Source organism: Camellia sinensis, chromosome 7 (genome assembly GCF_055761805.1).
Source record: "Camellia sinensis isolate YWXY chromosome 7, ASM5576180v1, whole genome shotgun sequence".
Taxonomy (NCBI): domain Eukaryota; kingdom Viridiplantae; phylum Streptophyta; class Magnoliopsida; order Ericales; family Theaceae; genus Camellia; species Camellia sinensis.
In genome coordinates this window covers 8939446-9083624 of record NC_138967.1, presented here as the reverse complement: position 1 = coordinate 9083624, position 144179 = coordinate 8939446, and the positions used below count along the sequence as shown (strand labels likewise).

Sequence of the window (144179 nt, the reverse complement as noted above, 5' to 3'; positions counted from 1 at the left end):
CATCTCCTATTTGTGTGGTATCGCCTTTGGGTGGTGAGTTGATTCTGAAACAGGGTGTTAGAGGATGTGATATAGAGGTCGCCGACTATAGGCTTCCTTTTCCGTTTGTTGTCATGCCCATGAAGGGTTTTGATGTTATTTTGGGTATGGACTGGCTATCGTCATACCGGGCTGTTATTGATTGCTACCGCCAGAGGGTTACATTGTGTACCTTGAGCGGGGAGTGGTTTCATTTCTTGGGAGACCGGGTTGGTAGTATTTTGCCACCGGGGTATGATTCACGAGGGCGAAGTGAGCTTAGTAGTCTACTTGCTAGCTTTGAGAGTGGTGAGAGTGGTGAGACCCAGCTTGTATTGCCGAGGGTGGTTTGTGAGTATTCGGATGTCTTTCCCGAAGATCTTGTTAGTTTGCCACCTCACCGAGAGATAGAGTTCTCCATTGATTTAGTGCCTGGTACGGCGCCGATTTCTATGGCACCTTACCGTTTTGCTCCAGCAGAGTTGGTTGAGTTGAAAGTTCAGCTCCAGGAATTGCTCGATAAGGGCTTTGTTCGCCCTAGTGTTTCACCGTGGGGAGCACCGGCACTCTTTGTTAAAAAGAAAGATGGTGCCTTGAGATTGTGTATAGACTACCGGAAGTTGAATCGGGCTACGGTTAAAAATAAGTACCCTATGCCCCGTATAGATGATTTGTTTGATCAGTTGAAGGGTTCCCGTTGTTTCTCTAAGATAGACTTGAGATCGGGTTACCATCAGTTGAGGGTCAGGGAGGAAGATATTCCTAAGACGGCATTCCATACGCGGTATGGCCATTACGAGTTTTTGGTGATGCCATTCGGACTTACCAATGCACCGGCAGTCTTTATGGACTTGATGAACCGGATTTTCCGGGAGTTCTTAGACCGATTTGTGGTTATTTTCGTGGACGATATCCTTATCTATTCGTCTTCTGAGGAGGAGCACGAAGCACACTTGAGAGTGGTGCTTGAGTTACTTAGAGCCCATAGGCTGTATGCCAAGTTTGGGAAGTGTGAGTTCTGGCTGGGGGAAGTCAAATTCTTAGGCCACGTGGTATCCGGGGAAGGGGTGTCTGTTGATACATCCAAGGTTGAGGCAGTGCAAGATTGGGCACAGCCTAAGAGTGTGTTTGAGATCCGCAGTTTTCTGGGATTAGCTGGGTATTACCGTCGGTTTGTGAAAGATTTCTCCAGGTTAGCGTCACCGTTGACTAGACTGACTCGGAAGGGAGTCAAGTTTGTGTGGAGTGAGACTTGTGAAAAGTCGTTCCAAGAGTTGAAAATTAGATTGACCACCGCTCTGGTGTTGATTATTCCGGAGAGAGGGTTGGGTTATGCGGTTTATTGTGATGCCTCACGAGAGGGTTTGGGTTGTGTGTTGATGCAAGAGGGGAAAGTGGTAGCTTATGGCTCACATCAGTTGAAAATACACGAGAAGAATTACCCCACACACGACCTAGAGTTAGCAGCTGTGATCTTTGCCTTGAAAATCTGGAGGCACTACCTTTATGGTGAGAGGTTCGAGGTATTCTCGGATCACAAGAGTTTGAAGTATCTGTTTACACAGAGAGACTTGAATCTGAGGCAGAGGAGATGGATGGAGTTCATCGAGGATTATGATTTTGAGTTGCATTATCATCCGGGAAAGGCCAATGTTGTGGCCGATGCCCTTAGTAGGAAAACCATTAGTGATGTAGCTTGTATAGCCATCCGGGAATGGGTAATGTTGGGAGCACTTGGCGAGTTTGATTTGCTACTGGGCGAATCTGTTGAGGCTGCGGCCTTGTTTTCTGTTGTTGCGCAGCCTACACTGGTTACTAGAGTGTTAGAGGCACAGAGAGGTGACCTTGAGGTAGAATCCCTCCGAGAAAAGATCTCCAGTGGGAAAGTTGAGAAGGGTTTGACGGTGTATCCCGACCTGAGTGTGAGATACCGAGACCGTTTGTTTGTACCGGAGGCTTGCCGTGAGGAAGTACTCCGAGAGTTTCACCATTCGCGCCTTGCGGTGCATCCGGGAGGTACTAAGATGTATCAGGATTTGGGTCGCCAGTTTTGGTGGCGGGGTATGAAAAGAGATGTGGCTGTTTTCGTATCGAAGTGCCTTACTTGCCAGCAAGTGAAGGCCGAGCATCAGAGGCCAGCGGGTTTGTTGCAACCCTTGCCTATTGCCGAGTGGAAGTGGGAGCATGTCACTATGGACTTCGTTGTAGGTCTTCCGAAGACTCAGCGGGGTAGTGATGCTATTTGGGTGGTTGTAGACCGGTTGACTAAGTCGGCGCACTTTATTCCTATGCGCGTGAGAGATTCGGTAGATCATCTTGCCGATTTGTATATTCGGGACGTAGTGAGATTGCACGGGGTCCCAGTGACGATCGTCTCAGATAGAGATCCTCGTTTTACTGCTAGGTTGTGGCAGAGTTTGCAGAGTGCACTGGGCACTAAGTTGACCTTTAGTACGGCTTATCATCCTCAGACTGACGGGCAGTCCGAGCGTACTATTCAGATCCTCGAGGATATGCTTCGGGGTTGTGTCCTGGATTTCAGTGGGACGTGGGAGAGGCACTTGCCATTGGTAGAGTTTGCCTACAACAACAGTTTTCAGTCTAGCATCGGTATGGCACCGTTTGAGGCCTTGTATGGCCGACCGTGTAGGTCTCCAGTGTGTTGGGCCGAGGTGGGTGATGCACCTTTGTTGGGTCCGGAGTTGGTTAGGGAGACGACGGAGAAAGTTGAGCTTATCCGTAGGAGGCTTGTTACAGCCCAGAGTCGACAAAAGAGTTATGCCGACCGTATGAGGAGGCCTTTGGCGTTTGAGGTAGGTGATCATGTCTTTCTGAAAATATCACCTAGGCGAGGCCTGATGAGGTTTGGGAAGGGTGGGAAGTTATCCCCTCGGTTTATTGGTCCTTTTGAGATCCTTGAGAAAATAGGCGAGGTTGCTTATCGGTTAGCCTTACCGCCGCAGTTATCCGGAGTGCATGATGTGTTTCATGTGAGTATGCTTCGGAAGTATGAGCCAGATCCATCACATGTGTTGGATTGGACTGATTTAGAGGTAGATGAGGATGCCTCGTATGAGGAGAGACCGGTTCGGGTCTTGGATAGGCGGGATCAGGTCCTGCGTGGCAAGACCATTCCTTTGGTGAAAGTCTTGTGGAAACATCACGGAGTGGAGGAAGCCACTTGGGAACGTGAGTTGGAAGTCCGAGAGAAATATCCGGACTTGTTTGTTGTTATGTAATCTTATATTTAAATTTTACATTTTGTTGAACTTAAGAGCTTGGATATATGTCTTAAGTTGTGAAACATTAAAAATGTTTTGGTTATTGGAAGTATGTTTTGGAAATTGCCTCATATGGAAGTTGAAAGTGACATTATATGTGTTAAATATATTGTTGAAATTGGAAGGATAGTGCATAATGTTGATGCATGTTGAAAATACATATGTTGTTTACATATTGTGATATGTCTCTTGTTAAAGGGATGGGATGACCGGTAATGGGTCGAATTGTTGAATGTTAAAATGTAACATTGTTTAAAATGGAGGAAAACTTGTTTTTGAAAACTTGTGTTTAATTTCGGGGACGAAATTCTTTAAGGGGGGGAGGTTATAGCGATCTCGGGTTTACCCTTGTTGTACAGTGATCCGGACATGTGTCCGTGGATGTTGGTAGCTGTTTATTATTTTGTTTACATCCTTTCTTACTTTGTATTTGAGTTATAGGATGTGTTGAGCGGGTTTGTTACAGGTTGGTTGAGTTTAGAAACCAAAACTAGTTGCCCAGATTTTTGGCCTGTACGCTCGAGCGGAGGTGTTGGCGCTCGAGCGTAGATTACATCCATCCAGTGTGCAGTGTTGTGAGCTCGAGCGTAGGGTTGGGAGCTCGAGCGGAGACCTGGCTTAAAGTCCCGAATTTGTGACTCTTTAAATCACTTTTTCACTTTCTCTTCTCTCTCTTACTTTTCCAAAATCACCATTGTTGAGCCTCTCACTCTAGACTCTACCTTCTCTCTAGGTTTTGATCTAGTAGGAGTGATTTACTCACCTTTGGCCTTTACAAAAAAGTTGTTGATCGTCGAGGGCTTCATTTTAATCTGAAAATCTCGGGTTTTGGAGCACGTTGGGTTTTGTCGTCTTCTCCTTTGGGACTCCGAATTTGAGGTAGGGATAACCTACTCCTCTCTATGGGTTTTGTCATTAAATTTTGGTATTTTGAGATGTTGGGCTTGGTTTGGTAATTTTGTGAAAGTTTGGGGCTTTTGTGTAATTTTACAAAAGTTGGGGTTTTATTCATAATAAACCTAGATGCATGTTTGGCATAGAAAAATGGAAAGATTGTTGAATCATTGATGAAAATGAGACCTAAGGGTTGAAATGGTAATTATGGAAAATGGCCTAATTACATTGTTTAATTAATTGGGATAATTAATTGGTGAGAAATGAGGAAATGAAATGTTGATTGAATATCCATTTGTGCATTTATTTTCTGTTTTAGAAATAACTGCTTTGGGCTATCGGTGGAGGATAGTCGAGATTGTTGTAGACAATGCATGATGATTAGGTAAACGGAAACTAATCAATGGAATGTGTCATGGAACTTGACGGTTGATAGAATACATTAATTGTGTGTATTGTGTGATTGTATATAGAACCAATGTGTTTATATACGTTATGTGTAGAGGAGGAGATAGGGGATGTACTCCGCGGTTTAGGGGAAGATAGGGGATGTACCTCTAAACCGGATAGGTATTGGGAGGAGATAGGGGATGAACTCCGTAGACAGAGCTCATATGCTTGTCTAGAGAAGTGAAGATAGAGCTCATATGCTTATCTTTGTGAAGTGTGGATACAGCTTATATGCTTATCTGTGGATATTGTTGATATACATATCTGTTGTAGAGTGTGGATACAGCTTGTATGCTTATCTGTGGATATTGTTGATATACATATCTGTTGAGAATGTGGATATAGCTTTTATGCTTATCTGAATGTGAGATATAGTTTTTATACATATCTGTGGAAATGATGATAGAGCTAGCATGCTTATCTGTTGAAAAAGGGAAAATGAAAAGTAATTGGGACTTGTAAGTCGTTGACATAAATATGTAATTTATGTGATTGTATCAGTGTTGACCAACTATCAATTGCTAATGGGGGACGACCTCGTTTAACCCTCAGCCTTATTTGCCTTGGGACTAGGACCGCAGCCGACCGGTGGGGACCTCGCGCCAGCAGAATTAGAGGCGAGGAGGAGGGCGTAGGAGGCGGAGGATAAGACGATTTTTGCCAAGGCTGATAAGTACAAAGAGTCACAGTTAGGCCGTCCGCCGAAACCAGTCGCTAGGGAAAGAATCCGACTGCGCCCCAAGCCGTTGAGGGAAAAAGACTTGGGCGGTTTTGAGCCACGACCGCCCCCAGTGGATCTATTGAAGGAAAGAGGCAACAAGAAGGTGAAGGCTGTGTTGCAGAGGAGGAAAAAGAAGAGGGTGGACAAGGGTGAGGAGGGGCTAGCGTTGAAAAAGATGAATGAGGGGATGGCAGAGGAGACCCCCGAAGTAGAGTTGGAGGGGACAGCAAAGGGGTGGAGAGTGCCTTGGGCCCCGAAACACAAGTAGAAGGTGGGGCGACTGGCCCTGAGTAGGGGGCAAAGCAGCAGCCCAAGAGGGGTCCTGAACCCCAAAGAGGAGGAGAGAGGGCCAGGTTGAAGACCGCCATTTACCACGCTCCAGCAGTGTCCGGGCAACTGGAGGGAGAAGGAGACGAAGCCAAGACTGCTGCCGATCGATTTTTAGGGGTAGCAGATGACGCGACCGTGCGTTCGATGGCAAGTTTCACAGAGGCCGAACTGCTAAAGGGGCTGTGCTCGACCCAGATGGAGGCGACGGCCTTAGTAGGAGCCTTACTGAACAAAGCAGCGCGCGCAAAAGGCGAAATTAAGCCACTGCAGGCAAAGTTGGAGGAGGTGAAGACCCAGCTTGAAAGTTTAAGGAGGGAGACCGCAGGCTGGAGGAAAGCCGCGCGGAGTGCGTGTGTTAGGGGGCTGGAGTACGCCCAGAATGCCAAGCAGATGGAGGTGTTGGCGATGGTGCAGGGCTATTCAGCAGAACGTGCTAACGCTAAGCTGCTCGCGACCAAGTTAGAGCTGGAGGCGGAACACCGCTGTAGACGCGCCCGCGTGGGGCCCATTCGCTACAGCTCGGACTCGATTTTGTTGTCACGGTTCTTAATCTTGAACCAAAGAGTCCAAATCTGGCAAATCGCTTTGAGAAACAGATTTTTGAAAAGTAGTGCCAAACATGGACTGCTTTGCCAGATACAGAGTTGCCACCTAAATATTTTAAAATGGGAGAATTTAGGAAACCCTGACTCGGTGCCGAAGGCCACATGTCCGTCATCACCGGAGTTGTCTCGGCTCGGGAGCTAGGGTACGATTGGGGAAGGTCAGCTATGAGCACCCCCTCTCGCCCGGTCCGAAGACCGGCCTCTACTAACCATGATATCCGATTTTGAAAACGTTATGTGTTCTTATTCCATTTATTAGCCTAGAATTACTATGTTATGCGCGCAACAAACAAGTATAGACTAGATTGCCTAATTTTGGAAACAAGCATTGCATATCCGTTTGTTTTGAAAAGCGCTTTGGAATTTGCTACTCTCAAGTAGGCTAAAACACGGGTTTCAACGAGTTTTTTCCAACTCAAACAATCCAACCTTCACCCACAGGCATTCAAACAATTTATCACATAAGCATTTAGCCGCATGGTGAGCATGCTATCATGTTAACATTCACACGCATGCGAGATGCTAAAACATTAAAATACTTACATAGTACTCCGTGCCAAAACAAAGAACTCGTTAGCAAACATGCATGATCCAAGTCCATGTTAAGTGCCTAATGCATCGCATACAAAAATGTTGCTAGAATAGGCTCGGCTAACCTAAACATGGCATGTGAAATGCGATCAATTGATGCACGTATTCAATTTGGAATTGAAGTACAAATGCAGTTAGCATGATGTACCGAGCCCGGTGCATGCAGGACAAATGAATGAATGCACGCATGCATAGCATAAGGTATGCTAATTTGAACATGTCCTATTACTAACCGTCAAAGCGGGTAAGTAAAAGGGAAGAAAGAAGTGGGGATTGGAAGACATACACACCACCCACACACGCTTATGACAGATTTGCCCTCACTCGGAGGGACCGAATAAATATTACAAATTAATTAACTACGCAAGCTAATTAAATATTACAAATTGCCTAATCAACTAAGCACATTAATTAATCTAGGAAAAACAGTAAACCGTCTCGGGAGGAGAGCTCGATGCAATGCATGCTCGGTCCTGCTCGGAAACGCACCGCCATGCATAGGCTGCCTCTGTTTTCCTTCCTTTACTCCTCTGGAGGCTGCCAAAATCTCATAACTGGTTCCTTGGACACTGAGGAGTGCCACCGGCTGAATGGAACTGTCACCGGCAGTGTGTTATGGCCATCGGCACAAAATGAAGCTGTCGGCAGATAAGGGATTGCCGGTCGGCACTTGACACTGCCGGTCGGCAAAGTGTTCCTGCAGAATCTGCAATTGACAGCAACAGAGGGCAAGGCAAAGCATGGTAGCACAATTCAAAGCATATATGCACCATTCATGTCCCTTATCATGTTTGTGACTCAAAGGGGCATGTGTCTCGATTCTCGGGCCACCAATCACGTATTTCCATGCATGATGGCCCAAGGAGTCAAGTGTGCAACTTTTATGTCAAATGAAATGCAAACCAAACACACAAATCAAGGCCCAATTCCTATCATCAAGTCAAGGAACAAGGCATGCATGCAAGATGCAAGGCAACCTAGGCATACAAGCTAAGGATGCAACATGGCATGGCAAGGCATTTATGCAAGCATACAAGCATACATGTGGCAATACAAACCGATGAAAAGATGGACTTATACATGATTTAGGCAGCTCTAATTAGGCCTAAAACAAGGGCCAAAGTGCTATAATATGAGGGACCAAATAAATACACACATGCACATAATTGAGAGCCAACACTTAAGCACAAATGGGGCAACTCTCAAACACATTTGAAAGAAGGTAATCATGGACATATAGCATGCAACATAAGCATTAAAAATCATGTTAAAACATGGTGCCAAACCAAGCAATAAATCAAGCCAAACATGCAACAAATGGCCTAAGTGCTCAAAGCAAACCAATGGAGTATTGAACTACACTTAGCAAGACCAAACATGACATGAACTAAATGATTAAAAACAGAGTTTTAGCACCTAAAATAAAGCCCAAAAGACCACTTAGATGGCATCTAAATGGCTCAAATTCAAAGGCATGCATAAGTGCCAAAACATGGAGCATACTACACAAGCTTCCAAAGCATTAAAGACGCGTCCAAGGTAAACATATAGGCATGCAAATGGGACTGAAATGACATGGTGGATGATTCCAAATCACCAAATCAATGCAAGAATGGCATGCCACACACTCACACACTTAAGGCCAACAAGCCAAAATGCAAAGGGGCTATATGATGCATGCCAAATCCGACCCAAACAACCATGGACAGACCTAAAACATGGCAAAATATGCACAAAATCTTCACAAGACTAAGCCTAAAACATGCTCCAACAAGGGCTAACAACCTAAGGCACATTGAGGCAATAACATGGCATTACATGGTAGGTATGCTAAGCATGTATGGTGTACCAAAACCAACAAAAAACAGAGGCATAATATGACATATTAAGCACAAAAAACAACTAAGGCATGGTCAACATGAAGCCTAGCTAGGTGCTCTCTCAATAGGCCAAAAATGGTCCATTTCAAGGACAACAAGGAGAGGGGGTGGCCCTCTCCTTTTAGAGACTTCAAGGCACCATCTTCACCACTGAAATCCCTCAAGATTTCAGTGGTGAAGAGGCCCAAACACCAAAGTCTCGAAACTTGCACAAAATAGCACAAAATGGGGCCTTTCAAGGCCTAAGAGGGGTCAAACACCCTCAAACCACAAAACACCCTTAATAAACAATCAAGAGAGTCTAAAAACATAACTTTTTTGTATTATACACTAAGCTCAAAAACGATTTTAAGATAGGTAGAAATAAGGTGCAAAAATGGGGAATAAATGGGTGAGATTCTTTCCCTTGAAGACCTCTTTAACAATGATGCTCCAATGGCCTTCCTTGGCTTGAATCCAACACCAAAACACCAAAATCAGTCCCTTAGAACCTCAGGAGCCAAAGGAAGGTGAAACACTAGGTGTTTGTGTGCAATAGTAAGACACAAAACACCTAGAACACAAAGAGAGAAAAAGAGAGATAGGATATGTATGGATCCTAACCCTAAAAACCAGAGCTTCTCTCTGTGTTTTTTGTCTCTAAAATGTCTAAAGTCTCCAACCCTTGCAACAAGAGAGAGCCCCTCTCTTTATAGAACTTCTTGTCTTGTAAAGCTTACAAGACAAGCTTCATAAGAGGGAGATCCCTCCATAACGCGTATGGAGGGGAGCAAAAAGAAAGACAGCTGTCTTAAAATATCTGCAAAAGCAGATGCACAGTAGTCGGCCGGCCAAAAATGTCATTTTGGCAAAAAAGAGTGCCGACTGGCACTAAATAGTGTTGACCGGCAACAAATAGTGCCGGCCGGCAATATACATTGCCGGTGGCAGCAAAAACCAACCAGTGGCCTCTAGCCACTGCCGGTGATGTGTGGGGATGCCTCACAAGGCATTCCTTGCCCCTCCAAGGCAAAACACAAGTGTTTGGTGCAAAACCAAACACTAAACAGTCGAGTTCGGAGATCCTGAGGCGAGGCGCGCGAGCCGAGACCTCCAGGAACTCCAAACGAACACAAACATGGATAATCACCGAGTGTTCAAACGGTGACGTCCAAGTCTTGAGGACGGTAAAAAATGGGGTGTCTACAACCGCAAGGTGGTGTCGCTTGAGTTCCAATTGGGTGGCGAGCAGAAGAAGCTAGAAGAGGCCCAGAAAGCCTGCACCGTCACCAACGAAAGGTGGGACGAAGCCATGGTCTGCAATGAAGATCTACGTGCTCAGTCGATCAAAGAAAAGGAAGAAGCAGATCAGAAGATCGCTGAGTTGGAGAGGGCGCTGGCGAATGAGCGAGCAGAGAAGGCAGGGTTGGAGAAAGCCTTGGAAGAGGAGAGGGCCAAGTTAGCATCTGAGAGGGCAGCGTACCCCGACCTATGTGTTGCAGCGGTAGAGCAGTTCAAGGGGTCCACTGACTTCCAGATAGCTATTGACGCCGCGATCGCCAGCAGCTTGGCGAGAGAGGGGGATAGGGGGGCTGGCCCGTCGGGAGTGACCGCTAGAAGTAGGAGTGAAAAGGAAGTGATCCAGAGCTTCCAGCGGTCAAACTTCTACAAGCATGAGATGACTGAGTTCTAGGACAGCAGCTGGAAGACTTTTAAGCGTAAAGCAGGAAAATTGTTCCCAAACTTGGACTTCAACAATGTGAGAATAGATGAAGACGATGTGGCCCAGACCCCCCTAAACGAAGGGGTTGACGAAGAAGACCTTGCCTCGAGCGAGGATGAATGATTGATGTAAATAAAATTTGTAAATAAAATTTTTGTTGTTGTTTTTTGTTTTTGTTTTTGTTTTTGTTTTTTTTGGGCGTGTAGTTTCTATAGTGAATTTATGTATAAGCTTGTAAATAAAATTATGAATTGTGTTTTTTTATACTTTTGTCTTTATTTCTTGTAGATCTGAAAAGAATGAGAATGGTCATTCAAATAAAGCTTGTGTATAAATCGTAGTAAAAGTTGAGAAGTAGGGAGCCAGTCTAACTTGTGAAAAAACCACGACGCAAAGAATGTTAACAATAAAAACGTTGAAATGTAAAGGTCTTAAAGTGCGAAGTTTTAAATCATGTTGTAAGAGTGTTGAGAAATGAAAGATTGGGTTGGGCGACGAGGCCTTGGATTGTAACGGAATTAAAAATGAAAGTTAAAAATGTAAATAATGTCAAGAGACGTAAAAGCATGGACCTGAAATTTGACTAAGTATGGCAACTGTGCCACAATCATGAAGTTGTAAGGATGGCCTTGGCCGAGCTCTTTATTCGTGCTCAATTTGGCTTGAGCTATAATTAACTCAGTCTGGCTGAGGCTTTAAGCAACTCAGTCTGGCTGAGCCCTTCATGCTCAGTCTGGTTGAGGCTTTAAGTAGCTCAGTCTGGCTGAGCCCTTCATGCTCAGTCTGGCTGAGGCTTTAAGTAACTCAGTCTGGCTGAGGCTGCAAGCAGGGTGTTATTGAAATACCACGCAGATAACTGAGATATAAGGTCGTTGTCATTTAAAGAGTAGCCCATGGATCACAAATTTACACCATGTGAGAAAAGGACAAAAACATCCAAGTGTGTAGATTGTCAAAAAGAATAACGCATCAAGTGCTCAAAAAGAATAACGCATCATGTGTAGATTGTCAAAAAATAGGGCTTTATTGAAAATAACGCATCAAGTGCTCAGCGTTCCACGGATGGGGGAGATCTCGACCTTCCATGTCCTGAAATCGGTAAGTGCCCGGACGAGGTCTGGCCTTAACAACGTAAGGTCCCTCCCATTTGGCTGCCAGCTTGCCCTCAGCCGGATTTTTGGTGGCAAGAGTTGCTTCACGCAAAACAAGGTCCCCACGGCGAACTCCCTTGGTCGGACTTTGCGGCTGTAGTGTGTTCTCATTTTTTGTTGATATGAGGCCCGCCTAACAGCAGTGGTCTCTTAGAGCTCTTTAATTAGGTCTAAGTCTGCCTGACGCAGTTCTTCAGTTAGTTCTGGATTCGGGTGTAGAACCCTCGGGGTAGGCAGACCGATTTCCATTGGGATGACCGCCTCAACGCTGTATGTTAAGCCAAAGGGGGTCTCCCCAGTGGGGGTTCGGGCGATAGTGCGGTAGGCCAAGAGTACGTTTGGTAATTCCTCAGCTCAAAGTCCCTTAGTAGCTTCCAGCTTAGTTTTAATGATCTTCAGAAGAGAACGGTTGGTAACCTCAACTCGGCCATTGGCTTGGGGATGACCTGGGGAAGAGAAACATGGCTGGATTTGAAGTTCTACACATAATTTCCTGAACTTGGCATTGTCGAATTGTTTGTCGTTGTTAGAGAAGATGGCTTGAGGGATGCCAAATCGGCACACGATCGACTGCTAAATAAATCTGGTTGTGTTCCGCTTGGTAATTATGGCAAGGGGTTCCGCCTCCACCCATTTAGTGAAGTAATCAATGGCGACGATTACGTATTTGGTTTGGCCTCGGCCCGTGTGCAATTGGCTAACTAAGTCGATCCCCCGTTTGGCGAATGAGTAAGGACTACAAAGTGTGATTAGTTCTGCAGGAGGAGCATGAGGGATGTTGGCAAAGCATTGGAACTTATCACATTTAAGAATGAATTCAGTGGCATCTTGATTGAGAGTATGCCAGAAGTAATCGGTGCAAAGTATTTTGTAGGCTAGTGACCTGGCACCTGAATGATTACCACATACACCCTCGTGGACTTCCTTCATTACATAGGTCGCTTGAGCAAGATTAAGGCATCTCAGGTATGGGCGTGAAAAACCACGTTTGTACAAGAGGCCGCTAATAAGAATGTAGTTGGACGGCCGGGCCTTGACTTTGGCAGCCTAGTGTTAGTTGGAAGGCAATTCCCCATTTGACAAAAATAGCAGGATATCTGCCGCCCATAGAATAGGTTCATTTTGGAGGAAGTGGACTTGCTGCTGTTGTGGGGAAATGGCAGAATGGGCCAGGTATTCAAGGTGGACGCCATGGCTAAGGTCTGACTGGTTGACAGAAGCTAATTGAGCCATTTCATCTGCCTTGGAGTTTTCCATCCGAGGGATGTGCTTGATGCGGAAAGTGTTGAAGAGACGAGCAATGGGGAGTGCAATATCCCTGTAAGCCCGTATTGTGTCTTCCTTGGCATCGAATGCCCCCGTAATTTGTCCGACAATGAGTTGAGAATCGCTGAACACCTGGATATAGCTGACACCAATGTCTCTGGCTAGGCGGAGACTTGCTATAAATGCCTCATATTCCGCCTCATTATTATTTGCGTCGAACAAGAAACGGAGAGCACACTTGAAATAACCACCCTTAAGGGTGGTGAGGATGAGACCAGCCCCACTGCCTTCTTTGCAGGATGATTCGTCGACGTTGAGGGTCCAAGAGTGGGGGTCTTCTGGCTCAGTGGGGGGTTGTGGGGGCGGGGGAGCTGTGGTTGGGGTGAGATTAGTGAATTCCAAGATAAAATCGGCAACACCTGCCCTTTGATCGCCATTGGAGGTCGGTAGGAAATGTCAAATTGGTTGAGCTCGACTGACTATTACATAAGTCTGCCGGATAGCTCTGGTTGTTGCATTATCTTCTTCAAAGGTTGGTCAGTGAGGACCATTATGGAGTGGGCTTGGAAGTAAGGACGGAGTCGTCTTGAGGTGGTGACCAAGGCCAAAGACATTTTTTCTAGCAATGGGTAGTTCTGTTCTGCGCCCCTGAGAGCCCGGCTAATGTAATAAACTGGGCGCTGTACTGTACCATCCTCCCTGATGAGGGCCGCACTGACTGCGGTGCTCGATTCAGCTAATAAAGAAAAAGGGGCTCACCTGTAAGCGTCTGGGAGAGTAAGGGGGGTTGGCCATGCACTGCTTTAATTGTTAGAAAGCCTCTTCGGATTTGGTCGTCCACTCAAAAGCCTGCCGAAGAACTTTGAAGAAGAGGAGGCACTTGTTCGTTGCGCGGGAAATGAAGCGATTGAGGGCAGCGACTCGGCCAGTAAGCCTCTGAATCTCTTTAACCATTCTGGGTGACTGCATTTCTATCAAGGCCTTGATCTTTTCGGGGTTAGCCTCGATGCCCCGCTGACTGACCATGAAACCCAGGAACTTCCCAGATCCTACGCCGAAGGCGCATTTCTCCGGATTGAGCTTCATTTGATACTTTCGTAGGGTGCCGAAGGTCTCTCGCTAGTCGGCCAGATGATCAGAGGAGAGTTTGCTCTTGACTAGCATGTCATCGATGTACACTTCCATGTTCCAGCTTATCTGATGATGAAAGACGACGTTGACTAACCATTGGTAGGTTGCTCCGGCATTTTTCAACCCAAATGGCATGACATGATAATGGTAGGTTCCCTGGTCGGTGATGAAGGAGGTGTGTTCCTGGTCAGACGGGTGCATCAGAATTTGGTTATATCTAGAGAAGGCGTCCATGAAACTGAACATTTGATGACCAATCGTGGCGTCAACAAGCAGATCTATGCGATGAAGGGGATAACTATCTTTGGAGCAAGCTTGATTGAGGTCGAAGTAATCGATGCAGAGTCGCCATTTACTGTTGTTTTTACAGACCAAGACCACATTCGACAGCCACCTGGGGTAGTCCACGTTTTTGACAAACTGTGCCTCCAGTAGCTTATTTACCTCAGAGGCAATAAGAGCGTTGTGCTCCGGGTGAAAGACGCACTGTTTCTGGCGGAAGGGTCGGAAGTGGGGTTCGATACTCAAACGATGAGTGATGAAGGAAGAATCGATACCCGGGATGTCAGAATGGGTCCAAGCAAACACATCATTGTGTTCAGTCAGAAGGGTTGTAAGATCGGCTTTGGCTTGAAGGGATAGTTGGCTGCCGATCTTGGCTGTTTTTGTCGGGTTGATGAGATCGATAAGGACCTCATCGATACTCAAACGATGAGTGATGAAGGAAGAATCGATACCCGGGATGTTAGAATGAGTCCAAGCAAACACATCATTGTGTTCAGTTAGGAGGGTTGTAAGATCGACTTTGGCTTGAGGGGATAGTTGGCTGCCGATCTTGGCTGTTTTTGTCGAGTTGATGGGATCGAAGAGGACCTCGACAAGCTCTTCCACTGGTTCCCCTCTGATCAGCTCGTCCTCGTCTCTGACGTCGAGTCCTTCAATAATCATAGCCTCCTTTAGCTTGACCTCTTTAAGTGAAGCGACGTAACATTCTCTAGCCATGGTCTGCTCTTCCCTCACCGTGCCGACCCCAAGGTCGGTGGGGAATTTGACGGCAAGATGGAAAGTGGATGTGACAGCTTGGAAAACATTTAGGGCGGTGCGGCCGAGGATAATGTTGTAAGCAGAGGGACAGTCGACGACGAAGAAAGTGAGCAGCTTTGTGGTCTGTCGCGGGTATTCTCCGATTATGATGGGAAGATCGATGAAGCCTATGGAGGTCACCCGATCTCTAGTAAAACCGACCAATGGGGTTTGGATAGGGGACAGACTTTCTTCCCCAACCTTGAGCTGGCGAAAGGCATTTAGGAAGATGATGTCTGAAGAACTGCCGTTGTCGACTAGAACCCATCTACCTTTGTAATTGGAGAGGAGGGCAGAGATGACGAGGGGGTCGTCATGGGGGTAATGGATGCCTGTGCAGTCGGCCTCTGTGAAGGTGATGGGCTCCATCCACTACTTGGGCTGTTTGGGAGGGCGGTCCAATGTGACAACTTCTTTGTCTGAGCCCTGCCTTATTTTTCTGAGTTCTGCCTGCTGAGCCGAGCGGGATGGTCCTCCATAAGAAAGCCTGCCAGCAATAACACTAATCTCTCCAACAGGGGGGCCAGGGTTTCCTTGTGGCTGGGGTTGCTGCGGGGGTCTATCATGGGCTTGGTTAGGTTGTACGAGCTGTCGAGGAGGGGTGCGCGGATGGTTGTTTCTGGTGGGTTCAGTCTTTTGCCTTTGCTGAAGGCGGGCTGTCGTGAACTGATTGAGACGTCCCTAGCATATTAAGCCCTCGATCTGGTTTTTGAGGTTAACACACTGCTCGGTATTATGGCCGTGGTCCTGATGAAAACGACAATACTTGGACTGATCTTGTCGGTTGGAAGGAGACCGTGATAGTTGGGGCCATTTTAGAGGATAATCTCGTTAAATCTGGTTCAAGACTTGTTCCATGGGGGAGTTGAGGGGTGTGTATCGTTCAAACCGGCCGGGTGGTCAGGTTTGCGCCGATCGGTCGGCTCAGGCTGGTCGGTCGGTTTACTGAGGTATTTGGTGAGTGTACTGGGTGTTTCTGGTTTTTGAGTCCTTTCTCTTCTCTCTGGGGGGCGGCTAGGGAATTTTCTGCGTTCATGTATTTTTGGGCTTTGGAAAGTAGGGTTGCCATGGAGGTCGGGGGGTTTATGGAGAAGGAAAAAAGGAAATCAGATGACCGTACACCGACTATGAAAGCTGTAAGGATGACCTTGTCATCGTTCTCTGCTACCTGCAGGGCTTCGGTGTTGAAACGAGTGATGAAGCTGCGCAACGACTCCCCTTCGGTCTGACGGATGTTGAGGAGTTGGGTTGCTGGACGCCGCTGGCGCTGGGCACCAATAAAATGGCTGAGAAATGAGTCACTTAGGTGCTGAAAAGTAGAGACAGAGTCTGTTGGCAGTTGACTAAACTAGAGTCGAGCCGACCCCTTAAGAGTAACGGGGAAAGCCCGATACATGATCTCGTCAGGGAATGCATGGAGGATCATGAGGGTCCTGTAAGTTTCCAAATGGTCGACCGGGTCCGTTGTGCCGTCGAAAGAGTCGAGCGAGGGCATTTTGAACTTAGGAGGTAAGAGTTTGTCCCTGATGGAGGCAACAAATGGTGAGTTGGCTATGGTAGATAGTTTAATCTGTATGTTCTGCATGACTCCTTGGAGTTGGAGCTTCATGGCTCGGAGTTCTGTATCCTAGAGAGGAATGTTGTCACCACCGGAATGCAGCGGAGGCTGGACACTGCTGGCCTCTCCCTCGGGAGTGGGTGTCTGGACCGATAGATGTGGGACCCGGGGTGGTGGGTTCATATCTAGGGGAGGGGGTCGCAAGCCTTCCAAGTTTGGTGGGTAGGGCTGTTGGATAGGATGGCTTGGGGCTCGTTCTTGGTTATGTGGGATATTTGGAGGTGAAGGAGGAGGGATGAGAAGGTCTCTTTGAAGCAAAGCCTTGATGAGGGCTTGGTTTTGCTCTGCTAAGCGGTTGATGCTGTTGGTAAGTTTTGTGAAGTACTGCGGTGGGTTGTTTGGATTGGGAAGGTTCGCATGGTGGTCAGTAACATTGTGATGAGAAGCCATGGATCTAATTGTGACCATCCACCTTGGTGGGTGGCAGGAAGAGGTTATTAGGAAAGGGTTATTAGGAAGGGATCTCTGGTGACAATGAGCACAACTGGCGCGCGGAGCAAAAGGCTTCCCACAGACGGCGCCAACTGAAAATACAGCGTGTTCCAGAGGGAACGGGTCGGACTGATCCACGCTTCCTAAACCGGTGCCCGAGGTACCAAGCCCACAGAGAGACCTACACAAGAGTTCAACGGAGAACGGGGAGTCCCCAGTAAACCCTCCGACAAGCAAGTTAGAAAGAGAGATAGAATGTAGAGATAGATTAGTGATAGAAAACTTAACCTTTTCCTTGTCTTCGATGCTTGCTTATATCCTCTGCTAATTATTTCGTTGTCCCTTCCGACCTGTCACCTTGGCCGAAAGTCTATGCTCTAGCTTACCTTGTTCATGGTGAAGCCGTTCTATCTCGACGGGGAGGGGTTATCGAAATAAATGCTGTAAGGAACTCCATTAATGGCTGATGTGCAGTGCAATAACTTTGCAAGATCTTTGTCTGCTTATGTGGCTTGTCCTTCTCTTGCCACGTGTTTAGATGTCATTGGTTCTTAATGGCACGTTGAGTTCCAGCAACATTGGGTTTTAGTATTTGAATTATGTATTGGGCCCTAAGTGGTGGATTATAGCCTTTATGGGCTTACCTATGTCAGTTTTTTTTCCTAATATGTTCTTGAATTAGGTTAAAGAAAACTAATCTTATTTTTATTTGGTTGAGTTTGAATTTTTGCTTCCATATATTTTTATCAGGAAGAGTGTTACTTTTCTATTAAGTTGATAATTTATTTTCATATACGATTGAGTTGTGTACTTATTAATTTATTTAAATAATTGTTCATTGTACAATTTTTGTCCCTTTTTTTTTTGTATTGCAAAACACGGCTGGTATGCTTTATTTATTTGTCATTTTTTTCTATTGTGGAGCATTGATTGTTGTGCTTAATTTGTTATTTGTCTTTTTTTTTTATTATAGAATATCGGTTGATGTTCTTAATTTGTTGTTTTGCATTCTTTTTGTATTACAGAATATTGGCTGGTGTGCTTAATTTGTTATTTGTCATTTTCTTTTTATTGCAGAGCATTGGTTGGTATGCTTAATTTGTTGTTTATTTTTTTTCTATTGCAGAGCACTGGCTGACGTATTTCGTTTGATTTTTATTATATGTTTATGTATTGTGGGACTTACATTTTGTTTTTTTGTTTAAAATTTTATACTTTTACTGTGCTTGAATTTCACGTAGCATTTATGTGTTTACTCCATTCAAATGCTGCCCTTTTCTTCAAAAGCTGGAAGAAGGGCTTCATCCGATCTGAAGATTTGCTAATGAACCGATTTAGTGCAGCCGCCATTCCGGCCAGTTTCTGCAGCTCCTTAGCCTTTGTTGGTACTTCAAGATTTTGTATTGCTTTTATTTGGTCTGGATTCGTCTCAATTCCTCTGTGAGTGACCATATATCTTAAGAACTTCCCTATTCCTACCCCGAAAGCGCATTTCGAGGCATTGAAGCGAAGTTGATGGTTTTTTAAGATGCCGAAAACTTCTCTCAAGTCTGTAAGATGGTCTGTAGCGAACTTGCTCTTAACTACCATATCATCTATATAAGCTTCCATGGTTTTTCCCAGATAGTCCTTGAACATCCGAGTGATCATCTGCTGGTAGGTCGCCCCGGCGTTCTTGAAGCCGAACGGCATCACTCTGTAGCAGTAAGTTCCTCTCGGAGTGATAAATGCTGTCTTTTCTTGATCCGGACCGAACAGTGGTATCTGATGATAACCGCTATAAGCGTCTAGAAAGCTCATGCGCTCATGCCCTGCTGTTGAGTCTACTAGTTGATCAATGCAAGGCAGAGGAAAACTATCTTTAGGGCAGACTTTGTTCAAGCAAGTGAAGTCAATGCAAACTCTCCATTTTCCGTTCTTCTTCTTGACTACAACTGTGTTGGACAGCTATTGCGGGTACTAAACTTCCATGATTGCTCCTAAAGCTAGGCGTTTTTCGACTTTGGCAATTACTGCTTCGATGTGCTCGACTGAGGATCTCCGACTTTTTTGCACAATGGGCCGAGCTGAAGGGTTGATGTTGAGCTTGCGGTAAGCAAATTCTGGGTCCAACCCTGGAGTATCATATGCTGACCATACGAATACCTCCATATTTTCCCTCAGTAGTTCCAGCAGCTGAAGTTTCTCATCAGCGCCTAGTGAGGTACCAATAAGGAAGTACTTTTCTGGGTCATCCTCTTTTACCAAGACTTTCTCCAAGTCCTCTATCGTCTTTTCCTCTGGGGTTCTCCCTACATCTTCCAAGACTGGCTGTTCGGCCACTTCTACCGTCTATACTCGATTGCAAAGCTGTTTTGCCTTTAATGCTGCCATGAAGCAATGTTTGAACGCAACTTGATCCCCTGAGATCTGCTCTACTCTGTGTTCCGTTAGGAAATGGATGAGCTGGTGGTAGGTTGAAGGGACTGCCTCTATTTGATGAATCCATGGACGGCTAAGTATGGCGTTGTAAGGGGATGGTATATTAATAACCAAGAACTCTATCTGGAGGGTTTTTTTTCCCGTCATGACTGGCAACACTATTCTGCCAAGCAGCCATTCTGACTGTGAATTGAAACCGACCAACCAGGCTGCCGTTAGGGTGAGGTGCTGCTCGGAGAGACCAAGCTTTCTGAACAAATCATAATACAATATGTCTGATGCATTGCCTTGATCTACTAGGACTCGTTTTACGTCAAATCATTTCCCAATTCCCACAGTTATAATCAGTGTATCAGTATATGGGTGCTGTATGCCTTCTAAATCTTTGCTAGTAAATGAAACAGTGCACAAGGGGGATTTAGGTACTGTACGTACCTTTTTCGATGCAGGCTCCACTGACATGACCCTCTGAATTTGCACAGCCTTAGCGATCTCTTCTTTCAGTGCCTCATCAGATTCCTGAGTCGCTGTCCTGTGGATCACATTTATTGTCAATCGAGGTGGGTGCTCGACATTCGGTTCTGGTGGCGGGTTCCCCAATTCGGCCACTTCCTTATCCTGATCAATGTAATCCCTTAGGTGCCCGGCTACCATTAGGTCTTCCAAGTGTTGTTTCAGTGCCTTGCAGTTCTGAGTCATGTGCCCCATGTCTTGGTGGTAGGTGCATCTGAGCTTCTGATTGCGCCGAGCTGGATCTCCCAACATTTTCGGCGGCCAAACAAAGAAGGGCTCTCTCTTGATCTTTCCCAGGATTTGATAGATTGGCTCTTTGAATACAGTCACAACGGTTTCGTGGGATTTGGACTTATTCATTTCATTCACTGCAATCCCTCGGTGTTCTCCTCGATCTGTTCTCTTCTTGTGTCGAGTTGTTTGTTCTGCTGACGCTTCCTCGATGGGGATCTGATCATCCTCGAGGTGAGCGTACTGCTCAATCCTGGCACGCAAACCTTTCAAAGCTGTGGCCGGGCGCTTGGTAAGTGATTGTCTCAGCTTACTTTCTGGGCTCAGACCATGTTTGAAGGATATAACGGCCATCTGTTCGCTGCACACATTTTCCTCCAGGTCATTGTACTCTTTCCAGTACCTCCTAGTATAATTGCGCAACGTTTCCTCCTGCTCCTTTCGGAGACCGAATAGTATATCCGACTCCTTCGGGATCTTAGTGTTGGAGACAAACCTGGCTAGGAACTTTTCGGAGAGCTGCTTCCAGCCATGGATCGATCCAGCGGGGAGACGATCAAACCATCGAAGTCCGGTTTCTCCCAAGCTAGATGGGAAGACTTTACACATCAGTGCCTCATCTCGGTTCCACAGGGACATCATCTGTCTATAATGGCTAATATGTGTCAGCGGGTCCGACTTCTCGTCGTATGAAGTGAACTTTGGTGGGGTGAATTTCTTTGGAGGTCTCATGGTCTCAATCTCCGGGGAGAATGGCGAAGAGACGAGCCTGTCCAGCGCTCGGTGTTCTCTCTGGTGAACAGTACGGTCTAGGTGATCCCGATGTTGTTCGTTTTGCCTATTGCCAATCAACCAAGTACATAGGTCTTGAGGAGGGTATTTAGTCTGTTGGCTAACTGTCTTCTGCTTCTTGGCCCTTCTCCGGCGTGACCCATAGGTGTGACTGCTTGCTGCCTCACTCTGTACCAGGATAGGCTGGCTTTGTTGCCCAAACTCATTCCTGGGGAACTTATTCACTGGTGGCTTTCTGGATGAGCTCCTCCGTTGCAAACAAGAGGGCTTCGCTTCCGTCTTCTTTTCTGTTCGATTGCCCAACACCCTTTTAAGTTGGGCTTTCAACTCCTGTATCTCCATCCCCATGGAGTCTATGATTTGATCTCTATAATCCTTTTCCAGAAGAAAGTGATGAGAAGAATCTCCAGCGAAGGGTAATCGATGCTCGACGGATTCAGGGGTTCGATTATTGTTTCCAGTTTGTTCCTCCGAGACTGTTGGGAGTGCCAAACCTTTGTCCTTCGTTTTCTCCGTTTGTGGAGTATGCGTTGAAGGCGGAATGTCCTCAATCCCCATCGCCGAAACTAAGTGCAGAGCTCAGAGATGAAGTGATCCACGTTCACCGCACCAATTGTGCGTACCGGATTCCGCACTAGATGATGGCGGATCGGGACTTCGCACTCGGTTGGACTATCCAAGGCCTGAGGTTCCTGCCACAGGAAACACCGTTAAAGCTGCCCGGCCGGGGTTGGCTAGATAACCCCTCCGGTGTGGGAATTAGCAATCGGAGAAAAAATGTATCGAGAGTTGAGTTTGTATCTAAGTGTGATTTTGCTTGGAATTGTTCAGTTACCTTCAATGTGAAGTTCATGTTGTATATATAGTGTTCCTTGCTTGCTTCTCAAGGTCGGTTCATGGAGTTTGGATGCTGCCAGGCGTCTTTTTTGCATTGCTCAAGGTGGGGGACCACCTGGTAGTTGTCATTGAATGCATATACTCATTGTAATCATGCTAATAATAAACCACATTTCTTTGATTCAACAACTTCCGTGATTCTAGGTGTAGGGGACCAGCTGAGGTGGCAACTTGCACATGCACACATTCACAACTTCCACGTTTCCTTGCGAGGTTTCCTCAGCTCGGTACCGCTGTGCCTCAGCTAGGCATCATTATGCCTTGTCTCGGCCTTTTACAGGATCATTCATGGAGATGGCCTGATCCTATTTGGATATCTTTGTATGAGCTCAACCTATTTTCTGTTCGGCCCATAGGTTCAGTCTCGCAGTTCGGCCCAGCCCAACACTACGGCTGGACTAGCCTTTCCACTGCGGGTTTGGCCCAAGTGCTTGAGAACTTGGGTAGACTGTTGATTATGAAGTTGGGCTCAATTGGTTTGCCCATATACTCATCCAGCCCTCTTGGATTCGGACTTCAGCGAATTGGGCCGGCTCAAGGCTTGGACCCAAGCCATTTCACATTTAGCCCCTTCATTGGGCTATGAAAATTAGAAGAAAAGTGGACTAGTTAAGGATGAATTTGAATACAATTGTCCTGTTCTTTTGCATCTTTTGGTTTAACTCCTAGAACTGGGCAATCGATACAAAATTTTCATTTGCGAGGAAGTTTGAGTCCTTTACGTTGTGTTTGGTTGGGAAATTTGGAAAGGCATTTGGAAACGGAAAGGGAAAAAATAGGTGAAATGTGAATAAAATATACCTTTATTTCACCTAGTTTCACGTACTGTTTCCCTTTTCCTTTCCAAATCTGTTCCTAAATCCCTCAACCAAACACAGCATTAAGGAAGAGTTGGAACTTGCAAAGTAATTGGGCTATGGAAATTGGGAGAAAAGTGGACTAGTTAAGGATGAATTGGAATACAATTATATTGTTGTTTTGTATCTTTCTGTTTAACTCTTGGAACTGTGTTTGCACTGTGAAAAATGGAATTTGAAGCTCCACGTTGCAATGCATTGAACTATCATTATATTTTCATTTGTTTAATTTTGTAAAGATCCTTTTTGTTTCTCTTTTTAATTTTTAGTGTTTTGAGTTTTTATTTTCTTGTTTCTATGAAGAGAAAGATTTTAATTTTGGTGATATTGGTTGTCTAACATACAATTACTACTACAATAGTTGAATTATTCATTTCCCTACTGATGTTGAGTTTCATTGTAGCAACATAACTCAGTAAATATGTTTTTTCAGCAATTGGAGCGGATTCTTTGTGTTTCATTTACGCTATGTTTGGATTGAGTGATTTGGAGAGAAAATAAAAGAAATGAAGAGATATGCATTTCTCTTACTTGTTTGGATAACCTAAGTGGAAAGAAATGAAAAGAAATTGAGAGAAATGGAGAGAAACTCATTTCTCTTATAAGCCTCATTTTCAATCTTCCAAAAAGTGGAGAGATTGGGAGAGAAAAGAAATCACTATTTTTATAATACCAATTTTATCCCTATAAAAATAAAAGAAATAGAATGATTGAAAATATAAAAATGTTATTTTGGTAATATAATATAAAATAATTTCTTTTCTTTTCTCTTAATGAAATATGAGAGAAATCATAATCATTTCTTTTTTTTTATTTCTTCCTTATCCAAACATGTTAGAAATTGGGCGGCCATGTGGCATGACCCTTTGAACCTTATCCATGTAAGTTTGAATTTGAATTCAAAACTTACTTGGATAACCACTCAAGATATCCATATCTACCATATCAACTGATATGGATAGATGAGATATTATCCTATATATCTGATATGATATGGGATATGGGTGATTAAGAGAAAAACAACGGATCTCGTATGTTTTTCCCAGATACTGACTCTCTCCCAAAATACAACGATCAAGAGCCATTTTGCACTGTGACTTGTGTGGGTGATATTCATTCTGTAATATCACTCCATTGCTGGGTTGATTGATCAGATTCAGGAAGCACGTGATTCACCCACGAGATGCTTCAATTCAGACTCTGTAGAAAAAGGTATGACCATAATTTTTTATCCACTGTGTTTACCTTAGATTTACATTGGTATCAGAGCGTAAATGGGTATTTTTGTATTTTCTCTAATCATGTGTATATTTTATATATATATATGTACACATTATATACATGAATGTTTATAAAGGAGGAAAATTTCAACTTCCATTAGATTGAGAGTGTGGTACACCTCATTTTTATGTTCATTAAATGTGATTTTTGATGCCATAAATGTCTTTGTTGTGAAAAATAGAGTTTGGGAGTACCGAAATTGGACCAGAAAACACCCCGGAATGCGGCGGGTGTGCCTCACGCTCCAGATAACGCCGTCAGTGGCGGACACGCGCTGTCACGCGCCTCCGCGCGCTCTCATGCGCTGCCACGCGCGCGCCGGGCGCTGAGACACGCGCTGAGCCGCTCTCCGAGCCGAGCCGCGCCGCGTCGCGCCGTTTTTCGCGCCAATTTGACTGGTTTGACGGCTGTGGTTAAGGGTCTGTTTGTTTTCTTTAAAATTCAAAATTACGTTAAATGGTTATAATTAATTCGTTATAGCTTTGTTTTAAGTGTGGTTGGTACCGTTGGACTCAGAATTAAATTTTTTATCTTCTGTAAAATTTTGAAAATTTTATAAAAATAAAAAATATTTTTCCTGAAATAATAATTCATTATTTCTGGTTTAAAATGCATCTGGTGTTGCATGATTAAGTTTCTGGGGCTGAATTTTTTATTGTAGACTACTGTTGTAGTTTACTATTTACTGGTATAATTATAGAATTTTACCAGATTTTAGAATATTTATTTCTAATTTTATGTGTGTTTATTAATTATTTAAAATTCCAAAAAATACCAGAAAATTCTAGAAAATTTCAGAAGTGATATAGTTTCTGTTATGGCATAATTTGAATATTAAATACAGTATATTGTTATTTTTTGCCTAGAGTTTCTAATATGTTGTAATTAGAATAGCATGATTAATTGTTATTTGTTTAAATTTCATAATTAATTGTGACATAGCATGAGTTGGTTGTGAATCTACATTATGATGCTATTGTATGGAATTAGAATTTTTTTATCATGCTTTTAGACATGCTATAGTCAGTGGGAGGTTAATTTTGGATAATTGTCACCTGTGGCGCAAGAGATGATTACGAGCATAGCGAATTTTCGATCTTGCGACTTGTGTAATATTGTCACTATTTAATTTAGATTTTTGTGGCAAAATTATATTATGCTAATCAAATTAATCCCAATGCGAATTTCTCTCTAAATTGAGTTAGCTTATGGAAGTTAATTGGTTGACCTAGACTTAGTAAAGATGTTCAAATGTGAACAATGTAATCCCATTCTTTAGATGAGCAAAAGTCTTGGAGACTTTAGGTCAAACCTTAATTGAGCCAAAGTAAGGAAACATGACTCAAAGTCGCCGTGATTTTGTTGCCTTGTTTGGCATAATAAAAACTAATGTGTGCGCTATGGTTAACGGCACACTACGTAGTTTTGGTTAGCGAGTTTTGGAGTTATGAAATTAGTAAGCCCTCAATAGATCTGTATATGATCTTGACTATTGAGCTGCGCGGATTGACTTTGTAATTTGACTTGTAAATAATGTTACATCATTGGATGAAGTAACATTCAAGAGTCACGTCATCCAAGAAATGCGAGCTTAAATAAATTAGTCATTAAATGTAAGACAAGTAGCCAGTATGAGCAGTGTTTTGCTCTCTACCTAATTATTGGGAGTTGATGGAGCAAAATTTCATGCACTATAATAATATGCGTTGAAATATCACGTGAAGTTAAAAGATTAGCGCTTAGAAGCTGCATAATCTATTAACACTAAGTGAAAAGATTAGTACCAAGTGGCTACAAAATCTATTAGCATTGCCAACTTGTCTTAGTCTGGACACTTACTGTTTCCACACTTGAGTGTGAGACATGAGGAGGTGTTTCTTTGTATAATTCCTTAGCTAGGCTAATGTTTTGAATAACGTTAACCACTAAGCGCAAACGTTGCAGCATAGTAATGAAAAGGTAAAGGCCGACAAGGTTGTTATGACTCTAAGAATTTGACGCATCGCTTGTGAGAGCATTGTGTTGAATTAGACTCTTTAGCCTAATTCGCGCTTAAGTTAGTTCAGGAGCTGTCATAAATTGATAGCTTATTCTCTCATTCTTGTGGATAGTAGAATTAATTGCAAGTAACTGTGAACCGAGAAACAGAGATAGCAAGAGGAGTATCGTCATCTTTTAATTAGATGCAGTAAAGTGTATGGAGAATAAAATTAACTTGAAAGTGCAGGGGATTAGCACTTGCTAGTTAAATTTGCGACTTAGGCGCACTTGGTATCTCCATGACATCCTTTTATGATCTAATGAACATGAATTAGTCATGAGTCATTACCTAGTTGGGCCTAAACCTTTAAACTTGTCTTCGAGAACTCACACATTAGGATGATTGGAATTAGTTTATGACATTGGATATAAACTGGTGGCTTGTTGTACTTAATCACATTAATGAGAAGATGACATGAATGGTTTGAGTAGGCCATTTCAGGCCTACTCGCTTGTGACATCCTACTCTCATATGAATGTGTAACTTTGTTCACAATGGTTGCGCACAAGTAAGTAGAAAAGCCGTAGAAGGTCATTTGTATTGGCATATTTAGTCCACTATAATATTTGTGACTAGATATGTATAAGGGTATGATAGCTAAACTTTAATCTCGACACATTTATAGATTACGATACGCATCTGAGTCAAGGCTATTTGATCTCCCATAAGTCAAAAGTTTTGAGATGATTTTTGACATTGCACATATGAGGTTGAGATCAATTAGATAATAGCTTTCGTGCTTTTAGTTTTGACCAAGGTGGCGAGTATCTATTTGAGTTATTTTAGAAAACTCTATGAAGAGAGATGGATGCTTAGAAAATTGATTATTCCTAGTACTCAACAACACAATGGTGTAGTAGAGATAAGGAATTAAATATTGTTAATGTTAGGTGGATAATGGCGCAAAATGTTTCCCAAATTGGGAATTGCACTAGTTTGTTGCCTATATCCCTAACTAAGTGCCCTCCATATCAGATTTTACACTCTATTTGAGTAATGGGTTAGCGGAGAGCCATCTATGGGCGATCTGTAACCGTTAAGCAGCTTATCTTTATTTTACTTCTCATAAGATTGCGAAGTTAAGACATAGGGTTCTATAGCGCATTATTGTATGCTGTCTTGTAAACACAAAGGGTCGTGTGGCGCATTATTGTATGCGGTCATGTAAACCCTCCGGGTCATGTGCATATAGGTAAGCAGCTTTGTGGTAGTGTAACTAAGTCACATAAAGTTTTCTTGGTAAATGTAATGTGAATAGAGTTTTGGAACTCTATAAGATAGAGAATTCTAAGCATAGCGCTTTATGTAGCCTAGTTGAGAATGGAAAGAAATTTCCAATATCCTAGGGACAGTGGGAGCGATGTGCCTACTAATGGATTAATCCGTTAGAGAAGAATACTCTACATTTTTAGTTGCGTGGTAGCAATTGTGAAAATTTTTCACGTCATCACTGGGTGATTGAGAGGGAAACATTCACGATTGCTTCGCAAGATGATAAAGAGCCTAGAATAATGCTAAAGGCTCTAGTCCCCTATTTTTAGAAAGTGGATTAATGTTGCGCAGTTTAAGACAAAGTCTTTGAGGATTGACCATTTCTATAATTTGGTTGACTTTCCATTAAGACGCGAAACTGTTCTAAAGTTATGCGTAATTTGGATAGTCATTGTTGAGGCATAAAGCTCGCTAGATACCAAAAAGTCGCACCATTGAGGAAAGTGTAGACCATGAGAAGACTTCCTCCTAGAGAGTGAGGTTATTTTGACTTAGGCTATGATTGACATAAGTTCGGAACATTGATTTGTGGACATTGTGACCCAACTTTCTTGTTAGAGAATTGGATAAGTAGATCCGTAGGGATTAACTTCTGCTTTTATGGTGAAAAGTTAGGAGCGCAAAAAGGTTGCCAGTTCCAATAAATCTTTTACAGCCTAAAGCAGTTATCCAAATAGTGGTTCTTAGATTTCGTCAAGCCATGATAGGCCAACGATGATCGATGAAGACCACTAAGGCATGATCAATGGTCCAAAAGAAGTTTTTCCTTACTTAGTCATTATGAGCCAGGAATTTATAGGGTTGTCGCCACCTAGGGTGGGCAGTTATCTGTTTTAGATATGATGGACATGGGTGATGTAATTTATATGCTCGGATGTACGATCCTTAGGGATTGTTTTAGGAGAATTCCTGTTTTGTCTTCGATGACTTACATAAGGAATATCCTAGAATGATTCTAGATGCAAAATTGCAAACCCATTGACTTACCTATCGGTAAAAGCCAGAGCCTTAGCTATTGAGTGAATCCTCAGATTGTCTTTGGGAGAAACAGATGACCTATATTCCTTGATATTTTCTTTGTTGTGGGAGCCTAAAGTACGCTATGTGGGCATATTCAGCATGATAAGTGTTATTTTTGGTAAATGGTCAACTGAGTTGTTTAGACATTGACCTTGCTCATTAGACTGTGGATAAAATGCTTTACTAGTAGTATATTAATTTGCTCATTATAAGATTCAATGCGCTAGTTGGACGCATTAAGAATGAACGCAAATTGGTCACCAAAATATCTTTAGAGAGGTTATTGCGCAAGAGGTAGTGATCTTAAATCACTTCATGTGAGGCGCACATGGTGGATTTCATTGTATATACTTATCGCAAGAGGTGCTAATAAGGCTTATGTTTGGAATTTAGAATTGTGATCTTGAATCACTTTATGTGAGGCGCACATGGTGGATTCCGTTGTATATACTTATCGCAAGAGGTGCTGATAAGGCTTATGTTTGGAATCTAGAATTGTACAAGCTGTGGTCAAATTTTTTTAAAATCGATCACTTATTTTGAGATGATGGGATGTTGATACCATTATGGTTTGTGTCATAATGATTAGCAGATGATGATGTCAGCAAGCAAGATTGGCTCACTCACACGAGCAATCGTTCTTAGCGCTTGGGAGCGAGTAAGGATAAGACTAGTGGTTTATTTTTATTTGGAGCCAAGAGAGGCTTAAATAATCCACTATGCATGTCGCCTTGGTTACAACCAAGATGAGGTTATGTTAAGGACCAAACATGGATGTTAGTACCCATTTTTCATGTTGTGCTTGTTATGATTAGCCAGATGCGAGATCTTATTTGGCGCCTGGAATGCGAGCAAATAGAGAATTCGGGTTAGGCGCTAAAAAGCGACTAGACTAATATCTGCACGGTGTATCAAGTATGATGTCACTCTTTATGGAAGAGTTACTCCACCGTAGCATGCATTCATACTATATGTGCTTGGCGACTGAGTAATGAGGTGAGAGAATGGATCCCTGTTTCCTCACCGTGTGAGTCTTACGTGTCATTATTGATATGACTTTCATTTATGTACCCTTTTGTTACTTTTGACTATGTCATAAGTTAAGGGGTTGATATTCTGTTACTTTGGTATGTTGCCTGTGGTCATGTATGATTCGGCCTTAAGGGACATCACTGGGAAAGCGGTCAATTCTAAACTAAATGGCATGAGGGCAAAGGGAAGATCATCTAGTATTACACCACTGTTGTATATTCACTGCTGGCAACTCACATCGCTCTGTATGAGAGGCGGATTGAGTGTGAATATATTGTAAGAATTGAGAGGGTCAAACATGCTCTTTTTGAGGGATTAGAGATGTTTTTTTTTGGACCGGTGTAATTAGATGGGTTTGGGGTATATGAGACACTATTTCTGTTCTTTTTGGGTTGATGTCTCTATGCTGGCTCATTTTGAGTTTCTAGTATAGAGCTCCCACATGTAGGTGTTCTCAGCAGTCGCACGGTGCAGTGGTTAGTATGAGATTGTTTATTTTTTGGGGAGATTGAGATAGAGATGTGGCAATGTCATGCCAACTTATGTCCGAGTGGGAGATGTTAGAAATTGGGCGACCATGTGGCATGACCCTTTGAACCTTTTGAACCTTATCCATGTAAGTTTGAATTTAAATTCAAAACTTACTTGGATAACCACTCAGGATATCCATATCTATCATATCAACTGATATGGATAGATGAGAGATTATCTTATATATCTAATATGATATGGGATATGGGTGATTAAGAGGAAAACAATGGATGTCGTATGTTTTTCCCAGATACTGACTTTCTCCCAAAATACAACGATCAAGAGCCATTTTGCACTATGACTTGTGTGAGTGATATTTATTCTGTAATATCACTCCATTGCTGGGTTGATTGATCAGATTCAGGAAGCACGTGATTTACCCACGAGATCTTTCAATTCAGACTGTAGAAAAAGGTATGACCATAATTTTTCATCCGCTGCGTTTACCTTAGATTTACAAAACAAAAATGAGAGAAATCACAATCATTTCTTTTCTCTTATTACTTAACTAATCATTTCTTTTCTTTTCTCTCCTAGGTTCCCAAACACAGTCTTAGAGTATACTCAATGATGTAGTGTTTATTGTTCTATTTGCTGTGGCGGCCATCTTCTAAGTCCATATATGTTGTTAATTTCTTTGATATCGTGTTCAATTCATGTTTTTTGATTTTGGTTTTATAAACTCTAGGCACAGGGCAATTGATTGAAATTTCATTCGTAAGCAAGTTTGAGTAATCTTTTTCACCACATAAATTGGAATTTGAAGCTCCACATTGCGGTTCATTGAATTCTTCATCATTTTTTGTAATGGTTGTTGTGGCTTGATACAGTCTATTATCAATGTTCATTTGGGTTAGTTGATGAAGATTTTGTTTTTTCACTTTTTAATTTTCCTTCTGGTAGGTATGAAGTCGGAGGAGAGGAGAAGAAAATGTCAAATCTTTCAACTAAGGAAGTGATTATTCTCTACTCTTGCCCACTCACAGTGTCTAATGCATCATTCTCTGCTTAAGACCGTGTTTGGATTATATATTTAGATAGAAATATGAATAGAAAAAAAAAGAAAAAAATTAGAAAAATGTGAATAAAATATAAACAATATTTTTTCTCCACATTCCTGACATTTCCCTTTTGTTTTCCAAACCTCAATATAAATTGATAATCTAAATATAACCTATATTCTCCCGAAGCTCTCTAGGCCTTGGATTTAGGAACACGTACCTGTTAAAGAACGAGCCAACGACTCATAGGTTGTGGCTTGGTTTAGGAAGGTGGAGTCGTAGCGAGTCTTCATAGACCAATTATGTGCGGGCAATTGTCTATAAACAAAATCTATCCCTCTGGGAAATGTTCATATTGCTGAGGAACGGGGAGAATTTCAATCAAAACGAGCACTGGTTAGTTTTTTATTTGTATTTTATTTATTTTTAGAGTGTTTGATATAATTTTTACTTATACTTTAAATAAATTAAAAAAACAATTATTTGGAAGTTGCAGGTATTGATATATAATGATTTCTCTTTTTGTTTAGTTTGTATTTATTTGTTTAGTTTGTATTTTATTTGTTTTGGTTTTGATTTGATGAGATTATATAATGATTTATCTTTTTGTTAAATGTTTTGATAGTCAATGGGGGTATGAATTTTGACAACCTCTTTGTAGTGTATTAAATTCATTTTTTTAATTATTTTTTGATTTTAAAACTGTAAAAATAAATTCAGGCATATTGCTTCAAAACACTATTTTGAATATATTTCTTTTTCTTTCTTTCTTTCTTTCTTTTTTTTTTTTATAAAAAAAACACCCCATCATTAGAAAAACATGACTTCAATTTGTTTTAAAAAATACAAAAAATAAAATACAATATATATTTCGTGTAGTTTTTATTTGCATATAGTTCACACTAACACTCGACAATGTTCATAGTTGTGGGATTGGAGGTGTGGGATACAATAGGGAGAGACTAGAGGTGGGTGATTAGGGTATCGAATGAGGAGATTGCAGAGTAAGTATGGGAATGGTGGAGTTACAGGAGATGGTAAGAAATATAATGCATGGTAAGAGTATCATTGTCTGCAGAGAGGAGGGTAGAAAGTGAACCAGAGGTGCCAGCAAAAGGGTGGAAGAAGGGAAAATAGTGATTTGTAGCGAGTAACACATGGCTGGCTCAAGACAGATTAAGATCTAAAATAACAAATTAAAATGAGACCTTTTATAATTTTTATATGCTATTATAAAAAAGATTATTTAAAAGTTATTTTTCTAAGATTTTGATATACATAATCACTAATTAAATTTTCATAGTATCAAGTTTTGTTAATATATATTTTTTGAGTTAATAGTATAGTTTATCCACTTGATCTCTTTTATGCCATTTTGTTAACAATCCATGTATTTGGAAATGACTAAACTTTTTTTTTTTAAAGATAGTTTAATACTTCATTAATTCTAAAAATTCTTGAAAAACTATAGTGTTTTATTATCAAATTTCTCATCAATTTATAAAAAATATCACATCAAAGAATAAGAAATGTTTATAAAATTTGTTAGTTTATATATCATTACTCATATTAGAGATTTATTTCAGATGAGTAAAAAAAAAACAGTAAAAAAATTTATTTATATAATATTACTTATTTGAAATAACAAGTTTAGGCATTCTTCATTAATAGGTGGAGCATTTTTAAAATAAAAAAATGATAAAATTATATAAACCTTAACTATAATATTTGAATATTTGAAAATTTGAGTAACATTTGTGGCCTAAAGCATGGCTTTGGTGGCCAAAAGCAACACATAATTAAAAAAAGGAAGAGAGCGAAAATAAAGATAAATGATGCTATAAAAGTTAAGAGTAATATTAGAGATTTATACATTTGATTTACAATGATGTATCCAAACACATCAAATATTGATATTTATTTTGACATATCATTATGGTTAGAATTATGAAAGTTTTTTTTTTGAGCATCTCAAATATTTTTCAAAAGTTAACTTCAAGACTTTAATTTATTCATTTTTCCTATTCCACATGTGTTGAATTTTTTAAAGTTTTTTTTTTTGTGGTTTATTTTGGCTATGTTTGGTTTAGTTTTAGAATTATGATTTGAGTGTAGAGTTGTGATTTAAGTGTGGAATTGTGAGTTGAGAAAATTTGTTTAGTTATGAGTTTTAAAAAGAGTTTTGAAAAGAATTTTTGAATTTTTAATTTTGAAATGAGTTTTGAATTTTAAGTTGTATTTTAATTTTTTTAGATTTATTTTTTTAAATATTTAAAAATGTTTAATTTTATTTATTTTAATTTTAGATATATAATTTTTATTTAAATATATATTTTTTAATATTTTAAATTCAAAATACAGCTCCACACTCAAATTGTAAACAAATACATAACTCAAAATTAAATTCAAAAATTATTTTCAAAACTAATAACCAAACACTTAACTCAAAACTCCACGTTACTTTCAAAACTCCATACTTAAATCGTAACTAAATACATAATTAAAAAATTAAAATATTTAAAAATATATTTACAAAATAAAATTATATATTTAAATAAGAATAATTTTTTAAAATTTTTTAATATTAAAAAACATATTTAAAATATTTTAAAAAAATATAGCACACAAAATGTGTGAAATACAGTGCACATTAAAATAAAAAATATTTACCCTAAAAAAATAAAATTAAGAATTTTAAAAAATATTTTAAAAAATAAATCTATTTTTTTTTCAAAATACAGCTCAGAACTGTTTTCAAAACTCATAGCCAAACAATTTTTCTTTTTTCAAAACTAAATTCAAAATTCAAAGTACAACTTTACACTCAAATCATGATTTTAAAAAATAAAATAATTTTTTTTTGATTTTTTTAAAAAACAAATAGAGTTTTGAAAATAATTTGATTTTGAGTTTTGAATTGTGCATTGAGTTATGAGTTTTAAAAATAATTTTTGAATTGGGTTGGTTATATTTTTAAATTGTACGTAGATTAGGAATTTTAAAAAAATGTTCAAATTTTTTACTAGAACCACAATTCAAACTGGTTGTTTTTCAAAACAGAAAAAACAAGTTTTAAAAAAAGAAATCATGAAAAACGCTTTGGATGCTTCGGCTTTGTTTTAAGTTTCGCGGTTATGCCCAAATTTCCTCACACACTCTCTCTCTCTCCCTCTAATTTTCCGTAGTCATCTTCGTCTTGGCGATCATCAATTTTACTCGTACGCTTCAATTCTTCGCTCGATTTTGATTGGTTACTGTCACATCCAATGGTTTGAACTCGAAACAGTCTTGGATCGGTAACAACTCATTTTGCTGATCTCGCTTTTCTGATCATTCCGTTTCAGCTGTTTTAGGGTTTTGACAATGAATTTGAACTCTTCTGATCACAATGTCTTTTTAAATTTCACATCCTCATTTCTACTTCATTTCAATTTTCATTCTGATTTCCGAGTTTTCAATCAGCAATTAATTGCTTTACTTGTATGTTTTGTATTGATTGCATGTACGTGGTAATTTGTTTTGATATGTTTGTTTGGACCTCAATGAAGTGTTTTGCGGGGATCAGCTGAAATCTTGAACTTTAATTTTGAAAATTTTAATGAATTTCACTTTTAAAAAATAAAATAAAATTATCGATTTTTTTTATTATTTCAGTTTACAATTGTGTATTTGAAATATTTGATGAGTCCAAATCACGATGCTTTTGCACGGTTAAGTTTCTGGATTCAGAGCGGTGGGTAGAGAATTTTGTTTTGTTTTTTTTCTCCCAGCTTTGAGAGTTTGTGCCCTTTCTTTAAATAATGGGTTTGGAGCTTTAGCCACTAAAAAAATGGTATACTTGTGCTTTATTAATGACAATCTTTTGGGGGAACAATGCAATTGATGGATCAAATAGTAAACTTTATTGGGTATGTATGATTGTGGTGTTTTATTTTGAATACGAGTACAATATTTTCTGTTTTGTTTGGCCTGGCTGTAGCACAATGTCTTTCGATTGTTGGAAACGATATGCAAATAATATAATTTTCAACAACAATGACTAAAACGATTTGTTGAAATTTTAGAACAAAAAAAATATAGATTACAACATATAAAATTGAAGTGTATGAGTATACGAAGTGGGAAAATTGATATAATAAAGTATATATAATAAACCAAAGTTGCCAAGAAAATTGATATAATAAAGTTGCCAAGAAAATTGATATAATAAAGTATATATGTGAAGCTCTCATAGTGTTTGGATAGATTAAGGCCAAGTTTGGGTAGTTTAAAAAAAGCCAAAAAGTCAAAAAGTTACTCTAAAAGTTAAAAAGTCATCACTATTCATCAAAAGTCAACAATTACGGCTGCACAATTCCCAATTCTAATTTTCTCCTACAAACTAATTTTTACAATTTTTTATTACGCTTTTTTCCATAAAAAGTCAAAAAGTTAACCCAAACATTCATATTTTCAACCTCAACTTTTTAGTCTAAAAAGATAAAAAGTGCACTTATTTAGTCTTCCCAAACTTGGCCTAAGTTTGGAAGACTCTTAGCTATAGAATATGAATCCCAATCACTAGACACTAGTATGTATAGAGAATTTTGTAACAGCCAGAATTGAAAACCAATTAAACATACATATAAATTTTAATAAAGTTAAAAGAGTGTTTAGTTGAGGTGCAAGCAAGTAGGCCTGTTCACCCAATTATAAAAAAAAAAAAAAAGTTAAAAAAGTATTGTTTAATTTCTTTCATTTGTTGTCCATCACAAATTATTGGGTTCTAGATTTTTGTTTGGCTTACTTTGCACTCTGTAAATTTATTTGTTACACATGTTTTGCCTCTTGGTGTGTCTCAGGTGATTAAGGGATTGATACAATCATGGCTCCTACAAGAAAATCTAGAAGTGTGAATAAGCATTTTTCTTATGTTAATGAGGTTTCTCCTAGTAAAGATGGGGAGGATTCTAAGAAAAGCATGCAACGGGTGAGTTTTGTCTTTGTTCACAAGATATTGATAATCTAAGTAGTCACAATGAATGAACTCGTGGTGTTTCTAATGCCAAGTTGTAATTTACATTAGTGGTGTCTCAAACTTTTTTCCGCATTCTTGGCTGTGATATGACATCCAAGTTGTAAGGATCGTAATCTTGGCAATGATATAATATATAATCTCAGTACATAGTGAAGTTTCATGTATAAATTGTCTATGGATGTAAGTCAGATAATCACCTTCTAGATAGGTGCATTGCTTCTAGTGCTTAGAGTGCATTGAGCTATTGCTGCTTCCTCTTTCATTGTAACACTTTGGGCAGATATTCTGGGTAGCTCCTTTCACTCTCTAGTCTATACCATTGGCAGATGAGAGAATGTCAATTAGGAATGTAAGAACACGACAATTAATTGCAGTCTTGTGGATAATGGATATCAGGGTTTCTCTTGTTGCTATAGCTACAGGATATGGATCAACAGGATCTGACTTGTTCTGGAAATGAATCAAACTGTTTCTTACGTTTGTGTTTTAATATTCAAGATTCCCCATAATATTCATCTATGGCGTGCTTTATTAAGTCACTTGTGTAGTGATGATCGGTTAAATTGGTAAACAATGAGGCTGGTATAACTGTCCAAAAAGACACAATTTGATTCAAAGGATATTTCATATTGTTCTTGAATTACCAATAATCTTCAAAGGATTCTGATATCTTTTGTCGAATTTGGAATTTTTTATTAGCTCTCCTTACATAGGTGTGGCAGTTCCTACCTAACTCCGAAAAATATTTTGGTCTGTTCAGTGTGCCGTGTTTGTGATGCGCTATTCTAGGAATGATAGTTTACTTGTCAGTGCATGTGTGGTTTATCCATTTTTCAGTTGCATTGATGTTCTGCTATGTTTTTGTCAATATTTGGAATAAAATAATAGGGTTGTATTTTTTTGGCATTGCATTACATTAATTAACCAAACCTGCGACAATACTTGGCCTTTGCAACTATTCTTAAAATGATGACATTATCCTATTCTTTGCAGAAGAGAAAGCTGTCTGACATGTTAGGGTCACAATGGAGCAAGGACGAGCTGGAGTGTTTTTATGAAGCGTATCGCAAACATGGGAAGGATTGGAAAAAGGTTGGTTTAAATGTATATTGAAGGTCCAGCATATTTAAGTGGTTATAAGAGATCAAATGCTGTTACTTTTGTATGACGTTCTTTCCATCAACAATGTGACTATTTCCTTACAAGTGCTGTTATTTAAGTTCTTTGTGATTCTTTGGGAAGAATTCTGCGACTTCATTTGTACACTGGCATCAATTCTGCTACTGTTGCTGAATGATCAGTTATCATTTTGAGGTCTTCTGATTTTTGTTTCCCGTGGATTTTAAGGTGGCCGCTGTTCTGAGGAACAGATCCGTGTCAATGGTGGAGGCCCTTTACACCATGAATAGGGTAAGTACATCTTTTCTAGTCCATGTCCTATCTCATGGCCCAAATCCACAAATGATGCATGCATCTTTTCTGTGTTTGGTGATGCTTTAGTTTTGCAGTATATATGATGTTAATCTTGGAACTTTTTGTTGAATATTACCATGATAAATGTTTTGAATAATTTCTCCCACATGCAGCAGTAATTTCAACTGTATGGCCACTGAGGGGTTTGTTTTGTTCTGGCAATATTAAGCTAGTGCGCTTCACATTACAGCCATAACTTGTGAAAGAACTGAAAACCAATTTATGATATGCCCTAGTCGGTAACTTAAAGTTATAACCTAGTGGATACATGCAGAATTATCTCAGAGTTGGCATACTTTGAACTTCCATTTTCAATAAATCCAAATTAGCTCCGCTTCAGATTTGGGTACATTTGAGGTTGGTTGACTGAGTTTATTAACAACATATGCTACTGGTTTGTCAATAAGCAAGTTCAGAGGTTGAAATTGTGAGTTTTTTTTGAATGATTTTTGTATATTCAATTGTGTTTTTGATACAAGAATACATCAGTATATATAACAATCCAAACCCTAGAACTAAAAAAGGAAACAAAATTATATGCTCAATCCCTAATATATACATAATATATATACTACCATATATACATAAACCTAATATTCTCATACCTCCGCTTAAACTCAAGGTGTTGTAGTAGAAAACATTGAGAGTTTGTCAAGAAGAAATTGAAACTGAGCAGTGGTGTGAGTTTCGGTAAAGAAGTCAGCGAGTTGCAGAGTCGAAGAGACGAAAGGAAGCGAGGTAGGGTCAGACTGCAGATGTTGACGGACAAAGTGACAATCAATTTCAGTGTGCTTTGTCCGCTCATGGAAGACAGTGTTATGGGCAATCGGAATAGCACTGCGGTTGGCACAATAGAGGAAGGTCGGAGAAGACTGAGGGACACCCAAATCAAATAAGAGACAACGATGCCAAACAATCTCAGCAGTAGCATGAGCCATAGCATGATACTTAGCTTTGGTAGTGGAGTGAGCAACAATAGTTTGTTTCTTGTTTTTTCAACAGATCAAGGAATCTCCAAGAAACATACAGAAACCAGATGTGGACTTGCGATTGATGACATTGTAAGTTTCTGAAGAATTTTTGTATATTCAAATTGTGTATCAATTACATCAAGACTAGTTTAGATAACCCTAACGACTAACCAAAAAGGAAATACAAGAATAGGACCAAAAAAGAAAATACAGTAATTACAAACATGCCTAATATATACAATGCCTAATATATACGAATATATTCTCACACTCCCACTCAAACTTAAGGTGTTTTAGCTGAAAACACGGAGAGTTGTCAAGAAGAAACCGAAAACAAGCAGTGGTGTGAGTCTTGGTGAAGAAGTCAGCAAGTTGTAAAAGGAAGCGAGATAGAGCCAGACTGTAGGTGCTGACGGATGAAGTGATAATCAATCTTAATGTGCTTCGTTCATTCGTGGAAAACAGTGTCGTTGGCAATCTGAATAGCACTTTGGTTGTCATAGTATAGAGAGGTTAGAGAGGACTGAGGAACGGCTAAGTTAGAGAGGAGACAACGAAGCTAGACAACTTCAGCAGTAGTATGAGCCATAGCATGGTACTCAGCTTTGGCAGTAGAATGGGCAACAACGGTTTGTTTCTTACTTTTTCAAGAAATTAAGGAATCACCAAGAGACAGACAGAAACCAAAAGTAGACTTAGGATCAGTTACATCACCAGCCCAATCAGCATCGACATAAGCCACCAAAGCCAAAGAAGTAAAAGACAACAAGCAGCCTTGGAAGATAGTACCTGCGAAGATAGCGAAGAATCCGAACCAAAGTAGCCCAATGCGGAGAGCGGGGAGTAGAAACGAACTGGCTAACCACATGAACAACATAGGCAAGATTAGGGCGAGTAACTGTTAGATAGACTAAGCAGTCCACAAGCTCGCGATACAAAGTAGGACCATCCAGGGGGACATCATCAGTAGTGCTAAGCTTCACATTAAGCTCAATGGGAGTATCAGAAATCTTAGTGTTAGTAAGACGGGCACGGTGAATAACCTCATTGGCATATTTGGCCCGAGACAGAAAGTAGTCTTTGGGAGAAGAAGCAACTTCAATACCAAGAATATACCGCAAGGGTCCTAGATCCTTCATTTCGAAGGTGCGGAAGAGATGTTGCTTGATCTCAGAGATAGCAGAAGAGTCAGAGCTAGTGATAATCATATCATCCACATAGAGTAGAAGAGCAACAAAACCAGTCAAGGTATGTCTTAGAAACAAAGCAGAGTTGGAAGCAGAAGGATGAAAACCAAGCTCGGTAATAGCAGTCTGAACGCGATCATACCAAGCACGAGGAGACTGCTTTAGACCATACAGAGTATGCCGAAGGCGACAAACCTGTCCAGAGGAATGGTGAAGGCTAGGGGGAGGACGCATGTAAACCTCCTCAGTGAGATGACCATTAAGAAAAGCATTCTTAACATTCATTTGATAAAGAGACCAAGAATGAATAGTAACGACAGAGATCGAAGTACGGGCAGTAGTCATCTTGGCAACAGGAGCGAATGTCTCCTTATAATCAATACCATACTTCTGGGAGAAACCTTTGGCAACTAGACGAGTTTTGTGGCGCTCAAGAGAACCATCAGAATGAGTCTTGACTTTGTAGACCCATTTGCAACCAATCAGATTCTTACTAGCAGGCAAATGAACCAACTTCCAAATACGAGTTTTCTGTAAAGCAGACAACTCTTCCTCCATAGCTTGAATCCAATGAGGATCTTGGCAGGCCTCGTTGTAAGACTGAGGTTCTGAAAAAGAGGGAATAGCAGACAAAAAAATACGATAGGAAGCAGAAAAACATGTATTAGACCAACCCAACTTGTTTGGAGGACGACGCTCACGAGGAGGATAGCGGTGTGCAGCAGGATCAGAGTTGTCAGAAGCAGAAGGAGCAGCAATAGGAGTATAGACAACTGGTGGTGGGGCAGCCTTGCGATGAGAATAGACCAACAACGGAGGGGAAGAAGCAGCCGAAGGAGGAGAAGGAGCCATAAGTGACGTAGATGGAGAAGTAGGAATGACCTCAGGAAAAACAGTGGCGATATACTCATCTGATGGGACCTCAAAAGGAAATGGGTTAATGTGAACCAAATCCTCTTTGGAAACGGGAGCAATGAGAGGGGGAAGCTGAAAGTAAGACAGACGTTCGAGAAAGGCAACATGATGGGAGACATAGAGGCGACGAGAGACATGGTCGTAATAGCGGTAGCCTTTCTGAGTAAGACTGTAGCCCAAAAAGACACACAAGACAGATCGGACACTGAGTTTGGTCCGATCCTTATGGGGAAGGAGGACAAAACAAGCGGACCCAAACACACGAAGAAGGGAGCAGTTAGGAATTAAGGAGAACAAAGCCTCATAAGGAGACCGACCAGAAAGAAGGGGAGTAGGCATGCGGTTGAGAAGAAAAGCAACAATAAGAACTGCCTCCCCCCAGAATAGAGTCGGAACTGAGGCAGAGAGAAGAAGAGACCTAACTGTCTTAAGGAGATGACGGTGTTTACGCTCGGCTCGACCATTTTAGGCAGGTGTATTTGTACAGAAAGTTTGATGAATGGTACCCAAATTGGCTAAATACTCACAAAACTTATTTTTAAAATATTCCCCACCCAAGTCAGATCGTAACACTTTAATGGTAGACCCAAACAGAGTAGTAATCATAAACTGAAGGGTACAGTATATCTGATAAAAATCGGACTTATGAGTCATAACATAAACCCAAGTGTAACGGGTGCAATCATCAACAAATGACACATAGTATGCAAAACCTCCCTTAGTGAGAACAGGAGAAGGTCCCCAGATATCAGTATGAACTAAAGAAAACGGTGTAGCAGATATAGAAGTACTGTTACGGAAAGATAAAGCTGTCATTTTGGCAAGTTTACACCCTCGACACTCGGTAAGTTGACTAGGAGAAACTTTACCCAATATACCTGACTGAGCTAAAGTTCGTAAGTGGTTAGCAGACAAATGCCCTAATCTGGAATGTCACAAATAGAAAGGACTGGACAGAGAATCTAACTGAAAAGAAGAATAGGCAATCGGAGAGGTAGTCATAGGCAGATGCAAGCTCTCCACTACATAGAGGTCTCCAACTCTACGGCCAGTCCCAATCTGCTGTTTGGACATCTGATCCTGCACAGAACATATAGAAGAAGAAAAGATAACATCAAAACCAGAGGCATCAAGTTGACTAATAGATAATAAACTAACAGATAATTGAGGAACATATAAGATAGATGAAATAGAGATTGCAGACATAGCAGACGGTAGGACAGACCCCACAAATATAACTGATGTAAGCAGACCTATTAGTAGTATTAACAGTAATAGGATAGGGAGGGGAGTACAATTCTGAAGTAAAAAGAGATGAAGAGTCATATGATGAGAGACACTAGAGTCAAAAATCCAGACAGACGAAGAGATACCTGAAGAAGACCCAAGCAAACTTGAATGAAGAGAGGAAACAATGGAGGCAGACGGGGAGGGCTGGGAGGTAGACAGTGTATGCAGAAGCTGACTAATTTGAGCACTCAAGTAAGCCAAGTTAGGATCAGGAGCTGGAGCAGATGCTGTAAAACTAGCGGAAGCCTGAAAATTACTCGGAGACAGACATCCCTTCTTGGGGCAGTGATACTTCCAACGGCTTTTTTGATGGCAATAGGCACATTCATTTGAAGCTAGTGACCTATTTTCGAACCTAGCAATCTTATCATTTGACATTGTAAGGAATTAAAGAAATAAAAGAGCTAATGGACCAAATTATAATATATAGAAAATCTTGGGGGTTGTAGTGTAATAAGCCTGAACCTAGGGTGTTAGTATAATACCCAAGCCGAGTCTGAGAACAGTAGTACTGTATCACAGAATAAATCGAGGACTAGAGACAGTTTAAAGGAGGCGAACCAGAGTCTGAGATGAACAAACAAATTGAGAACCAGAGAGAATCTGAAAGAGAACCAAAATCTGAAGTCAACGTCGAAGACGTATGAGTGCGAACATAATCATGAACCAGAGGCAAAGAGGGAGGGTTGCGATGTTGATGTTCACGAGCTAGAAACCAGATGGGTCGACCACGAAGGAGAGCCAGAGAGAGAAGACGAGCTGTGAGGAGGCGACGACTAGATGGGTCGAACCGCTGGATTGGTGCGACTACTAAATAGCACGAACAGAGAGGAAATCCAGATGGATTGACTGAGACGAGGCACATTCACGAGCAGATGGGCCACGAACCAGAATGAGCAGATGAGTCGACGACTAGATAGGTCGACTGAGATGAGGTGCAATCACATACCAAAGTTGAACTAGAATGAGCCTGGGAGAAGCAAGCACAAACACGAACAAGAGAGCAACGGAGACGGCTCTAGGGTTTCAGATTAGAGAACGACTCTGATACCATGTAAGTTTCTGAAGAATTTCTGTATATTCAAATTGTGTATCAATTACATCAAGACTAGTTTATATAACCCTAATGACTAACCAAAAAGGAAATACAAGAATAGGACCAAAAAAGGAAATACAGTCATCACAAACATGCCTAATATATACAATGCCTAATATATACGAATATATTCTCATAGACATCACCAACCTAATTAGAATCAACGTAGGCCACCAAGGCCAAAGAAGAAGTAGAGGATAGTAGTAAACCCTAAAAGATAGTACCTCGGAGGTAGCGAAGAATCCGAACCAATGTAGCCCAATGGGTGGAGCGAGGAGCAGAAACAAACTGGCTAACCACATGAACAACATAGGCAAGATTAGGACGAGTAATAGTCAGATAGACCAAGCAACCCACAAGCTCTCCATATAAAGTAAGATCATTCAGAGGAACACCATCAGTAATGTTAAGGTTCACATTAAGCTCAATGGGGGTATTAGAAACCTTAAGTGTTAGCAAGACCGGCACGGTGAATAACCTCATTTGCATATTTAGCCTAAGATAGAAAGTAGCCTCAAGGGGCCCAGATCTTTCATTTCGAAAGTGCGGAAGAGATGTTGCTTGATCTCAGAGACAGTAGAAGAGTTGGAGCCAGTGATGATCATATCATCCATATATAGTAATAGGGCAACAAAACCAACAAATGTGTGAAGGAGAAATAGAGCAGAATCCTGAGCACAAGGATGACACCCAAGCTGAGTGATAGCGGCCTGAAAGTGATCATATCAAGCAAGAGGGGATTGTTTCAAACCATACAGAGCACGCCGAATACGACAAACCTGTCTAAAGGAATGAGGAAGGTTGAGGGGAGGATGCATATAAACCTTCTCAGTGAGATGGCCATTAAGAAAAGCATTCTTAACATCCATCTGATAGAGAGGCCAATGACGAACAGCAGCAATAGAAATCAAAATACAAACAATAGTCATCTTGGTAACAAGGGCAAAGGTCTCATCATAATGAATACCATATTCCTATGAAAACCCTTGGTAACCAGGCGAGCCTTGTAGCGTTCAAGAGAACCATTAGAATGAGTTTGATTTTGTAGACCCATTTGCAACCAACCTGATTCTTACCAGCAGGCAAATGAATTAACTCCCAAGTATTAGTTTTCTATAAATCAGACAACTCATCCTCCATAGCTTGAATTCAATGAGGATCCTGACAGGCCTCCTTGTAAGACTGAGATTTTGAAAAAGAGTGAATAGCAGACAAAAAAACGTACAGTATGAAGGAGACAAACATGTTTTAGCAAAATCGAGTTTGACTACCTGTTTACGGATGCGAAGGGGATACTTACGGTTAGCAAGATTAGAGTCGTTAGAAACAGAAGGTTCAGCAGCAGGGGTAGAGACAACTGGTGGAGGGAGAGCTTTGTGACTAGAATAAACTAACACCGGAGGAGGAGGAGGAGGAGGAGGAGGAGGAGGAGTAGGGGCAGGAGCAGGTGGAGAAGGAGAAGGAGAGGAGGGAACAGACTCACGGGGGTCAGTGGAGCGGGACACATTAGGAGAAGAGGGAATAAGCTCATGGGAACAACAAAGATATACTCATCAGGAGGGACCTCAGGAGGAAATGGATCAATATGAACTAAATCCTATTTGGAAACTGGGGTTGCGAGAGGAGGAAACTAAAAAGTAAGGTAGACGTTCGAGAAAGGCAACATGGCGGGAGACATACATGCGATAGGAAACAAGGTCATAACAGTGATGACTTTTCTGAGTGAGACTGTAACCCAAAAAGGCATATAGAATAGAGTGGGCACTAAGTGCTTGTTAGGCATGTACTAAAAAGGTGTATTTTTTTGCATACATACACTTATTTGGATCACAGCAATCAAAATCTATCAATATCTTCTCTCTACCTTTCAACCCACTTTCTCCACTTTTCTATATATATTTTTTTTTATAAAAAGTCAAAAGTGCATTTATTTAGAACATCCCGAACCATCCCTAAGTTTGGTCCTATCTTTGTGGGGTAAAAGGACAAAACAAGCAGTCCCAAACACACGAAAGAGAGGGTAATTAAGAAGTTGAGAAAACAGAGCCTCATAAGGAGACTGGCTAGAAAGAAGGGGGGTAGGCATATGGTTGAGAAGAAAAGCAACATTAAGGCCTGCTTCATCCCAAAACGGAGCTGGAACGGAGGCAAAAAGGAGAGACCTAGTTATCTCAAGGAGATGACGGTGTTTACGCTCAGCTCGACCATTTTGGACAAGTGAATTAGTACAGGAAATTTGGTGAATGGTACCCAAATTGGCCAAATATTCACAGAACTCAGTTTTAAAATATTCCCCGCTCAAGTCAGACTGTAATAATTTAATAGTAGATCCAGACTGTAATAATTTAATAGTAAATCCAAACTGTGTAGTGACCATAGACTGAAAAGTACGATATATTTAGTAGAAGTCAGACTTATGAGTCATAAGATAAACCCAAGTGTAATGGGTGCAGTCATCAACAAATGAAACATAGTATGCAGAACTCCCTTTAGTAAGAATAGGAGAAGGACCTTAGACATTAATATGAACTAAAGAGAACAGTGTATTAGATATAGAGTTATTTGTACGAAAAGGTAAGGCTGTCATTTTGGCAAGTTTACATCCCAACACTCGGTAAGTTGATTATGAGAAATTTTACTCAATATACCTGATTAAGCTAAAGACCGTAAGCGGTCAGCAGACAAATGCTCTAATCTAGAATGCCACAAGTGGAAAGGACTTGATAAAGGATCTAACTAAAAAGAGGAAAAAGTTGTCGGAGAGGTAGTCATAGGCAGATGTACGCTCTTCACCACATAGAGGTCTTCAACTCTACGACTAGTCCCAATCTGCTGTTTGGACATCCGATCCTATATAGAACAGATAGAAAAAGAAAAGATAACATCAACCGAAGGCATTAAGCTGATTGATAGATAATAAACTGACAGATAACTAAGGAACATACAGGATAGATGGAATAGAAACAGCATACATAGCAGACGATAAGACAGATCTAACAGATATAACAAGCATATCAGACCCATTAGCAGTATTAACAATAATAGGAAAGGGAAGGGGAGTACAATTTAGAAGTAAGGAGAGATGGGAAGTCATATGATGAGAGACACTAAAGTCAAAAATCTAGACAAACAAAGAGATACCTGAAGAAAACCCAAGCAAACCTGAATGAAGAGAGGAAACAATGGAGGTAGATGGGGATGGTTGGGAGGTAGACAATATGTTGAAGCTGACTAATCTGAGCACAAGGAAGCCAAATCAGGATTAGGAACCGGAGCACATGCATGATAAGTGGTTGGAGTCTGAAAAGTACTCTGAAAAGGAGCGCGGAACTGAGTTTGGGACTGTTGAAAAGACGAGGCAGGCAAACGTCCCTTCTTGGGACAGTGATACTTCCAATGGTCTCGCTGATGGCAAAAAGCACACTTATCTGATACCAGTGGCCCCGCCTTGGGGTTTGCAGGAGATTGTAGTTGATGGGTATCCGACATCATAATGAACCAAAAATAGAGAACCAATTGTGTAAAGTATAATAAATAGAAAGCTGATGGGTAAAACTGTAATGACCCAAAGCTAGCACTATATGGGTCAAAATATAATAACAGAGATTTGAGGTTCACAAAATGTAATAAATCAAAAACTAGATTTTCTAAAACTCAGTAACTCAGAGAGTTTCTAGAAGTTAAGAACCAATAGCCAGAAGTCACAACTAGAGAGGGAGAGATACCTATCGCCAATCATAAGCAGAGAAAGAGAAGAAATGAGACCACTTCGAAGCAACCAGCGAACCAGCAAAACGAAACACAGAGAGAGATGAACCAAAGTGAACAAAGAGACGAATTGACCCACAATCAAATGAGAACTAGGGAACTGTTCTTCGCAAGGAGAGAGGGCAGACCAAACCTTCATGCGAGGCAGAGATAGACGATTAGAGTCCTCTTCGACTCAGATGGGTTGTGACAACGGGTCTCGACCTGAACCTAGATGGGTCGCCACGAACAGACGAGTGGAGCAAGGGTCAACATTGACGAACAAACGAATCACGATGGATAGGTTGATAGAATCTTGACGAACCAGAGATGGATTATGGGATGGGTCAACTTCGACGACCCAGAGAACAACCTCAATTGAAGCACCAAACACCCAAATTGTAATTCCGAACTAGAGGATTTCGTGATTGTTGTTTTAGGGTTTCAAAGACGGCTCTGATACCATGTAAGTTTTTCTGAATGATTTCTGTATATTCAATTGTGTTTTTGATACAATAATACATCAGTATATATAGCCATCCAAACCCTAGAACTAAAAAAGGAAACAAAATTATATACTCAATCCCTAATATATATAGAATATATATACTACCATATATACATGAACCTAATATTCTCACAGTGTAGACACAAATTTTAAAACATGAAGTGTTTCAACACATTTCAAAATTTATGTTACAAATGTCCACTGTTTAGTTTTTGGACTAAACAGTGTTGATTATTTGAATAGCAGGTTCTTATTTCCGATCTGTATTTCAGATCGTTAATTACACATTTTATACAAATGAAACCTCCGATTAATAAAGAACAAAATAAACAACAAAAGACAATTTAAAAAAAAGAAATATTTTATTAAGATTGTTATGGGTTTTGAACCCTCGAATACAAAATACAGTTTGGGTTTGGAACCCTTTACCTATTCATCGCCATTAGCGTAGGCTCTTGAGTTCTCTAAGCTTCTCTTCTTCTTTCTTGTAACGATTTGTTTAGCTCTCAATTTCTTTCTCTCTCTCTCTTCTTTTCCACTTATGATTTTTCTCATCCCCCTGTCTTGTGTGATGGTCCTCATATTTATGGAGGGCCATCAGGTGATAGGAACGCTTCATCTTCATTTTGAAATTCAAATTGAATGATATTTCAAATTGAATGATAACGCCATTTAAATTTTGAATAATAGCGCTATCTGATTAATCGTATATCTGATTAACCGAATTGATCTTTGGGGTTTCATCCTGTGTGGTGGCTTTGCTGTAGGCTCTACAGGTGTCATCTTTCGTAGGCTCCACGTGTCATTTGAGCATCTTGAATAACGTCATTAAGATACGACGTTGTTTTATTTATACACTTCAACGGAGCAAGTTAATCATTTTGGGAAGTGATTGCCTACAACAATCTTATCGTAGGCTCTATGTGTGTGATTGACTGTATTTGAAATTTAAACATAAATTTGGTTTAAAATTCATGTGCCAACAAATGCCCCTCGTGACTTGCACAAGTGAATTTTCTTAACTGTGCGAGTCACGACAATTTGGCACTTTTATGTAGATGATCTTTAGGTCTTGGATGGAATTATTTCTTTGCTTTCGTCCCTAGCCTTTTTTTTTTTTTTTTTTGGTTGACGGCTTTTTCATGAGCCCTTTTACTTTTGTTGCTTGAGTCCTTTTTGTGGACTTGATCTTTTCTTTTTTTTTTTCTTTTCTTTTTTTAAATAAAGGGTTAATTGCCCTTTATAGTCCATGGGCCATTTACTTCTGTTGCATGGGTCTTTTTTGTGGACTTGATTTATTTATTTATTTTATTTTTTTTAAATTATTTTTTTTTTTTAAGGGTCATGAGTAAGGTCCAAGATTTAATTGGACGTTTCCTTTTGTGGACCTCCAACTTGCCACCATTTCTTCTTCTTTCTTTTTTTTTTTTTTTTTTTTTTTTAGGGCTATAATGGACCTTTCCTTTTCTAGGCCACCATTTTAATTGGGCCTTTTCTTTTGTGGGCCTCCAACTTGCCACTATTTTTTTTTTTGCAGTAAATTGTTTTCTAGGCCATCATGGATTTTTCTAGACCATCATGGACTTTTCTTTTTCTAGGCCACCATTTTTTTAAATTGGGCCTTTTCTTTTGTGGGCCTCCAACTTGCCACCATTTTTTTTACAGCAGATTTTTTTTCTAGGCCATCATGGATTTTTCTAGACCATCATGGACTTTTCTTTTTCTAGGCCACCATTTTTTAATGGGCCCTTTTCTTTTGTGGGCCTCAAATTTGCCACTTATTATTTTTAGGATTTTTTTTGCAGTAGATATATATATATATATCTATATATATTTTAGGGGTTTGTCCTAAATGGAATAGGATGGATTGGTATTGGTAGTACTTCTAATCCAACACAAACTCTTACTTAGTATTTCAAATCCTACATAAACTCTTGCTTCTTTGAAGTATTTTAGGAGACCACTACCTCTTTTCTTAAGCAAGACTTTTCCTTTATATTACACCTATTCATATATTTTTTTCCCTGCAGATTTTTTTTCAGATTTTTTTTTTTTTTTTTTTTTTTTTTTTTTTTTTTTGCCCTAACTTTTGCCTAGGCCGCCCTTTCGGATTTTCAACCTAGCAGTTTTTTTTTTTTTTTTTTTTTTTTTTTCTTTGCCCTAACTTTTGCCTAGGCCGCCCTTTCGGGTTTTCACCCTAGCAGGCTTTCTTAAGGGTAATATCTCTTCAAGAACCTTGCATTGGTTGGGGGAATGATTCTGTCACCATCCATCGTTATCAACAAATAGGCCCCATTAGAATAAACCTTCTCAATCACATAAGGTCCTTCCCATTTGGGCTCAAGCTTTCCTTTGGTTCTTCGTGAGACTACTATGGGTGTTCTAACCATTAGTACCAAGTCTCCCTTTTTAAAGGAACGAAGCCTCACTCTTTTATTGAATGCATTTGCCATCCTTTGTTGGTAGATTTCCAAGTTCTGTTGAGCATACAACCTTCTTTCATCCAGGGTCTCCAGCTCAGCCAACCTCACTCTTGCACTTTCATCTTCTGTTAAGGACTCTTGTATTGCCACTCGTAATGATGGTATTTGAACCTCAAGTGGTAACACTGCTTCTCCTCCAAAAACCAACGAATAAGGGGTTGCTTGAGTAGGAGTTCTGTGCGAAGTTCGATAAGCCCACAAAGCTTCTTGTAACTTTTCGTGCCAAACTTTTTTGTTCTTATCCACCATCTTCTTAAGAATTTTGCACAATGTCTTGTTGAAAGCTTCTGCCAAACCATTGGCAGGTGCATGATATCTTGATGAATGGTTGTTTTTGATTTTGTACTTGGCAAATAACTTGTTCAAAGCATCACTCCTGAATGGCTGTCCATTATCCATGATGATACTTTCTGGAATCCCAAACCTGTAAATGATATGGGTTCGGATGAACTCGGAGACAACTGTGCTTTTTATATCCTTTAAAGCCACAGCCTCTGCCCATTTTGAAAAATAGTCAGTTGCAGCTAGGATGTATCGATATCCTGCTGAAGATGGAGGTACAAAAGGACCAATAATGTCCATACCCCATGCTGCAAATGGCCAAGAACAAGTTGTTAAATGTAAAGGCTCTGGGGGTTGGTGGAGAAAGTTCCCATGAAATTGGCAGACTTGGCATCTTCGAGCATAATTTATGCAATCTGCAATCATAGTCGGCCAATAGTATCCCAACCGTTTTAGCTGCATATGTAATTTAGGACCACTTTGGTGTGCCCCACATACACCTGCATGTATTTCTGCCATTACCTCTTGAATACACTCCTTGGCTATACACCGCATGAACATTCCATCTAAAGACCTTTTGTATAACGTTCCATCTTTCCACAGGACGAATTTGGTAGCCCTGCGTCTCACTTCAATTCTTTTTACTTTATCTTCAGGTAGCCTACCATGTTGGAGGTAAGTTATGAATGGTTCCCGCCAATCCTCCTCGTTTTCTCCTTTCGTGGTGACAACCAAGATTGGAACCAAGTCAGAAACCTCTTTTAAAGGTTGTAACACCCTTCTTTCACCTACTGTGATAGTAATTGTTTTGCTATCTGGTAGGGTGAGTGATGCAGCCAAACTTGCAAGTGAATAAGCTCGAGCATTTGTTCTTCTCTTCACATGGAAAATATGTGTTTTTTCTAAATTGCGAAAGCAATTGATCAGCCCTTTCATGATACGGGATGAGACTTGTTTTCTTAACAATGTATTCTCCACGGAGTTGCTTTACCACCAGTTCCGAATCTCCATAAATTGAGAGTTCTTCAATAGGAATTTGTAATGCCAATTCTAATCCAGCAATTACAGCTTCATATTCTGCCTCATTATTGGAGCATCCTTCACTTAAGGCGAAAGAATGGGTGATTATAGCATTGTCTGGAGTCACAAACACAATTCCAATTCCAGCTTTATTGTTTTTAGGATTTTCTTGCTTTTTGCCATCTGGACTCCTTGAAGCTCCATCAAAATACATCTCCCATCCTTTCTGAATTTCTACTTGCATAACTCTTCATCTGGTAAATCAGTTACTAGAGGTGAGTCATCAGGTATAGGATGTGCTGCCAAAAAATCTGCTAGAGCCTGCCCCTTTACAGCTCTTTGGGGAACATATTCAATTGCGAATTGTTGGAGAATTACAGCCCACTTTGCAATTTTCCCTGAAAGTATGGGCCGTGAAAGTATATATTTCAAGGGGTCTGCTCTTGATATCAACTTGACTTCGTGTTCCAAGACATAGTGCTTTAGTTTTTGCAAGGCGAACACCAAGGCAAGACATGTCTTTTCGATAGGGGAGTAATTGACTTCTGCCCCAACCAAAGTACGACTCAAGTAATACAAGGCATTTTCTTTCCCATGCTCATTATGTTGTGCCAACAGTGCCCCTAACGAACCATCCAAGGCTGTTATATACAACAAAAGTGGTTTCCCTTTTATTGGGCTCATGAGTACTGGAGGCTTCAAAAGATACTCCTTAATACTATTAAAAGCATTTTGGCACTGCTGATCCCATTCAAATGGAACACCTTTTTTCATCAATCTTGAGAATGGCAAACATCGACCAGCCAAGTTAGAAATAAATCTTCTGATATAGGCCAATCTCCCTTGTAGCCCCTTCAATTCCCTTAAATTTCGTGGAGGAGGCATTTCGGCAATGGCTTTAATCTTGGTAGGGTCAATTTCAATCCCTTTGTTTCGAACCACAAACCCAAGAAATTTTCCTGATGAAACTCCGAATGCACATTTTAGTGGGTTCATCTTGAGTTTGTACCTCCTCAAACGTTCGAAGATTTTTCTCAAATCTTCCACATGGTTTTCCTTTTCCTTTGTCTTGACGACAAGATCATCAACATAGCATTCGATGGTGTCATGGAGCATATCACCAAAAATTACAGTCATCGCCCTTTGATACGTGGCCCCAGCATTTTTCAGGCCAAAAGGCATTACCTTATAGCAAAAGACTCCTCTTGGAGTCCTGAACGCAGTCATTTCTTCATCTTCAGGTGCCATTCGGATTTGATTGTATCCCGAGTATCCATCCATAAAAGACAAAGTTTCATACCCAGTAGTTGCATCTACAAGAAGTTCAGTGATGGGCAAAGGAAAGTCATCTTTAGGACAAGCCTCATTGAGATCACGGAAATCAATGCAAACCCTGATTTGACCATTCTTTTTCTTGACTGGCACTATGTTTGCTAGCCAAGTTGGGTATTTGACTTCTCTGATGAATCCTGCATTGATAAGCTTGTCGACTTCGGCTTCAATTTGGGTTGTAAGCTCTGGTCGAGTTCGCCTCTGAGGCTGCTTAACTGGCCGTTTCTCAGGGTGAATTGCAAGCTTATGGACTGCAATCTCTGGATTAAGACCGGGCATCTCATTGTAGTTCCATGCAAATATGTCACGATACTCCCTTAAGAAGGAAATATATTGCCAAGCTTCTTCTTCCTTTAAATTTGCACTAATGAAGGTTGGTTTGTTTTCTCCTTCATCACCCAGATTTACCTCACGAAGGTCATCCACGGTGGCTTGGCCTCCTGCTTCAAATTCTATTGGTGCAGGTTGAGCTTCATCTTGGTCAACATCTTCCGACACATCTTGAGTGATAGTCATGTTTACTGGAAATTTTTCCTCATCACCCCGATATCCTAACCCTTCTGTCCTAGTGGTGATAATACCGCCTTGCTGTATAGCTTGCCTCTGCGAAGGCGTTAATGCAAAGTCAAAGGGTGTCATTGTTTCTGGTATTTTTTCAGGATCTAAACCAACTTTCACCAACATCTGCGTAATTTCTGCACTGAAATTAGGCTTCTCAAAACTCGAGATGTTTTCTTCTGGCACTTGTTCAACTTTCATTTTCTGTTCAACATCTCCAAGTGAGTGAAATATGATGGGTTTCGATCCTTTTCCTTTAGAAGGGACCACAATCTTATTATATTTCTCCACATAGGTACATTCTGTCCTCCTTAATGGCAACGTAAACTCACCCTTGAGATCCAAAATTGGGTTTATTGGGGCTAGAGCCTTTGCCCCTAGTTTCCTTTCGGACTTTGGCACATATCGAAAAGTTCTTTTTGTTGAAACTGGTGTAGACTCTAGAATGTCTTTGACATTCGGAGTATCTTCAGACTTTTTCACATCTTTTTCCTTTCTTTGTGAAGTCTTTGTATAGAAGCGAGCATCAGCATAATAGGCCTCTACTTCACCAAATGGATCATTGTCAGCCACAATTATCCCCTCTTTTTTGGGTGAAGGCAACGGGTACTTGATACATTGGTGATAAGTTGATGGCACTGCATGATGATTATGCATCCATGGTCTCCCAAGCAAAGCATTGTAGGAGGTGTCTACATCAATGACCAAGAACTCAGTACTTTCTTCAATATCTCCAAACTTGGTTCGTAGTTCAATCTTTCCCATTGGGCGTTGTTCATTCTGATTAAATCCTTGAATAACGAGACGACTTGGGCGCAGTTGTGAAATTCGAACCCCTAACAAGTTCAAGGCCCTCCGAGGCAGAAGGTTTACCGCAGATCCTCCATCAACCAAAATTCGAGAAATTTTCACATCATGGATAAGCCCAGTGATAAACAAAGGCCGATTATGGTCTGTCATTTCGGCACACATGTCTTTGTCACCAAAGGTTACCATAGCCATGCACGTAGTTGCCTTCTCTTGATTTCTACCCTCGATTTCTTTGTGGAAATCCTCTGGCTTGGACAGGGCATATATTAGAGACTTTCGAAGCTCTGGAGACATTTTCAGTGCATCATATACACTCAACAATGCTGGAATTTTCTTTAGATGAGCTAGCACATCATATTTCACTTGCTCCTCCTCCAGCAAAACCTGTGGAACTTCTGACGTTTGAGGGTTTTGAGGATTTCGAAATTTCCTCCGGTAGGTCAAATAAGTCTGGCATACTTCGGCAACCGCCTTTTCGTTGACATCAACTTCTTTTATTCCCTCACTTATTTGGACCATGTTAACTGGTCTAGCTGCAGGGTGATCATCATCATCAGTCATTTCTCCATCTTCTTGGAGCTGCATTCTTCTCCCATTTCTTAGGTACCGGGAGTCACGCCTATAAAAGCATTGAGATTCTTCAAAACCATTCTTCATGGCCTCCCAACTAGGCACCACGACTCCATCGAGGGAGCAATACCAATCAAAGGCGATCCCCTCTAAGGAAAGGGGGAATTGTTTTAGGCAAAGTGCTTCATTTTGAGCTGTTTCCCCACATTGTTTCAAAAAACGTCTAATATGTTTTTGAGGATCTCCATACCCCTCATATAGGACAAAATTTGGAAGTTCGTATCCTTCAGGAAATGGTGTTTGCTCCACCCATAAAGGGAACAAATCCCTTGGGCGATAAGTGCCCATCTCTCGAAGGTCAAGGGCAGTTTCAATCTTCTCTTCAATTGTGCCTTCTATGAAATCATATGTTTGAGAAGATGTACCTTCGTCATCCAAATGTTCTGACATCTCAATTTCTATTGGCCATGGTTTATAAAATGTCCTATAGAATCGATCAGCCATGGTGTCCCAATCTGGGATTGAATTAGGTGGCAAGCTGAAGTACCAATCCGCCGCCCATCCTTCCAAAGAAAGAACGAACTGCCGTAGAAGTAACGCCTGGCTTTTTACTGTATTTCCACATTGTGCAAGGAAACGAACCAAATGGCGCCTTGGACAACCTGTTCCATTATATAAAGGAAAACGAGGTACTGCATATCCTCGTGGGAACTGAACCCATTCGACCCAATTAGGGAAAGGGTGTCCAGAAATTTGATTTCTTTCAATACTCAAATTTTGATGGGCTTCAAAACCCTCATCTTTCAAAGAGACTGTTACTTTAGCCTGATGTTTCGTTTCCCTTCTAGCTTCAATTTTTGCTTTCTCATCATCACCTGGATTGCGAATGATATGTATTTCTCGCTCTTCAAAATTTACATCCACAGTGATGACATTACAAGGAAAGTCAAAGTCGTCACTTGATACACTTTCTCCATCGTATGTCCTAGCTGGGGATGTGTATGGTGAACCATCAGGGGAAAAGTTAAGTTCCCAATCTTCATTAGGATCCTCAACTTGAGATGACTTTGCTTGTTTATTTGAATGCTTCCATACTTCATCATCCGACATACACCTGCCATTTACCTCATCATCCTTGAAGTGTAGTCGTTTTTTCGCCTTTTTTACAAGCTCAGAGTCGGACCTACACCCGGTGTCTCTTTGTTCTGTTCCCCTTACATATTCTGGAGTGCTTTGATAGTACATTGGTGGTACTGGCGAATACTTTGGAGAAAAGGCTTCTGTTGTGTTTTCCGGAGAAGCTGGTGTATACTATGGTGAAGTTGGTGTATACTCTGGTGAGTCAGGTATGCAGATAGGAGATGTAATGCAATCTCCTTCCCTAACTTTTGAACCAACTTCACCCTCATCTTCCTCGTCATCACTCAAAACAATGATGGTTAGGCAAGGGGCCAATGTAAACTTTTCCTTCCTTCTTTTATCAAAGTATGTCTGCAACTCCACAGATTGAAATTTTGAAGGTAGAAATTCCTCCAATGTGACTGGGACAAGAGGACCTTGCTCTAACTGCTCATCAGGGACCAATTTTTCCCCTTTTTCTTTCTTTGGGTTCTTCTTTCCTTTTCTCTTACTTACTTTGGCTTTTTTCTGTTTCCTAGAAACTTTTGGTTTTTGCTTTTTGGAAACTTTTGGCCCTTGTGTTGTTGAATCAACCACACTTCTAACTTTCACTGTGGCATTTTGTTTTTTCTTCATGCTTTTTGACTGATAAACAATCCATTCACCTTCATTATCACTGTCGATAGTGATTGGGTTAGCAGATGCTTTTTCTTGAGGAGGGAGCTCGATGATCTTAGAGTCCAAAAGTTCTTGAATTTTATCTTTCAGAACAAAGCACTCTTTTATCGGATGACTAATCAAACGATGGTAGGGGCAATACTTTGGATCATTGGTCTTTCCTACCTCATGTGGTCTTTTCACCTCGGGGAGAGCAATCAATTTTTGCTCCAACAGATCTTCAAATAGGTCTTCGACCAGATCATCCATGAAAGAATATTTTTTCTCCAACCTCTCTTTCATAGTCACCTTTTTAAATTCCTTGGGCTTTTTAGCCCCTACTACAACGGGACCCTTCTTTCTGGTTTCGATTGTAGCTGCAGTCGAGGACTCAACCCTTTCAACGGCCCTAGGCCTCCTTCGTTTAGCTAGATGCAACTCCATATCATGAGCTTTAGTGCATAGATCATTGAATCCTTCAAAAGTTTGAGCCATAAGAGCCGTAGAGAGCTCATGTCGGAAGTTGTTAAGGCACATCCGAATTAACTCTAATTGCGTAAACTTTTGAGGACAAGCAAATGTCAAAGCTCGCCATCTTGCAATGAAATCTGTAACAGACTCATTGTCACGTTGCTTGGTCTCAATCAGTTCTGGTACTCCAACTCGCCTTTGTGTGTTGCAGAACTGTTTAAGGAACTCCTTCACCATGGAATCCCAATTTAGGATCGACCCCTCAGGAAGGTTAGCATACCAAGTAAATGCAGAACTTTCAAGCGATTGGACAAATAGCTGCAGGCACAAGGCCTCATTCTGGGCTATTGGCCCGCATCTTGAAAGGAAATGAGCAACATGTTGTCTTGGATCTCCTGTTCCATCAAACATTTTGAAATCTGGTTGGGAAAAACCAGAAGGGAATGGAACAGCATCTACCCATGCTGGGTAAGGTTTTGTAATTATTCGAAAATTCTCATCATCTTTTTCTTTGACTTTCTTTACTTGTCTCCTCACCATATCATCAATCATGGCCATGAGCATTGGATTCATACCACTACTGGTTAGATCAGAGTAACAAGGACCATTGCCCCCTGGGGCTAGTGTACTTTGTATGCCTACAGATGTTCCCACAACAGGTTGTGTCATTTGTTTGGGTGCACTTCCTGGTCCTGTCATTTGGGCCTGCAACTGTTGCATTTGCTCCAACATAGCAGCCATTTCTCGTTCTCTTCTCTCAAGTTGTTCCTGTAGGGCCACCACTTTTTCCTTGAGACCTTGGTCTTGCTGGACCTGCGAATTTTCACCTTCTTTCTCAACCTCAGTCATCATAACTGCGACTTTGTTGATATCTTTCAATTCATTGTTTCCAATATTTGTTGAAACAAACGAGATAGAATCATCTTGTTCGTATAAAGGATTATCAACCCCCACAACATTATTCATATTTGAAGCATCTGACTGCGATGCTTTGTTTTGAGCCTGACGAGTTATGGACCTTGTCACAGGCCCTTTTCTTATTCCCTCCATGGATAGTTCAACCAAAGTAGAAATATTTCCCAAGGGTTGCTTACCCTCCTCCACCTTGGATTTTCCGACAAAGACAGGACTTTCAATTTGTTTTTGGGGTTCATCTTTCGAGAGAGCCCTTTCAAAAGCACCTATAACATTTGTTGCCACTGTTCTTAGTTCCAATTTCTTTAAGGCCTTATTTCTTCTTCGCCTTTGTCTTTTCGAAACTGGACCGGATGACATATCAAGTCGAGCCCCTAAGGGCATAGAAGGAACCGTTTGTGCCTTTGTAAGTTCCTCATGAATTTTCAAAACAGTCCCTACATTTTTAGAGCGGGTCAATTGATGTTGATTCAAATCCCGTTGGGCCAACAGGTGTTCCTTATTCTGTCGGGCCAACGGGTGTTTCTCATTCGAACCCTGTCGAGCCAACGAGTGTTCCTTATTCTGTTGGGCCAATGGGTGTTCCTTATTTGAACCCTGTCGAGCCAACGAGTGTTCCTTTGGCTCCTGAGAGTTGATTGAGATTTGGTTTGACCGATTTTGTGCTCTGAACAGAACTATCGGTTCGTAGGCAGCAACTGTTTTTTCAACAATAGGGGCCTTTTTTACATCAACAGGAGTTTGGGTCATTACCCTCTTCCCAATGGCCCTAATGATGGCCATGTTTTCAACAGAAGCTTTCTTCTGGGCAGACTCCACCATTTTAATGGAGTCTTCTACCCTTTTGAGTAGTTGGGCCACAACATTTTTTGTTGCCCCCGTTGAAGCTGCAACAAAAGTCGTAGTTGCAAACTGATTAGCCTCCTTTGCCTGAATTAGAAAGTTCTTCGTTCGGGCTGTGGCCCTCACAATTGCGTACTGCTTTGACGCTTTCACATAATCTTCAGTAATCTTTCTCAAACTTTCAGCTATCTGGAGAAGTGTGACTTTCTTTGTCACACCAGTTACCTTCGGGACAGCCAAGAGCTTTCGCTCCGGAGCCCCTTGGGTGGCAGGGGAAAGAAGTGCATCTTTCCAGGATTTCGTTGGCTCTACCTTTGGGACAGCCAAGAGCATTCGCTCCGGAGCCCCTTGGGTGATGGGTGTTATCTCCAACCTTGGTGATTTCAGAACCACTGGAGTGTAGGTTTGTCTCCTAACAGTTGCTTCAGCATTCCTATAACAAAAGAATACGTCAGTAAGTTTCAACTATATATATATATTATTATTTTTTTTTTTGTTCTTCAAAAGATGGGAGGAGAAATATGTCCCACTGGGCGTGCCAGAATTTGTAGACACAAATTTTAAAACATGAAGTGTTTCAACACATTTCAAAATTTATGTTACAAATGTCCACTGTTTAGTTTTTGGACTAAACAGTGTTGATTATTTGAATAGCAGGTTCTTATTTCCGATCTGTATTTCAGATCGTTAATTACACATTTTATACAAATGAAACCTCCGATTAATGAAGAACAAAATAAACAACAAAAGACAATTTAAAAAAAAGAAATATTTTATTAAGATTGTTATGGGTTTTGAACCCTCGAATACAAAATACAGTTTGGGTTTGGAACCCTTTACCTATTCATCGCCATTAGCGTAGGCTCTTGAGTTCTCTAAGCTTCTCTTCTTCTTTCTTGTAACGATTTGTTTAGCTCTCAATTTCTTTCTCTCTCTCTCTTCTTTTCCACTTATGATTTTTCTCATCCCCTGTCTTGTGTGATGGTCCTCATATTTATGGAGGGCCATCAGGTGATAAGAACGCTTCATCTTCATTTTGAAATTCAAATTGAATGATATTTCAAATTGAATGATAACGCCATTTAAATTTTGAATAATAGCGCTATCTGATTAATCGTATATCTGATTAACCGAATTGATCTTTGGGGTTTCATCCTGTGTGGTGGCTTTGCTGTAGGCTCTACAGGTGTCATCTTTCGTAGGCTCCACGTGTCATTTGAGCATCTTGAATAACGTCATTAAGATACGACGTTGTTTTATTTATACACTTCAACGGAGCAAGTTAATCATTTTGGGAAGTGATTGCCTACAACAATCTTATCGTAGGCTCTATGTGTGTGATTGACTGTATTTGAAATTTAAACATAAATTTGGTTTAAAATTTATGTGCCAACACACAGAGACCTCCATAATCGATCAATGCAACCTCAAAACTATTTGGGGGTAGGAGCAAACTCAATTATGCATTGATGAAGCATCAATTGGTACAAGAGAGTAGTTTATAATAGTGTTTTGGAACGCACGCGTGACTGAAAAAGTTATAATTGCTTAATAATTAATTTGGTTGATGATACGATAGAAATTGACAATCTGTCTTTGTCTCAATTTATTTATTTCATATTTCCCAATCTATGCATGTGTGATTCGTGATTCGTCTTCTTCCATATCTTTTATATCTAACCCACAATTCAAATTGTTATTCGTCTTAAACTTAAGTTTTGTTGCTATTTTTCTAATTTTAGTTAATTTATCTATCCAAGATGGAAATGATGTTTCACTTGTTTGTTTTGAATACTCTTAGGATTCTAGTGACTACTTAAAATCCACATATGACATTGTTGCCTATAATAAGATTTGGAATCTGTAAGTGTGGTAGGTAGAGTTGAGTGTGTTAGGTGAGAGTTGAGTGTGGTAGGTAGATGTAAGTGTGTTAGGTGAGAGTTGAGTGTGGTAGGTGAATATGTTTTTCTCTTCTATATATAGGAGAGTCATTGTATACAAATAAAGAAATCAATATATCAATTAATAATACATCAATCTTTACATGGTATCAGAGCTATAAGATTTAGCCTATACTCCTTTCTTTCCGGCGGGCAGCCGGCCGGCAACCTTGCCTTAGCTGCCCGCTGGAGTTTTTCAACACATACCACAAACACATACCAGAAACTCTTCTTTCTTTGTTTCCTCACCTTGATCACTCTGCATGTGCTTCCTCCCCAGCGACTGTCCAAGCACAAACACAAACACTAGACATAAAACCCATCCCGCTCCGTTCTCATCGCCGGCGAATATTCCGACCACCGCTGTCAAGTTCTTGTACTTGGGCATGAATGAATTGAGAATAGAGTCACTCGGGCAGAACACAGTTAACCCACCATCGAGATTGTCATTGAATATTGATTCGGCTCCTGAGGATTTCAATAGATCTGCGAACAATTTACTGCCCTGTTTCGCCATTAGAACTGTCAAATTGAGCTGGGATGGTCCAGGAATCGGAGCTTCGGCCTCCGCTAAATTCAAGATCTGACTGACTTGAATCCCACGCCGCCGCTGCTGAAGACGGTGTCGGAGACCGACGACCTCGTGAAGCCGAGGGAGATCACTCCCCTCTTCCACAGAAACCCTCATCGACCCAAACGACATCCTCCGGGTCACTCTCCTGACACCACCGCCGTCTACAGCAGCGAAGCTCTCCACAATGGCTGTTCCGAGAGCATCAACCGTCTTCCCAACCCTCTGCATCGCCGCGATTCTCTTCTCGATCTCGCTCTTGCAGCTGTTTTTAGCTTCGAGGAAGATGGCGGTGCGGAGGAGGCAGCAGAGGAAGTTGATAGGAAACGCCGCTTTCTCGGACGGTAAGCGTGCGACGATGGATTCAAGAAGCTCTCTCTGGTTAAAACTGGCGTTGGAGGAGTCGCTGGAATCTGACGACTTCTTGCCGGCGATCGACTCGGAAAGTTCGCCTCATTACAAGCCTTAATGCTTGCGAAATCAACGCATCTCTGCACAATCTTGAGTTCCTCAGCACTGTGTAGGATCTGGACATGGGCTGCCTCGGGCTCTCTCACTCACCCATGTGACCCACTCTCCAACCAGATTCTCTCTCTCACTTTCTCGGACTCCGAAGCTCTCTCTCTCTCTTTGGGGTGTTCTGAGATCACGTGATTTTAGATGCAATGAAGGTGGCCTTTTTGATTATGTGGTCTCCCCGCTGTCACCTCGTGCTTATTCCCATCATACCATTATACTTTATTATAATATGTAATATTAACTCACAGATTCACACACTATCACTTATTTTTTTTTAAATCGTTATTTTATTTTTTCTCTTTTCTTTTTAAACATTACACCAACCTCATTTTATTCATGTCGGGGCTCACCCCGATCACCATTTTACACCAAAAAAAAAAAAAAAAAAAAAAACCAACAAAACCAAACCAACACACATCGGAACAGTGGGATTTTTTTCCTTCTCTATTCTGCCGCCGGTCTTTTCTTCTTGCCTCCGTCTTGGGTGGCCCTTGCCGTTGTTGCCTCTGTGTTTCCCACTCCACTTGGCACGATCACTACTCCCTGCTCCTCCACTGCAGCATATGGCGGCCCTCCAAATCGGAACATCACGGTGGCCTTCCGCTTCAGCTCCTTGTTTTCTGTCTTTAGCACACTTATCTCTGCTCGCGCATCCTTATACATGCGTTGGAGCAGAGCCAGCTGGGAGTTTAACTGTTGCACCTCATTTGTCCTGCTCTGCAGCCGGTGCGACAAGTTTGTGACCGCAGTCATGGTTTCCACACATGACTTCAGAGTATACTGATTGGCCTCAATATCAGTTTGCACCGCCATTTTTTGCTCCACCGACCGCATCGGAAAGTTCAACGGAGCAAAACCAGAGGTGTTTGGTTGAGGTTCACTGGCCACCGCACCAGTTATTTCTCTTGTGGACTCGTTCAGTTCTGGAAAGAGCGTGAGCAGACCACGGGAAGAGGAGGCCATGTTCTGGGTAACTGGACGGGAAGAAGAGGCCATGTTGCTGAGTGTTTCAGAGACGGGTTGGTTACAGAGTATTGTAGAGTTTCTCTCTCAGCAAAGGAAGAGTTTTTTCAGAGGATTTTCAGAAGTTTTTTGTCTGCCTCAGCCTCAGCATCAACCTTGGTTAAATAGCCGAGGCAGCCACGCGTATCGCGCGCCACTTGACGCCAGACGACAAACGGGCGCGCTAGCCAAGGCACTCACGTGCCTCGCCATCATATCTGGCACGCCTTTTTATGGATTGGGCACGCCTTTTGATGGCACGCCTTTTGAAAGATTGGGCACACCTTTTGAGGGTGCGACTTTTTAAGGGTCCGACAAGACTCTGTAAACTGTCCCGACATTGATTCCGGTTAGCTCCTTCATGGGTCCGACAAGACTCTGTAAACTGTCCCGACATTGATTCCGGTTAGCTCCTTTATGGGTCCGACAAGACTCTGTAAACTGTCCCGACATTGATTCCGGTTAGTTTCTACAAGGGTCCAGCAAGACTCTGTAAACTGTCACAACAACTGTCACAACATTGTCTGCTACAACGGTCCGACATGACCCCATAAACTGTCTTCTACATCGGTCTGACACCGCCATCCAGTGTCCTCTACACCGTTATGACACCACCATACAGTGTCCTCTACAACGTTATGACACCCCCATACAGTGTCCTCTACAACGTTATGACACCTCCATCTAGTGTCTTCACCAATGGTCTGACACGACCATACAGTGTCTCCTATCCTCTTTTATTTTTATGTATTTTCTTGTTTTGTTACTCTCTCCAAACTCAAGTTGGTTCGTATCTATCCTCCTTGAGTTTGAGGGGGCTGTAAGTGTGGTAGGTAGAGTTGAGTGTGTTAGGTGAGAGTTGAGTGTGGTAGGTAGATGTAAGTGTGTTAGGTGAGAGTTGAGTGTGGTAGGTGAATATGTTTTTCTCTTCTATATATAGGAGAGTCATTGTATACAAATAAAGAAATCAATATATCAATTAATAATACATCAATCTTTACAGAATCTATCAAAAAAAAAATAAAAATAAAGATTTTGTGGTATGAATTTTATTTTTTTTAATTGTTCCAACATGCACTTTCTATTGTTTTATTTTCTTCACCAAAAAACCTGGGATATGCTTTCCCACCACCACTGTTGTTATGGTTATGGTTTTGATTATTGCATATCTTGTTTCATGGAAAAAAAGTTTTATTACCAATTCGAAATTGTATTAGGGTACTAGCAATATGAGAACCCGGATTGATGGTTAGAAATCAAGATTTTGAGCATGACATGGTATAGTGAATGAGAGTAGGTATCTAGTGTTGCATGGCTTTGGTTTAGAAGTGTGTCATGTTACTGTTGTATTTTCAGGCTTACTTATCTCTTCCGGAGGGGACTGCTTCTGTGGTTGGCTTAATTGCAATGATGACTGATCACTACTGCAATCTGGTGAGATTTTAGTTTAATAACAATTAATGGACTGAATATTTCTGTACAATTGTTGTTGTTGTTGTTATTATTATTATGATGATGATGATTAATCCTTGTGGGATATTAATGAAAAAAGATTGTTTTATATGTATGTGCAAAAAATTGGTTTCTTCTATTCCTTATGATTTCTGCATAGAGAAAGGAATGAACATCTTTTGTGATGAAAAATATTAGAATCAACAGTAGGTGGATAAGAAACTGAGTGAACTGTAATGGCATTGGCTATGCTTTTTTCCCTCTTCTGGTAGTATCCTGCTATGATACGTAACTATGGATGTTTTGGGTATGTGTTGAAGTCACTTGTGTTTGCATTTTATGGTTGTTCAAATAATTTTAAAAGTCTCTCTTATATACCTAAGTGATGCACATTATCTGAGTGCTTATGCGTTTTTGTCAAAAACTTATCATGTGGATATTAGGTTCATTATTTTTCCATATTTCTGTGATTACTCTTTAAATGCATATATATTACTAATTGTGGACAAGTTTGTGTCTAAAAGAATGAACTTCCAAAGAAAACCATCCACTGCTCTGTGTCATGGGCTGACACTTTCTACATAGGGATGTGTGGCGCTTGTCTTGGATGGCTCCAAGCAAGTCTGCCAAAGGTTAGCTTTCAAAGAGCACACAGTTAAGCAACAAATAAAGGCACACGGTAATGCAAAAGTACAGGCACAATAATGGAGCAAGAGGCACACTTGAAGTGTCGGACTGGCCGATACATATCTACGGACAAAGTAACTGCTTAGAAGTGTACATATTCTTAGAGGATGATGTTAAAACTCTTGTATTATTGATTGATGTAAGTTGTTGTTATTCTGTTTACAATGATTCATATATAGAAGAGAAGAAGGTAGTAGGTGAAGGGGTAGTGGAGGTGGTAGGTGGAGTGAGTGTTAGTGGAGGTGGTAGGTGGAGTGGGTTATGGTAAATTCTAACAGCCCCCCGCAAACTCAAGGAGGATAGAAACTAACCAACTTGAGTTTGAAGAGAGGAACAAAACAAGAAAATACATAACAATAAAAAAAAGATAAGAGACACTGTATGGTCGTGTCAGACCGTTGGTGAAGACATTGGATGGTGGTGTCATAACCTTGTAGAGGACACTGTATGGGGGTGTCATAACCATGTAGAGGACACTGTATGGTGGTGTCATAACGGTGTAGAGGACACTGGATGGCGGTGTCAGACCGATGTAGAAGACAGTTTATGGGGTCATGTCGGACCGTTGTAGCAGACACTGTGTGGTCGTGACAGACCGATGTAGAAGACAGTTGATGGGGTCATGTCGGACCGTTGTAACAGATACTGTTGTGACAGTTGTTGTGACAGTTTACGGAGTCTTGCTGGACCCTTGTAGAAACTAACCGGAATCAATGTCGGGACAGTTTACAGAGTCTTGTCGGACCCATAAAGGAGCTAACCGGAATCAATGTCGGGACAGTTTACAGAGTCTTGTCGGACCCATGAAGGAGCTAACCGGAATCAATGTCGGGACAGTTTACAGAGTCTTGTCGGACCCTTAAAAAGTCGCACCCTCAAAAGGTGTGCCCAATCTTTCAAAAGGCGTGCCATCAAAAGGCGTGCCCAATCCATAAAAAGGCGTGCCATCAAAAGGCGTGCCGGACATGATGGCGAGGCACGTGGGCGCCTTGGCTTGCGCGCCCGTTTTGTCGTCTGGTGGCAAGAGGCGCGCGATGCGCGTGGCTGCCTCGGCTATTTAACCAAGACGAAGGCTGAGGCAAAAAACCAGTTTGAAACCTCTGAAGTTTGGCAGTCTGAAACACTCTGTAAACCCTGCTCTGAAACACTTAGCAACCCAAAAACATGGCCTCTTCTTCCCGTCCAGCTGCCCAGAACCTGCTCACACTCTTTCCAGAACTGAACGAGCCCACAAGAGAAATAACTGGTGCGGTGGCTAGTGAACCTCAACCAAACACCTCTGGTTTTGCTCCATTGAACTTTCCGATGCGGTCGGTGGAGCAAAAAATGGCAGTGCAGTCAGATGTGGAGGCCAATCAGTATACTTTGAAGGCATGTGTGGAAAGCATGACGACGGTCACAAATTTGTCGAACCGGCTGCAGAGTAGAACAAATGAGGTGCAGCAGTTAAACTCCCAGCTGGCTCTGCTCCAACGCATGTATAAGGATGCGCGAGCAGAGATAAGCGTGCTAAGGGCAGAAAACAAGGAGCTGAAGCGGAAGGCCACCGTGATGTTCCGATTTGGAGGGCCACCATATGCTGCAGGGGAGGAGCAGGGTGTAGTGATCATGCCCAGTGGAGTGGGAAACACGGAGGCAACACCGGCAAGGGCCGTCCAGGACGGAGGCAAGAAGAAGAGACCGGCGGCAGAGTAGAGAAGAAAAATCGCACTGTGGGTGTGGTTGTGTGTTTGTATTTGTTGTTTTTGTTGTGGTGGTGATTTTTTTTTTTTTTTGGGTGTAAAATTGTGATCGGGGTGATCCCGTCATAATAAAAATGATAAGTTTGTGGAATGAAAACTGAGATGGTTGTGAAATATATATATATATATATATATTTTTTTTTTATACAAAAGATAAAAAAAATAAAAAAAATAAAATAAAATAAAATAAAATAAAAGTAGGGATAGGGGCGGTGGATGAAAACAGGTGAGAGGCATGATGTTTAAATAAAATAAAGGAAAGGAAATGAGGGGGACAAAAGTTGGTGGATGGAAATAGTAAAAGAAAAAGAAAGGAAAGAGAGATATGGGCAAATCAATTTGTGTTTCGGGTGCCGTTCAAAAGATGGAATAAAAAAAAGAAAAAGAAAGTTGAATGGGTGATATTATATTAAGAAGTTGGGTCCATGGAGAGAGACTGCCTGAAACAACAGTCTTTTGTGATGATGAATAGATTCCATCGTTTGAAGGGACCAAAGGAAACAAGGGCATCTCTTCAAATTTCCCGAGCTCAGCTGGCTAAGATCTGAATCTCGTGCGGGGGATTGGGATCCTGGTAGACCAAGGCTTAACTCAGTAGCCTTCAGATTCAGATTACTCTTGGTATCCTCCGACCCCAACCCAAATCAGCGAATCAGCCATGTGGGTTTTTTTTTTTTTTTTTTTTTTTTTTTTTTTTTTTTTTTTTTTTACAGAACCTCGATACAGCCGAGTCCATGGCAAGAGACGAGCGACGTCGTGTTGTTGGCGGAGAAAGCGTCGCTTGAGGTAGGTCTCGAGGATCTCCATGACAGAGACGAAGCGCTTCATCTCGGCGAGACGGAGGCTGAAGAGACGAGCGACGTCGTGTTGTTGGCGGAGAAAGCGTCGCTTGAGGTAGGTCTCGAGGATCTCCATGACAGAGACGAAGCGCTTCATCTCGGCGAGACGGCGGCTGAGATCGGCCTCTCGGGCCCTGGCTCGCTCCAGACGCGCCTCCGTGTCGGCCAAGCGGAGCCTCAGGTCTTCCACCACGGCGGCGTCGGTAGGCGGAGGACGAGTCCAGGAGGTGGGTAAGCATGAGTGTGTCCTATGATTTGTTTGGAAATGAAACCGGGTCCTGGAAACCGCCCGTGACTGAGAGGGATGGGTTCTGGGAGCAGGCTGACCCGTCTCCTGTCGGGTCGGGTCAATTGTCCGGGTTGGGGTTTCCTTCCGGTCTAACGGCAGACGTGACGGTGCGGACGTGACGGTGTGTAGGGGTCCGGCGGGCGGCCAAGGCGAGACTGCCGCCCGCCAGTGAAGCAGAATGATTAGGTTGTTAACCTCGCTCTGATACCATGTTAAAACTCTTGTATTATTGATTGATGTAAGTTGTTGTTATTCTGTTTACAATGATTCATATATAGAAGAGAAGAAGGTAGTAGGTGAAGGGGTAGTGGAGGTGGTAGGTGGAGTGAGTGTTAGTGGAGGTGGTAGGTGGAGTGGGTTATGGTAAATTCTAACAGATGACCAATTGCAGTTTTATTTAACATATAGAGAAGAACAATGGGTATTGATTAGAAGCTGGTATGGGGTAAAGTTGAAGCTGGATAGGTTTTTCCAAAATGCCTTTTTTTTTTTTTTGGGGGGGGGGGGGGGGGGTCTTATTATTAATGATTGTCAAGAAACCTGTTTACTGAGAAACCCTTTATCTTCGTTACAAAGATTAGATACCATTGTTAATGAGTAAATGACTACAATATTTTGCCGTGATTGGTGGTCTTATATCTGTCTTGTTTGAATTTGGAAATATATGTTCTCTTATCATGGATGAACTAGCTTTAAGTTATTGCCAATTGCATCTCCGTAATTTATTATGTACTTAAACAGTGTGAGACTGATTGAGATGGCTCATGTATATTCCCAAGTAATTGTTATCTGGCCTGGCAGGAAGGAAGTGACAGTGACCAAGAAAGCAATGATGCTACAGTGACATCCAGAAAACCTCAAAAGCGTGCTCGAGGTAACACTTCTAAAGGATCTGATGGGCGCTTTCTTTCGCGTTCCCAGCCGGTTGCATCAAGTTCTGGTTGTCTGTCATTGTTGAAGAAGAGGCGCTCTGGTGGTATGATCTTGTGCTTAGAAATAGCTTAGAGATCCATGTATATCCTTCTCTCTCTGTCTCATGTTCCTGCAAGTGCATGAGCGCTTGTTTAAACTCTGATGGGGGCATTTTAGTGAAGGAGCTCATGGATCAATTTACTGCTTTTTGTTTGGTGTTAGAGTGCTTGTATTGTAGCTGGGCTACTTCTTTTTGATGTGTGGCTATTGATTTGTTAAAATGGATCTAAGAGTTTTCATTAAAGCTTTGACACCTGATGGAAGCATGAGAAGCAGATTCTTTTTTGATAAATAATTAATCGAACTTCATTAAAAAAGCATCAAGATGATGCAAAGAATACGGAAAACCCCAAATGGGAAAACCAACTCCTAACCAATAACATCATCCAAAAAATCCAAAAAAGCAAACATATCCGGCTCAAATTTCCTCTCTAACCAACTATGCAAAACTATAAGGAGACGACTCTCAAGCCAAGAAACACTATGAAGAACATCCTGAAACGTCCATCTATTACGCTCCAATCACACTAACGACATTAAGCACAATGGTGCCAAAGTCCACACACGATGCCGTCGATGACCAACTCGAGCCCTGCCCCGCGCCAACTCCACATGCCCAACACCCCCCGCAATTGAACCCAAATAATCCCCAAAAGAGAACAAATAAATCTCCACAAACGGAAAGCCATAGGACAATGCAAAAACAGATGATCCATAGATTCTGCTTTTTCACAACACTTACAACACCAATTCACTAGAATATGACCACATCGCATCAAATTATCAATTACAATCCAAGGCCGCCGTCCTTATAAAAAAAGTCACCCTTGAAGGAACCCCCGGAACTCAAATACTCCTCCAAGGAAAATCCCTTTGCACTTTCCCCACCATACTCCACTAGAACAACGAGACAAAAAAACGCCCCTTAGACTCCACAGCATTCCACACCAATACATCCTCCCCCACCCTAGTCACACCTAACCCATATAAGTAACCCCATAACTCCACCAATTGATTAACCTCCTAATCCTGAACCTGCCGTTGTAACTGAATATTCCAAACCATCACATCTTCACCCTCTAAATAAGATGCCACCATAGCCTCCGATCTATCGCAATACTGAAAATCAAAGGAAAATGATTCCTTAACAAAGTGTCGCCACACTAGCTGTCCTTCCAGAAATGCACCCTCATCACATCACCCACCCAGAACCCCACCCTATCCCATTCTCCCCAACCAAATTCCTTTCCATAATCCGCAACCATGAGAACAAGTCACATCCTCTGACCCTTATCCCCCCTAACTAGCCTATACTTACCAGCCACCACCTTCCGCCACATCTGCTCCGGCTCCGAAGCAAAATGCCACAACCATTTACCCAACAAAGCTTTGTTAAAAGTCACCAAACTCCAAGCCCCCACCCCCCCTGCCACTATAGATTGACAAATCCACCCCCTATCCACCAAATGATAGTTAAAATCCTCCCCCCCACTACCCCACAGGAAATCTCTTTGAAGCTTTTCAATCCACCGCGCCACAGACACTAGAATAACATGCAAAGACATGAAGTACATCAGAATGTTACTCAACACACTCTTGATCGAAGTCAGCCATCCCCCTTTTGAAAGATACTGCCTCTTCCAACCTGCTAGCCGATGTTGAATCCGCTCCACAATCCCTTCCTATACCACTTTTGCCTTAAACGTTGCTCCCAACGGTAAATCCAAATAAGTCACTGGCAAAGCCGACATTGCTGCTAACACTGGCAGTCTCTTCACCTTTCCTACTGAGATTAGCTCAGATTTCCTTGAATTCACTTGAAGGCCCGAACATGCCTCAAAACACAACAAAACACATCTCAAGTATCCCACTTGCTCCGCCACTGCCCCACAAAAGATTAGAGCATCATCTGCTTACAACAAATGTGAAACACACATAGATGCTTCTGTGAAAGTGCCCACCATAAAACCTTCCAGCAAATCTAAATGAACTGCTCTTTCCAACAATCTACTCAATGTTTTCATCACTAAAATGAACAATAAATGCGACAAAGGATCTCCCTGACGAAGACCTCAGTGTGTCAAAAAGAACCCCGCTGGGGTGCTATGAACCAAAACCTATGAAGCACGGGTACGAGTACGAGTACTGGTACTGGTACTGGTACTGTACGGGTACGTTGATACAGTCAAATTCAAAAAAAGTAGGGTGTGGGTATGGTTTGGTACACTTGTAAAAAAATATTTATTTTTAATTTAGAGTAATGTAAAAATTAATTAAATGATTTAATTTGTTAAGATCCAACCTATAATTAATTTAATGCCAAAAGTAAATGTATAAATCAAAATTAAATGTCAATATATTAAATAACTTACAAATCATAATTTAATTTTAAATCATACTAAGTATAAAATTAAAAATAAAAAAGAAGTATAGTGAAAGGAGTTTTATCTCTGTAGTAGAAGAAAATATTGTTTCAATTGAGGTACGGTACGGCTTAGATATACACCAGGTACGTCTGGGTATGTCAAAAATTAAGAAGAAAAATTTGGGTACGTGTTTCGTGTACCCGGTACATTATACGCCGGTAAGTACCCGGTATGGGTATATTATATGTTTCGAAGTACCCATACATCATAGACCAAAACCGACATCCTCACAATAAAAATACAAAATTGACACCACATATCCCTAAAACCCATGCGATTCAAAACATACAATAAAAACTCCCATCGAACATTGTCACTAGGCCTTTTCTATATCCAACTTGCAAATCAAACCGGGCCGCCCCTGTTGAATCTGAAAATCCACACACTCATTAGACGCCATGACTGCATCTAAAATTTGCCGAACCCCCACAAATGCATTTTGAGACTCAGACACAACCGCCTGCAAGACCCCTCAAAGTCTAATTGCCAACACCTTTGCTAGCAATTTATACACGCTCCCAAGCAAACTAATTGGCCTAAAGTCCTGGATGTCCTTGGCCCTCCCTTTCTTAGAAATCAGAGCCAAAAAAGTCGCATTGAAACTTCTCTCAAAATGCCCAGACACACAAAAAGCCTCCAAAACCGCCATCACATCTACCTTAACCACACTCTAACAATGCTGAAAGAATGCCATAGTAAAGCCATTTGAACCTGGAGCCTTGCCCTACTCATCATCCGCAAGGCCCTAAACACCTCCTCTTCAGTAAAAGCTCGCTCCACAGCCACCCTATCCGCATTTGAAATCACATCAAAATGAACCCCTTCCAGCGCTGGCCGCCACTCACCTTCTTGCATTCGAAACAAATTCTGATAAAAACCCACAATCCCCCCCTTAATCTCCTCTTCCGTGCTCAAATCTTGACCATCCACCCGCATCCTACTAATATGGTTCCTATTGGTGTCTTTTTTTAATCTATTTGTTTGAACTCTGAACTAAAATGATATGAGGCTTAATTATGGCAAGGTTGCCTCGAATTCTTCCGCATTCCCCCTGTTTTACTGAACTATGAACTAAAGTGATATGAGGCTTTTAACTATGGCAATGTTCTTTGGATTTTGCTACAGGAACTCGACCTCGTGCTGTGGGGAAAAGGACACCACGCTTCCCTATTTCCTATTCTTACGAGAAAATTAACGGGGAAAAGTTTTTCTCTCCAACTAGGCGAGGCTTGAAACTAAAGGTGGATGCTAACGATGATGATGTTGCTCATGAGGTAGCATTAGCACTGGCAGAGGCTTCACAGAGAGGTGGTTCTCCCCAAGTTTCTCAAACACCAAACAGAAGAACAGATACTGTTATGTTGTCACCGATTTGGAGTGGTGAAAGGATGGTAATATTCAATCATTATTTAAAGGATTTTGTAGCTTTCTCTAATATGCCCTTAAGAAATAATTTAATCGATTGTAAACTGCCTTTGGATATAGCGTGCTGAATTAGAATTGACCAGTGCCAAGCTCGGCAGTGAAAGGGATGAAGATGGTTTTGAAGGAAGCTTAGGAAGCATGGAAGCTGACAATGGAGATTTTGCTAGGGAGAGAAATTTTTTGATGAAAACTGAAGTTGTTGGTACTGCAGAAGCTAGAAAGGGAAGAAAGCTTCATGGAAAGAAGTTAGGAGTTGATAATAGTGGTAACCATAATTTAGATGACACTAAGGAAGCCTGTAGTGGGACAGAAGGACAAAATATTAGTTCTGTTAGAGAAAAGCTTGAATTTGAGGTTACAGATGGAAAAGTTGCACGGTCCTCTTCTCAAGTTTCAAGGAAGAAAAGTAAAAAGTTTCTTTTCAAAAAAGGTGTGTGAAAGTTTTTGGTTAAGTTATTAAAATTTTGGTTCTTTTTGTTTTCTTTAATTTTATGGGCTTTTTAGTGGGAATTTTTTTTTTGTTACATTCTTATTTCTTGGATCGAGAACTGTATCAGCTCTTTCACCATTTTCTTCAGGCATAAGCACTTGCTTATCTGAGTTGCTTTATTAGTTATTTCATGAACACAATATATATACGTATTTGTATTATTAGTTTGATGGAATATGGTTGGGTCATTCATAGAAGCATTTGTTTTTCTCTAAAAATATGTTGTCTTTTTTACTCGTTTTATTTTTTTTCTCCATTTATGTTGAAATCAATTTGCTGTTTTTATTCAATCACTGATTAAACATATGAGGTTGAGCACATTTGCTTTGTCTTCTTGAAAATTTATCCCAGCAAGATCAAATTGGTCAATAACTCTATCTTGGTTAGTATCGGAGTTGGTTTGGGATAATTTGCTACATATCCCAACAGATATTTGAGGAAGCAAGTACGATTTCATGTAATGGAATTCTGAAATTCAGTGATCTTAGATGATTCTGAGAAGTTGCATTAATGTATTTTGTCTTTGGTTTCTATCATTGGTTTTTGGGTTAAGTTGGTTGAGAGAAATGTTTGTGGGATTAGGGAGTGTTTTTACATGTTGCAGGATTGATAATGGGAACAATCCTAGTAAGTCCTACTTTTCCCACTAAAGTACCATTCAGTCCTATTAACACTATGTTGACTGAAAGACTAAATGACGTGTTTATATGTCTTCTCATTATCTCATTCACAATTGGTGATTTTCCTTCTGCTTTAGTTTCCATCTGTGGTGGAAATTTTTTTAGTTTAATAACCACTCCAAAAGAGAACAAAAGGGGGAAAAAACTGAGTTGGTGCACAATTATATGGTATGTTGTGGCTGTTGTTTGGTATGATTGAATTGTTACTTATTAGATAGGGAAGTCGACACATAATTGTGGTGCCAATGGAGGAAGCGAAATAAATGCATTTTTCTATGAGAAAGAGTCGGCGATTCAAAAACTTAGAATGAGTCTGTTACACACCTTTTATTTTATTTTTAGAGGAAAGTGTTTTTTTTTTGGTTATCTGAGCTCAACTTTGGCATTGAGCTTTCTTAACTCTACTATTTATTTCTTAGGGTGCCCTCCTTTTTGATTATTTATGTATACACATTTATTTATAAAGAAATTAGTAGTGAAATAATGAAATTCTAGTTACAAATTTTCTAGAAAAAATAGACGAGGTTGTTTTTTTAACTAAATTAATAAATTTTATTATTTGTAATATAGTAATAATAATATTTTTTTCTATGTAAATTCTTAGACTTTATCATTTACACTTATATTTAATGAAATTGAGTTATATGACAATACAAAACAAATTTTGTAGATATATTATTATTTTTTATTTTTTATTTTACACGTTTTTATTTTTTTTATTTTATGTGAATGGCTATATAAATCTTAGTATATTCAATTAATCAATTTGGGTTCTATGTAGATTTCAATTTATGTTTCCAAAGCATTTCCATGCATTTTCAATTTCTTTTTGTCATTTCCAAAGCTAGTGTATGCCCGTGCCTAAAGGCACGGTGTAAATAAAATAAGTGAACAAAAAGGGAAAAATAAAAAAAATAAAGAAATAAGGAGGAAAATAAAAAAAATAAAAAGGGGAGAGAGAGAGAGAGAGAGTGAACAAAAAGGGGAGAAAAGAAGGTGGATGAGTGGGTAGGCGAGAAAGAGAGAATGCATGAGTGAATAAAAAAGGGGGGAAAGGTGGGTGAGTGGGAATTAAAAAAATCTTGACCCTAGGATGAATTTGGGAATTAATCTCAACCCTTGAAACAAAATGTATCTCTAAGATATTTTGACATATTTTCAAAAACCCTCTTGCTTTATTATGTAGATGTTTCCAAATGATTCTGTTTTCATGCTAATCTAAACAACATGCTGAAGTGAAATTTTGATCCTTGTGCAACACTCTTGGGCTACTCAGAAACCTCATTTACTTGGGAAGCATTTTGCTTGAAGTGCTTTTAAGCTCAATCTGAGATTCTGAGTGTAAGATGTTGAGCTTGTATTGCTATATAGGTCTCAAATTAGGGGGTGTGAGATTTCCCCATCTTTTGAAATCTGATCTACCAGTACTTTATCAGATTGGATTGAAAAAGTCTCTTAATTTTTGCTAATTTTGGTTAGAAGGAAAGAGGGTAATGACACTGATGAAGCGCCACACACATGCTTACACGCAAACATAGAGAGGGAGAGAGAGAGAGAGAGAGAGAGAGGGGGGGGGGGGCTTGTGATTTTGATAAATTGCAGCTAGCAAAGACTAATATTTGTGTGCATTACTTCGTGACAATGAAAATTGCATGTTCTTATTGATTGAGTTGGCATTTTAACTGCAAGTATTCATTCTGTTGACTTTGATGCTTCTCATTGTGTAGATGAAGGGTCTGCCTTCGATGCCTTGCAAACCCTGGCTGATTTGTCATTGATGATGCCAACAACAGCAACTGAAAATGGTAAGTCATATTGCATTTTGAAGTTTTAGCTTTTAGAGATTATATAGATGCCACAAGTAGGGCAAATTACATATACCTCCCTTGAGGTTTGGCTAAATTACAGATACCCCCTTGAGGTTTCAGAAATTACATCCCGGCCTCCTAAGGTTTGTATTTTTATAACAATTTGCCCCCTGAGGTTTAAATTTCATAACAAATTACCCCCTAATTTGTTATACAAATATAGCATTTAGGGTGGAATTTGTAATTTCTCAAACCTCAGGGGGTATTTGTAATTTAACCAAACCTCGAGGGGGGTTGTAATTTGCCCTCATTTTTTTTTATTTTTGTGAAAAAAAATCATGTGCTAGAGTCAACACAATCTAACTTGCATATGTTGTTTCAGCATCAGAATACATTCCTTATTAATTTTGCAGCCATTGCTTTGCCCTCTCATCTATCTCCAGCCGTAGTATATTTGGTGTAGTGCCCTTGGTTTGTCTCAAGTTTTTCCATTGTGTTTGAAACTTGAAAGTTATCTTCTTTCCCATATGTGTAATATTTAAAAAATTTTCCACTTAAGAAATGTGAAAACCGATATTTCTGATGATAAACAATCAGATGTGATATGTACATTGTAGTTCATAAACTACTATTTTATGTACTCTGACAGGGTAATGATGGAAATATAAAAATATGGATAGCACCATAATATGGAAGTGAACCCCAAAAGAACCTTCTCTGAAAGAGACAGTTATCAAAGACAAGTTGAACTATTTCAACACTTGCACCTCAAATTCTCATTGCATTTGCACTTCTCTTCTTTTGACATCACTAGCCTCCCCTTTTGAAAAACTTAGCATGTGCCTGCATTTATTCTTTCAGGTTTTTGGCCTGTAACCGCCCTCCTTTTGGACCACATATCATTGCAATTCTACTTTCAAGATTTTTCGATCGTGATTGCCAGTCTGCCACTAGCATCGTGAATATTTTTTTTAGCAACTAACACCAAAGTATTAAACTGTTTCAAGGAATGTCGCCATCTTTGAATAACCACACTGGCAAATAAATTACTCCCTTAGGTTCTTATACCAACCATAGGAATTAACCATTTTTTTTTTTTTTTGCATTAAACTGTGATACCATTCACAGAAAATTTTCTCAAGCTCTAACAAATTGTAGGACCACAATTTACAAAATCAACTCCACACATTAATGGTATGCCATGTTGTGAAGCACCAGACTAAGCCTTAAAAAATTAAGGACTTGAAATATTCATATTGCCCAACTGCCAGTTATGGTCATGAGAAAGCCAATTGAGAACTGTCTTTCATTGTAATAAAAAGTGGCTCTTACAATTCTCTGTTACATAGCTTTACATAAAGCCAATCATGATAGTTACTAACTAAACTAGGAAAGAAGTCACGAATCAGGAGCACTATTAAGTGTAAAGTCCCTAAACTAAAAAATAGCTACTAGAAGAAACTAAATAATATAATAAGGAATCCAGAAAGTTAAGAACACAATTGGATTGCTCTTTTATTGGGAAACCCAATTGGATAGCTTGGCGTACTCATATCTCCAACTTTGAGGATTGATCTTACTACCATAACTTTTGTTAGTTTCTGTTCTCTGAAAAATCCAACTTCAAGGAGTATTTTTTTCTTTTTTGTTTGCAATCTTATTCTTTTTATTCACCTTTTTTAGCTGGAAGTGATCGTGGCTGGCTATCCTGATCAATCATATTATAGTGTTGACATAAAGTTGCTTTTATTTCTTTTTGGCACTAGTGAATGCAAATGATACAACTAGTTCTCTACAAATAGTGGTTCAGCTGGGAATATTGTGGCTTCAAGATAGTAGGTTCAGTTGTTTAAACGTAAAAGATCAGAAGTGCAAAAATTTTGTGACCAGCTGGACAATATTCATCTTTTGAAAATTTTCCTAATTGACAATAAGATTTGGTATGTTGCTATGTCTTAGATACTCATAATTAGACATGAGCGGGGCCTTTCATTTTGTTATTATCTTGAAAGATTTTGTGCAAGCCCCAATATATATCTTTATATTACAACTTCTCATTCGGATTATTACATTGTTTCTTCATGGAATAATTGATTATTTGTCATAACTGAGAGAACCTCTTTGTCTATGTTCATCCGAACCCTCCAATGGGACTAAACTGGGTGTACCTTTTACTAGATTTCATATTTATTACTTTTTAACCTTCTCCTCTATGTGCGCTTGGCATTTGTGTTAATTTGTTCTTGGCATGTCCACAATAATTGGGGAATAACAGATTTCAGTCAAAGTTGCAAGATTTACGGATGCCGTCTTTTTAAGTTTTTTCGTTCGTTGCTGTTACTCAGATTTCATTCTATCCATTCTGGTCATTATAGTCTGAACCCATTGTTTTGATTGTTTTGTGTCTCAGAGTCATCAGTACCAGTCAAAGAAGAAGATGAGGGTCTTGTTGACAAGTATGGGTTCCTGGAAACTGTGCCTACAACCCGTCAAAGGGACAAGCCTAAATCCTCAGGAGTTAAAGTGAAAGGGAAATTGAGATTTGAAGCCACTTCCCTTAAAACATCAAAGCTTGGAAAAGTTTCAGTTTTTAATGTTAGTGCTATTCCTGAAGCAAAGGACGATCCTGAACAGTCTACTACTAAAACTTCAAGAAAGAAACCCAAGTTGTTGGGATCTAAAGTAAGAGAGGATGTTGTTTTTAAATAACACCAGTCATCTTGTATTAATCTATCACTAATGCTGTGGATCTTCATCTGGTTTTTGGAATGGTGCCCTTAATGCTATAGCATTCTGTCTGCAGATTTCAAAAACCGGAACTCATATTGGTAATCAACCAAATGAATCTCAGGAAAATGAGGTTTGTTTACCTCTCTCTTTCTCTCCCATCATGAAAACTTTCTTAGGTGTGCTCTTTCACTGTTTTCATTGAATCAAATCACTTGGTTCTTCTCATTATTAACCTCTAAGAAGCACAGACACTTCTAAGAAGGTGACGTATCCGTGTCGTGTCCGTGTCGGACACCGACACTCTTTGGACACTCTTAGGACACGTGTCCGATACTCTTCAAAACGTGTCTTATTTTTTAAATATTTTTAAAGACCCGGACACTCTTTGGACACTTGGAGGACACATGTCAATTGTTTAAACACATGTGTCTATTGATTATACATATGTAAAACTAATTATAAGTTTGAACAAAACAACTTAAGATATAATAATAAAACAAAAACCATATAAATTTATAGGAAATAGTGCTATATTGCATTTTTTATTATCTTTGAATGATATATTCATATATATAAAATTATATATTTCATGCGTGTCCTCCACGTGTCGTGTCCTGCATTTTTTTAAAATTAACGTGTCGGCGTGTCCGTGTTGTATTCGTGTCGTGTCACGTGTCCGTGTCCATACTTCTTAGATTAACCTTATTGTTGATACCGAAATAACGCCTGACACTGATGGTTGCTCTTTTTTGGCATGATGTATGTCCCTTCTTTATTTGTTCACAAGGAGGAATTAGATAGCAATAATTTATTTTATCCTCTTGCTTCTTGTTTTGTATTGTTTTTTTGGTATGGTATCTCCATTTCCAGTTTATGACATTGATGATAATATATAAGTTCTGCACTTGGTTGTAGATTAGAGATGCAGGAAAGAAGTTAATGAGCAAGGGTAAACGCTCTTCTTATAATAATTCACAGCATAAACAAGGAAAATTGGTTAGACATCCAGAGAATTCTGCTTTAAATAATTATCCTAGAGGGGAAAAGGACGATCCAGCTCCATCAACTGTACAGATTCCCATTGCAAACCAGGTTAACTTACATACCAAAGTTAGGAGCAGGCGTAAGATGGAGCTACAGAAACCACAGAACCTGAGAGATTTAAAGTTCTCTGACAACCTTGTAGATGAACAACATAATTTGCCAATTCCTTCAATTCATGATGGAGCATCCAATCTTAAGGTTTCCATTTGTCTACATTTACATGGATTTCAGTGTCTTTAGTGTTCAAGTATATTATATATTTGATTTTCAATGCAGGAGAAGCTTTCTAATTGCCTATCAAATCATCGGGCAAGGAGATGGTGTGCTTTCGAGTGGTTCTACAGTGCTGTTGATTACCCATGGTTTGCTAAAAGGGAGTTTGTGGAGTACTTGAATCATGTTGGATTGGGCCATGTTCCAAGATTAACTCGTGTTGAATGGGGTGTCATAAGAAGGTATTTATCTTCCTGGTGTTTCCGTTTTGATAGTCTTCAAGCTTTTGCACTTGGCAGCACAAGTTGCCCATCTCTTTGGGCATTGTGCATGTAAGGTCCCACCTCAATGAGGGCACAAACTTTCCAAACTCAGATACCACGTGGCCTTAGAGAAATCCCCACATGACATTGGAAACATATACGATTGTGATGCTTTTGTTGGGGCAAGGTAGCCTACTTAATTTCTATCTTGAACTTGCTCCTAATGTGATTAGAAGTTTTCCAACCCCATCACAATTAGGGAAATTCTGTTGGCACACCACACATTATCTCAGTATGCACCATTTGTACTATTTGGATATCAACTTTTGAGCAAAATACAAATGTTCAGATATCAACTTTCAGAAAAAAATCTATTGTTTGAACAAAAATCATGTTCAATAGTTGATATTTGAACAATTGATTTTTGTTCGGAAGTTGAGACCCGGACATTTGTATTTTATTTAGAAGTTGATATCCACAAATGGTGTGTACTGGGACAGTCTGTGGTGTGCAAATAGAATTGTTCATAACAATGGAACCAGGTGGGTTATGTGATTTAGGGTGAATTACGATTCCTAGTAGTATGCACTTGCATTATGTTAGGCTTACACAGATCCTGGATATTGATAGTGTCTGACACAGAACACTTCATTTTACATTTCTTTGTTAATGCAGTTCCCTTGGCAAACCACGGAGGTTCTCCGAGCAATTTTTGAGGGAAGAAAAGGAGAAGCTTAATCAATACCGTGAATCTGTTAGAACGCACTATACTGAACTTCGCACAGGTACCAGAGAAGGACTTCCGGCAGATCTTGTGAGGCCTTTATCAGTTGGCCAACGTGTTATAGCTATTCATCCAAGAACAAGACAGATTCATGATGGAAATATATTGACGGTTGATCACACCAGGTGCCGTGTTCAGTTTGACCAACCAGAGCTAGGGGTTGAATTTGTCCAGGTAGTGCGTTTTTTATTTATGTCATTTATGGCATCTCATATTCGTTATATATGGTTCAGATTTGTTTTGAATTCTGCATGTATTGATTAGTTCCGTAACAGTGTTGGCAACACTTAAGAAGTGTCAAGTTCTGTACTATAGAAATAAAAGTGTGTTGGAGGGACCCTTTATATGTACCCTTTTGAATTTTATTTTCCTTTTATAGCATCTTAACTTGTTGAGAAAGCAGTAAATTAAAGGTAAAATCATGTTTTATTTTTCAATTTAATCATGGATTTTTTTATGCAGACCATTCTTTTTCTTTCTTCCATTTTGTTTGTTGTTTCCCTTAAGTGGCATGTTCTGACACCTCCATTGTTGCAGGATATTGATTGCATGCCTTTAAAACCGTCAGAGACTATGCCCACATTGTTGGAAAGAAACACAGTGGCCATTGATAAATTCTTTGAGAACTTCAGTGAGCTAAAAATGAATGGGCAGGCCAAGGATCAGAAACCAGCAGGGAATGTGAAATTTTCTCCTGGTGAAAACCTGGAACATCTTGATGTTCCTTCTCACATGTCTCCAGCAACTTATTCATTGAGTAACATGTTAAAGCAGGCTAAGGTTGGTAGTACCTTACTTTAATTGTTGCTTGTATGCATATCCAATAGGACTAAGATTTGGCACCCTTTAACAACACACAAAGTTATATTAGAACCCAATAAATTGAAGGTAATGTCATTTTGCATTTTCACAAGGTAGATTGTGCATGGTGAAGATTCTAATTGTGATTTGGCGAGCATTTGTTCAGCTGTCAAATCCAGATCAGAAGAGCTTCTTGTCTCATCTTTCTCTCTTTTATCTGCACTGGATATGACCTTTGCTGATACTTTCATACATGAAATTTATTTCCGAGTTTTCATCACTTTTGGATGTTTTTCACAGTTTATGTAATTCTTGAAATATTTTGTAAATCTACTTTCAAAGCCTTATCTCAACAATTTAGGACTACATTAATGTTTGTTGGGCTGGGCTTTCCTTCCAATCTATGTAACATCATCGAATGTATCTTTCTTGATAAATGTGTAATAAATTAAAAAATGCCTCAAGGGGCACACCCAAGTATATGCTAAATGTGTAATAAATAGAAAGGTGACAGAAGGGTGCATCCAAGTATGCACAAAAATAAACAGGAATTGAACTGAAATTAGAAAGGCAGTTAAGCAACATAAACATACGTGTACATCAGGCACATCACGAATAAACAGAGTACGAGGAGCTTGAAAAGACAGTCAATTTCTTATTTTGAAATGACATTGTGTTCCTTTTCCTTCATAAACACCAAACTATGAAGAAGGGCTAGAAGGCCACATTACAAATTGATCTCCTTGATGGACTTCTCTTGCCCTTCTGCCTCTCCATATTAACACCTCCAACATTTTCTCACTATCTCATACCCATTCAACCTCTAAGAATGAGAATAAAACACCATAATACAATTTGTGCACTCCTGATTAGATTATTGATTGTGAGGATCTTCTCACAAGCTGCCGTCCAAGCAAAGACAGAAACCTTGGAAGGTACTTTAACTTTCTGAGCAAAATATTCCAGTATACAATGGTCATCTTGTTTTATTATGTGAATCATGTCCTTGTAACTCACTGCTATAGAAGAAATGTACACTTAAAAAACATCTAACTGCATTAAACTGTAAGATTATCTGAAGGAATATTTTTTGGCCAGGGGGTTCCTACAAATTTTAATTCGCAAGCTAAAATTGGATCCAAAGAAACTGCCAACAATCAGGAAGCGGCAAACTCTCAGTCTTCTACTCTGGCACAGATCCAGGCAAAGGAAGCTGATGTGCAAGCTCTTGCTGAGCTGACTCGTGTTCTTGATAAAAAGGTTGTAGCACTTGAAACTATTTTATGCATATTTTAAAGTCGTTTTCTACTTGCAACAATTTTCCTTTCTGCTGAAAACCCAAGATATTTTCATATTCATTTTTGAGGTTTCACATATGCTATCCTTGTTAATTTCCCAACTTCTTGTTGCATTGATACTATATTCTTGTTAACATGGCTGCTTTTGCATTCCGGTAAAGTCACAAATAACTTTACAAACCTCTACGGGATTTGGATCAGTGGTGCCTGCTTTCATTAGCATGATAATATGAACTTGTGTAGAGTTGAGAATCATGTAGATTGGAGTGGGATTGAAAGAAGTGAGGGACGGAAGAGAGTAGAGGTAGAAGTGGAGAATCATCTAGAATTCTTCTCAGGCTAGATTTCAAGCAACTTGCTTTGCCTATATTGAATCCATTGTAATGAGGCTTTCAAATTGATGTATGATTCCAAATCTAAGCTATTTGCATCTACATATATTCCTTTTTAATTCATCAAGCCAAACGCATACCACAGGTTCACAAGATTAATTTATCATGCGAAACAACTTGTACGAAGTTCAAAGAAAAAGGAAATTTATTTCAAAATTTAAGCATATTTAAAAGATTGGTGTTTTAAAAAATTAAATATGTCAGTGTTGTTTCTGATGTTTGGATAATATCATATATATCCATAGACTCTTCATCTTCATTAAATTTGGTTCTAATTAGAAGTTAAACCTCTTAAGGAAAATCATGAAATGGAACCCATTCAAATCTATTTTCTGGCACCCTTCTTCCACATTGTGTAGGTCCTTGAAGGGGTTGTTTGAGAAGGCAAATTTGGAATGTTCTGGTAAACTATTACAGCAAAGTTCCTCTGATAATTCTGATATTAGCAAGCTCAGCTGCTATTTACCTATAAAGCACGGGTACGGGTACGAGTACTGGTACGATATAGGTACGTCGATACGGTAAAATCCAAGAAAGTAGGGTACAACTTGGTACGTTTGTAAAAAAATATTTATTTTTAATTTGGAGTAATGCAAAAATTGATTAAATGGTTTAATTTGTTAAGATCCAACCTACAATTAACATTTAATGCCAAAAGTAAAGGTATAAACCAAAATTAAATATCATTATATTAAATAACTTATGAACCATAGTTGAATTTTAAAATCATGCTAAGTATAAAACTAAAAATAAAAAGGAAGTGTAGTGAAAGGAATTTTATCTCTGTAGAAGAAAATAAAAAGAAGTGTAGTGAAAGGAATTTTATCTCTGTAGAAGAAAATAAAAAGAAGTGTAGTGAAGGAATTTTATCACTGTAGAAGAAAATAAAAAGAAGTGTAGTGAAAGGAATTTTATCTTGGTTTGGTTTGGTTTGGTTTAGTAGAAGAAAATATTGTTTCGATTGAGGTACGATACGGCTTTGGTATATATTAGGTACTTTTAGGTACACCAAAAATTAAGAAGAAAAAATTTGGGTATGTATTTCGTGTACCCAGTACGTATATAGAAATACCATACAAAGTATCATACGCTGGTAAGTATCTAGTACAGGTGTGGCATGTTTGTTGAAGTACCCATGCTTTATAGGTATTTACAATATCAATAGTTGATGGGATTTAAATGCTTTTACCATTTGGTTTGTATTTTGCTGTAATATGTTTCATCAAGTATTTATTTTTAAATGATATAAAAGATTTTAATTCTTTCTAATAAGAAGCTCCATAAAAAACTTATCTAAAATAAAGTCCACTCATAGAAACTTGCCAAATCATCCTATAAAAATTAGTAGTTTCGAAATTGAGTTGATGGGCCGTCTTGGAACTTGTAGGAAGCTGTGGTGTCTGAATTGAGGCACATGAATGATGATGTGTTAGAAAACCAAAGGGATGGTGACAATGATTTAAAGGACTCAGAGCCTTTTAAGAAGCAATATGCTGCTGTACTTGTACAGTTAAATGAAGTAAATGAGCAGGCACGTGGTTTCCATGAACTAATATTCAGTTCTGCTCATTTTTATTTTCAACTAGATAAATTTTCTCATGAAGCGATTGTTAAATTCGATCAACTTAATTGGCAGGTTTCTTCTGCTCTTTGTTGCTTGAGGCAACGCAACACCTACCTAGAAAACTCTCCATTTACATGGTCAAGGTCCAACGCCAATTTAGGGGACTCTGGTGGCTCCTTGAGTTCATTGGATCAGTCTGCAAATCATATGCAGGAATCAGAATCTCATGTCCATGAAATTGTTGAAAGCTCTAGAATAAAAGCTCGAACAGTGGTAGATGCAGCTATGCAGGTACATAGTGTCCTTTTGATTGCACATCTGTAATAACCTTTTTGAGTCATTTGGTATTTGTGTCTCATGATAAAGGTGGAAGGATATACAGTATACCCACAAATAATGAGTAGTTTTATGTTTCTTTATGATTTTCAATCATAAAAATATTTGTTCTGCATATTTTCAATTCATGTATTATCAAATTTTGTTTGTACAAAGGCTTCTAATTCCGTTCTTTGCTAGTAATAAACATTTATTGCTAATTATTCCTGTATGATAGATATATCTGTTCATGTGTATTTTCCTACTCTAATAATTAATATTGTAGAAATTTAATGTATAAAGAGAAATAGAGAAATTGTATTATTGATTGATATATTGATGTTATTTTCTGTCTATTACAAATGGTTCCTTATATAGATGTAGGTGTAGTGGATGGTGATAGTGGTGTAGTGGGTTAGGTTTAGTGGAGTAGGTGAGGTGAGAAATAGAGAAATTGTATTATTGATTGATATATTGATGTTATTTTCTGTCTATTACAAATGGTTCCTTATATAGATGTAGGTGTAGTGGATGGTGATAGTGGTGTAGTGGGTTAGGTTTAGTGGAGTAGGTGAGGTGGTAGTGGTGTAGTGGGTTAGGTTTAGTGGAGTAGGTGAGGTGGTAGTGGTGGTAGGTGATGGTAAATTCTAACAAATATTATAAACGTATTTTCTCAAAAATATTATTTATGAAGTGATAGAATTATTAATTATACATACACAGTGGAACAAAGTTGGTTTCTCATAAATTTATTAATTAATGTTCTTAAATTATATGCTGGAAATTTGTGTTAATGTATATAATAAGATAGTGACATGTATAGAATATGATAGTGGTGTTGGTGGCAGATAGTGGCATGTATATAATATGATAGTGGTAGATAGTGGTAATATATAATATGTAAGTGGCATATAATGGGTTATAACGATGTTTGTAATATCTCCTATATAAGGAGTGTCATTTGGTCTTGTAAGATAAGAAGTTTTGAATATAACAGAAATATATTCCTTCTTCCTCATATTTTCGGAGTTCTTCTTCCTCATATTTTCTAAGTTGGTATCAGAGCAACAAAAAACACAGCAGCACTAAAACCGTCATAGCCATGTCGGAAGTCACGTCCGAAACCACTTCAACCCCTGCCGCTGCCATTCCGGTGAAAACGTCCAACTCTCACTCTGTCCAAATCACCACCATCCGCCTAAATGGTGATAATTTTCTCCGCTGGTCACAATCTGTCCGGATGTATATCCGTGGGCAAGGAAAGATCGGTTACATCACTGGTGACAAGAAGGCTCCTGCTGTTAATGATCCGCTGTTCGACAGTTGGGACGCTGAAAACTCCATGGTTATGACATGGTTGGTCAATTCCATGGAGGAGGATATAAGCTCTAATTACATGTGCTATACTACTGCACAAGAATTGTGGAATAATGTTAGTCAGATTTATTCTAACCTAGGAAATCAATCTCAAGTTTTCGAATTAACTTTGAAGTTGGGAGAGATTCGTCAAGGAGATGATTCCGTCACCAAATATTTCAATTCGTTGAAAAGGTTGTGGCAGGATCTTGACATCTTCAACACATATGAATGGAAATCGGTTGACGACTGCAACCACCACAAGAAAATTGTGGAAGACAGCCGTATTTACAAGTTTCTTGCCGACCTCAACATTGAGTTCGATGAAGTGCGAGGAAGAATTATTGGCAGACCTCCTCTCCCATCCATTGGCGAAGTATTTGCCGAAGTCAGAAGGGAAGAGAGCCGAAGGAGCGTCATGCTTAAGAAAAAAGGTACTGGTGAATCAATTGAAATTTCTGCTTTAATTAGCGATGCTGCGGCCAACAAGGCTGCAAATTACCAACGCAGGTTTGATGATAAGCCACGGGTCTGGTGTGATTTTTGCAACAAGCCTCGCCATACACGCAAAACGTATTGGAAGATCCATGGCAAACTTGTCAACTGGAAAAGCAGCAAACAAGGAGAGAAGAATCGTGGCTTTCCTACCGCTAATGAAGTCGATTCAGGTCCCTTCAACAAAGAGCAGATTGATCAACTTTTAAAGCTGATAAAATCCAACTCCTCATCCGGTACTCCTAGTGTTTTGTTGGCACAAACAGGTAGAAATCCTAAAGCCTTCTCTTGCCTAAACTTCTCTCCGTGGATCATAGATTCCGGTGCCTCCGATCACATGACTAGTTTTTCCCATTTATTTAGTACCTATTTCCCTTGTTCTGGTCATGACAAAATCAGAATAGCCGATGGTAGTTTTTCACCTATTGCAGGAAAATGATTTATTAAACTAACTGAGAAAATTAATCTCAATGCTGTTCTTCACGTCCCCAACTTAGCCTGTAACCTTTTGTCTGTCAGTAAACTATCTAAGGATTCTAATTGTCGTGTTACATTTTTTGAATCCCATTGTGAATTTCAGGACCAGAACTCGGGGATGATGATTGGGCGTGCTAGGATGCTTGAAGGTCTTTACTACTTTGATGAAGTACCTGTTAGTAATAAAAAAGCTCAGAGCTTTAATAGTACTAGTTCAATCTCTGTTCGAGAAAAAATAATGCTATGGCACTATAGGTTAGGACATCTTAGTTTTCTTTATCTGAAACATTTATTTTCAGAATTATTTAAAGGGATTGATTGTTCTTCTTTTCATTGTGAAAGTTGCATTTTTGCAAAATTTCATCGCTCTACTTATTTGCCAAAACCTTACCAGGCTTCCAAACCTTTTTATTTGATTCATAGTGATGTTTGGGGCCCTTCTAAAATCACTACTCTTTCTGGTAAAAGATGGTTTGTTACATTTATTGATGACCATACCCGTTTATGTTGGATTTATTTGATGAATAAAAAATCTGACGTGAAAAATTTATTCACAAATTTTTACAATATGATTGAAAATCAATTTCAAACCAAAATTGGTATTTTACATTCTGATAATGGAACAGAATATTTCAATGAGCAGTTGGGTGAATTTTTGGAAAAAAAGGGGATTTTTCATCAATCTACATGTCGGGATACCCCTCAACAAAATGGCATTGCAGAACGAAAAAATAAACATTTACTTGAAGTAGCACGTGCTATAATGTTTTACATGCATGTTCCTAAATATTTATGGGGTGAAGCAATTTTAACAGCCTCTTATTTGATAAACAGGATGCCTACAAAGGTGTTAACATACAAAACACCTTTTGATTGTCTCAAAACTTTTTTTCCTGACACGAGGTTGTTTTCTGATTTACCCGCCAAAGTTTTTGGATGTACTGCCTATGTTCATGTTCCCAGTCAACTTCGTTCAAAACTTGACCCCCGTGCTATAAAATGTGTTTTTTTGGGTTATTCCTCAAACAAAAAGGGGTATAAGTGTTTCGATCATCAAACCAAGAAATTTCATGTGAGTATGGATGTGTCATTTGTGGAAACAAAATCCTATTTCCCCAACACTTCTCTTCAGGGGGAGACAAGTGGAGTAGAAGACCATTTTTGGGATATTTCTATCCCGCTTCCCAATGTCATTTATCCTACACAAAAACCACATCTGTCTGATAATGATCACTTATGAGAACCAAGTTCTATGGTGCCTAGTCAAGAAGATTCTTGTTTAGGGGGAGAAGTACTACAAAATGATCTAAATTCTGAGTTTCAGGTTTATACTAGGAAGCGATTTTATCTGAGGAATAATGACCCAAATGTCCATCCTAATGACCCGAATGTCCACCCGAGTTCTGGCATCGAAATTTTAGGTAATCCTATTCTTTCTATTTCCGACCTTGATGTTCCTATAGCAATTAGGAAAGGTGTCCGAAATTGCATTAAACATCCTATTGCAAATTACCTCTCCTTTCAAAGACTGTCTAAAAATCATAGAGCTTTCACATCTAGGATTTCACACTTGTTTGTTCCAAGGAATATACAGGAAGCATTGGATGATCCGAATTGGAAATTAGCAGTCATGGAGGAGATGAATGCTTTAAGGAGAAGTGGTACTTGGGAGATAGTTGATCTACCCAAAGACAAGAAAACAGTTGGGTGTAAATGGGTGTTTACGATAAAATGTAACGCAGATGGAAGCGTTGAGAGATACAAGGCGAGACTGGTGGCTAAAGGCTTCACTCAAACTTATGGGATCGACTATCAGGAGACGTTTGCTCCTGTTGCTAAAATAAATTCCATCAGAGTACTGTTATCTCTTGCAGTAAATTCAGATTGGCCTCTACATCAACTTGACATTAAAAATGCATTTCTCAATGGTGATCTTGAAGAGGAGGTGTTCATGAGCCTACCGCCGGGATTTGAGCAGAGACTTGGAAGCGACAGAGTATGCAGATTGAACAAGTCATTATACGGACTCAAACAATCACCAAGAGCGTGGTTTGAACGCTTTGGGAAGGCAGTTATCAGTTGTGGCTTCTCGCAGAGTCAAGCAAATCACACAATATTTTATAAACATTCAAAAGACAGTAAAATTGCAATTTTGATTGTTTATATTGATGACATCATTTTAACTGGTAATGATGAAGCAGAGTTAGCAGCCCTCAAAGAGAAACTCGCAAAAGAATTTCATATTAAGGATCTGGGAGCCCTCAAGTATTTCCTCGGAATGGAATTTGCAAGATCCAAGGAAGGTATATTCGTTAATCAGAGAAAATATGTTCTTGATCTCCTTGGAGAAACAGGTATGCTTGGTTGTAAGATGGTGGAGACTCCGATCGAGCCTAACTTGAAGTTACAAGCTGCTAAGGCTGAAGAAGTCAAAGAGAGGGAACAATATCAGCGACTTGTAGGGAAATTGATTTACTTGTCTCATACGCGGCCTGATATTGCCTTTGCAGTCAGCATAGTAAGTCAGTTCATGCACCCACCAGGGGCAGAGCACTTTGAGGCCGTTTATAAGATCTTAAGATATTTGAAAGGAACTCCAGGGAGAGGCTTACTGTTCAAGAAACATGGACATCTTCAAGTTGAAGTATACACAGATGCAGACTGGGTAGGAAGTGTTACAAATAGGAGATCAACATCCGGATACTGCTCCTTTGTAGGTGGGAACCTAGTTACATGGCGGAGTAAAAAACAGAATGTGGTAGCTAGAAGTAGTGCAGAAGCAGAGTTCAGAGCTATTGCCCATGGAATCTGTGAAGTAATGTGGATTAAAAGAATTCTTGAAGAATTAAAGCTTTCTCACCCGACACCTATGAAGGTCTATTGTGACAACAAAGCAGCTATATCTATAGCTCATAATCCAGTTCTACATGATAGCACAAAACATATAGAAGTGGATAAACATTTCATCAAGGAGAAAATCAATACTGGCATAATTTGTATGACCTACCTTTCAACAGGTGAACAATTAGCTGATGTGCTAACGAAGGGACTACACAAGAAGCAATTTGATAAGCTGACTAGCAAGCTGGCTATGGACGATATCTTCAAACCAGCTTGAGGGGGAGTGCTGGAAATTTGTGTTAATGTATATAATAAGATAGTGACATGTATATAATATGATAGTGGTGTTGGTGGCAGATAGTGACATGTATAGAATATGATAGTGGTGTTGGTGGCAGATAGTGGCATGTATATAATATGATAGTGGTAGATAGTGGTAATATATAATATGTAAGTGGCATATAATGGGTTATAATGATGTTTGTAATATCTCCTATATAAGGAGTGTCATTTGGTCTTGTAAGATAAGAAGTTTTGAATATAACAGAAATATATTCCTTCTTCCTCATATTTTCGGAGTTCTTCTTCCTCATATTTTCAAAGTTTATAGAATGTTAATTATAAGAGGGTCAATTATATTCTTTCTGTATCTTTGACTTGTTTCATACCTGAGACCTTTTGTAGACATTTTTAAGTAACATTTGCCTGCCTGTGCTTAGATCCAAAGTTGACACATACCATTGGAACTTTTATCATATTTTGCATTCATCTTATTGTGAGGTGTCTTGTATTTTTTGCAAACTTTATCTTGCGTTCTTGTTTCTTGTGTGTGCTTGTTTTTTTTATTTACTGCTCTATTGTCTGATTGGAACCATGATTCTGCATAACACATCTCCCGATTCTACAGCTTTTAAATGCAGCACCTTTCGTCCAATCGTTTTAAATGCTCATTCCTATTGTTGAAATGGAATTTACTTTGTGAGAACATGAACTATTTTATTAGTATTTTTATACTTCTGAAACTATGATGTGTGGTTTCATTGAAACTTTAGAGCAAGCATTGTGAAGTGTTAATGCTTGTCATTCACCCAAAAAAGTGTTAATGCTTGTCAGAACCTACCACTCGCCGTCACCGCAACCAAGACTTGAAATCCTGGTTTGGCTTAGACACTTGGTCAGATTTGCTTTTGCTTTTTCTATAGGCTAAAACCCTAAACCTTTTCCAACAGAGTATAATTAGTGGATTCTTGCACCATAGGTTGCCTAGTAATGTAAATCATTAATCATGGGATAATTCTATTTACACACTATCAAATCACTCAGTACACACTATTTTCTCAATACACACCACACACATTTTTAATTTTTGATTTCTTCTCACTTCACACCATTAATTTTCAAAAAATCCTAAATTACCCTTATGTTATTCAACTCTCTATCCCTATCCCTATCCCTAACCCTAACCCTAACCCTAACCCTAACCCTAACCCTAACCACCACCACCATTGTTGGCTGCCACCCCCTTCAGTCACCGCCCCTCCCCTCCGGCTTTCACCTCCTCTCGTAGCTGCCCTTACCCTCTCTAGCCTTCATCATCTTTATTCTATACCTTCTCTAGCCTTCATCATCATCTTTCTTCTCCTTTTGTCGCCGCCCCTACCCTTGCGATTTCCAGCAGCAAGGAGGAGAGTTGCGGCGGCGGCGGCGGTAGGAGGTAGCACCATCACTCCCCTTCTCTCCTCTTCTTCTTCTTCTTCCAAAAACCTAACCCTAGATTTAGATCTACCACCGCTGCAAACCCACATCACCACCCACCAGGCACCGCTGCTGCCATCACAGCCCACCAGCCACTGCCGCCCCCTTCTCTTCTTCTTCTTCTCAAACTTTAGATCTGTTGCTGCTGCCAGATAGCAACCCTCCCACCACCGCTGCCAGATTGCGACCCACCGCTACCGCTATCTGAAAACCCTAGATCTAGGGTTTAGGAGTGGTGAAGAAGAAGAAGAAGAAGAGAGAGAGAGAGAGAGAGAGAGAGAGAGAGAGAGAGATGCGAAGAACAAAAGGAGACGGGCTGGGGAGGCGACCGGCAAGTATGATCGTGATAGTGGGTGTTGGTGGCCGGAGGAGGGAAGCAATTGGCAACAGGCGGAGGCTAGTGGTAGGTGGTGGAGTCCAAAGTGATAATATGATAAAGGGATATAAGTGTAATAAAAAAAAATTATGGAAATGGTGTGTATTGAGAAGTTTGATGGTGTGTAAATAGAATTTCCCTTAATCATGTGTTAATTCTTGACCTCTTAGCTCTGATATGGCTTGCTAATTCTGATTAGTGTTTCCTCTTAATAATCATTTTAGGCAATGTCATCATTGAAAGGAGGTAGAAATACCGTTGAGAGGATTGAGGAGGCTATTGATTATGTGAGTAATCAACTTTCATTGGATGATCCTTGCATGATGCCCATGAGACCTTCTACCCCTGCCGATCCAATTCATGGCGGTTTGGCTTCTCAGGATCAGTTGACTTCCTGCACATTGAGTTCATTACATGCACCTGAACTTAAGTTGAAGACCGAGGCAGACAGAAATGAAGCACAGATCCCATCGGAACTTATCAGTCACTGTGTATCTACTTTATTCATGATTCAGGTAAATTTGAATACGGGTTCCAAAGTTATATATGCAGTTTTGTTGCTGCTTCTGTTATTTTTCTTAGTTGCACTCTAACTTGCAAGGTACAATCTTTTAATACGACACTCTTTTAAATTCTTCTTTTTAAATGTCTATTTTACACCTCAATTTGCATTTATGATCAATTAGTCATCATTTATCTGGACCTGATATGTTGTAAAGGATTGGTAGGAATTATTCCATAGTTGGAATTGTTATTTACTTTTATTATATTCTTTTCATTATACTCCCTCCATCTCAATTTGTTTGTTTGTCTGGCATGGAAAATAAGAGCTTAAAATGCGGTATTGTTGTACCAACATTTTCTTTTTCGCAAATTAACAGATCTCATGAAGTACTTTTAATTTGTAATGATAAAATTGAAAATTTTGACACAAAAATACATTATTATTTTTTAGTTTTCCGTGTCGGACAAACAATTTGGGGCTGAAGTAGATTATCTATGATGTCAGTGCGATGGCATGGTTCAACACATCAACCTCAACGGTTGAGTCGTTGGACTATGAAGCAGTTCCTTTTATGGGTCAGGAAGTTGAATGGATTCCAAGACCTCAATTAAATGAGATCCGTACAAATTACATGTTTTTCAACTTGTACCAATCTAATGCTGGATTTCTATTATTATTATTATTTTACATTATCCTTGATGCCAGGTTTTATTTTCTTAACCAATTGCAGAAATGTACGGAACGACAGTTTCCACCTGCCGATGTGGCCCGGATGCTCGATTCTGCTGTCACTGGTTTGCAACCATGCTGCTCGCAGAACCGTCCGATCTATGCTGAGATACAAAAGTGCATGGGAATCATCAGGAACCAAATATTGGCCCTCGTACCCACCTAGCCTCTTTCCTGTTGAATCCTCACATCTTTGTGTATATTTGTAAACGCAGAGAGTAAAGATGGTATTTGTATAAGCTCTCAGATTTTCCTCACATCTGTGTATATTTGCAAATGTAGAGAGGAAAGATGGTATTTGTATAAGCTCTCAGATTTTGAACTTGTTAAAATAGTTTCATGATTTTTTTTTTTTAAATTATTTATTTCCCTTTGATTTGAATAGGCATCAATACATTGGAATGTAACTCTGTAAAATCTTTTTCAGTATATGATGTTTCACTTCTCTCTATTTCCTTTGCATTGTACATAGAAGAGGGTTTCCCTTAAAATTTACTTTTTAAAATTTCTCCACAAAGCGAAGATATTAGAAATTAGTCTTAGGGCAAGTTTGGAAAGTTGCAATGATAATAAAAGTCACTAAAAAAATCAAAGAATTATATAATAAAGTTAAAAGATTTATTTTTGTCTCAATTTTTTACATTTTTTTTTTGTGTGTAGAAATTCAAAAAATTATTTCAAACATAATAATTTTTTTTACTTTATATTTTAGTTAAAAAGTTAAAAAATTATTAAAATAATTTATTTCAAACCAATCTTTACTAACTTAACACTTCTATGTAATCAAGTTAACTTGAACCAACTTGATCACTTACGATCTCCTTTTACGCGATGATCAAACTAATTTGATCCGACTTGATCAGTTACATACCTTTATGGAATATCCTTTATGCAATCTCATGATCGCGCAGTAAGATTATTGAATAAATTTTTGATAAATCAAAAAAAAATATATTTAAAAAAAATCAACTTAATATTAAGCTTTCATAGTATCAAATTTACCCATTTAATATATATAAAAGGTAATTTACTTTGATCATTCTTCAAATTTATGAAAAATACAATGAATTTTATAAATTTAATATAATTACATCAATTGTTATTTTAGTAAGGTTGAAATAGTTGAAACTAATGTCTGTGAGTATAGATATATGAATAATTAATGGCAAAATTTACACTTGATAATATCATTTTTTTCATCTATACGATTGACAAAAAATTAATAAAAAGATTTCAAAATGTTATTGGTAATTAAACATTAGCGGAGCACAATATAATTATTACAAACTTGTGAGACTTGACTAACTTTCTTTGAACATCAGGAGAGAGCATAGCACTCATAAAATAAAAGAAAAATTCTATTTATACCACAATTTTACCTCTTTATACCTAATTTTTCATTACACCATTAAGAAATAATAGAAATTCTCATTGCATCCTTTATAATACCAAAACTAATCTTAAATTAAAGGGTGAATTACACCAACGGTCCTTATAATTTGGGGTTTGTGTCACTTTGGTCCCTGATTTTTCAATTGTGACACATTTGATCATAAATTTTGAATCTTGTTCTAAATAAGGACAATTGAAGATACTATTAGATTTTTCAAGGACAAATTTGTCAATTTGATAAAATATAAATTAATTTGACAAAAATAAATATCACAAAATTATTTTTGAATTTTTAAAAATTATTTCTACTTGCTAAAGATAAGATTATATAAAATTGATAAATCTTTTAGACATTTATTGTTTTTTTACCAAATTAATTTTTATTATATATTTGGATGATGATCATGTAAAATTAATTTTTAAAAATTAATCATGTAATTTTTATTAATTTTTTTTATCAATTTTACATAATTTTATCTTTGGTGGGTAGAAATAATTTTTAAAATTTTAAAATATTTTTTTGACATTTATTTTTGTCAAATTAGTTTATATTTGATCAAATTGATGATTTTGCCCTTGAAATTAAGCAATGGTATGTTCAATTGTCCTTATTTGAAACAAGATTCAAAATTCAGGATCAAATGTTTCACAATTGAAAAGTCAGGGACTAAAGTGACATGAGCTCCAAACTATAGGGACTGTTAGTGTAATTTGCCCTAAATTAAACATTTTTTAAAATCTTTATAGATTTTTCTCATTACACCTATTCGTTTTGAATTACTCTGGTGTTATGTTATTGAACAAACTATATTTGTCTAGCCATCTGTTACAGCACATTCACAGATTCATTTTCTTCAAAACATTTTTTTTTTTCTAAATTTATGATGGGCCTGTTTGGTTATACATTACCAAATAATTTGGATTATTTCGGCGTCATGTTGTCGAACAAATAAGATTTGTCTAGTCATCTGTTGCCACACGCTTACAGATTCACTTTTCTTAAAACGTCAAGTATCCATCTATAAAAACATTCATAAAATTTTTCAATACACATATTTTCAAATTTGTCAATACAAATATCTATAAAAACACATTGAGATGTTTTCATCTATATTGATAATTTTGACAGCTGCTACATCAGGGCTAACAAGCGTACATAATTGATCAATAAAGGTAGTATACGCTTTCTCTCATCCATTAGCACATGGGTGATGGAAATGAATATAATTATTTGCTTTCGAGGAACTAGATAACTAGAAAGTAGATAAATCTAACAAATCATTAACATTGCACTGCTAGGCTTACTCCAATGAGTAGAAGCATAATCCTTCAACGCAAAAAAAAAAAAAAAAAAAAAAATGTTAGAAAAATGAAACTAGAAATGTTTAGCAGTAAGTTACCAAACATGTACTTTTTGGTTGGCATTAGGTTACTGAATAAGTATTTTTTGTTTGGTAGTGGGTTACCGGATATGTATTCTCTTGTTCAGCAGTCTGATTCCAAGCTATTTGTTTGATTTTGGTACATTGAACAAAATTCGAAATGGAAACATAAAAAATAAAGAAAAAAAACCCACTATTTCACTTTTTTGCTGGTCTTTCATCACAATTTCTTCGTCTATTATTTTCTTTTATTATCAAAATATTATAATTTTCACTTTTTGAAAGTAGATGTATAGTAACAAAGAAGAAATGAGAAAAGAAGTAGGGATTGAAGTGTAATGAGTGTAAAAAGATAACTAAATCTATTTAATTTTTATCTTTTGTCTTTAAAGTTAATTTCACACGTGGGTAAAATTAGAAAAAAAAAAATCTCAAATGGAGGGTGGAAAGATGTAAATGTGTTGTGTAAGTAGAATTTCCGAAAGAGGGTTGCTATTAGCACTTACCTAATTTCTCTGGACTCCTAGTTCCCTTTTTTTTTTTATTTTATTTATTTATTACATCTATACCTTGAAGTAAAATTATATTAAAAGATAATCTTTAATGGAACACCTACCCACCAAATGAAGACAATTAAAATGACACTCTACAATATTGTACACCGACGTCCACGCCTACCTAAATGTATTCCTCTAAACCCTAAGCATATTTCTTTTCATCACTATCCTAAACCCTAAACATATTCCTTTCCATCACCATCATAAACCCTAAACTAGAAATCAGTAGTTGAAGTTCAACGTTCAAGTCATTTCAAATTGTTATACTATTCATACCACATATCAGTTATTTCACTATTCGTTGATACTTATAGAGCAACGGAGGAAGATGACAATAATTCTGGTGAGGTTGGCATTACATTAAAAAGTTTATCTTTCTGGCATTAATGATTTTTGATCATTTTTAATGGTTGTTGTTTTGTTTGAGCTTGTTCACTACTGGTTTGCCGACTATTAATATTTTGTTTGGAAACACAGTGCTAAAAAGAAACATTTAGTTCGGTCGATGGGTTTTGAACAAAACCTTTATTTTCGGCACTAGTATACCGAACGGTTTCATTTTGTAGGGTTTTCCCCTTAGTTATGCTTTTTTTGAGGATTTTCCCTCTAAAACCCCTTGTATCGAGGGTTTTACCTCAAAATAAACCAAAAAAATAAAATGTGATGGGAAGTTGGAGGTTATCTAAGAGAAGGAGAAAGAGAACGTCGAAGAGATTTCCAACGAGTTTTCTAACTGAGAGATTTCCAACTGACAGGAGAAGGAGAAAGTGAGAGATTGTCATTCATTGAGAGAAGAAGAAAGAGACCGCCGTCGTTCACTGGGAGAAGGACTGTTAGTCGATTTGTCGTTTTTTAACATAGGAGGGTGTGCAAAATTAGGTGGGTGAACCAAACCATGGATCTCTGTATCTCTTTCACTATTCTCTCTCTCTCTCTCTCTCACACACACATACACACACTTATACACACACACACACATTGAACATGTAGAGGCAGTCTCTCGGCTCATAGAAGTCAAAGCTCCATAGCCGTGGAGGAGTTGTTAGAGAGAAGGAAAAGAACCTCTCAGGAGAAGACCAGAAGCGTAAGGACCAAGCTTGTAGGCTTAGTGTCGCCACCAACGAAGACAACGACAAGTCAGAGAAGCCTCTCAAATCGCTAGAGAATTAGGTTTCGATCATTCGGTACTGGCTTTCTAAATAGAATTAGTTTTTTTCATTTGTTAACTTCTGAAATTTCCTAAAATTTCGAAACTTGATTTCCGAATGTAACTATTTTTTTCGATTCAAAAATTATTTTTCGAACAAAAATAATAATTTCGACATTTGATTTCTGACAAAAATAAAAAATTTTGGCACTAGTTTGCTGAAAAGGGCTTTCTTGGAAAGCAAAGCTCACCGGAAAACTTATCGAAAAATCAAACTGGTGGTTTGTAGCGGTAGAGGCGATGATGATGATGAAGAAGAGACCGTCTGTAACAACTTGAAAATTTAAGTTGTCCATTAAATTTTATATTATTATTCAAATCTTTTTCTAAGTATTATGATATTTTTATTATATTTTTTCTATATTTTTCCTAGACCAAAATACACTAAAATACATCATTTTCTGTACAACAAACGATACGTGCCCCTAAGACTGCTTGCCGCCCACGCCTCCTTTACTATATAAATAACTATCTATCAGCAGCATCATTATCACCAAACTCTCTTATTCTCTCTCTCTCTCTACTCTCTGGGGTCTAAGTTTTATATATAAAACTTTGAGTTTAGTTTGGAGTATCTAGTGGGTCACAGTGAACAAAAGGTGAAAGTTGGAATTAACATTAAGGTGAGTTATATTATATCTTGAGTTACCATTATATGTTTTACGTATGTTTTGAGTTGCCATAGTTTATTTTATGCAATTTGTGTTTTATAAATTATATTAGCATTTTTAATTTATGAACTTTATTTTATATAATAAGGAAAACCCATGGATATAACTGTTTATTAAAATGTGTTTTGAGTAATTATTTTATAAGTACCACCATGGAGGTCCCATGCCTTGGGGAACTTAAATTGCCACTGGCTCTCTGATTAGTCACTTTGTGACCCTCTGTTTGTCATGGATCCACTGACACTCTGATTTCTGGTGTGGAGCAAAGTACTGTATGGAGCTAAGTGCTACACTATTGTGGGAGCCACCTCTAGAGTTCGTATGAACCACCTCTTGAGTCCATACATATGTTCTGTTCTGTACCGTAGTTATAATTTCTGGTGTGGAGCAAAGTGCTATACGGAGCTAAGTGCTACACTATGGTGGGAGCCACCTCTAGAGTTCGTACGAGCCACCTCTTGAGTCCATACATATGTTCTGTTATGTACCGTGGTTATGATTTCTGGTGTGGAGCAAAGTGCTATACGGAGCTAAGTGCTACACTATGGTGGGAGCCACCTCTAGAGTTCGTACGAGCCACCTCTTGAGTTCATACATCTGTTCTGTTCCGTTCTGTACTGTAGTTATGATTATTTTGTTTATATGATTTTTGTATTATAAGTCAAATGATTTCCGTATTATATATTCTGTATTTTAATACCAAACTATTATCTGTTTGGCCCAATAATCATCCATGGTGATTTTTATGCCCTTATACTCTTAGTATAATATTTCTCACTCTGCCATGTGCTTATAACTGTTTACCAATTTTCAGGAAACAATGCAATTTAGAAATAGCTTTTGGAGAGTCTTAGATGCGAGGCTGCGAAATAGACACACACAACACTTTTATAGTATTTATAATTCTATTCTTCATATGTAAATATCGGTCTTTTTGGTCAATATTTTTTTTTTAATTTTTTTAAACATAGAAGCTCCAATGATTATTTTGGTACCCACATTTAAATATTTTCCCGCTCACATTTAGTAATTTGTTTAAGAATTAGTCGGAGGTAACTTCAGTTACTGCCCATCACGATACTTAACCCCCGGGTATGGGGAGCGGGTTGTGACAACGTCTGATTGTTGTTGACGATGAACCATTCAAGATCGTCTTCTTCTCTGTTGTTCTCCATTAGATTCACAACCGAAACAAATTGAATTGAATCTAAAGAGAGAGAGAGAAAAAGAAGAAAACAAAAGAATTTGTGGATTTGTTTGTTATTGTTGGTGGTAGAAAGAGAGAGATAAGAGAAGAGATGAGATGGGTTGATTAGGGTTTTGATGTCTATAATGATAATTTTATTTTAGATATAATTTTCATTAAAATAAAATTTCATTAAATATGTGCACATAAGCAAATATGTGGAAATAGAATTTCCTTTCAGAGTAGAAAGATATGAACATTTAATGGCCTAACTAACTCCTTACACCCTCAAATTTTTTTTTTAATTTTTATTTATATTTTTATGATTTATACAATAGGTTTAGCATTTTTTAGATTTAAAGAGAAGGAGAAGGAGAAAAAGAGAGGTTAGAGAGGAGAGTAATAAATAAATTGTATAAATTATAAAAATAAAAAATAAAAAATAATAAAATTTGAAGGGGTAAAGAGTTAGATTAGTAGTGTTACTAGAATCATCGGAAATTCTATTTCCACCCACTTAATAAACTCAAGGCAAATATTTCTTACTACACATCCCTATTTATTTGATTGTGAACTAATTTGCTCAATCCACACCCTTAAAATTACAATTAGATCCATGTTTCATAAATGATACACACACTTTATCTGAAAATGCACACTTTATCTTAAAATGCGCACACTTTAATTGACCTTAATTGAAATTTATAGTCCACCCACTTTTCTGAAAACATTGACTTCGTTGAAATAGAGGGGAAAAAAAAAAAGTTTTGAATTTTCTTCACCTCCATTGAAGAACTTGTAGAGATCCATTGACTCAAAACTATTGAATCTTTTGTGCAAGGTAAGAAATCTTTTCATTTTCATATTACATTTATCATTTTGTTATTACATTTACCATTTTTGGATATATCTGCAGTCCGTTGGCATATAAAGCATCGATTTTTCCATGGCTGGACGGGTTGGAGCTTTCGGGACTGGGTTTTCGAATTTTTTTATTTAATTCGGAACTTAATAACTGAGTAATGGGTACATTTTTGACTTATTAAAACTGAAAAAAAATACAAAATTTTGAAGTTTTTCTGCCAAATTTATTATATTTGTTCGGGCTAATAATTCCAAATTAATTGTTTAATTTCGATAGTTGGTTTCTGAATTTTTTTTGTTTATTCGGCACTGAAGTTCCGAATGGCTTTTTTTTTTTTAAACACCAAGTTACATAGGCTACCAAGATTGGTTTTGCTGTAGGTTTTTCCAACAATTTTATTTTATGGGTATGTTTATGTATTTATTTGTTTATTTATTTTTTGCAAAATTGAATGCATAACAATAGAAACAAAATCTGTGCAGTATTGGTATTTTCACATTATATTGTTAGCTTAAGCAGTTAAACATAAGTCTTCAAAAAGGCTGTTATTTAAATAGCTGAACAAAACAATTGCATTACATAGAACATTAGGGGTTTGTCCTTTCAAAACATTGAAATTGGGTTCAAATTTGGTGTTTGGTTGTATACTTACAGCTACAATAAATTTACAATCAAATAGAATGTACAAAAACAAGTGATGGGCAGTCCTTTGATTGTTTGAAACATGATGTTGGTATTGATTAATGACCCTGCTGCCTTGGTAAATTGGCCGAAGTGAAGTTAATATGTTTTTGGCATGTTGTGAACATTACCAAACTAATTGGTGAATGGTCTGTACAGAATACAAATAGTTTTGCTATATCCATGTTTATATTGTAATTTTTCAACAAATCTTAGTCTCACTTTTTCATCAGTAGTAGGGTTATGTCCTTAGCTTATTTTGTTAATTTTACATCATCCAAATTATCAATTTAATGGTCTATAAATGAATATTAGATTTCATTAAGGTGGCATGGTTAGGCTACTTATTATCCGTATTGATGTGATCATTTTCTGGGAGTGTTCATATTGTTTCATTATATTGGGTTGATGAGAAAAATTTTCCTTATGCAGATGGATGCCGGTCCCAGTCAACGTTAGTCAGTAACAGCTTCGAATAGAAAGACTCTGTGAATTAGAGAGACGTGGACGTGCTTGAGTGCATGATGATGACACGCACATTGCCATGGATGATGATCTTATACACGATGTACCAGTTATGGATGATATTGCTATGGATGATGATCCTACTGGTGATGATGCTGACATTGTTGATGAAGATATCCTTACTCAGTCATTTCGGGGAGGGCCAACTGATCCATCAATCCTTAAAAGTTTTAAAAGTCATGTTGCCGCAGCTATTTGGAATGGTGCTAATGAAAAGGGACCCTTGAAGTGTCATAATCACTCGTCTAAGGTTCGTTCGTGGCCGTGGTGGGAACAAGGAAACAACGCTACATTTGTAAACATTGTGGAGATGTCAAGACTTGCACAATTAGCTCGTTGCACATACCGCTTTGTCAACAAAATTGTAGTGTCTAGTTTTGTTGAGAGATGGCAACTAGAGACAAACACCTTCCATTTGACTGTTGGAGAGATGACTATCACATTGGACGATGTCACCACTATCCTAGGGCTTCCCATTATAGGCAAATCTATTAGTGTGCGTAAGTTGTCAGAAAGGCGGGCCATTGCACTAGTAGTTAATACCTTGGAAATTGATGAGCAAGAGGTCAGACATGAGATGTCTAGTGCTGGAGGCAATTTAGTAAGGCTTGAGTGGTTGAGGGCACACTTTCATAATGTCACAGACAATGATTCAATGGAAAGAATTACATGTGCAGGTAAAGCATACTTGCTACTTTTGTTGGGTTGTACACTTTTCAGTGACAAGACTGGTAGTAGAGTCCCCGTTGTTTATTTGAGTTTGTTGTCCGATTTGACGACTGTATCTTCATATGCTTGAGGTGTTGCTGCATTGGCATACTTGTATAGATAGATGGGATACGCTAGCAAGTCCGGCATGAAACAAATAGCCGGTTACATGACACTTCTTGAGGGATGGATTTATGAGTACTTTCGTGGATTCCGACCACACTTGAATATGAATTACACTCGAGACATGCCACATGTTTACCGTTGGACTTCTCGGAGAGAGTCTGGTGAAGAGACATAGTTACAGGCTTTTCGAGAGGAGCTGGATAGGTTGGGTGTACATGATGTAAGTTAGAAAGTCCTTCAAAATTTGAAACTTTATATCATACAAAATTTATAGTTGTCATATCTTACAATTGTTATTGTTTGTAGGTTATTTGGAACCCGCACCAGAGTTGCAGAGATGTCCATCCGTGTCACCCAGTTACGTTCTACCACGGTTGCCTAAAGTGTTTGGAAGTAGTTAAACCATATCAGCCTGATAGAGTTTTGATACAGTTTGGCAGAGTGCAAACAATCTCTAATCTACCACTTGGCGCTATGCGTGCCTGTCGAGGAGCCACAACTCCATGCTATAATGTTATGTATGCATACTTGGATATCATTTGGGAGGCATGTGACAACCATGTGTTATCTGATCGCTGGAGGAGTACACCGGTACGATAACCTTGGGATTGTGTTCCTAGTTATATGGATTGGTACCAAACCATTACCCATATGTATGTTCAAAACCCGGCGCGTCGTTCTCAGGTGGACCCAAATATTCATCATTATCAGTATCCTAGCCAAAATGCACAGGTACTTTTTTTTTAGGAGCACCATTACAAATTATTTATGTAAACTATTATAGGTTTGTGTATAATGTTGTATTTGTTCTCGTAATGTAGTGTATGTCACAGATATATCAGATTACTCATCCTTTCGTTGAGATTGGCTATGAGGACAGTGTTCAACATCCTGATAGACTTTACTACGCAATTGATACGATTGAACAGCTTCTTCAAGATTAGCACATTAGTGAATCTGTGCCCAACACATCCGTTCAGGGTCGGTTTGCACCCAACTCTTCTACTACACATCGTTTTCGAGCACATTACACTCGCCAGTCACGTAGTTGATAGTAGTTCATAATGTTAGCACAGGTAGTTTCTGATGGTGTTAGTGGATGTATAAGAAAACAAATATTATTGTCATCTTTGGATTATGTACTTCTTGGATTATGTATAACGAGACATGTATTTTGTGATGATGTGGATGGATTGAACTACTAGTTAATATTACTAGTTCTTCTTACATACTTGTTTTTTAATATGAAAAATCTTTAATAGTAGTTGCACTTTGTTAATATTATTTTCATTACGTTTTGTGTTCAGACAATATAAAAATAATATGACATCTATTCCATAAATAAGAGAACTATAACTCATATGACATTGTATTTAAAAAAAATGACCATTAAATCAATCTATGTGAACTAGTAAATCATAAAACCTAATGACTGCTCTCCAATCTCTTAAACCTCTCATGACTGCTCTCTAATACATCAATCTATGTCAACCACATCAAATGTCCCTTGAGTAGCTACATTAGGTCCTATGCTGTCTTTGAATTTTTGAATGCGGCTAACATATGCATTCTCCCATTCTGATGCGCAAGTGTGATGGTGAACTCGCCAAAGCACAACAATGGAAGGAACTGGATGACCGACCTTCAAAAATACCTGCAGGTACATCCAAAAATTGTACACATATTTACCAAATCCATTAAATTTGCAATTACAAAAATATTAAACAATAATGTACAGTTATTTTCATAACTTCTACCTGCACAAAATGATTTCCATTGACAAATCCAATGGAAATCTCACGACGATCAACTAGGGTTACTGGGTGATCTCAAAGGCAAGAAAGTCAGACACTGTTGTAATGACAAGTGGTACAAGACTACATTATAAAATGATGCAATAAGATATCCCATGTCAGGCATAGTCATCCAACGATCAAAGCTTGCGCTATCTTCAAAATATGAAAGGATGTGTGTCAGCTCCTCAACCCTCTCATGCGACCCGTATAGTATGACGTATTCATCTCTGTAATTATTCAATTCAAGTAGCAGATCACGCCTAACTTGGACCTAGTCATTCTCTCCAAGACCAAGTAAACCCGCAATAGCTCTAAAACCACAATTCCCATCACCATCTACATCCTTCATCAACTTTATGAATGGTATTAACATAGGCGGGAAGTCACCAACATATTTACTCGGCAAATTTGTTCTTGTACGATATGTCTTTGTCTTCACATTCCGCTTTTTATCAAGCACTTTCGAAGCTCTCTTTTTCTTTGACTGACTGGAAGCTAATGTGCTCTGGCTATCATGGCCATCATCAACCAACTCAAATGCACACGGGTCATGACGACAAGATATATTAGTTTTCTTATGTCCTCGACGTGGATTAGGTTTCACATCAGGCTCAATAAGAAAAGTGCTCGCTGGATTTGCAATTTCCCTCAACTTCTTCAACATATCTAATTTCATGGCAATATCAGACTCATTGAACCGCTTCAAAATCATCTCAAGTTCTGGGATACAAGTCAATTCCAATTTCTCAACCTTCGGATTATGCACACATATAGTAAGTCACGTCCAATGTACATGTATGCTACTGAGTGGAATAGGACGGCCTTGTCTCATGTAATCTGCAATCTCGTGAACACAAGGTAAACCATGTGTGCGCCTAAGAACACACCCATATGCTGCAACATCAATTCCAACTGAATTTGCTCTCTTACTCTTTGCCAACACGTATTCCAATGCATAAATAGACACATTACCCTGGAGCTCTCTAAATTGAAAAGGTTTGAATTGATGTTGCAGAGTTGTCAAACTCTTCTCGAATGATGCTTTAACTTGAATGTGCTGCAACTCAAGTAGACAATGCATTTTTTCAAATGAAATCTCAAATTTCGTTTGACTTGAATCTAATTGCCTCTTCAATCTAGCATGGGCACTTTCAACCCTGTTCATATGGATATAAACAAAAATAGTCAAGCATAATAATTAAAAATAATAATATGATTAATAAGAAATAAAATAAAAAAAACAAATATTACCGATTTGTTGTAACATTGCCAAAATGCATACACATGCTTGTATGTACCGCAATGAATTTTTCTTGATACAGATTCAACCAACTCACTGTAACATACTTGATTGCGTCCGAATAGTTACTGAAATCCTTCTGTAGTGTTGCAAAGTGATCATTATATTCCTCTTCAGTCGATGACAATACTACATAGTTCCATGCAGTGTTAAACTTGTCTCATTTTTCTTTTGTCTCATTTTTCTTTTGTCTCAAACATTTTCTTACATTTCGTCAATACATTCTTATTAATATGCCAACGACATAACAAATGTCGAGCATTCAGAAAAGTGTTGTCAATGGCATTCATCAAAGCAAGCTCTCTATCTGTGACAATGACTTCAGGTAAAACACTGTTGTCCATAAGATCACGTAATGTTTGTAACGCCCATGCATAATTATCAACCCGCTCAATTTGCAAGTATGCGACAGCCACAGAGAATGTCATGTGAGTTGATGTCTCCCACAGTTTCAAGAAGAGGAAGCCGATATCTATTTGTCTTATATGTGCAATCCATAATCAACACATGAGGGAATATACAAAGCAAATCCAAACTCACTGGATTTGCCCAAAACAAGTCTGTGACAATCATAGAGCCTTCCTCACATCGATGACGCTCAATGTACTTATGTTTCGCTAATTCACCAGTAGTTGTTGCATCTGGGATTTGCCAGCTTTCTGTAGAAGTCTACATCGATGTCGTACATTGTAAACTGTCTTCATTGTGCTCATATTAAGGGCATCCCTCTGTTTGAGTGTAATGAGTATCTCTTTTGGTCTTACTAGGCTCTTTGACATGTCTACTAACAACGACTTTTCATTAGCTAACAATCTCCCTACATATGAATGTCCTTGGAGATGCTCCGCAGCTGGATGATTATACAATCCACAAACTACATTCAATATCCATTTATTGTTTGTTTTCAACTTGTATGCCTTCAAATCAAATGGACATTCACACTTCTTCGTACCAGTTTGTCTCAATAAGTCTTTTGAGCCATCTTTCAACTTTTTACGTGATCTATACTTCCCACTCTGCTCACAAGCAAGATAAATTCTTGGTCTCTTGATACCGCTACCATAGTCTGATGTCCTTATAACAATAACAAAGCCATTTACCTTTCCAATATCACGTACCCAAGTGAGCAGTTCATCTTTGCTGTCGAAAACCTATATATAATGTCACACAATTTTCATAAGAACAAACTAAACAAACTAATTAATAAAAATTATGAACTTACGAATTTCATGTTAAAGGTTACCTGTTTAGCAGTAAAATAACTAGTACAATCCACCATAATATCCGATTGAACCTCAGTTTCTTCAGTGGATGTGATCTGAAGAAAACAATTTTCATTCGGTTGTACAGAGCCGAAAATAATATAATAATTCGGCACTAAAAATTTGAAAATAATAGAATAATTTGGCACTAAAGAGCTGAAAAAAATAAAATAATTCGGCACTCTATAGCTGAACAAAATGAAATAATTCGGCATTTTATAGCCGAACAAAATTATAAAATTCAGCACTTAACAACCGAAATAAGTCTCAAGATTCAGAATTTAACTATCGAAATTTATCAAAAATTCGGAACTTATAGATCGAAATATGACTATTATTTCAGAAGTTGACTTTCGAATACTTTGATAAAATTTCACACTGACTATCCGATTAAAAAATGCAAAAAAATAAAAATAAAAAATTAATGCACGAAAAAACTAACCTTTTTAGCATTGATTTTGGTGTCATTAGATATATTTTTGCTTGAGTTTGAACTTTCATATGTTTGCAACTCTTCTATATCAAAATCAAGTAAAAATTGTGAAACTAATAATTAAATGATGTAAATAATAGAGTAGAAATTTAGAGATTAAAGCAACATAAGAGATGTTGAGAGTATTGCACAGAGTATGTAACAAGTAAAGTGATTACAATAAAAAAATTAGAGTTTAATTGTTTTCATTCAATAGTTGTAGATTAAGATATTTTTATTCTTAAAAGATATGTATAGAGAATTTATGTATATAATATTAAGGGTGTTAATAGATATCTATTATAGTAATTTTTAATTAAGATATAATTATTATTAAGTTAATTTTTCATTAAATGTGTTCCTGAGTTTATCACGTGAGGTGGAAATAGAATATCATCACTCTGAGCAATGTTATAGATCACTAATTTGTCATCACTAGTGAGGTGACAATTGAAAAAAAAAAAAAAAAAGAAGAAGAAGAAGACAAGACACAAAACACATGTGGCAGTGGATGAGCCACCACTGGTAGGGGTGTGCGCGGTGCGGGTCGGTGCGGTTTGAGAGAAAAATAGAAACCGTATGGCGGGTGGCGGATTGATAAAAGTGTCACTAGAATTTGCCATTTTCCTTATCAAAAACCGGCGATTCGGTTGGCAAATAATGACGGATTTGCCTTGGCGGTTCGGGCGGATTAGCGGTTTATAAAAAATATAATTTAAATTACAAAACTTAAATCAAAGAGTAAAAAAAAAACGAGAGATACCGTGATGTTAAGCATCTTGCGAAGCTTTCTTCTGATGCAACAAATGTAGCAACAACATGATAATATCAAAGACTATGCCATCAGTTCATTACAAGCATCTGTGGAAGTTACAATGATCAAATACAATACATAAAATTAATATCATTCAGGGTTTACAATATATTGAAAATGTTTACTATTGAAAAATATTTAGATTGAAAAGTGAGTTGATGCAAGTTTGCAATATGGCTAGAAAAGAAAAAAGATTGAAAAGTGAATTGGAATCCAATTTTATTTTGGATTACTGACATCTTGAATTTCTCTCGAGCAGTAATGTAATACTATATTCTAAGGTATAGAACAACAAGCAAACTTAAGTAAAAAAGAATTTTTAGAATCTTATAAAACATGATTTAATAGCGGTGCGGGTTGGTGCGGTTTAGAAGAAAAATAGAAACCGGCGGATTGATAAAAGTGTCACTAGAATTTGTCATTTTTTTTACCAAAAACCGACGATTCAATTGACAAATAATAACGAATTTACCTTAACGATGCGATTCAGTGCGATTTTAACAATTTCAACGATTTTAACGGTATTATGCACTCCCCTAACCACTGGTCTAAAACATTTTTGTTAAGAAAATGAAATAAAAAGGAAGTGACGAGTGTGTCCTCACTTCTATATCCACCCAAAAAGTGTCCTCACTTCTCTAGGGCTTTGTAATCACTTCACAAAACGAACACACAAATCCACATTTCTCTTCTCTTCTCTTCTCTTCTCAGCCAGAGAACGATCTATTCAGGTGAGTTTGATCTTTGCTTCTGCTATTTTTTCAATGTTTGATCTTCACAATTCTTCTTGATGCCCTGTTACAGATATGTATATACATAATTGCATATATATATATATATGTGTGTGTGTGTGTGTGTGTAAATAGTCACATTAATCTTTCTCTCTGCGAATTCTATTGTGATCTTGATATGAAAGCACAAATTTGTAGCTTTCAAATGTATACACAAATTTGAGTAAAATCTTTATTTGATATGAAGCACTCCAATGGACAATACTCAGATTAAACATAAATTTGTGCAAAAGCTTCAGTAATGTGGCATAGTTGTAATTTTGAAAGCTACAAATTGGTCTTCAAAATTTTGAGTCTACTTTGATTTGGGTGAAAAATGTGTAAAGCACAATTTGATGTAAGTTTTTGAGTAAAGTGGAGAGTTTTTTTTTTTAGTGATTTTTACCCAAATTTAACTTTGGTATTGGTTTGAGGCAAGGTTCTGAAAAGCGGTTGCGGTCGCCGTAACGGTGGCGGTGGCGCGGTTGCGGTTGCGGGGTGTAAAGGCCGTAGTGTAACGGTTGCGGTAACCGGAACCGTGAATTTTTTTATTTTTCGCACAATTTGAAAAAAACTTATCGATACGCATATTTTTTTTCCATGATCATATTTATTGGGTTAAAAATAAATATTGATCAATTTTTGTAAATTTTTAAGTATGATCCAATATATTTGATATTTTTAAATCACTATAAACTGAGTTTTTTACATTTTATTTTAATAATTAATGACTTTATATTATACAAAAAATCAGTCACTAACTATTATATATAAGATAAACAATAACAAAAGTAAGGGAATAAATAAGTGCCTAAATATATATATATATATATATATATATATATAAATATACATATTTTCAACAAGCCAAATAAATAATGACCACAATTATTATTATTATTATTTTCAAACAATATATAGATGGACACATACAAACAAAATGGTTGAGTGATAGCAGCTGAATAGAATAACATAGGTCTTACAGCTTCAACAAATCAATAACATATTCTTTATCTTCCCTCTTCTCTCTTTCTATCTGTTGCTCTTCCATTTTCTCTCTTATCTTCCCTCTTCTCTCTATCTCTCTTCCCCCATTTTCAGTTTTTTTTTTTGTGTGTTTTTTTGAAAGAAACAGTTTGGAACCGTTACGTAATGGTGCGTAACAGGCCGTTACGGCTGTTACGGCGCTGTTACAACCGCCATGGCAGCCGCTACGGCCGACACACCTGTGAATCTCAATCACACTGCAAAAGCGGCCGTAACGGGTGGCGGTAACCGCCAAAACCGTTACGTAACGGCGTTACGTAACGGTTGCGACCGCTTTTTAAAACCTTGGTTTGAGGGAAAACTCATATCTGATATTAAAATTGGATCTTCGCAAATCTGCTCTGGAATTTGAAAAATCTGTTTGCATATTGTCGAATAGTTCTACTTGTTTTTAAAAAGTAATCAGGGAGAGAGAGAGAAAAAAAAAAAAAAAATCTCATCTTTTTCCATTGGATGGTTAATAGATTTTATTTATTACTGAAATGTTATGTGCGCAGAAAAATACCTAGAAAATAGATTTTATTATTGTCTCATAACATTTACAATGATTTTGATTCACACATTTCAAATTCTCCGCATTTTTTAGCTTTGCTGATAAAGTAATTGGCCAAAGGCTAAGAAAGCCAAATAGTGTTATGTTTGGATATTGGGGGTTTGCCAAGAGTAATGAATAAATTTAACTTCTTTAGCTTCATTTTCTTCTTATATTTTCCTTCCACAAATTCATGATCCAAACATAGCCTAAAGTATTGATCAATACTTAAGTCTTTTGTGGTTATATATGTACTTTGGTTCGTATAGGGTGACTAATCCAAACATATACCTTCCTATATTTCTCTTTTGGTGATGGTTCTAGGTTAAGCAAAAGGAATATATGCGGAGACTGGGCTGTTGTTTCCTCTGGAATTTTCATTCTCATCTTTGTTCTTCCAAAGCCTATTGCGAGTAGGTGGGTTATATTTTGGTTCAAAAGCGCCAATTGAAAATTGAGAGCAGGCAAGTAACAGTATTGTTACAGATCACACAGACCATGGTTCTTTTGTTCCGCAATAAACAAGCCCATGTAAGGTGTTTTGCTGAAATATATTCAACAACTAGTATACTGCATTTCCTTCAAGACCGCCCTATATCATCGTCATCTTTGCCTCTGAAACCAACTTCTTCAAATCAACACTCATTTACTGTCTCTTACCTCATAGACTCATGTGGGATCACTCCAGAACAAGCTCAATCAGCTTCTAGGTATGTCAACTTTAAATCCCCAGATAGACCAAACTCAGTTCTCACCTTCTTGAAGAACCATGGACTCTCCAAAACCCAAATCTCAAATGTCGCTAGAAAAGTTCCTGCTATTCTTTCGTATGATCCCAAGAAAACCCTTTTACCCAAATTTGAGTTTTTGTACTCTATAGGCATTTCAAAAGCTGACCTTGCAAAAGCAATAACTGCAGGCCCAGCTGTGTTGAAACGAAGCCTAGAGAACCAGATTATCCCATCTTTCAATTTCTTCAAAGCTTTGTTACACTCAAATACTAAATTTATCACTGCCTTTAAACGATACCCGGAAATACTTACTATAGATCACAAAGCTGTTACAATCCCCAACATCGAAATTATGAGACAACATGGCGTGCCAGAGTCAAAAGTTGTGTTTTTGCTTACTAATCAGCCTAGATTATTTACAGTGAAGCCTGAAGAATTTAAAGACAGTGAATGAAGTGAAGGAAATGGGTTTTGACCCTTCGAAATTGCATTTTGTTCTAGCGGTTCACGCATTGAGGTCAATGAGAAAATCAACATGGCAAAGGAAGGTGGAGGTTTATGGGAAGTGGGGTTGGTCCGAGGAACAAACAATTCAAGCTTTTGGAAAAAATCCATGGTGTATGATGGCATCCGAGGAGAAGATAATGGCAGTAATGGATTTTTATGTCAACACAATGGGTTGGGAATCTTCACGAATTGCCAGACGTCCAAAATTTGTATCGCTAAGCTTGGAGAAGAGAATTGTCCCAAGGTGTTCTGTTGTTCAAGTTTTGTTGTCAAAAGGTTTGATTGATAAGAAACGCCTTCGTTTAGCAACATTGTTGGAGTCTACTGAAAGTTCATTTCTTGAGAAGTTTGTGATCCGGTACAATGAACAAGCACCCGAACTCTTGAAACTATATCAGGACAAAATTGGTCTCCAAAAGTCATAGGGGAATGGGTGTGAAATTAAGACCAAATAATCACAGAATGTCCAGCGCTCGAATCTATCTAAGTTGGCATTTCTTCTGTTTGCGTTTCTTCTTGTTTCTGAAACATTTGGTTGCATATTTGACTGATTTTACTATTGACAATGTTACTGTTGCTATTACCGAAACCTTTCATGCTCTTGTGATTGTAAACCGTGAATGCATAAGATTCATAAGTTTAACATGACAGAATGCAAGAATTTTTTGATTCTGAATGATGTCAGTGCGATGGCATGGTTCAACACATCAGCCTCAACGGTTGAGTCATTGGACTATCAGGCAGTTCCTTTTATGGGTCATGAAGTGGAATGGATTTTAAGACATTGGTTAAATGTGATCGGTACAAATTACATGTTTTTCCAATTTGCGCCGATACTCGATTCCTATTATTATTATTATTATTTTACATTATTCTTAATGCTGGGTTTGATCTTCTTAACCAATTGCAGAAGTGTACAGAACGACAGTTTCCACCTGCCGATGTAGCCCAGATGCTCGATTCTGCTGTCACCGGTTTGCAGCTATGCTGCTCGCAGAGCTGTCCGATCTATGCGGAGATGCAAAAGTGCATGGGAATCATCAGAAACCAAATATTGGCAGTCATACCCACTTAGCCTCAGTACTATTATTGAATCCTCACAGTATACTTGCAAATGTAGAGAGTAAAGATGGTATTTGTATAAGCTCTCAGATTTTGAAACTAGTTAAAATAGTTTCACTTTTTTTTTTCTAAGTTATTTATGTCCCTCTGATTTGAATAGAGATCAATACATAGGAATGTAACTTTGTAAAAATCTTTCAGTTTATGATGTTTCATTTCTTCCTATTTCATTTACGTTATACTTGTTTTTGGTACATCGGAAAGACAAAACAAATAACGGAAAACAACATAAAGCAGGAAGGTAAATCAGAGATTAAATCCTTTGATAAGCCATTCCAATCATGTCAGCCACTAGCTGACTTCTGATTTTAGTAGGGAGGTTCCTCCATGACCACAAGCTGATCCATTTGGTCTGAATCCATTTTGGCGAGTATGTCAGCGCATTTGTTGCCCTCTCACATGATGCTGCGAATGGTGTAATTGCATCTCCGAATAAGATGTCTTGAGTCGTCAACAATACTGCAAAGTGAGCAGTTTTGTGATGGTCCTTCAGTCAGCAGATTTTCAGCAAAGGATGAGTCGGTTTCAATAATTACTTCATGCAATACCTTCTCAAGCACAATCATAAATCCTCTCTACAAGCCCCATATCTCGTCTTTCAAGCTTGAGCAAGAGTCGAGCTTTCCAAAATACCCGCATAACCAAAAAAAATTTTCGTCCTTGAAAACTCCTCCAAATCCACCTTCGCCTGGGTCTCTTCTAGCACTTCCATCAGTATTCAACTTTATCTTACCTATAGGAGGCGGCAACCACTTAATTAGAATGAGTTATACATAGTGTGGGGATATATTTTTTGAATACCAACACGTAGCAAGGTGACGCCGATGTGTCAGCCGAGGTGCCACGTGTCCTGGTTGTAACGCTGAGGTTATCTCGGCAAGGCCGAGGATATGTCCGAAGATATTGGAGTCCGATATATGCGGATAGGGGACAAGAGTCCTAGCATAAAGAGGAGATTTAGCCAAGATAAGGATAAAACTCTTAAGGAGTTTATCTTTATTTCTTGAGAAGTCCAAAGAAGTTCTGAATTGGAGTCCATAGAAGTCAGGCTTCTAGTGGGACTAGGATTGGGTAAACTATAAAAGAGAGGCACCCCCGTGGGTCTAAGGTACGCAATCTATGCTTTGAATAGTAAGTTTAGCACTTGATTATCTTGGAGAGATATATTGACTTGATCGTCGGAGTGCCCCCGAGTGGACGAACCACCGTCGGAATCTTCTCTTTCTGTTGCAGGTCAGCCAGGTGCCATCTATTCTGCCGGTGCTCTCTAGCTGGTTACTAAGTGGGCAGTGTGGTCAGAAAATCACTCACACAATTTGGCGCCGTCTGTGGGAAGAAAGAAGAATAGATGGCCAGTAACGGACAGAAGGAAAAGATTGGGGACGATGCTCCTGTTGACAATGGCAGACCTATCGACCTTGATATCGAAGGAGACAACCACAATGCAGAAACTCGTGACCAGGGCCACGGGGAGAAAGACGTCGGCCAGGAAGGCGACACTTCAAAGAAGACATATCAAAGCAGGTACTATAACGAAGATAACCTCCAGGTATGGAGGGATAGATGCCTACGGAGGGATGAAGAAGTAAAAGAATTGGCAAACAAGTTGGCAGACCTGCAGTCGGTCGTCAACTTCATGATGCAGAATAATGTCATGCAGCCACCGTATCCACTGCAGGACACGCCGATTCCAGCAGCTAATACCCAGAAGGGAGGAAGGAAAACAATCCTCGAAGCCCCTCAGCACACCAGAAGCGGAAGGCACTCTCACCGACCTTCTAGGGAAGTCGGACGACAGGAGCCAAGAAGAGAGGAGTCCCGAAGGACGTATCACACGAAGGACGCAGAGCCCAAAGAACATCGACATGTTCAAGGGCAAGCGCTCTGCTTTGACACAACCCATGGAGAAAGATCGAAACGGGCCCACCACGAGGTCGAAAGTAGTGTGCCGAAAAGATTGAAGTCCAGAGATAGCCGAGCTCCAGGGAGGAGTAAAGAAGACTTGAGAGATTACCTCAAAAGGAAGCACCAGAATGCTAAAGCCGAGGTAACTTCCCCAGTTAAGCCGAGGACACCATTCTCAGTGGACCTGGACAAATTTGAAGCACCAAAGAGATTCAGTATGCCGAGGTTCCAAATATATGAAGGTAAATCAGATCCCAACTTTCACGTTGGACTATACCTGAACTCAATGGCATTATATAGTGGGAACGAGCCGTTGCTCTGCAAAGTATTCCCCTCATCCTTTGGGAAAATTGCATCAGATTGGTTCCATAAACTACCGAAGGGAAGCGTAAAGACTTGGGAAGGCCTGGCCGAGATGTTTGTGGCCAGGTTCGTGACGAACAAACTGTAGCCCTTAAGGGTCGACGCACTAATGGCTTTAAAAATCACTAAGGACGAAGGCCTTAGGGCCTACGCAAAAAGATACTACGAGGTGTTCAATCGAATACCTGAATGCAACCAAGAGATGGCGGTCGTGTCTTTCAAGAACGGCCTGAAAGATAATTGCCCACTTCGGAAGTCTTTGGCAAAGACATTGCCAAAAAGCATGGAAGAACTCATGGCGAGGATCGAGAAGTACGCCAGAGCCGAGGAGGATACGTTGGGAAATAAAGAGACAAAGCAGGAGAAAGAAAACGGCTCGCCGAAGCGAGGCCGAGGTAACAATGGATCAAACAAACAAGAAACGGAATTGAGGGCTAAACAGGCAGTGACGACGGTGTTCCGAATCCCTATCCACAAAGTCCTGGATCAAATACGAAACCAACCCTATTTCAGGGCACCGACAAGAGCACCAGGGGAATTTATGGGAAGAAACGTTGGTAGGCGCTGTGCTTACCACAATGAAGAAGGGCACCCAACTCAGGGTTGCAGAGCCTTAAAAGCACACTTAGAAGACTTAGTAAGGCAAGGCCTTCTGAAGGACCTAGTCGATGAAGCCAGGACAAGGGAAGAACAGGCAAGATTGCCTCAAGCACCAGTAGCTCCGCCCCCCCCCCCCAGCACAACAACCACAAGCAGGAGGACCACGGGTGGTTAATATAATCCACTCAAAGGTGAACGAAAGTGACATACGAGGGGAAACCCAAAAGGTAAAACATCTACAGCACGTGAACCAGGTCGGGAATAAAAGACCTCGGCCTGAAGAATGCCAGGGACCAACGATAGCCTTTATTGAAACCGACCTGGAGATGGTCCAGCAACCACATAATGATGCCTTGGTAGTATCCCTCTAGGTTGGGAAGTGCCAAGTGAAACGCATCCTGATTGATCAAGGTAGCTCTTGCGACATCATGTATGTTAGATGTTATAAGGAACTGGGCCTTCACCTTGATGACTTGGAGCAATCCAACGGCCCGATGGTCGGCTTCAATGGAACGCCGACATGGCCACTGGGCGCAACAAACTTGGAAGTACAAGCCGGCACTAAGAAGATCAAGACAGAATTTTTGGTAATTGACACGCCCTCACCATACAACATCATCTTGGGAAGGCCATGGTTGCATGCAATGGGGGCAGTTCCCTCAACGCTGCATCAACTACTACGGTTCCCAACAGAGCATGGGACTGAAGAAGTCAGAGGAGATCAACTGTAGGCAAAGAATTGCTCCATGGCAGCAATGAAGTCTACCTGCAGCGTGCGAGAGCCAAAGAAGGCAGAAATTGAAGATGAGGACGTGGAAGTCCTAGAAGACGTCGGCAAAGAACCAGCCGAGAAGAGCGAAGAGGTGCTAAAGAAAATCCTCGTCCAAGATGGGGATGAAGAACGCTTCTTTCTTCTCGGCTCAGGCTTAGCCGAAGAAGAGGAAAAAGAGTTGAAAACTTTTCTAAGAGCCAACATTGAGGTGTTCGCCTAGACACCTTACGAAATGCCTAGCATTGACCCCGAGGTCACTTGCCACAGACTGAATGTCGACAGGTCGGCAAAACCTGTGATACAACGAGCCAGAAGACCGATGTTGATGCACATCGAAGCAGTAGAAGAAGAAGTAGACAGACTTCTGGAGGCCAGGGCCATTCGAGAAGTTCACTACCCGACATGGCTATCCAACACAGTAGTGGTAAAGAAGAAGAACGGTAAATGGAGGGTCTGTGTAGACTTCACCAGTCTCAACAAAGCCTGCCCCAAAGACAGCTTTCCTTTGCCCAAGATTGACCAGCTAGTAGATGCTACTTTAGGGCATGGAAGAATGAGTTTTCTAGATGCCTACAGGGGGTACCACCAGATAGCTATGTACCCTCCAGACGAAGAGAAGACAGCGTTTATCACCTCTAAAGGGCTGTACTGTTACAAGGTAATGCCCTTTGGGTTAAAAAATGCAGGAGCAACTTACCAAAGGTTGGTAACCAAGATGTTTAAATGCCTGATTGGCCAAACAGTAGAGGTCTACATCGATGACATGGTCATGAAGACTAAAGAACCTAAGGGTCATCTTGCCAACCTAAAAGAGGTATTTGATATACTCAAAACATACCGACTCTGACTCAACGCATCGAAGTGCGCGTTTGGAGTTGGATCAGGTAAGTTTTTGGGGTACCTGGTAACAAGAAAAGGCATTGAGGCCAGCCCAGATCAAATCAGGGCCATCTTAGAGTTGAAAAGCTCGACGTCGGCAAAACAGGTTCAGATACTTACTGGAAGGGCCGCAGCCCTAAACAGATTCATCAGCAGAAGCTCAGATAAGTGCAGACCCTTCTTCAACCTGGTGAAAAAAGCCACAGACTTCCTGTGGACAGAAGAATGCAAAGCCGCTTTGACCGACCTGAAGAAATACTTGACCATGGCTCTAGTCCTCTCAACACCTGAACCTGGGGAAGAGCTGTTTTTGTACTTGGCAGTGTCAGAACACGCAATCAGTGTAGTGCTAATCCGAGAAAAAAAAAGGGAGCAAAAGGCTGTTTATTATGTAAGCAAAACATTGGCCAATGCAGAAACAAGGTACCTACCACTAGAGAAACTAATGCTAGCTTTAGTAGTGGCTTCAAAGAAGCTGAACCATTACTTTCAAGCGCATAAGATTATAGTGCTAACAGAGCACCCACTGAAGTCCTTGTTACAACAAGGAGACTTGACTGGAAGAATAGCAAGGTGGGCAGTGGCCTTAGGCCAGTATGACCTGGAGTTCAAGCCGAGAACAACAATTAAGGGCCAAGTTTTGGTCGACTTCGTGGCCGAATTCACACCGGAGTCCATCGAACATCGGGCTCCGTTGAGCCAAGATGAACGATGTCAAAGCAAATAAGGAGAAGTCCAGCCAAAGACAAAAGAACAAAGAAAGGAAAAACTCAGACCCTGCAGCATTTACATCGGCGACTCCTTTCGCCTGTTTGTCGATGGGAGCTCAAACCGGCAAGGAGCAGGAGCAGGAGCAAGAGCAGGAGTAGTGTTAATATCACCAGATGGGGAAATATTGGAACAGTCCATTCGATTAGGGTTCAAGGCCTCGAACAATGAGGCAGAATATGAAGCATTGATTGCAGGACTAAAGCAGGTAGGCGGATGAGGTAATAATTTTTTGTGATTCACAACTTATAGTAAATCAGGCAACAGGAGAGTTTGCAACCCGAGATGAGAGAATGTCGGCATATGCAAACGAAGCCGTCAGGCTGGCAGCCTTGTTTTGCAACTGCCGACTTCTTCAAGTTAGCCGAGATGATAACAGCCATGCCGACGCGTTGGCCAACTTGGCAAGTTCAATACAAACTGGAAAGACAAGGACAATAATGATTGACTATTTGTCGGGTCCGAGCATAGAACAGCCGATCACAGAACAAGAAACAATGTGTATGGACTTGGGACCAAGCTAGATGGATGCAATTGTTGCATTCCTAAAAGAGGGAAAGCTTCCAGAAGACCATAAAGAAGCACACAAGGTCAGATTGAAGTCGACAAGATTCAATCTAACAGCGGATGGACATCTCTACAGAAGGTCCTTCACTGGACCCCTTTTAAGGTACGTACACCCTTTGCAGGTTGAAGATTTTCTATATAAAATTCATGAAGAGATTTGTGGAAGCCACGCTGGGGGCAGATCACTAGCTCACAGGGCCATTATCCAGGGGTATTGGTGACCCTATATGCAAAAAGATGCAGAAGCCTACGTGAAGAAGTGTGAACAATGCCAAATGTTCGCACCTTTGATACACCAGCCAGCTGCTGACCTGAACCCTGTATCCAGTCCATAGCCATTTGCCCAATGGGGCATGGATCTCGTTGGGCAATTGTCCCAAGCAACTGGTCAAAGAAAGTACTTACTGGTGGCAACAGATTACTTCACGAAGTGGATAGAAGCAGAGCCTCTTGCCAAAATCCGAGATATGGATGTCAAGAACTTCATATGGAGAAACATCATCACCAGATTTGGCATTCCCAGAGCAATAGTTGCCGACAACGGAACGCAGTTTGACAGCAAACTCATCAAGAACTTCTGTGCCAAATTCAAGATAAAGAATTACTTTTCAACACCAAGTTTCCCCTAGAGCAATGGGTAAGCGGAAGCATCCAACAAAGTAATTTTGGATGGGATAAAGAAAAGGCTGCAGGCAACAAAAGGAAAGTAGGTAGACGAGTTGCCCAATGTACTCTGGGCATATCGGATTACGCCGAGAAGATCAACAGGGGAAACCCCCTTTGCCATGGCTTATGGCACAGAAGCAGTCATCCCACTGGAGATCGGCATCCCAGGGATCAGAACCCAGGGAGCAGAGAATGACACTAATGATATACTTCTGGCCCGAGATCTAGACCTCTTAAAAGAAAGAAGGGAGAAAGCTGCAATTCAGCTCGCAGCACACCAGCAGCAACTTGCTAGAGCTTACAATAAAAAGGTCAATCCAAGGGATTTTCAAGTCGGCGACCTAGTCCTAAGAAAAGTTGTTGGCAATAAGAAGGACCCCAGAGAGGGAAAGCTTGGCCCAAACTGGGAAGGACCCCATAGAATTACTTCGGTATTGGGCAATGGAGCATACTGGCTTGAAGATAATGAAGGCAAAGCATTGCCAAGACCCTGGAACGCTTGTAATTTGAAATTTTTTTATCATTAGATGTTCCTTGTTATTTTTTGCCGACGTCATCAATAAAATCTTAGCAGAATTTTCCAAGACTTATGAATTGATAAAAGATACACAACATTGTTTCTAAATAATGAGAACCCAAGTGGAACCTAGGTTCATATTGGGGGCAGAGAGAAGATACAAATGCTTAACGCTTGTTGAAATTTGTAGCAATTTACAAGTTGAAGTTAAGCCGAGATTATTGTTTATCTTTACTTGTTAAAATTTGTAGCAATTTACAAGTTGAAGTTAACTCGAGATAATTGTTTATCTTCACTTGTTGAAATTTGTAGCAATTTACAAGTTGGAGTTAAACCGAAGTAATTCTTAACGCTTGTTAAAATTTGTAGCAATTTACAAGTTGAAGTAAAGCTGAGATAACTGTTTATCTTCACTTGTTGAAATTTGTAGCAATTTACAAGTTGAAGTTAAACTGAAGTAATGCTTAACGTTTGTTCAAATTTGTAGCAATTTACAAGTTGAAGTTAAACCGAAATAATGCTTAACGCTTGTTGAAATTTGTAGCAATTTACAAATTGAAGTTAAACCGAAATAATGCTTAACGCTTGTTGAAATTTGTAGCAATTTACAAGTTGAAGTTAAGTCGAGATTATTGTTTATCTTCACTTGTTGAAATTTGTAGCAATTTATAAGTTGAAGTTAAACCGAGATTATTATTTATCTTCACTTGTTCAAATTTGTAGCAATTTACAAGTAGATCATTGTTTAGCATTTAACTTAAAGAAAGGTTTACAAATTCGAGATTAAACCAGTATATGTTTTATCTTTGTTGAAGTTTAGACCCTGGACCGCATAGATGTTCCTTGTTATTTTTTGCTGACGCCATCAATAAAATCTTAGTAGAATTTTCCGAGACTTATGAATTGATAAAAGATGCACAGCATTGTTTCTGAATAATGAGAACCCAAGTAGAACTTAGGTTCACATTGGGGGCAGAGAGAAGATAGAAATGCTTAACGCTTGTTGAAATTTGTAGAAATTTACAAGTTAGAGTTAAACCGAAGTAATGCTTAACGCTTGTCGAAATTTGTAGCAATTTACAAGTTGAAGTTAAGCCAAGATAACTGTTTATCTTTACTTATTGAAATTTGTAGCAATTTACAAGTTGGAGTTAAACCGAAGTAATGCTTAACGCTTGTTGAAATTTGTAGCAATTTACAAGTTGAAGTTAAGCCGAGATAACTGTTTATCTTCACTTGTTAAAATTTATAGCAATTTACAAGTTGGAATTAAACCGAAGTAATGTTTAATGCTTGTTGAACTTTGTAGCAATTTACAAGTTGAAGTTAAGCCGAGATAACTGTTTATCTTCACTTGTTGAAATTTGTAGCAATTTACAAGTTGAAGTTAAACCGAAGTAATGCTTAACGCTTGTTCAAATTTGTAGCAATTTACAAGTTGAAGTTAAACCAAAGTAATGCTTAACGCTAATTGAAATTTGTAGCAATTTATAAGTTGGAGTTAAGCCGAGATTATTGTTTATCTTCACTTGTTGAAATTTGTAGCAATTTACAAGTTGAAGTTAAGCCGAGATAACTGTTTATCTTCACTTGTTGAAATTTGTAGCAATTTACAAGTTGAAGTTAAACTGAAGTAATGCTTAACGCTTGTTCAAATTTGTAGCAATTTATAAGTTGAAGTTAAACCGAAGTAATGCTTAACGCTTGTTGAAATTTGTAGCAATTTACAAGTTGAAGTTAAGCCGAGATTATTGTTTATCTTCACTTGTTGAAATTTGTAGCAATTTACAAGTTGAAGTTAAGCCGAGATTATTGTTTATCTTCATTTGTTGAAATTTGTAGCAATTTACAAGTTGAAATTAAGTTGAGATTATTATTTATCTTCACTTGTTCAAATTTGTAGCAATTTACAAGTAGATCATTGTTTAGTATTTAACTTAAAGAAAGGTTTACAAATTCGAGATTAAACCAGTATATGTTTATCTTTGTTAAAGTTTAGAAGCAACTTGCAGGATAAGAAATTGCCGAGGTAAATCATCGATTGGTATGACCGAGGTTTGTCTTCCCGAGAAGGCTACACAAAGAAGGAAGAGAATATATATGCAGAATATTCTAAGTATAGAATCATACCAGAGCAGTTAAGAAAAGACAAGGGTACAAACACTTAGAAAAGAAAAGTTATATTCATTCATCACGAAAAGAGCACATCGGAGAGCATACATTGTTCCAAAAAGATAAAGAAGAAACAAAATACAAATGAGCAAAAGAAAAACGTAAAGCTAAGACTTCTTTGTCCCGGATTGTTGAATTTGAAGATTAGATACCACCTCGGCCTCCTTCTCTGCCGCTATCTCGGCGTCGATTTCTTGGAGAGTTTCTTCAACAGTCTTGACCTCAGAAGGGATGTCAGCTGGTGCAATCTCAGGAACAGCTTCTGTGGGAACCAAATCACCTTTCTCATCCTGAGTCAAGTCTAGACTTGCTCATTCTGAGGAGGGGACTTGGCCCCATCAGCATCTTTTGATTTTCTGATCAAAGCCTCGTCTTCTTCCTTCTCGGCTTCATCTTCAGCATCAGATTCGCCGACATCTTCACTTGGAGTTGGAGCTGGAGGAAATGGCAGGGGAATGGCGTCAGCCTTCGGCAATGGAGAGTCCTCTGGGACATTGAGTTTTTTTAGAAAGGACATCCAACCCAGGGTGAAACCCTTGTTTCATGCCTCCTTCACTTGTTGTTCATAGGCCTCAGTAACGTCGGCCATGCCTTGAGTGTACGCCTTTTCATCAGCTTCTTTGATTTCAGCTTCCTTGGTGGCCAGGGCCTTCTGAAGCTCCTTCTCGGCTTAGGCCATTTTCTCCTTGGCCTTATTCTTTTGAGATTCAGCAACCTTTCTGATGGCCTCGGCAGATTCTGCCTTTTCTTCGGCATCAGTTTGTGCCTTGATGGCAGCCTCAGCCTATTCCTCCAGCTTTTTCATTTTTGACTGAAGACCTTTGTTGGTCTTCTGGAGGGAAGCGAATTCCTTCTTCATCTCGGCAAGCCTCGCCCTGTTCTCAAAAGACTGCATTGAAAAAGAGTGGGCATGCTGGATTGCCTGAAAAAACACAAGGCAAAAATTAGTACAAAGTTTCTTAAAACAGAAAAATTACCAAATAGAAGACGTTTACCTGAACAGAGTGCTGTAACATTAAAGCATAGTTCTCATACTCGCTATACTTGGCGTTCCGCTCCAGGTTACCTGGGAGAAGTAGAGCGGTACTGAGTGCAACGTCGACATTGATATCGTCGGCAGTGTCACTCGCCATTACGGGCTTATCCTCAAGGGTGATTTTGGGGGCCCAGGGGACATCGGGCTTTTTTGATCCCGAAGTTGTTGCGGAAGAAGATCTCAGCTTTTTTGTTTGTTGGGATTCAGATGGTTGAGACTCAGAGCGCCTCTTCCCAGCAGAAGGCTGAGATTTATCACTCTCAGCGAATTTTGAAATAGGCAGAGTGTCTTCAGACTCCACCTGAGCTACCTTAGCCTTTGGTAGAGCCTTTTTTATTCTTTTTGGTTTTGCTGGAGGTTAGGGTTGTGTTGGTTGTTCGTCAATGGATGATGGAATGTTGGCTAGAAGGTCTTTTGCAACGGGCTTAAGACGACCCATCTCGGCAGTAAGGACAAGTCTTCGCCGACGTTTTCGTTCTGCTATCGGGACCAAGTATGGAGTCGAAGTTGATGGTTGATCAGCTGGATCAGATGTAGATCCTTGATCTGTTCGTGATGTAGATGCAGTCGGTAGAGTTGTTGCAGAAGGTAGAGAAAGGCTTTTTTTCTTCCTTTTTGGAACGTTGGGCAAAGTTGACTTGTACGATGGAATGAAATTGAGAAGAAGAGGTGCTTTCCTCTTATGGACTAACAAGTCTAGAAGTTTCTTCAAATCCCTGCTGGGAACGTAGGATTGGCGAAAGTCTTTCAGTGGCTTACGAACATCTGCAAGAAAAACGAGACATCAGAAGCGAGTAAATTATTTAAGACTTTGAAAGAAAACAGGCAAAGCTGAATACTGGGCTCTTACTCTTGTCTTCTAAAACTGATCGAGGAAGAAGGTAGAGATGGATGTCCTCGTCTGGAGCAAACTCCCAATTTCCCGAGGTAATGAGATAGTCATCTCCAGCCCCCTTGTTAGAGTCTGGGAGGTCGGCTACAATTTTGAATTCCGTAGACCTCAGCTTAAGGTAATAAATGTAGCCTTTTTCTTTCAAGTTAAGGGCACACATAGTATAGCAGTACTGGATATTAGTTAGGGTAATTCTAGTATTTTCTCGTTTAGCTAAGGCTATGACACCAGAGATCACTCGGTAGAAATTGATTACCATTGCATGGGGTTCAACTTATAATAATGAAGAATCTCGCGAAAAAGGATGTTGAGTGGGAGCCGAAGTCCACACTCTATAAAGGCAACTACAGGGAAGGGCATGGAGTTTTCTGTTGGCATGATGGAGTCATCATCCCCTACCAATCTCAGATTGACATCGGCTGGGATTTCGAACTCTTGCCTAAAAAAGTCTAGCTTAGAAGGGGTGTCTACCTGATGTTTCCACATACCCATGATATCGGGGTAACTAAAGGTATTGGATTTCAGAAAGAGGGTGTATCAAGAAAGGGGTTATTGGGATCTCGGCAAAGACCTATGTATGCCAGTGGTACAGAAAGTCTGTGAGGGATGTTTCAGTTTTCCCTAAACTGTGGGTTCTACAAACAAATCCCAAACCTAAAACTATGAAAACAAAGATTGAAGGCACGAATCTAGAAAACAGAAAACGAAGGTGAAGTTTCAGAATCAAGAACAGGGATGGGCTATCAAGAGCATAAAGAATACGAGAACTAAAGGATCAAGAACAGTGACAAAAATGCAGTAAAGTAGTGCGACGGTGCGTGTGTTCAAGATATGGGCAAGGGCCGAATCAAGGAGTAAACGCATTCAGATGTATGATCCACAAATTAGATATTTGAGCAAGGCAGTAATAACAGGAAAATCTAGAAATAGTCAAGAATTGAAATAAGAAGGAACAGTTGCTTACCAGAAAAAATGAAGCCGATGTGAGGGCTTTCGAAGTCAGACGATAGTTACAGATGTGACAGAGTGACGGAAGTTCCACCAGAAAGATGAACAAAGACAAGTACAGAGCTTGGAGTTTCAGCAATGGCGGATTCGAAAGAAAGAGTTTTAGAGAGAGAAAAAGCAAAAGAAATCAAAAGCAATAGTGAAGAAGTGAAGGTAGAGGGAAGAGTTTTGTCAAAAACCCAAAACGGCGGCAAAAGGTAATCAATGCGCCTGGAGCAGCGCATACGTCAGGCGGCGTGCACAGAAAAAAAACGTGGTTTATAGGCGCGTCGCAGACACGATCCAATGAGGTAAAGACGCATGAATAAAAGGTTGAGTAAAAGATGCGTGACAGCTCACGCATGTGAAAAAGTTCACTGGAATTCTTGCTCTCCGAAGAGAACATGTCGACCTTAAATGAATGATCTCGGCCGAGGAGTTTTTGAGCCAATGTACAGAAAGAAATATCGATATAGGTTTCATCACCTCAGAATGCCGAGGTAATAGAACCTAGGGGGCAGTTGTGGGGATATATTTTCTGAATACCAACACGTGGCAAGGTGATGCAGACGTGTCAGCCGAGGTGCCACGTGTCCTGGTTGTAATGCCGAGGTTATCTCGGCAAGGCCGAGGTTATGTCCGAAGATATCGGAGTCCGATATATGCGGATAGGGGACAAGAGTCCTAGCATAAAGAGGAGACTTAGCCAAGATAAGGATAAAGCTCTTAGGGAGTTTATCTTTATCTCTTGAGAAGTCCAAAGAAGTTCTGAATTGGAGCCCATAGAAGTTAGGCTTCTAGTGGGACTAGGATTGGGTAAACTATAAAAGAGAGGCACCCCTGTGGGTCTAAGGTACGCAATCTATGCTTTGAATAGTAAGTTTAGCACTTGATTATCTTAGAGAGATATACTGACTTGATCGTCGGAGTGCCCCCGGGTGGACGAACCATCGCCGGAATCTTCTCTTTCTGTTGCAAGTCAACCAGGTGCCATCTATTCTGCCGGTACTTTCCAGCTGGTTACTAAGTGGGCAGTGTGGTCAGAAAATCACTCACACACATAGAAAGAGGGTTTTCACTTGAAATTTACTTTTAAAATTTCTCTAAAAGTGAATACATTAGAAATTAGTCATAAATATTAACTTACAACACTCACACGTAGCGTAGAGGGTGAAACTAACTTGACCCATCTTAATCAGTTACATTCCTTCATAAGACCTCATGATGGCGTAATAAGATTATTGAATAATTTTTTCATAAGCCAAAATAAAAATATTAAAAATCATCTTAATATTAAGCTTTCATAATATCATAATTATCTATCCAATTATACATATATGTATATATAAAAGGTAAATTACACTGACCACTCAGATTTATGAAAATGTAATAAATTTTGTAAATTTGACTTGCACCAAGCATCATTTTAGAGAATAAATTTGTTCATAAATTTTGTGAAGAATACACACTTTACTATTTTTTGAACAATAATATGGTCACACCTTCGATATCAAAACCAACCAATGAGCATCAAGTATAATATTCACACACTTATTTGGTGTGAACAAATTTACACTCATCAATTTAATAAGGTTGAAATGGTCAAAATTAATATAAATGAGTGTAGACAACTGAATAATCAATAATAAAATATATATTTTGATATAAAATGGATGATGTCATTTTTTTATCTATACAATCGACGAAAAATTAATGAAAAGATTTCAAAATGTTATGGTAATTAAATCTTGAAGGAGTTTTGTGTAATTTACCTATAAAAAAAAATAAGAGTGATTCTATTTATACACCATTAATACTCTCAGTATACAAACAAAATAATTTTTAGAATTAAAAAATATCTTATTTCATACCTTAACTTTCCATTATTACTCCTATATTAACACACCACTAACTATTTGAATACACATCATTACACATATTAAAAACTCTTCATCTTCACCACTGCATACAACAAATCCCCCCAACCTTCAGAATAAAGACCATTCGGCCTCCATATTCATCAATATTGATCTCTCTAGTTGGTGTTGAACTCTCGTCGTGTCTCATCTCATCGTTTTAAATTGTTGGCGGAGTGTTTCATTAACCTCCATCTTCGCTGGTACTGATCTTCACTGTCGATGTTGAACTCTCGTCTCTCATTGCCATTTCAGATTACCATTCTCACCCTTTATTTATGAGTGTATATTAATGGTGAAGATGATGAAACATGATCATACCTCTTTCGTAACAAGTTAATTTTTGTAGTCAACAACACAATTAGTTTTAACATTGCTACATTGGCTGGGTATAGAATTATGTAAAAAATTTAACAAATTCATCAAATTAGTCATGTACAAGAATACAGGGTTGAACAAACTTAATGTGTTCAAAAATATATATATGAATAACGAATAAAAAGTTTAATTTATTTTAATCGAACTAACTAAAAATGTTCAATTTTTTTTATATATAAACATTTAATATGTGGTCAATCTTAATAATTTGAACAAAATTTTTTTGGTCAAATATGAATAGTCGACCATTTTGTAAAAGTTAAACTCTAATTATTCGAATACGACGAACAAACTCATCCTTCTCGCATATGAATGAGACAAATAAAAAATCAAAAGATGAACGAGATAAATAAAAAATCAAAAGGCTAAGTCATAAACTAACTTTTTAATGTTTAAATCAACGTTTTTAATGTTTATATCAGAATCAATCATCTCAATGTCATCTATAGTGTACAAATCTTCAAAACTAATTGATTTCAATATTCTTAAGTCCTAAATCTTCAAAAACAATAATACTTTGAGTTTGAAAAATAAGTATAATGAGGAAGAGAATGAAGTGAACTAATTGATAATGAATGATATTATGAGTGTATATTAATGATGAAGATGATGAAGAAATACAATATTTATATATTAAAATTCTAAATCATATAGAGATGATAGTATGTGAAGAGTATTTTATGTTTTTAAGGCCTGGTTTGGGATTTTTAAAATAAACTAAAAAGTCAAAAAATTACTAAAAAGTTAAAAGTTATCACTATTCAAAAAAAAAATATTAATTTTACACGAAACTATTACAAACTGAATTGACGTCCCATAGGCATGAGCTGACTTTTTGGAAAAAATTGCACAAGCGGAGTGCACAAACAATATGGTGTTTTTTGGTCTGTGAGGGCCCATTACGGGTCCCGTTTTGATAATCTGAACCGTTCAATATGTACAACTCGTCGAGTATTATATGCCTATAAAAAATCACGTTGATCGGATATCGCTAACTACATGATCAAATCAGTTTTGTACAAAAAATGGATGGTGTTATAGTTAACGGTTGAAAAAAAATTAATCCGATCAGATAGCTATCGATATCCGATCAATGTGATTTTTTAAAAATATATATTACTCGACGAATTTTACACATTGAACGGTTCTGATTAGTAAAACGAGACCCGTGGTGTGTCCACACGAGCTGAACAACACCATCCATTCAATATCCGAAAAGGAGGGAATCATCTCTTAGCCTATACACTACACGCTATCCTTTACCTCATTTTATCGTACAACCTATTTTATTCCAATCTTCCCATATACATTAATTTATACAATTTTTTAATACATATTTTTTTTAGGGCAAATTACATATACACCCCTCGAGGTTTGGCTAAATTACAGATACCCCTGAGGTTTCGGAAATTACATCCCGCCCCCTGAGGTTTGTATTTTCATAACAATTTGCCCCCTGAGGTTTATATTTCATAACAAATAACCCCCTAATTTCTTATGCAAATATAGTATTCAGGGGGGAATTTGTAATTTCTCAAACCTCAGGGGCATCTGTAATTTGGCCAAACCTCGAGGGGTGTATATGTAATTTGCCCTTTTTTTTTATAAAAAGTCAAAAAATTATTCTAAACAACCATATTTTTTTTCTCAACTTTTTAGTCTAAAAAATATACTTATTTAGGACACCTAAAAAATATAAAATTTTTGAATGGGTAAAATACCCCCTATATTGTCCTTACTAGTAATTTCATTAAAGAATATTATTGAAATATAAATCATTTGGTATCTACAATATAAATGCACTTATTTAAGTCATATTACTTTTTTTTAATTTTTGAACAAATTTTTTTAAAAAAATTAAAAAATATATTTATTTAGACCATTTCAAATAATCTACTAATAATATGTACGAAGCCGATTAGTAGTGTGTAAATAAAATTACCAAAAAATAAATGAAAAGGAAATGACGAGTGTGTCCTCTCTCTAGGGCTTTGAAACCAACACACAAAATCCACATTTCTCTTCTCAGCCAGTGAACGATCTCTTCTGGTGAGTTTGAATCTCTGCTTCTGCTATTTTTTCAATGTTTGATCTTCACAAACTCTTCTTGATTCCCTGTTTACTGGTATGTATATACATAATTGCGTATATGTATGTGTATATATATATATATGTGTGTGTATAGTCACGTTAATTTTTTCACTCGGCGAACTCTTTGATTCATGCTTGGTCATACTTCAGATTGCCCTAATGATCTTTGTGTGCGTATTTGTATGTGTTTGAATGTATTCAAAAATATGTAGTTATAATGTACATATAGGGTGATTATTCATTTTTATTCATTTCTCCCGGAGTATGGACACCTCGTGCTTCATAAGGTTTTTTATTAGTGGAGAGATACAAGGCCCCACGATTTATGTTGGAGATGGGGAACAACATGGGGCTTGATTGGTTTGGAGTATGGACACGTGGTGCTCCGGGAGTATTGAATAATATTCCGTACATATATGTGTACACAGTTATATAATGCCTAGGAGCTTTTGTTTTGGGGTAAGACTCAAATCTGATATGAAAATTGGATCTTCACAAGTCTGCTTTGGAATTTGAAAAGTTTTTTTTTGCATATTGTGATGTGTGCACATATGATCATTTTGTTTAAAAAAATAAAAATAAAAATAAAAATTATAAACTGTATGATTGAATTCAAAATTTAAAAATTGAAATGAATTTGGAAAAATTAGAAGTTGAGAGATTTGAAGGCGAAACAAATATTTGAATTTAGGGCATAACTGCCCATATAAATGATATAGGGATATTTTAGGAAAATCCAAAATATGAGACATAAATACCATGAGAAAGGCTTCTCTTTATAATATGTATAGATAGATAGATAATTCTATTTATTTTTAAATTGTATTGAGAGAAGAAACTTCTGATTTGATGGTTAATAGATTTTACTTTTATTGAGTAATAAATTTACAAAAATGCTATGAATGCAGAAAAATACCTAGAAAATGGATTTTATTTATTGTCTCGTAACATTGACAATCAGTTTGGTTATGACATTTCAAATTCTGGGCACTTTTGTGAGCATTTACCTTTTCTGATAAAGTTATTGGCCAAAAGCATCAAAACCAAAGAAAGCCGAGTAATGCTATGTTTGGATGTTGGGTTTATCAAGAGAAAGGAATAAATTTAGCTTCTTTCACTTCAATTCTTTTCTTCTTATTTTTGCCCTCCACAAATCCATGATCCAAACAAAGCCTAAAGTATTGATCTCTACTTGAGTCATTTGAGATTATGTACTTTGGTTTAGTGGGGGCGAGTCTAATGCATTGAATGTCAGTATGCACTATGAATGTACTTTTTCATTTTTGTCTTTTGGTCTGATGGTTCTAGGTTAAGCAAAAGGATTATATGCGGATAATGGGCCGTGGTTTCCTCTGAAATTTGTTTTTTCATCTTTGTTCTTCAGCCTATGGAGAATAGGTGGGTTACGATTGTTCAAGTGCTCCAATCAAAACTTGAGGGCCGGTGAGTGGCAGTTACTATTACAGTTCACACAGACCATGATTCATTTGTTCCGCACTGCCAATGTAAGATGTTTGGCTGATATATGTTCATCAACAACTAGTATATTGCATTTTCTTCAAAACAACCCTTTACCATCATCATCTTTGCCTTTCAGATCAATCTCAACTTCTTTAAATCAACACTCATTTATTGTCTCTTACCTCATAAACTCATGTGGGTTCACTCCAGAATGAGCTCAATCAGCTTCTAAGTTTGTCAAATTTAAATCCCCAGATAGACCAGACTCAGTCCTCACCTTCTTGAAGAACCATGGATTCTCCCAAATCCAAATCTCAAATGTCGCCAGAAAAGTTCCTGCTATTCTTTCGTGCGATCCCAAGAAAACCCTTTTACCCAAATTTGAGTTTTGGTACTCCACAGGCATTTCAAAAGCTGACCTTGCAAAAGCAATAACTACTGGCCCAGTTGTTTTGAAAGGAAGCCTAAAGAACCGGATTATCCCATCTTTCAATTTCTTTAAAGCTTTGCTACACTCGAATACTAAATTCATCTCAGCCTTTAAATGATTCCCGCAAATATTTGTTCAAGATCAAAAAGCTGTTACAATCCCCAACATCAAAATTATGAGACAACATGGCGTGCCAGAGTCAAAAGTCGTGTTTTTACTTACTACTCAGCCTAGATCATTTATAATGAAGCCTGACGAATTTAAAAAGATAATGTACGAAGTGAAGGAAATGGGTTTTGACCCTTCAAGAAAACATTTTGTGCTTGCGATTCACGCATTGACGTCAATGAGCAAATCAACATGGCAAAGGAAGGTAGAGGTTTATGGGAAGTGGGTTTGGTCTGAGGAACAAACAATTCTAGCTTTTGTAAAAAATCCATGGTGTATGATGGCATCCGAGGAGAAGATAATGGCAGTAATGAATTTTTATGTCAACACAATGGGTTGGGAATCTTCACGAATTGCCAGACGTCCAAAATGGGTTTCACTAAGCTTGGAGAAGAGAATTATCCCGAGGTGTTCTGTTGTTCAAGTTTTGTTGTCAAAAGGTTTGATTGACAAGAAACGCCTTAGTTTAGCAACATTGTTGGAGTCTACTGAAAGTTTGTTTCTTGAGAAGTTTGTGATCCAGTACAATGAACAAGCACCCCAACTCTTGAAGCTATATCAGGAAAAGTTCAGTCTCCAAAAGTCATAGAGGAATGGGTGTGAAATTAAGACCAAATAATCACAGAATGTCCCAGTGCTCGAATCTATATAAGTTGACATCTGTTGCATATCTTGTTATTACTGAAACATTTGGTCGCATATTTGACTGATTTTACTCTCGACAATGTTACTGTTGCTATTACTTGAACCTTTCATGCTATTGTGATTGTAAACCGTGAGTGCATAAGATTCATAAGTTTAACATGACCAAATGCTAGCATTTTTTGATTATGAATATGTCAAAACATCCAAAATTTTGCTGCATTTCATTTTCTTAACCCATATGGTGAAAAACCATTATTGTTCTGGAAAGGCCCTTCATCTGAGTTCTTATGCAGTTGATAATTAGGTTATAGACATCTTCTTTCAACTATTTCTGTACTTGGGCATTCTGGAAAATATTGCCAGCTACTTAGAGATGGATGATTAATTACATAGATTAAAAAGTAGAGTAAAAAACAATGTGAGACAGAAAGTAAATCCACAAGTTTGCATATCATACATAAATCCCCCGTTTGGTGAAGCTTATTGATTGTTTTTAATTTTTTGGGCAAATTACATATACTCTCTTGAGGTTTGGCTAAATTACAAATACTCCCCTGAGGTTTGAGAAATTATAAATTTTCCCTTGAATACTATATTTGCATAACAAATTAGGGGGTAATTTGTTATGAAATATAAACCTCATGGAACAAATTGTTATGAAAATACAAATCTCAGGGGGCGGGATGTAATTTTTGAAACCTCAGGGGAGTATCTGTAATTTAGCTAAACCTTGAGGGAGGTATATGTAATTTGTCCTAATTTTTTTTTTTCTGTGAGAGTTTGTATCTGCATAGAACTTATGAAGAAAATTGACACTCTTTTTTTTTCTTTTTTGTTTTTGGGCTAAAAGAACTTCATTTCTTAGCGTTAAAAAGTACATAGTGGAGTTGCTGAGAACAGATAAAGCAAATGAAGAAAAATGGCTTGAATAAGCTGAAAGTTATTGGGAAACTGAGAGAAATATTTTTGAATTGTGCGTTCGGATTTATAGTTTTTGAATTGCAATGCCAATAATCTACACCGTCTGTGCATTTTTGCATTTTTGTCTGCCAATTCAAACACAAATAAACTTCCTTTGGCTTTAGCTTTTGAGCTTACTTTTTTTTTCCCCTTATTTATTTCTTTTAGTAACGTGGTTTATTTATTTATTTTCAATAATTCGTTTTAATTTTTTTACTTTTGAAGTTCGTTCAGACTAATGATTTTAGCTAAAAAAATCAAAAAGTTAAACTTAGTTAACTCCCAAACGAGCCCAAAGGCTACATCCGTCTATTCCTTTCATGCCATGTCAAATTGCATTCCCTTATCTTTCCTTCGATGCAATATTTTTCATCAAAAATGTTATAAACCCGTTCTTATCAATTCATAATTTATCCTGAATGTATTTGTGATGAATATTAAATTAATTAAGTGTGGGATCTATGAGTAAAATAAATTGAAACTATTAAATTTTTTTTTTGAGTAAATTTTGAATTTATAAGTCTGAATTTGTAATGTTTCTGATTTTTCATAGTAATAAATAACCATTAATAGAATTAATTTCATTTAGGTACAAACTTGGTGATCCATTTTCTGCCGATTGAGACAGATGGCAGAGAAAGTGGGTAATAGATTTTTGAAAAATTAATCGAGAGCAAAGTTGTTAAAATCAGAGTCTTTAAGTAAGATTGGAGGGACTTGTGGATTGAATTGTAAAATCAGACAAAGATTATAAAATTTTACTTTCAATATAAAATAAAATAAAAAATTATTTATGATGATAATGTATCTTAAATAATTTTAAAATTATTAAAGAAAAATAATAGTAAATTTGATATAATGTATTTTTATGTTAACATAAATTAAAAAGGATGTTTAGAGAAAGAATTTACACTCATATATCTTATATAAATCTACACATGTACATATATCTATAAGAAACAAATAATAATATTTTTTTTAGTAGTATGTAGTATAATCAGGTTCATAATGCGATTCTATATGATTTTATAACTAGGAACACAATCACTTTAACATCTTAGTGTAATTTAGATCCTTTATCCCAACTAAAATCGTATGATCTTACGCTGTAAGAAAGAATATGCACAACTTGTACAAGCAAAACACAATTTTATTTGGCTTAGTTTTTTATTTTTTTTTGTTTTTTTTATTTATTATTTATAGTAATTTTTTTCATACTTTAAATAAATTTTTTATATAACTTTTTAGAAGCACCTAAATTAAATCTAGATATACTTAAAAACAAAATATTTGTAAGGAATTTAAATTTCACTGCAAAATAAAGAGAACCTAAATACAAAAAAAAAAAAAAAATGCAGAAATATTCCTTTCATGACATGTCAAGTTGCATTCCCTCATCTTTCCTTCAATGCAATATTTTTCATCAAAAATGTTTGAAACCATTAATTTTTTTTTTTGTGTGTAAATTTTGAATTTATAAGTATGAATTTATAATATTGCTGAATTTTCATAGTAATAAATAACCATTAATATCAGTAATTTCATTTAGGAACAAACTTGGTGGTCCATTTTCTGCCGATTGAGACAGATGACAGAGAAAGTGGGTAATAGATTTTTGAAAAATAATTGAGAGCAAAGTTGTTAAAATCGGGGTCTTTAAGTAATATTGGGGGGACTTGTGAATTAAATTGTAAAATCAGATCAAGATTATAAAATTTTACTTTCAATATAAAATAAAATAAAAAATTATTAATGATGATAATGTATCTTAAATAATTTTAAAATTATTAAAGAAAAATAATAGTAAATTTGATATAATGTATTTTTATGTTAACATAAATTAAAAAAGATGTTTAGAGAAAGAATTTATACTCATATATCTTATATAAATCTACACATACACATATATCTATGAGAAATAAAAAATAATATTTTTTTAGTAGTATCGGGAGTATAGTATAATTAGGATCGTAATGCGATTCTATATGATTTTATAACTAAGAACACAATCACTTTAACATCTTAGTGTAATTTAGATCATTTATCCCAACTAAAATCGTATGATCTTACGCTGTGAGAAAGAATATGCACAACTTGTACAAGCAAAACACAATTTTATTTGGTTTAGTTTTTTATTTTTTTTTGTTTTTTTATTATTTATTATTTATAGTAATTTTTTTCATACTTTAAATAAATTTTTTATATAACTTTTTAGAAGCACCTAAATTAAATCTAGATATACTTAAAAACAAAATATTTGTAAGAAATTTAAATTTTACGATAAAATAAAGAGAACCTAAATACAAAAAAAAAAACAAAAACAAAAACAAAAAACAAAAATATTCCTTCCATGACATGTCAAATTGCATTCCCTTGTCTTTCCTTCAATGCAATATTTTTCATCAAAAATGTTATAAACCCATTCTTATCATTTCATAACTAGCTTATCACCCGTGCAATGCACAGAATAATTATAAATATTTATATTTATTTTAGATTTTTTTAATATATAAATTATTTTTTTAAGGTTTTTTATAAAAATAATTTAACAATCTTTTCACTAATCATAATGCTGTAGTAACTATGCACGAGTTGTATCTATAATTATTTATATGAGGGGATTTTGACCAAAACTCTCAAAAGGTATGTAGAAAGACATGTGGATTGAAAAAAATTAATAAATACTAATCAGAAAATTTTGACAAAATCAATAAATGCAAGCATGTGGAAAGGCATGTGGATTGGAAAAAGTTAATAAATGCTGATCAGGGGATTTTGACCAAATCAATAAATGCTGAGGTTTTTTTTTTAAATCAAAAATTTAGAAAATTAAAAATGGGATATTGAAACTCCCATAAGGCTTGGGGTTAGAAACCCCATTTTCCTTATATATAGACTAGCCTATCACCCGTGCTATGCACGAGATAATTATAGATATTTATATTTTTTAAAATTTCTTTTAATATATATATTATGTTTTTTAAGATTTTTTATAAAAATAATTTAACAATCTTATTACTAACCATAGTATACAGGAGAAATTAAAAAGGCTACTGTAGTAACTATGAACGAGCTGTATCTATAATTATTTGCATGAGGGGATTTTAAATGTTAATTAGAGATTTTAATCAAATCAATAAATGCAGGTATGTGGATTGAAAAAAATTAATAAATGTTGATCAGGGGATTTTGACCAAATTAATAAATGTTGAGATTTTTTTTTTTTAAATTAAAAATTTAGAAAATTAAGATTGAGAGATTGGAGCTCCCACAAGGCTTGGGGTTTAGAAACCCCATTTTTCTTAATATATTTACAATTATCTATATATGTGAATTGTGATTTTTAAATGTTTTTTTTTAAATATCTTCTTTTTTTCTTTTTTTATATTATATTAAAATTTAATATTTTGATAGTAATCATATGTGTTGGACTTTTCAAGAAATTAAATGTCTTCTTTTTTTTATTATATTATATTAAAATTTAATATTTTGATAATAATCATATGTATTGAACTTTTCAAGAAATTTTTTTTATACTTGTTCTTAATGCATTAAAGTATTATTATGAGAGATAATAATCATATGTGTTGGGACTTTTTAAAGAATTCATGTGTTGGATTTCAAAGAATTTTTTTTTATACTTGTTCTTAATGCATTAAAGTGTTATTATGAGGGTAAGACATGGAGGTTGGGAGAAGTTAATAAATGTTAAGATTTTTTTTTTTTAAAAAAAAAATCAAAAAATTTAGATTGGGAGATTAGAGCTTCCACAAAGCTTAGGGTTAAACCATTTTGCTTAATATATAGTATAGATATAGATTTATCCTGAATGTATTTGTGTGATAATTTATCCTGAATGTATTTGTGTGATAAAGATTAAATTAATTAAGTGAGATCTAGGAATAAAAAAAAATTGAAACCATTAAATTTTTTTTTTTTTGGGAGTAAATTTTGAATTTATAAGTCTAAATTTGTAATGTTACTAATTTTTCATAGTAATAAATAACCATTAATACAAATATATATATATATATATATATTTTTTTTTCATATTTTTTCATATTTGGTGAGTTTTTTTTATAATTTTTTTCACAAATACATTAATTTTTAAGTGAATTTAAAAATTAAAACACAATAAATTAAAGTATAAAAAAAATTCACTTAAAACAACGAAACATATGAAAAATAAGAACTCGAAAACACTCTTGTTTGGTTTAATTTTTTAAAAATTATTTTTAAACCAATTTTCGTTTGTCTCTAATAAACTTTTTTTTATATTTTAATCGAAAAGTTTCTTAAACTTTTTAAATACATCAAAATTAAATACAATAAAAAAATAAAAACTAACTAAAATATAAAAGAAAAATCACTAAAAAAAAAAATCCAAACAACAGCTCACGGGGTTTTCTTTGAATTTTCGTTTGTTCTTAATTAAGAGTTTTTATTTTTATTTTTATTTTTTTTAGATGCATATATATCTAAAAAGTTTAAAAAAATAAATAAATATAAAAAAGTCACTAAATACAAACAAAAGGCCATTTAAAGACAAGTTTGAAAAATCAAACCAGAGTAGCATTTTCAGATACAAAAAGGAATGGTTAAGTCAGACTAGTGTAAGCAGATTTTCGCAGCAATTCAATGAGGAGTTATCTTTAAATTTGCATTGTAGTCAGTGGGATCAAGGTAAGGCATAACAAAGCATGTAGCTTTCATCTCACTCATACTCAAACCTCATCATCACTATACAAGAAACCACATATAGCAAACCATAAAATGAAATTTCACAGCCACCACAACCTCGACAACAAATCATTAGATTAAGAGAGACAACACTTCTCTTTCCAGGTGCCAGCGTTGTGTTTTTGTGAGAGAAAGAGAGAGAGAGAGAGAGAGAGAGAGAGGACTGCAACAATTACAATGGTGAGAGGCTAGTTGAACACAGTGGAAAGCTTTAACAGAAACAATTACAATCTTTTTTCTTCCAAGGACAGGTAATTTCAAACAAGCCTAAATAACAAGCATCAACAGATCTGTGAGAGGATTGCAGTAATCATCAGATGGTGATTAGCCCCCAATGATCGCATTCGTACACTGAAAACACATTACATTATTTTTTTTCATCTGACAAACACATTACATACAATTACAATTTTTTTTCCCTGGGACAGGCGATTTGTACCTACTGTCCTTAAGTACCTGGCTTCAAGGGCAAAATGTACAAGAATTCACAAGTTTCTGGGCCCCAAGCAAAGGGGGACTTGAATAGTGGCAACATTTGCCGCAGTTTGTATACTCAACTTCACCACCACAAACCTATCCCCTCAACTTTTGGTGCTATTTGCTGCATCAATATAGCCAAGTTCATTTGGAGTATATCAAACTGGCCAAATCATGCTAAGTACCTGAACAGGTTTGGGTTGTCCTTGTCTCTTTCCAGATAGTCCCGAGTGATCAAATCTTCAATCCTCTTTTTGATAGCCTTGAAGTCAGGCTGTTGATTCATAGTTTATCAACACCACTTGGTTAGAACCTAATTATTATTTTTTTAGTAGGACAGCGGATTGAGGACATTTCACGGACACATGCCCCAGACATGCCTCAGGACACTTCGGGGTTTTTTTAAAAAATAATTTTATAAACTTGATTTGGGGTCAAAAGTAAAATATATGGATACAAAATGTTCTTTTTTTTAAAAAAAAGATACATTTAAGTACACCTACATGTATATTGATATATCTTATATCTCTATGCCCTAAATTTGTATTCATATACATAACAATATATATAATTTTTGCAATATCCCCACCATGTCCATATCTAAACCTTCTCAAAATCGTCATCTCCAGTGGCCATGTCAATGTCTGTGCTTGTTAGGTTACTAAAGAAATAAACTGCTAAATAGAAGATAACTGAAAAATAAGGGCTCTAAGGTACCTTGAACATGCGGCCCAACTGTTCAACACACTCCATAACCAACTGCTGGTGGCCCAAAACTTTCCGACTCTTCATTATTCGCACAATTGATGCATCAATAGCGTACCTTCTGTCCTTGTCAACATCTTCAATTACCTTTTTCTTCTCATCCACAGGAGGGAGAGGAATCTGCTTTTCAAAGCAGTTTTACATCCCACTCAAAAAATTGGTTAAAGGAAACAGACATGAACATGAGATGCTGAGGCGAAAATGGAAAACAATCCCAATACCTTAATCCTTCTCATCTTGTCGGTGAACTTGGCGTTGAACTCGAAGTGATCAGTTGGAGAGATTGTCTTCGTGTTGGGCTCTTTTGTAAGAATCTTATACTTTGCACATGAAAGGGAATGTAGCAGTCTAACAACATCATCATCCGTCAGATTTAACTGAGTCATGATTTCCTGATAACTCAATCTGTCTGAGGCATTAAAGAGCAGCAGAGCAGAAGCCTGTACAGATGAAATGCTCAAGCTCAAGCCTAAAATCCATGCATTCTATTAAAAATTAACTTTAAACAAAAAAAACCTGGTAGGTTGTCACAACGAGCTCCATGGTTTTTGGTTCAAATTTACCATTGATGTTACTAGTACCCAATGAATATATCCATGTAAGTTTTCTGTGTTTTGTTTTTGTTTGATAGAAATCTCTGAAAACTTCAACACACTTGACCTAGAGCAGAAGTGATTAAATAGAGATGTCTGAGAATGTTCATCAACACAATATACTACACAAGTTCACAATGCAAACGGAGTTTTAAATTTTGAGAACCATGAGTGCAAAATCTAAAAGCATACCATTTCTGCTGGGAGGTTGAGATCGAAAGACTTGTAACTTGGCCAAAATCCAGTAGTCAGGACAGTAACAGTCAAGTCAATCCCTGGATTTACATTTGGATTGTTGTTCAGGTACTCCTCAAACTTGGTTTGATTTTCCCTTGCTAATGTCAAATCTGTGACCTGGAAGACAGGAAAGCCATTAGTATTCCAAAGCTTAGTTAGCACGAAGTGGGGGCAGTGGCGGGCGAATATAGAAGTCTCTAAGGTTGAGAGCACCTGTGCAAGCATATATATATATGCTACCTATAAATATATTCTAACAATTATTTTTTTCTACTTCATAAAATGTGTTAAAATATGAAAAAATATTTGAGATTGATGTCAAATACAAATTGTCTATCAAGCAATGTTTTCAAAACCGGACCGGTGAGCGAACCGGAAAAGGGACCGGGTGGACGGGTCACCGGTTCAACCGTCGGGTCAAAGCGGTCGAACCGTGACGTCATAATTAATATTATATAATTAAAAAATATAATTATAAATTATAAATAAATAAAAATATATATAAATAATCAAATAAAAATAAAAATTGTTGCATAATATTTATTAATAATATTTAATAAAGTCATAATTGATAAAAAAAAAAGTCACTTATTTCAAAGAAATTAAATTTTTTAAACATTCCCTCCAAATAAATTGATTGAATGCTAGATTTAATTTTGGAGGGAAATAAAATTTTCAACTCTCCCTCCAATCAATATGTTTCAAATAATTTGATTGAATCCCACATAGAATTTTGTAGGTTCTCTTTAAAAATCTTTTCCTATAAATAGGAATAGACTTTCATAATCTTCTCAAGCTTTCAATGAGACTCTTTCTTACGAGAGGAGACTCTTGAAATAAGAATTTTTAGTCAAAATTTTGAAATATATTTATATATATATATATATATATATATATATATATAAGAAAGAAAGAAAGAAAGAAAAGAAAGAAAGAAAATAAAAAAAAAAAAGTAAAACCCAGAAAAAAAATAAAAAAAAAAAATTGACCGGTTCTGGCCGGTTCGACCACTGGGTCACCGGTTTTACCGGTTCGACCACTGGGTCACCGGGTTTTCCCGGTTTTGGCCCCAATCCGGGTTTAGGGGGTTGACCGGACCGGAACAAGGCCCGGTTCCCGGTTCAACCGGTCCGACCGGCCGGTCCGGTCCGGGTTTGAAAACAATGCTATCAAGTATAAATAAATATGATGTGCATAGAAAGTATTATAATAAGGCCAAGTTTGGCATGATTGAAAAAAGACAAATAGTCAAAAAGTCACCATCCTATTTAAGTCACATCATCTTATTTAAGTCACATCACCTCTCTAACACATCACTTCAAACCCAACCCAAACCCAACCCATATTTCATAAAAAGTCAAAAAGTACACTTATTTAGTCTTCCCAAACTAGGCCTAAGTTTAAGTTGTTTTTTCTTTTTTTTCTTTGAGATTTGTATGTCTAAGAGTTTCTAACTGTTGGGAGCGAGTTTCTTACTTGGGAGGACAGAAACTTGTTTCACAGTAATAAGTCACCAAAGTAGGAGTTTCATGCTTTCCAAAGCACCCAAAAGCATGATTTGCAATTCAACTTACCATTCCCTCCATCTTTGATGTGAACTGACCACCACACTGCTGCTTCAGCTTTGTGAGAATACTTCTCTCATGCTCATCATTGGCACTCTTGTCAAAAAGTAAGCGCCGAGCAAGCTTTTTTCTGGCAGCAGTTGTAACAAAAAAATAATTATCTACGAATCACTAAATCAATGTATTCTATAATAGCTATGAATAGACCAACTAAAATCTTGCATAATTTTATTTTACCTGTAGAATTCGGCAAACAGATCCTTATCACTAATATAAGCAAGCAGCTTTACTACCTGCACAATAAAAAGAGATCCAATTGCAACTTTATCTATCTCACTAATAAATCAAAATGCATTCTATAAAGAACGCACCATACCTTCTCAAGTGTTTCTTCAATGGCTTCATCACTCAATTTCTCACTCCCACCTTTCTTAAGAATATTATCACAAAATGTGGCCAGTAGTTCTGCACTTGAGCTTCCACCAACACCCTTGTTGCAGAAGATTTCAAAAGCCTCCTTGAGGGCCTAAGCAAAAAATGAGAGATGTTGATGTAGGAATAATAGGATTTTTTTAGCACGATCACGTGGCAATGTTTTAGCACAAACCTTGTGGAAAAGAGTATGGTTCATAAAACAGTCATTTACGTATGCGAGGTACTTGTCATGAAGCTCAATCACTTTTCTAACAAAAACCTGAAAGTGCCACAGCGTAGTCAGTCCCCACACCCAAAAATCAAGAGTCAAGTTTCAGACTAATTATCAGAATTTGACATTACCTGTTCCTGAAGACCGATCACATCTTTCTTATCTGCCTGTAAAAGGGCATTTCTAAGCATTAGAACCAGTGACAAATATCAAACAGGTTCTAAGGGATGCATGATTAAATATGTTATTTCCATCCAAAAAAAAAAAAAAAAAAAATGAATAATAAAACAGTGAGTCAGTGACAAAATGCAACAGACTAAATTTGAAAAATACACGAGTCATTTCACAAAGATGGAAACCAAACAAAAATGCAAAGAATAGGCTCAGTTCAAATGGAATTGCATAGACTCAAACCAAGAAGACCTTTACCCAATGATTAGTAACCATAATAAACTTTTCCGTCAACTGAATTCTTCTAGAACATATAAATTTGAGAAGTACATTTCAAATTGGAAATGTGAATGGCATTTTGGCAAATAAACTGTTTAGCATTTAGTGTAGGCTAATGCTAACAAGTGCCCCTGGGGCGCTTGTTAAGGTATATTTATAGTTGTATTAATTGGTCTTGATTTCAATAACTATCTATTTTTAACTTGCATTTAATTAGATGCATTTAATGTTTGATAATTTTATTGACTTTTGAATCTATACAATATTTTGTAATTAATACACTACATTTTCTATGCATAAAACTAATTATTGATTTAAGATTTAATTTAACAAGTTTCAAGATGTATTTAATGAAAGTAGACTCATTAATTACTTCGTAATGACCCTCTACTGTATTATTAAATTGATTTTGGACCACAGTAGTCATAGTGTTTCACTTCAAAAGTTCTGAAGTAAAAACTTAAGGGCAAATAAGCATTTATGGCAACATGCTTTTAAGCAGCAGATCCATAATTGATATTTGGGCTTGGAAACAAATAAGGTCTGTATTCATGTCGTCTCTATCGCTAGTATCACTTTCATATGGAAACTAGAAGAACTTTTCTCTCAATCCTTTCATAAGTTTTTTTACATCCATAATCTGATATCAAGGCAATTGAAATCAGGGTCAGGCCCACTGGTCAATGTGAGCTAAATCAACCCAAAAATAACAAAAAATTTTGAAGTAACAGAATCGTTCCTGAATCACATAGTTGTGGAATCTTGACCCAACTCCTGATTCTAACACTCCAATTTATTTTTTATTTTTATTTTTTGGGATGTATTATGGCTCATGGCCTCCAGTCAGATACCATTAAACCCAAAGATCTGTACCCCTTTAATTGCCCCAACGCAGATAATTATCAATCAGCCTTGAGAAATGCACCTCCTCAGAAGACATCTTGCAGAAAGACTGTGACCCTATGTTACATGGACTCGGCACTTTAGGGCGAAGTACCCGTGTCAACACGACACGACACGGGTGCGGGTGTGGGATCTGTGTCGGATTCGCCTCTCCTCTCTCGGACACGGCTAATCAAAAAGGAAGAAGAAGGTTGAGATACTTACATTGATGTATGGATTCAAGATCTTGATCGTGTCTTTTGATCTTCTTCTTTGTCTCGATCTCCTTCTCTCTCTCTATCACGATCTCCTTCTCTCCCTTGATATCTCTTTCGATCGTGCTGTGTGTGTGAGAGAAGAGAAGAGAAGAGAAGAGAAGAGAAGAGATAGACCCATCGTGTTGCTGTGCGTGTGAGAGAGAAGCGAAGAGGAGACAGACCCATCGTGTTGTTGCTGTGTGTGTGAGACAGACATGTCAAAGCTGCTGCTGCTGTTTGTATCAAACCCTAATGGCTGGATGCTGTGCGCGTGAGACAGACATGTCAAAGCTGCTGCTGCTGTTTGTATCAAATCCTAATGGCTGCACCTAATGGGCTGGACCTAATAAATAAATAAAAGGCTTGTAGGCTGGACCTAATAAATAAATAAAAGGCTTGAGCTATTGGCTAGTAAATATTATAAATCTTAATGGGCTGGACCCAAATAAATAAATTTGTATCATAAATTAATATTTTAAACTATAATGGGCTAGACCCAAAAAAATAAAGAAAAAAATTACACCTATTGGCTGGTTTGTATCATAATAAATCTTAATGGGTTGAATCCAAATAAATAAATAAAATATTTGAGCCTGTTAACAAACTCTATTCAACAATAACATGGGTTATTATATGACTTATTCATATGTTTGAT

At 38.3% G+C, this 144179-nt stretch overlaps 4 protein-coding genes, 1 non-coding gene and 1 pseudogene across 9 annotated transcripts in view; 3 read left to right on the top strand and 3 right to left on the bottom strand.

Moving 5' to 3' along the window:
• Positions 1-34050: 34050 nt before the first annotated feature.
• LOC114302985 (protein ALWAYS EARLY 3) lies at positions 34051-93537 on the top strand. 4 transcript variants are annotated; one of them, XM_082877406.1, is made up of 20 exons: positions 34051-34950; positions 35884-36011; positions 37053-37151; positions 37407-37469; positions 63695-63772; positions 68149-68323; positions 71871-72136; positions 72231-72600; positions 75068-75145; positions 77559-77830; positions 77952-78008; positions 78794-79120; positions 79199-79377; positions 80074-80356; positions 80720-80962; positions 82082-82243; positions 84061-84204; positions 84310-84528; positions 92077-92367; positions 93088-93537. In XM_082877406.1, exons 2-20 carry the CDS (start codon positions 35907-35909, stop codon positions 93250-93252), a joined length of 3576 nt encoding a protein of 1191 aa, XP_082733532.1. In that variant the 5' UTR covers positions 34051-34950; positions 35884-35906; the 3' UTR covers positions 93253-93537. The 4 variants fall into 4 exon arrangements, with proteins under 4 accessions (XP_082733532.1, XP_082733534.1, XP_082733530.1 ...); XM_082877404.1 differs by having other exon boundaries at positions 34096-34338; XM_082877408.1 differs by lacking the exon at positions 84061-84204.
• Positions 93538-104453: 10916 nt separating this feature from the next.
• On the bottom strand, positions 104454-105910 carry LOC114303001 (uncharacterized). Its single transcript, XM_082880425.1, has 4 exons — positions 105691-105910; positions 105530-105611; positions 104976-105339; positions 104454-104933 (listed from the first exon to the last, which is right to left on the bottom strand). Exons 1-4 carry the CDS (start codon positions 105908-105910, stop codon positions 104454-104456), a joined length of 1146 nt encoding a protein of 381 aa, XP_082736551.1.
• Positions 105911-106099: 189 nt separating this feature from the next.
• LOC145795594 (uncharacterized) lies at positions 106100-106761 on the bottom strand. Its single transcript, XM_082880424.1, has 2 exons — positions 106726-106761; positions 106100-106633 (listed from the first exon to the last, which is right to left on the bottom strand). Exons 1-2 carry the CDS (start codon positions 106759-106761, stop codon positions 106100-106102), a joined length of 570 nt encoding a protein of 189 aa, XP_082736550.1.
• A 1852-nt stretch (positions 106762-108613) lies between these two features.
• LOC114302986 (uncharacterized) lies at positions 108614-112904 on the top strand. The gene is made up of 3 exons (XR_003643576.2): positions 108614-108761; positions 110704-112418; positions 112528-112904. It is a non-coding gene; the product is annotated as an uncharacterized LOC114302986 (transcript).
• Positions 112905-130726: 17822 nt separating this feature from the next.
• Positions 130727-132032, top strand: LOC114302993 (uncharacterized; annotated as a pseudogene).
• A 5809-nt stretch (positions 132033-137841) lies between these two features.
• The window catches only part of LOC114302994 (cullin-1), a 10158-nt gene continuing 3820 nt past the window's right edge, over positions 137842-144179 (bottom strand). Inside the window, exons 11-20 of one of the 2 annotated variants that reach the window (XM_028248142.2) lie at positions 142067-142102; positions 141897-141983; positions 141666-141815; positions 141527-141582; positions 141299-141419; positions 139680-139841; positions 139411-139554; positions 139116-139334; positions 138847-139014; positions 137842-138403 (exon numbers count right to left, since the gene is read on the bottom strand). In XM_028248142.2, coding sequence (XP_028103943.2) covers positions 138302-138403; positions 138847-139014; positions 139116-139334; positions 139411-139554; positions 139680-139841; positions 141299-141419; positions 141527-141582; positions 141666-141815; positions 141897-141983; positions 142067-142102 — 1245 coding nt within the window. In that variant the 3' untranslated portion in view covers positions 137842-138301. The remainder of the gene's footprint in view (positions 138404-138846; positions 139015-139115; positions 139335-139410; positions 139555-139679; positions 139842-141298; positions 141420-141526; positions 141583-141665; positions 141816-141896; positions 141984-142066; positions 142103-144179) is intronic. The other variant, XM_028248143.2, reaches the window with a different exon arrangement.

What these genes read in the sequence shown, in the direction of transcription:
- LOC114302985 (XM_082877406.1), top strand. Translation starts at nt 35,907, where the DNA reads ATGGCTCCTACAAGAAAATCTAGAAGTGTGAATAAGCATTTTTCTTAT. An exon ending in TTTGGAGTGGTGAAAGGATG is followed by an intron (nt 72,137 to 72,230) that starts GTAATATTCAAT and finishes CTTTGGATATAG; the next exon opens with CGTGCTGAATTAGAATTGAC. An exon ending in ATGGAGCATCCAATCTTAAG is followed by an intron (nt 79,121 to 79,198) that starts GTTTCCATTTGT and finishes TTTTCAATGCAG; the next exon opens with GAGAAGCTTTCTAATTGCCT.
- LOC114303001 (XM_082880425.1), bottom strand. Translation starts at nt 105,910, where the DNA reads ATGACATTCTCTGTGGCTGTCGCATACTTGCAAATTGAGCGGGTTGAT. An exon ending in TAAGAATGTATTGACGAAAT is followed by an intron (nt 105,612 to 105,690) that starts GTAAGAAAATGT and finishes GGAACTATGTAG; the next exon opens with TATTGTCATCGACTGAAGAG. An exon ending in AACTATTCGGACGCAATCAA is followed by an intron (nt 105,340 to 105,529) that starts GTATGTTACAGT and finishes CCATATGAACAG; the next exon opens with GGTTGAAAGTGCCCATGCTA.
- LOC145795594 (XM_082880424.1), bottom strand. Translation starts at nt 106,761, where the DNA reads ATGGTGGATTGTACTAGTTATTTTACTGCTAAACAG. An exon ending in GTTATTTTACTGCTAAACAG is followed by an intron (nt 106,634 to 106,725) that starts GTAACCTTTAAC and finishes CATTATATATAG; the next exon opens with GTTTTCGACAGCAAAGATGA.